Raw genomic sequence first — 144,179 nt, forward strand, 5'->3', positions numbered from 1 at the left:
TGTGTGTGTGCACGTGTGTGTGTGTGCATGAATGTGTGTACATAACACTAAGCTCTTTGAAGAGAGGAACAAACCATTCCTTCATAATCTTTGTAACTCCCAAAGTTCATAGCATGCAAAATTATACAGAGTAAGTTTGATGCATAGAGGGAAAAGTGTTGAACTCCATATCAGGAAGACCTAATTTTAGATATCATCTCAGATATTTACTAGCTTTTTGACCTTGGACAAGGCATTTGCCTTCATGGTGTCTCATTTGTGTAAATGGTAGTAAAAGCACTTACCCCACCCCCCCAGGGCTGTTGTAAAGGTCAAATACTCAAATACTATTTATAAAATTATTTGCACAACTTAAAACATGACAAATTCAAGTTCTTCTTATTGCTATTATTATTATGAATGAATGTATGAATATATATCCAAATGCTCATGCAGCTTATATTTAAGCCAATCTGAAAATTATAGAATTTCTAGTTATGGTAAGGCTTGGTGACAGAATTTGAAATGCAAGAAATCTTATATATTAAGGCAAGTATCCAGACATAGTCTAAATCCTAACATTATCATGGAATTGAGGGAAAAAGTATCTAAAAGTCATTCAGGGACAAACAACCTTTGGGAAAAAAAAGTGATCAGAGAAGGCATCATGTCCATGACCTCTAAGAATAATGGGGAGCACCCTCTCAAGTCCAATCACATCCAATCAACTCCTTTTCCAAGGAAGCAAAGGGAATAATGCCTGAAGGGACAAGGTATGAATAATATGCTGGCTTGCTTTTTGACACTTCATTAAGCAAAAAAAGTTCTCATCAGCTCAATGATTTACCAGGAGACAAAATTTCTTTTCCACATGTTCCTCTAAAGCTATTCAATTTCCTAAATATTTTTTTAAATATTATAAGCCTAAGTAATAGATTCCAGACTTCCAAACTTATGTTAATATTTTCTAATTAAAGGATATATTTTATAAAGCATATCCATTCACACACACACACACACACACACACACACATACACACACACACACACAAATACCACAAAATAATGTCAACTTGCTAGATCTTGTTAGTCTTGAAATTTGTTTATTGAACTGACTGCTTTGTATGACTTTGAAAGCATGAAGAATTCTGAAATAGGTTTTTTTTTTTCCCATGTGATACTCATGCATAGTTACCCTAAACCATTCATTTGTAACCATGTTTGGATGTATTACCTAAAGTGAAAAGGAGACTTTCTAAAGCCTCTGACCTCAATAATTCATTTTTTATTTGAGTTTCTTTGCTGCATCAAATAATATCACTAATATAGTCTTTGAATCCTTCATTGAAAAAATGTATCTTGCCATGTTTACTTTTAAATCATCACATTTCAGTCAGATTTCCCTTCTTTCATACCTCAATATACTTCACAATCCATGGAGTTTCACTCCAGCAGCCCCATTCAATTACTCTGCACAAAACAGACCCAATTTGTCACGTAAGATTTCATTTTTCTCAAAAGCATAGACCATTTCCCCTCAATTTTGATATATTTCTCTGCCCTTTTATGAGTAGCCAGAGAGACTTTTACTAGTGTGCATTCTCTTTGATGGCTGCATACTCATGTGGCAAAGAAGTATATACATGCATTATGAGCCACACTTTAAGATTTCTCCAGAAGTCAAGCAGGTTTCAAAGAACTTTGTACATTTCTATGCCATAAGAGTAATTGAAATGCATATTGTACAACTAAGCTGTTTTGCAAGTCAAACAAAACAAATATTGTACTTCTTTCCCCACCTATCCTGCATGCCACCCATCCCATAAGATGTTAGATGTGAGAGCAAGAAAAAGTATAGAATAGGAAATTGAACTTGAAAAATAATTTAAACTAGGTTATTGTTCCTCATTATCACTTGGGCATGTCTTCTCAAACTCTCATAGCATTTGCTGCCAAACATCTTTTTTTTTTTTAAAGAATCACTGTTTCAGAGTCAAAAAGGTTCTCAGCAATCAATGCTTCCAACTCATTAGGTAGGTTTGGGACTTCATGTATACTTAGGACATTCCGTGAGGAAATTCATTATATCAATGTGGATTGCTCCTTTGCTTGCATTTTATAACTTTAGAAACTTGCCTGGAGTATTGAAAAATTAATTGTCTTCTGGAATCATGAAGCCTGTGTGTGTCAGAATAGGATAGGAACAAATGCCTATGTGTACACACAGATCATATTTGGTAAAGGAGTGAATATTTAAATGAGGCATTTCACTTATTTCCTTATGAGGAAAGCAACTATGGAAGTAAGACTAGAAATCTACTTTGGCAGTTCACTTATCTGTCTCATAGGTCTGTTCTGAGTTGTAAAAGAAATAGTTACTCAAACTGTACTCAGAGATCCAAAAATGCAGTTACTGACAAACTGTAGAATACTGGAACAGAGAACAAACTATGCTTTACTATCTGCACATGAACAAATAAATAACTGAAGAATTGTTAAGTTAATAATTGGTGAAACAAAGAAATCAGAATTGCTCTGTAATAATGAGAGAAATTTAATTTACCTTTATATAGAAATAGAGTGAGTTTTGGCTTAATAACAATAAGCTAAGGTATGTTTGTTAACAAATAAAAATGGTATCTGAAAATAGAAGGAAGTGAGAATTGATTAAATGGATTGAAGAATTGTGTAAAAGAAAGACCACAATTCTATTTATATCATATCCCTTAGTTCTGGGAACATAAGTTTGTTTGATAATAAAATTGTGGACTGCTAGCTATTGCTGTCTGTTACTAAAATGAAGAAGAAATAGGGGAAAATATACTGTGCTTTCTATTATAATTTGCTGCTAAGACTAGAAGGGGAGAAGAGAACAGGACAGAACAAGAAAGATGAAATACTCTTCTCAGTATTGTCTACTATTATTGAACGTTACAGAGGAGCAATAATATAATAGACACATACAAATTTGCATATACAGTAGATAACTTTCCTAAATTGCTTCAAAAAAAAAAAGATTTGGGATGATTGCAGTATATATACCACAAGGTAGAAACTGTTTTTATGATATAATTGTGAAAAGTCAGACCACTTGGAGTGTTATAGTAATTCTGAGCTCCACATATGAAGGAAGATATTCATAAGTTTAGGAATGAGGACTGGTTGAAGGAACTATAAATACTCAGCTTGGAAAATTGAAGGAATACACTGCAGTGGGGAGGTGTTGGATTAGAGGGAACATGATAGCTATCCTCAGTTATCTGAAGGGACCAAAAGAAGGAACCACATTTTTGTTTGTTTGTTTGTTTTTTATCATCCTGAGACTGAAAGTTATCAGAGCAAAGTAGGAAAAAAAAATAGAAAGTGGCCAATTTAGGCTGTTAAAAGGAGAGTTTTCCCAATAAATACAATAATTCATTTCATCTGGAAGTAGAATTCTACCGATGTATTCCCCCTTCGAATATCTTCAGGAAAAGCCATTTTTTATAAACACTTGTCAGATCATTGCAATGAAGATGGGTTTGCAAATATGATTTGGAATTTCCCTCAAGTTCTTTCTACATATGAATTTTTTTAATTCCATGAAATACTTTCAGCAATCCTTAACTGTATTCTGAAGTAACTAAAATATTTTTACTACTATAAACAAGTTTTCCTTTCTGAATGGCAATCATGAATGAAACATTGACTATTCAAGGTTTTTATTGTGAAAAAAAGAATTTCTTATTTGTCAATTGAATAGTTAAATTTTTGTCCAGATATTTAATTTTTATCACTCCAATCCTAAATTAGAAAAGTTGGTGGCTTGAAAGATCTTTTGTTAACAGGAGAATAAATGATCACAGCAGCACTTTTCTCCAATCTTTTTTTTTAATTATATTTTATTTGATCATTTCCAAGCATTATTCATTAAAGACATAGATCATATTCTTTTCCTCCCCCCCCCAACCCCCATAGCCGACGTGTGAATCCACTGGGCATTACATATTTTCTTGATTTGAACCCATTGTTATGTTGTTAATATTTGCATTAGAGTATTCATTTAGAGTCTCTCCTCTGTCATGTCCCCTCAACCGCTGCAGTCAGGCAGTTGATTTTCCTCAGTGTTTCCACTCCCATAGTTTATCCTTTGCTTATGAATAGTGTTTTTTTCTCCTAGATCCCTGCAAATTGTTCAGGGACATTACACTGGCACTAATGGAGAAGTCCATTACGTTCGATTATACCACAGTGTATTAGTCTCTGTGTACAATGTTCTCCTGGTTCTGCTCCTCTCGCTCTGCATCACTTCCTGGAGGTCATTCCAGTCTCCATGGAATTCCTCTACTTTATTATTCCTTTTAGCACAATAATATTCCATCACCAACATATACCACAATTTGCTCAGCATTCCCCAATTGAAGGGCATCCCCTCGTTTTCCAGTTTTTAGCCACCACAAAGAGCGCAGCTATGAACATTTTTGTACAAGTCTTTTTGTCCATTATCTCTTTGGGGTACAGAACCAGCAGTGCTATGGCTGGATCAAAGGGTAGATATTCTTTTGTCGCCCTTTGGGCATAGTTCCAAATTGCCCTCCAGAATGGTTGGATCAGTTCACAACTCCACCAGCAATGAATTAACGTCCCTACTTTGACACATCCCCTCCAGCATTCATTACTTTCCTTTGCTGTTATGTTAGCCAATCTGCTAGGTGTGCGGTGATACCTCAGAGTTGTTTTTATTTGCATCTCTCTGATTATAAGAGATTTAGAACACTTCTTCATGTGCTTATTAATAGTTTTGATTTCTTTATCTGAGAACTGCCTATCCATGTCCCTTGCCCATTTATCAATTGGTGAATGGCTTGATTTTTTGTACAGTTGATTTAGCTCTTTATAAATATGAGTAATTAAACCTTTGTCAGAGGTCTCTATGAAGATTTTTTCCCAATTTGTTGTTTCCCTTCTGATTTTATTTACATTGGTTTTGTTTGTACAAAAGCTTTTTAGTTTGATGTAGTCAAAATTATTTATTTTACATTTTGTGATTCTTTCTATATCTTGCTTGGTTTTAAAGCCTTTCCCCTCCCAAAGGTCTGACATGTATACTATTCTGTGTTTACCCAATTTACTTATGGTTTCCTTCTTTATGTTTAAGTCACTCATCCATTTTGAAGTTATCCTGGTGTAGGGTGTGAGGTGTTGATCTATTCCTAGTCTCTCCCACACTGTCTTCCAATTTTCCCAGCAGTTTTTATCGAATAGTGGATTTTTGTCCCAAAAGCTGGGATCTTTGGATTTATCGTATACTGTCTTGCTGAGGTCGCTTTCCCCCAGTCTATTCCACTGATCTTCCTTTCTGTTTCTTAGCCAGTACCAAATTGTTTTGATGACTGCTGCTTTGTAATATAGTTTAAGGACAGGGACTGCAAGGCCCCCATCATATGTGTTTTTTTTTTCATTATTTCCTGGGATATCATTGATCTTTTGTTCTTCCAAATGAACTTTGTTATGGTTTTTTCTAAATCAGTGAAGAAGTATTTTGGTAGTTCAATGGGTATGGCACTAAATAGATAAATAAGTTTGGGTAGGATGGTCATTTTTATTATATTGGCTCGTCCTATCCATGAGCAGTTAATGTTTTTCCAATTGCTCAAGTCTAGTTTTAGTTGTGTGGAGAGTGTTTTGTAGTTGTGTTCATAAAGTTCCTGTATTTGTTTCAGGAGGTAGATTCCTAGGTATTTTATTTTGTCTAAGGTGATTTTGAATGGGATTTCTCTTTCTAGTTTTTGTTGCTGAGCTGTGTTGGAGATATATAGAAAAGTTGATGATTTATGTGGGTTTATTTTGTATCCTACAACTTTGCTAAAGTTGTTGATTATTTCAATTAGCTTTTTGGTTGAATCTCTAGGATTCTTTAAGTAGACCATCATGTCATCTGCAAAGAGTGATAACTTAGTCTCCTCATTGCCTATTTTGATGCCTTCAATTTCTTTATCTTCTCTAATTGCTACTGCTAGTGTTTCTAGTACAATGTCAAAGAGTAGAGGTGATAATGGGCATCCTTGTTTCACTCCTGATTTTATTGGGAATGCATCTAGTTTATCCCCATTGCAGATGATATTAGCTGATGGTTTTAGATATATACTGTTTATTATTTTTAGGAATGACCCTTCTATTCCTATGCTTTCTAGTGTTTTTAATAGGAATGGGTGTTGTATTTTATCAAATGCTTTTTCTGCGTCTATTGAGATAATCATGTTGTTCTTGCTGGTTTGCTTGTTGATGTGGTCAATTATGTGGATGGTTTTCCTAATGTTGAACCAGCCCTGCATCCCTGGTATAAATCCTACTCGATCATGGTGAATTATCCTTCTGATCACTTGCTGGAGTCTTTTAGCTAGTATCCTATTTAAGATTTTTGCATCTATATTCATTAGGGAGATTGGTCTATAATTTTCTTTCTCTGTTTTTGTCCTGCCTGGTTTTGGAATCAGTACCATGTTTGTGTTATAAAAGGAGTTTGGTACAACTCCCTCTTTGCTTATTATGTCAAATAGTTTGTATAGTATTGGGATTAACTGTTCTCTGAATGTTTGATAGAATTCACTGGTGAATCCATCAGGTCCTGGGGATTTTTTCTTAGGAAGTTCTTTGATGGCTTGGTGGATTTCATTTTCTGATATGGGATTATTTAAGAATTCTATTTCCTCTTCTGTTAGTCTAGGCAGTTTGTATTTTTGTATATATTCATCCATTTCTCTTAAATTGGTGTATTTATTGCCATATACTTGGGCAAAGTAATTTCTAATGATTGACTTAATTTCCTCTTCATCGGAGGTGCTGTCCCCCTTTTCATCTTTAATGCTGTTAATTTGATTTTCTTCCTTCCTTTTTTTAATTAGATTGACCAGTACTTTGTCTATTTTGTTTGTTTTTTCAAAGTACCAGCTTTTTGTCTTATTTATTAAATCAATAGTTCTATCACTTTTGATTTTATTAATTTCTCCCTTAATTTTTAGGATTTCTAGTTTGGTTTTCTGCTGGGGGGTTTTAATTTGATCACTTTCGAGATTTTTCATTTGCATTTCCAATTGATTGATTTCTGCTCTCCCTAGTTTGTTAATATAATCATTCAGGGATATGAATTTACCTCTGATTACTGCTTTGGCTGCATCCCAAAGGGTTTGAAAGGATGTCTCACCATTGTCATTTTCCTTGATGAAATTATTAATTGTTTCTATGATTTCTTCTTTAACTAAATGGTTTTGGAGTATCATATTGTTTAATTTCCAATTGGTTTTAGATTTGGTTTTCCATGTACCATTACTAATCATTATTTTTATTGCCTTGTGATCTGAGAAGGCTGCATTCATTATTTCTGCTTTTCTGCATTTGTGTGCTATGTTTCTGTGACCTAATGTATGGTCAATTTTTGTGAATGTGCCATGTGGTGCTGAGAAGAAGGTGTATTCCTTTTTATCCCTATTTATTTTTCTCCATATGTCTATTAATTCTAATTTTTCCAAGATTTCATTCACTTCTTTTACCTCTTTCTTATTTATTTTTTGATTTGATTTATCTAAATTTGATAATGGTTGGTTTAAGTCTCCCACTAATATGGTTTTACTGTCTATTTCTTCCTTCAATTCTCCTAGTTTCTCCATTAGAAATTTGGGTGCTATATTATTTGGTGCATACATGTTGATTAATGATATTTCCTCATTGTCTAGAATCCCTTTTAACAAAATATAATTACCTTCCCTATCCCTTTTGATCAGGTCTATTATTGCTTTGGCTTTATCAGATATCATGATTACCACTCCTGCCTTCTTTCTGTCTGTTGAGGCCCAGAAGGTCTTACTCCATCCTTTAATTCTGACCTTGTGGGTGTCTACCCTCCTCATGTGTGTTTCTTGAAGACAACATATGGTAGGGTTTTGGATTCTAATCCATTCTGTTATTTGTCTACATTTTATGGGTGAGTTCATCCCATTCACATTCAAAGTTATGATTGTCATTTGTGGACTCCCTGACATTTTGATAGCCTTCCCTAATTCTAACCTTTTCTTCTTCGGCTCTACCTTTTAGTCCAGTGATTTACTTTGAATCAGTCCCCCTTGTCCCCTCCCTTGATGTTTCCCTTTTTAGTCCCTCCCTTTTTGTTCCCTCCCCCTCCCCCCTCTCTTTCCTCCCTTTTTGTTCTCCCTCTCCCCTTCCCCCCCTTGGTTTTCCCTTCTCCCTACCCTTGTTGGGTAAGATAGAATTCAATATCCCAATGTATCTGGATGTTTTTCCCTCTCAGAGTTGATTTCCCTGAGATTGAGGTTTAAGTAAAAAAAAAAACCCACCTCTCTTCCTCTCTTTCTTATAGGAGTTTTCTTCCCCTCCCCTTCCCATGTAAATCTTTGTGTGAGAATGATATTCTATTTGGTCTTTCTTTACCCCCTATTTATACATTACATTTTCCCAACATATTAGTATACATAGATTGATATAAATGTAGTCCTTATAGAAGAGAGTTTGAGTAAAAGAAGAAGATAACAGTTTTCCCCTTTCCTTCATATTTACCTTTTCAGGTATTCCTTGCTCTTTGATTTTCGGTATCAAACTTTCCACAGAGCTCTGGTCTTTTCTTTGCAAAAAGTTGGAAGTCTTCTATTTTGTTGAATGCCCATACTTTCCCTTGGAAGTATATAGTCAGTTTTGCTGGGTAGCTGATTCTTGGTTGGAGACCCAGCTCTCTTGCCTTTCTGAAGATCATGTTCCATGCCTTACGATCATTCAGAGTAGAACTTGCAAGGTCTTGTGTGACCCTGATTGGCATTCCTTTATATCTAAATTGTCTTTTTCTGGCTTCCTGTAGGATTTTTTCTTTTGTTTGATAGCTTTGGAATTTGGCAATTACATTCCTGGGAGTTGTCTTTTGGGGGTTTAGTGTAGAAGGTGTTCTGTGAGCTCTGTCAGTGGCTGTATTGCCCCCTTGTTCTAGAATCACTGGGCAATTTTCTTTGATTATATCTTGTATCACCATGTCGAGTTTGGTGTTTATTTCTGGCTTTTCTTGGAGTCCAATTATTCTTAAATTATCTCTTCTCCCTCTATTTTCCAGATCTATCACCTTGTCGGTGAGATATTTTATGTTCTCTTCTAATTTCTTGGTGTTTTGGCTTTGCTTTATTAATTCTTGCTCTTTTACAAGATCGTTGTCTTCCAGCTGCCTGATTCTGGCCTTTAAAGCCTGGTTTTCCTTTTCCGTTTCATCACACCGGTTTTGTAGATGCGTGAATTTCTTTTGCATTATTTCCAACTTTTCCTCCCAGAAGGCTTCCATCTTTTTGGTCATTTCTGATTCAAATTCTTTCTGGGTTTTTGGTGAGTTTCCATTTCCTTTGGAAGATTTTGGAGAATTTTCTTGTATATCATCTTCTAATTCCTCTGTATTTTGTATTTTGGCTCCATAGAATGTGTCCAAAGTCGCCCCTTTCTTCTTATTTTTCTTGGTATTTTGGGGCTTCTGTGCTTCTGTGGAGTTTGCCATCTCTGAATGGGGAGGATTAGCTTTTCTTATCTCTGTCTGGTGTTCAGAGGCTTTAATCCTGGGCAGATTGTCGGTTCTTTGAGCTTTCCCTTGGTTAAATTGAGTGTGCCTTCCGGCAATGACTTTCACTGGAACTGGAATGGAAGGGTCGGACCAGGGGGCCACACTCTCCCCCGGCTCTATCTGCTTCCCTGCTGCTAAGGTGCCCCCTCGACTGGACTGGGTTGGGTTGCTTTCTGGAAGTTGCCTTCAGAATAGCTGGCCTTGAGGCTGTTTTGTTGGCCCTGAGGGTTGCTGTTGTTTCAGACGACCCTGCTCTCTGCTGGTGAAGGAGTCGCGGCTTCCCGGAGCTCTGAGGGCAGTGACTTTCACTGAGACTTGGATAGCAGGATCCAGCTGGTGAGGCTGTCTTGCCCTCCCTGAGGGTTGCTGTTGTTTCAGACTACCCTGCTTTCTGAGCAGGGCGGGGCCACGGCTTCCTGGAGCCTTGGACTCTGCGCACCTACCCCTTAGGTCTGAGTGATCTCGGGTTCTGGCTTTTGAGGGGGGCCGTACCTTTTGATCCAGGTCCAGGTCCAGGAGGAGGATTCCCAGGGTCTATGCTGTTGATCGTTTTGAATTTCTGCGCCTTAGGAGCTTATAGTTTGAGATCGGTCGGGAAGGGTTTTCCGGAGATCTGAATTTTAGCTTTCTCTAAGCTGCCATCTTGACCGGAAGTCTCCTTTTCTCCAATCTTAAGTTGCCTGCCATGGTGTCTTGGGCAAATTCTAATTTGGTTAATTACATTTTGCCTACAAGTCTAATCCCCTCAGTTTTCAGTACATTTTATAGACTTCTTTATTTCTTATTATGAACTGATTTCCAGTCTACAGCACCTCATTTAATTGTGGTTGCATATAGACAAAATATATTTTTCTTCTTGCTATTTTTTATAGTGAAAGTGGCACATCATTCCTTCTAGTTTTCATTTTATTATGATTTTGGTAAAAATAGAACCATTCCTTTAGACTTTGATCATTATAATAGTTTTTATATTAATATTTGCTTATTCTGGTTTAAGTCAAATGTACCCTTTCTTAAAGAAATATTTTAATTATTACTTTGTAGTATGAGCCCCAAAATCAAAATGTATCATTTACTACTGGTTGTAGTCTTTATTTTGCTATAACTGAGAAAGAATTTGTATATGTAATATTCCTTATTGTATTTTTGAAAGTGTTTGATGAGTGTAAAGGATAATTTAATTAACCAGGTTTAATTAGTTTACTTTAATTTTTTAATATCTATTCATAACTATATGGATTCTGCATGTAATCCCATTAGATATTAAATATTTTGGTGATATTGTAAATATAGACTTAATAAGGAATAATCCCAATTATTCATTGAAAGAAGAATGTACACGAGAATTAGTCACCAAAATACATAAATAATAAGGAAAGTCCTCTGAAGTATCTTGTAAAATATTCTTTCAAAGGAGAGTTTGTGTATGTGTACAGTATCCTAGAATGTGTCCAACTGTGCCCAAAGCTAGGGATTTATAACATCTCACTTAGCTATAGAATAACTTTGGCTTGTTTTTAATATTACCATATATGGAACAGATGGCTATGGACTTATAAGAAGATGAGAAAAATAAATTGACTGTCTTGGAAGAGACATTCTAGAACAGTGGTTCTCAATCTTTCTAATGCTGTGACCCCACAATATAGTTCCTCATGTTGCAGTGACCCCAAACCAAAAAATTATTTTGGTGGCTACTTCAAAACTGTAATTTTGCTACAGTTATGATTTGGAATTTAAATACCTGATATGCATTATGTATTCTCATTCCTACAAACTGAGAGGTTGTTGAGAACCTTTGTTCTAGAAGATGAAATTTAGGCTGTGTCCTGAGAAGAAGTATTCAGTTGACCAACCATCTTTTTGGGGAAAGTGTGTATGACCCTCTTGTATGGAGTATATGAAGGATGTAGTCAGCAAAGGGGCTTAGGTTCTTTCTTAAGTTGTGCTAAGTATATCTAAAAACTGATTTTATGATTTATAGCTCTTAGAATAAAATTGTTTGGCTAAGAAGATTTTTTCTAGTATTTTTATTTTCTATGGGACTAAATTAGAAATGTATAGAACTTTTCTAATTTCTATACAGAGAAATGTAAATTGTAATGTGTTTTGAAGTTCATAATAACTAAAATTAATTGATTGTGCTGCTTGATGCAACCTGAGAGGAATAGTAATACAAATATTATCAGCTGTTACTTGGAAATAACACAGAACTACCAAAGTAGTCAGAAAAATCACCGTTTAATCAGGTCAGAGTCTGGTGTCACAACTTTTAAAAGGTCTATACCCTGGACTCTGGGGATATTCTCCCTGGAAGGGCCATCATGCTAGATGATGACTCAAAGGAACCAAAGAATTTGGGGAACCTGTTATGGACAGGAAGGATACCCTTAGGGTTTAGGAAGGATACCTTTTGCAAGCATGCAAGACTCCAAAACTTAGCTTAAAAACAAAAAAGAGATTTATTAATTTAGAAAGTAATGATGAGAGTGACCAGGAGGATAGCAAGGTGGAACAGCAAGATGGAGAGCAGTTCCTTGGGAGGACAGCATGAAAGGAAAGGCTGTTTCCCCCCAAATGACATCAGTTCTCAGGTTTTTATACCTTTTTACAACAGATTCTATGCCATGGTGGGGACATGACTTAGAGTGGTAAGCCCTCAGGCACTTGGTGGGGTGAGGTGGTCATCTGACTGGGGTCTGCCTGGAGGCATAAAGATTCATCTCTGTGTCCATCTTAAATCTAGAGGACAAAAGAAGATAAACATCTCAGGACCCTAGGTGGGGTCATTGGGTGTTTCTATGTTCAGAGTCTGGAGGAGGCAAAGCAAGAAAGTTTCCCTGATAATAGTTTGCCTGGGTTTCTGGGGTACAGTGCCAATGTCACCTCCCCCCTCTCCTAATATATAAGGGAAAAGGGATGGTAGTCTCTGTCTTCTGTAACTTCACAGCTGATAATGGGCATAGAGTTTTCCCTCCCTAATGTTGGGAGAGAGAGGTATTGACTGTAGGCCATGTCCAGAGCATCAGGCTGGGATGTTTTTGAGGTTATGGTGGTATCTGGCATCTGGGTGACTCCCATGAGTGCTTTTACCCTAGAAGTAACTAGAGAGATGCATCAGAGAATTATATGTCCAGTTAACTGGGTGTGCATGATTTAAAACATAGGAGAAGACCCAAAATTTAAGGAAAGAAATAGTTATGGTCAGGTAGTTAAGAGTTAAAGTAAAAGGGGTTAAGATAAGAGTGATGGAAAGGCTATGGACACAGGGTTTTAGGGACTTGTCCTCAGTGAATGCCTGGGTCCTAGGTAGCTGGGAATCTGCTTGGAGCTGTGAAGGATGTCCAGCGACTGCTTCCCCTGATTGGCAGTGCAAGGGGAGATTCAGCCCCTAAGATAGAAGTGTAGAAAACCAGGACTGGGGGATAGAAACAAAGAAAATTAGTACAATAGCAATTGGCATTGTAAACATTAAACTTTAGGGGAGACTGAGGCAGGTAAAAATTAGTTTCTCTCTGCAAGGAGTATTATATTTTTAGAGGTTTATTAAAGGTTAAAGATTAAAGAATATACAAGTAAGAAAAAACACCTGCCTAGGCCAGAGGCCTAGACAAGATAACCTCACATCATGGAAGAGACACCTCTGCTCCAAAACAGAAGTCCAAAAAAAGCTCAAAAACCTTTGCAATCAGGTTAAATACCTTCTCGATCTTGGCCCATGTCAGAATTCCGTGAGATTACAAAACATTCTGGGGAAGTGGAGCAAAGGCTTGTGGGGTTTGAAGTCCAGAATTAGAGTCTATTTTTTACATCCCCCATTTGAGCATTTGAAAAAAAATTAATTTTTTCCCAAAGGATCATGAAAACATAATCAATTTAAAGATTACAATAATTTGAGGATAAGAGAAAGAAAAACAAAACCAATAATTGCTGAATGCATTGACAAAAAGCCAGTTAGGGGGCAATCCCCTTTGGCATGAAAGTATACATATATACATACAAATAAATGTTCAATCAACCACACCCAAAGTTCAATTTTTGTGGAGCTGTCTGGTTTGGAGGCTTCTTCATGATATCTTCTCCAACAGTTCAGTTCTGCATTCAGAGAGGTAGCATCTTCTTTACCTAAAATTCTTCTCAAAAGTAATTTAAGCTTTGCAATTTAATAATGATATTTTTTACATTCCCCCATTAAGAGGGTGATTGACAATTATATTATCACTTAGGGATGCATGGCTGAGGTATGAGGTTTATGAATCAATTCGTAAGAGAAATTAACAAAACATCAGAAAAATCCAAAAGAAGAAAAATTTCTGGATGAAAATATAGACTATCAAAGTCTTATGTGTTAAAATTCCAAGTGAAAAGAAAAATAAATCTATAACAGGTCCTTCAATCAGGGCTCAATCAGGGCCCAATCAAAATGATCTAAGCAATGATGCATTTACCCAGTCAGTAGCCAGGACTACAGAAAGGTACCACACTATGAGAGGCAGAAAAGGGGACCAGATTATCAGAGCAAAGGTTTCGGAGATACTCGTCTGTATCTTCAGAGTGAGTGTGGACACAAGGAAAGCCTATGTCATAACAACATGTTAAACACAGTAACCTCGAGTCTTCACACTACATTCAAGACCTTTGTATTGTCCTAGAAGTGCATCAATCAATCCTGGATTGGCTTTTCTTTGGCTTTGTGCAATGGCTCTTGTGTGTATATCTTGTCCTGGAATCAGACAGAATCATTAAGCAAAGTCCCATAATTTTTTTAAATAATTAGTGGCATCATTTTTATAGTCATAAGCTTTTTTTAGGGCATGCATTAGCAAATGTATCTTAAACTTGTAGTACTGAAAAATCAAAAGGTTAAAGAAAATCTTAATACTGGTGACATGTGCTTTAAATATAAAAGGAGAGAAAAAATAAAAACAAATAGTATATTGCACATGCAAGAAAAATATAATAAAAGTCATTAAAATTCAAAAATGTAGCTTATAATCATTGACACATTGTGTCAGCTAATAAAATATAGAATACAAAGCTTTCTCACCAAAAATGAGATCCATTTCCTCTTAATTTCTGGCCATGATCACTGTGAGTAGAAGGCAAATGAATTGAACAAAGTTAACAACAATTTTTTCATTTTTTTAAATACAGTAGTACAAATATGTAGTTATCAAAATCCCCAAAATTATCAATAGCCCAATTAATTACAATAGCAAACAAACACACTTTCATATTTCTCATAAGTTGCTGTATGGCATTTTTAAAACCTATGAATTGATGGACATTTGTCACAAGTTTTTACAAACAGAGCAAATCTTTCAACCTTGGTAATAAACATATTTTAAACAAAGTAAAACTCATCTTGGGTTAAGAACACAATCAAGAAATCTATATATCATTCTGGTGCAAGTAAAATAGTGAGATGAAGAGTATAAATAAAAGGGTGCTCCTTTTTGGAGGCTTTTTAGGGATACAAATGCCCTGAGATTAACTGCCCCAAATTCCATTCACATATTTAGAAATGCGGGAAGGTTGGGGGTTATAAAATGTATTTCACTTCAGCTACTGTAATGGGCCTTACCTAGTGGTAGGGGCAGGCAAAATAATCAGAGATTGATAAAACATTACAAAAATCATATTTAAAAAACCCTTAAAATCATTTGAGATATTTAGCACATAAAAATTTCCAAAGGTTATTATACAATTATAACGAGTCCTGAAGTCCATCTATCTTCTGTGACAATTTTACAAAGGCAAACTACAAAAAATGTTTTTTCATATATGGGCTTAATCACTAATATTTTTTCAGCACAGTTATAGGGGGAAAACAACAGAATTTTTAAAACTCAGTACATTAAATGAACAGTATAACAGAATATATGAACTTAAAATCACGAAGTTAAACTTTAAACAAAAAAATCAGGAAAAACGCAATAGAATACAAAGATTTGTATAAACCATTGGAGTCTGAAATGCCTTAAAATTTATAACCTCTAGTCTTTAAAGTTCCTTAGGTGTGTTTTTTTTTGTTTTTGTTTTCTTTTAATTAATTATCCATTTAAATCTCTATTGTCAGAAGACAAAGTGGTAAGGGCTAGGCAATGGGGGTTAAGGGATCTGCTCAGGGCCCCACAGCTGGGAAGTATCTGAGGCCAGATTTTAACCCAGGACCACATGTCTGTAGGCTTGGCTCTCAGTTCCCTGAGCCACCCATTTGCCCCTTCAAAGTTGAATCTTTGGGCTGAATCTTTCTTCTGGCACACAGGTGAAATCAGTGAAATTATCAGAACAGTCAAAAGGTATCCTTTTAAATAGACCATTGCTTAAAAGTCTGTTTCTTCTCTCTCCCTTTCTCTCTCCCCTGCTATGATCCCTCCTCCTTCCCCAGTCCACGTGGAGCCCAGGCCACCCAAGTGGAGCCAATACCCCCCCCCCCATTTTGTTACCAGCCAAGGATCTGGGTTTGTTGGGCATGCAGGTCACCAGGTGATTGCAATCATGGTTGAATCAGGTGAGCCAGGTGAGCAAGAGAAAGGTCAGGAGCAGCAGCAGGAGAAACAGGCATGCAGAACAAAGCAGCCAGGTGGGAGGCCAACGCAACAGGTCTGGATCAGGGAAGTGGCTGGCCAGCTGAGCTGGGTGGGGGAGCTATCTAATGGTTGGAACAAGTAGCTTTGCAAGGGTAAAAAAAAACTTGGCCAGAGAAATGTGGCTTAAAAAAATTTTTTTTTAGGCACTAGATATTAAAAGCTGAACTAAAGATCAGAAAAGAAATCAGAAGATTGAGATATTTCATTTTCCCGAAGTGGTTACGCCAAACTGTAAAGTTTAAAATTTAGGGGAGACTGAGGCAGGTAAAAATTAGTTTCTCTCTGCAAAGAGTATTATATTTTTAGAGGTTAATTAAAGGTTAAAGATTAAAGAATATATAAGTAAGAAAAAACACCTGCCTAGGCCAGAGGCCTAGACAAGATAACCTCACATCATGGAAGAGACACCTCTGCTCCAAAACGGAAGTCCAAAAAAAGCTCAAAAACCTTTGCAATCAGGTTAAATATCTTCTCGAACTCGGCCCATGTCAGAATTCCATGAGATTACAAAGCATTCTGGGGAAGTGGAGCAAAGGCTTGTGGGGTTTGAAGTCCAGAGTTCGAGTCTATTTTTTACAGCTTTACACATCTGCATTTGGGTATCTTAGCCAACAGACTTCTTCAAAAATCATCTACTGACAGGAATAGATCCCTTTAGGAAATCGGATTCCTGAGTTGTTAGCAGAGCTGGTATGTGATGTTTCTGTTAAATATGCTTTTGCAAAGTACACATTAACTATAACATCTATAAACACTGGAGTAACAATATTTTAAGGATAAATTTCTTTACTCCAGATTCTGGGGGAAATTCAGGAGAGCTTTGAGCTATTCCAAGCTCAAGATCCAAACTTCATTTAAGGCTGCAAATACAAGCCATCAATTAATAAACTTCACCTACATCTCAAAGTATGTTCCTAGCAATTTTAAAATGTTCAATTACTAACCTAATAGGTTGTTTGGGGAAATGGAAACTTTTTTTTTGATATATTTTATTTGATCATTTCCAAGCATTATTCGTTAAAGACATAGATCATTTTCTTTTCCTTCCCCCCCACCCCCCATAGCCGACAAGTAAGTCCACTGGGCATTAGATGTTTTCTTGATTTGAACCCATTGCTTTGTTGATAGTATTTGCATTAGAGTGTTCATTTAGAGTCCATCCTCTGTCATGTCCCCTCAACCTCTGTATTCAGGCAGTTGCTTTTTCTCGGTGTTTGGGAAATGGAAACTTTAATATTTCAATTTGTATTATGTGCTGATTATGGGAATTGTCATGAAGGAAGAAGGTCCAAAAGGGAAAAATATTTCCACATGTTACCAAGGACACAGTGAGTGACTTCGTGTACCAAGCATTGCTGTCACTACCATTATTGTTTCATTCAGGGATCAGCAGCCTAGATGGTCAGGAAAGTCCAGTCCAATGTGAGCCTTGGGCTGCCTTCTCTATAACCATCCTAGGACTTTCTCTCTCCTTAGAGCACTTGCCATTGGATCCCAGAAGCCTTCTTTTTTTTCCTTAAAGGACAAGTCTCACCCATTAGAGCTCAGAGAAATTCTGCTTATCAGCAGACCAGAAACAAAATTCTATACCCTCAAACAAGCTTTTCTGACCATTTGCCTTCTCTAAGGATTCCTTAAAGCCTATGAGTCTACATTATAGCAATTATTCTTACATATTTTGGCAATAATTAATTTATCACAATTTAGTCAGAAAACCTAAACAGGAATGTTGAATTCATTAGTTCTATAGTAATATATAAATCAAGGGTAGGTCATGTCCTGACCTTAGGCCATCTGAAGGAACTAAGACAAGACCAGTCAGGAATCTCTCTAAGGATTTTTCAGAGAAATTCCAGAGTTATTTGTGATTTTCCAAAACTACATACATCAATTCTAGAAATGATCCCTAAGTTAAAGATCCAAGATCCAATTATGCGGACAGAACATCCATCTGTTCTCTTTCACCTTCTCTCTCTCTCTCTCTCTCTCTCTCTCTCTCTCTCTCTCTCTCTCTCTCTCTCTCTCTCTCTCTCTCTCTCTCTCTCTCTCTCTTCTCTCTCTCTCTCTCTCCCTTCCTTCAAAACCCTCTGCTTAAAAGGCAGAACACAACTTCCATTCTTCCTTCACAAATCTGCATACTCAAGCTTTATGGACTTTAGATCAAAGTCCCTCTTTCTTCTGAATTCAAATCCAACATACCTCTTCACCTTCTCTGACTTACTTTTACCATCATAAGTCAAACAAACATTCTATTGGTATCACTTCAATTGCTAATCGGTAACCAAAAGAATTCTGATTTAAAGGATTGTTGAAATACTGTATCTTTAGCATAGTACTCAACCATTGTAAATTTCAGTTCATAGTACAAATTGGTAAACTGTGGTAACCACTGAGTATTGAACAAAATCTATGGTAGAGTCAAGTTTGCAATGAGCTTTTGTTTACATCCAAATAATATTTAAAATACATATTTCAACAGCAACTCATATAACAGTTCAAAAGAATTTCATAAAGCATTTAGTATTACAGGATCTATTTTAAATTTAGAGATTTGAAACATTTTAAGGGCTGTCAACCTTAAAGCAAGCCTTTTGACAAGCAGGCTGATTATCTATTTTCAAGACCAAGAAGTTAAATATAATAATAAAGTTAGTCCAACTTTAATAACTGGAATGAAAATCATTGAGATGAAAACCACTTGATAATTTTTTTTGTTAGTTTAAACACTGCTAAAACCTATTTTACAAAACTGATCCGTGGCTTTTCTATACAAACTGAAATTTCACTGTCGGACAAAATTAAAATTAGGATGTTATTTTTTAAATCCATATAAATACATGATCACAATTTTGAAATAAAATACCAATAAATACCTCTAATAGATTTAAGCATTACTTCCTTCTGGCTAGCAGACAGGGAAAGGAAATTTATCAGATCTTCTTATCTCTCCCTGTTTACCTCAAACCAGAAGATAATTAATAGGATGTTCTTTAAGTTGAAAAAAACCTTAGTTTTAAAATTAAAAATCCCCAAAATAGGGCTTTCTCACCAGTTGTCTCTCTATTCAGAATCAACCCCCTTCCTCTCTGCAGTAGAGGAGAAGGTAGATCTGATCAGTGAACTGATAACTTCCCGGTTTCCTTCCCCCCATCTCCGCCTAGATTCAGGCCCTTGCCTTAAAATCCAAGTAAAGAGTAGAGTTTTGGAGAACTGGGAGCCTGGTGAGAGAATAAAGCTAAAAGGTAAGGACTTCTGTCTATAAAATATGTCCAATTGCCACCTGGTGTTAGAATTTAGGGTAACAAAAAGTCAATTTCCTCATCATTTTTTTCATGTTGCTCAGCTATGTAACATGAGAGAAAACAAACAAACAAACAAACAAAAAAATCAACTGAATTTTCTCTCAGGCTGCTTAGACTTGATCTCTTCCCAACAGGAGAGGCTTGCAAGCATGCAAGCTTTGTCTTAATTGGGTTGGCTAGTCCCTATCTGGCTTGACCTCAGGTTGAAAAAAAAAATTCAATTTTAGTGTGCCATGGATAGGCCATGCCTCTTGCTTACCAAGGATATAATGTGGCCAGTCAACATTACAAAAAGAAATTGGTTGCTTTTTCTTTAAGCTGTTTAGTGCCAATTTTTTTTTCCAATTTTTAAGTATACACCCCAAAGGGGAATCTCGGGGTTCTCTCTGTCTCTGTCCCATTTAGATGTGGGATGGCCAATTCCACACCGGAGGGTCAACAACTATGCGTCCACAGAGGTTGCCCAACCAAGAGCACTCAGTTCAAGACTGAGTCTTCTATTATTAGAAGGGGAAGCCGACAGATAGACCCCAAACTCCAGAGGCCAGACTGATCTGGGGATGATGGGAGAGAGATCAAGAAAGAGTTCCCACAAAGATATCACCCAAAAGATGGGGGTTTCAGAAGTCAAAAAAAAAGCCCCTTCCTACCTGAGAAGCTATGTCCTCATGGACGATCCAGAGTACAGGAGTAGCTTTCAAGAAAACCAAAAATGTTGGGCATCAAAATGCTATGGAACCCAGGTGAATTCTTATCAGGGAAACTCCCTTGCTTTGCCTCCCCCCAGACTCTGAACTTAGAAACACCCAATGGCCCCACCTAGGGTCCTGAGATGTTTATCTTCTTTTGTCCTCTAGATTTAAGATGGACACAGAGATGAGTCTTTATGCCTCCAGGCAGACCCCAGTCAGATGACCACCTCACCCCACCAAATGCCTGAGGGCTTACCACTCTAAGTCACGTCCCCACCAGGGCATAGAATCTGTTGTAAAAAGATATAAAAACCTCAGAACTCATGTAGTTCGGGGGAAACAGCCTTTCCTTTCATGCTGTCCTCCCAAGGAACTGCTCTCCATCTTGCTGTTCCACCTTGCTATCTTCCTGGTCACTCTCATCATTACTTTCTAAATTAATAAATCTCTTTTTTGTTTTTAAGCTAAGTTTTGGAGTCTTGTATGCTTGCAAAAGGTATCCTTCCTAAACCCTAAGGGTATCCTTCCCACCATAACATTTTGGTGCCCACATTGACCCCCATAACAGAACCTATATACCATTTTGGAAACTGAGGCACTGGGAAATATGATTGATTGACATTACAATGATTACAAGGAAATGGGAATGTTCAAACTATACTGACAGAATACAATCAAACTTTGAAAAAGAATCAGAGATAGAGGCTAGGTTCTAAGGGAAGGGACTACTTACAAAGGACACTGAAAGAATGGTCCCTGCCCAGGTGTGAGTCTTCTTGGGAAAGGGTCTCTTTAAAACAATAGGATCCATTATTCAGTCTGAAACTGCTAGTCTGAGATTCCTTAAAGGGTGTATTCTCACAGCAACAGGGAACAAGTAAGTACAAACTTTGGGGTCTCCAACTTACAAGCTAGTCCTGAAACTTGGGGTTCATCAGATCTTACTAGGCTACAATCTTGGGGTTTCTAGATTCTATGTTGACAGAGCCTGAGGAACTTTAACTCATTTACATATTCAGATTAAAGTTATTGAGTGATATTCTGCCAATAAAGTCTTTAGAAATCCCATGTAAATAAATACCTTTATTTTAGTCACATTTTCCATAATTTTCTTTTTCCCTTCATAGTATAGTCTCAGATACCTATCCATTGACCAGTGATAATCACCCTTAATCCTAGAGTAGGTATGAATGGGTTGAAGGACAGTTTTATGGTAAATTCCTCAATCTGAACAGGTTGCCCTTGTCAAGAATGACAGATTCCAATAACTAGCTTGACAGTAAAAAAGATTTATTAGTTTGAATGTAAGTCAAATGGTTAAGTCAAATAGTATGGCTGAGGGAGACAGAGCAGGTGAAATACTGCCTTCTAGAGATAATGTGTTCTGGGCATTATATACTTTTTTGACAACAGTGCCTACATAACTAGAAATGGAATGATGATGGCATGTTACTGGATCTCTGGAATCCAAGATGGATCATATTGTTATGTCTTATTCCTCAAAGTCAAAAGGTGGTGAACTGTTTACTTTAGAGGAGAATCAGATAACTGGGATATAAAATAGATGCTTATTAGGAGCAAGTTGAGAGGTGACTATCTGTGCTCATCAAGAATGAGGGGAGATGCCAGAGGGGACTTTCATCTTAGCTCAAGTCAACTTCCCTAGAACTAGAGGAATGAAAGGAAAAATGAGTCTTTTATTTACACTGACCTAGCACACAGTCTTGGGTCTTGAGATGTCCAGAAGAAGTCTGAACCCCAATATCTAATGTAATGGAGGTTACCACAACTCTATGGAAGACTTGTCTTCTTAAGAAGAGGGAAAAAAAAAAACACATTTTTTTTATGATTTAATACTAGTGAAGGACCTCAAACTTCCCCTTTCAGAACTACATAAATTCAACCAAAAATACATAAGAAAGAATTTAAGGAAGTAAATCAAACTTTAGAAAACCTTGATGTAATAGGCCTCTGAAAAAAAACAAAAACAAAAAACAGAATGAGAATAGAAAGGTGTAAACATTTCCTTAGCAGTAAATGCCAATATCAAAAACATTGACTGTCATAATAAAAAACATTAAGAATCAAATGAAGAAAAGCAGAAATGTTAAATGCAATAATTTTAGACCATAATGCAATAAATATTAATTACCACCAAAATGGTATCAGAAAGACCAAAAATTAATCAGAAACTAAGTAATGTATTCTTAAAGAGTGAGTAGGTCAAAGAACAAATGATTAAAATAATCATTTTTTTAAGAGAATGACAACAAAATATAGGGGTAGTCAACTAATACTTAGAGGAAAACTTATATCTCTAAATGTTTATATCAAAAAAATAAAGAAATTGCAGATCAACTAATTGGGCTTGCAACTAAAATTAAAAAGAAAGAAAAACTAGAAAGAGCACAAATTAAAAATCCCCAAATAAATACCCAAATTAGAAATCCTGAAGATCAAAGGAGATATTAATAAAATTGAAAGAAAGAACTCCATTCATCTAATAAATAAGACAGGAAGTTGTTTTAATTAAAAAAAGAAAAGAAGAAAAGAAAATGAATAAACTTTGGTTATTTGGATTTTTTTAAAGAAAGAACCAGGACCAAAAATGAAAAAAAAATAAAGATGAATTCTCAACCAATGAAGAAGAGATTAAAATAATTATTAGAAATTAATTTACCCAAATATAAGCAAATAAGTCTGACAACCTAAGAAAAATAGATGAATGTTAATATATATATATATATATAAATTATCTAAATAAACAGAAGAGGAAATAGAGGACTTTGATCTCATTTCAGAAGAAATTGAACAAAACATCAATTAATTCTCCAAGAAAAATTCCCAGACAGATTAATTCACAAGGGAATACAACCAAAAATTCAAAGAATAATTAATTCCCATATTACAAATGATATTTAGAAAAATTTGTGAAGAAGGAATTTTGCCGAATTCCTTTTATGACATAAGTATTGTGCTGATATCTAAACCAGGAAGTGAAAAAAATAGAGCTAAAAATCTCAAAATAAACATTTCATTGGGGGTCAAAATATGTAGGAAAAAAAGTTAAAAATTAAAATTGTTTTGTTATGTTTTTATGTTAATAAAAGAAGAAAGAAAAGAATGAAATAAGTACACTAGGAGCTTAAAATAAGAAAGGTGAGAAAAGCATATCAAAGTATTTGGTTTCAAAAAAGGCTGATGGAAGCAAAGAGGAAGGAGAGGAGTGAGTGAACATCAATTATATATTCTAAGTGATCAAATTAGAGCAAAACACACACATATACAAATAAATAATTTGGTATAGAAATAAAGATATTCTCTTGAACAGAGAAGGTGGAGGGAACAAAGAATAGGCAAGTGGAGAAGTGTAGGAAGAGTAGATTCAATGCAAGAATAATGACAAAAATTAGGGGACACTGGGCAGGAAATAAATTAAGAAAATCTTTAAAGAAAAAGAAATATAGGATAAGATCCTGTAATAAAAGAAAGTGGAAAAGACTAAAAAGAAGAAAGCCTTAAAATGGAATCATATGCAATGACGATTCTTAGCAATATGTTGTTTACAGGACATATATATAAAATACATAGCATTTGAAGAGAGAAATTAGTGTGCTATTCTCAAATACAGTAGCAGTCATAATATCTCCAAAATCAGTTTGCCCAGGACTCTAGTAAGAGTTAGGTTAGTCACTCTGATAATGCTTCCTTTTCATGAAGATTTTCCCACTCTATTCAGAATACAAAGCCCTCTTAATCTCCTTTGGCCTGAATTATACAGAAACAACATTTCTTTATTATCAGCAGCAACCATTGTCTTTATTATACAAAGCATTTTTGGAATTTTAGGATGTGTCTTTTGAATTTGTACTTTAAAAATGTTCAAAAAGGTAGTCTAGTGATTTAGGAATAAGTTTTATGAACAAGAGGTTAAGGTTAATAATCTCTTCCCTATTCTACAGATCCCTTCCCCAGTTCCTTTCATAAGTAATTTTTGGCTGCTTTAATTTGCATTCTTAATCCCTTCACCTCTTAATACTCCACCCTGTGCAATTTGCATTTATAGGGGTTCCTGCCTGAGAAACTAGGTATCCTAGAAGTTCTGGGAAAAGCATAATAGTCACTTGTCAAAGGTAGCAGTCTCCCAATCACCCCTGTACCCAAAATGTATCATGATGTTTCTAAATTTGTATGCAGATTAAAACCTCTGACTCTGGCTTGACTATTTGTTAAACAAGTTAATTTGGAGGATACCCCTTCCTGAAGTCTGGAATATGACCAGTTGATTGTGCCAAGATGATGTCATTTAACCTGAAGGTTGTATTTTCCTATAAATAAGGGGTTTTTCTATAAACTAAGGCTTTTTTTCCCTGTCTCAATAAGAGACTTGCCTTGATGGCTTCCTGGTTCCTTGAATAGTGGTTTAAAAGGGTACATATTGTTATTTCAAGATCCCCTTAGACTTGCACTTCACACATATAGATTCACATAAAGTATGTAAGGGGAGCAGGGGATGGCTGGCATAAAACCTATTAAGTTGAACATGTCAAACATAACAATGATAATCATGATCAAGATAATCAATAATCAAAAGAGATATGATTAAAAAAGATAAACAAAAAATTATTTTTGCTTAAAGGTACCATAGCCTTTGAATTTGCACTCTTGCACACAAATACATGCACACATACACACAACTATGTGTGTCTATTTGAATATAGATGCAGATATGATCCAAATAATATAGTATCATAGTACACATAGAAAAAGCAAAGCAGTAAGAAATTGACATTAAGTCAATGTTAGTATATTTTAACATGCCATTTTTAAAAGCTAAAACAAAAAAATTAAGAATGTGAAAAAATTGGAAAAAATTATGGTAGTTATCTGATAATTATTAAATGATTAAATGTTAAAAAATAGTATACATATGTATCAAATCTATGTGTCACCATAACAAAAATTGACCATGTATTAATGTAAATAAGACTAAAAACAAATGCAAAATAATCAGAAATAATAAACACAGCCTTCACCAAACCTAGCTTGATAAAAATGATAATCAATAAAATGGGTCAATGATGAAAATTAACTGGAGACTAAGTAGCATTCTAATGAACTGATGTTATCATAGAAAAATGTAAAAGCAATAGATATTTCCATGAAAAATAATAAGTAAAATGAGATGATATCTCCAAAATTTGAGGATAAAAAACTAATTTATATTTTAATAAAAACTTCATATAATTTGACATATCAAAAGAAAAAAGAAATCAATTTGTTCTGAAACTTAAAAAATGAAATGAAATAAGATACCCAACCATTTTAAAATTTCAAATAAATAGCAAAATAAAATAATTAAGGGTCAAAGATGACATTCAGAAAATTGAAATTAAAATGAATTAATAAAATTGATAAATTATTGACTAATTTTAAAAAGAAAGAAATTCATAGCTGTATCTTTTAAAAAAGAGTACAGCAAATGAAGAAGAAATAAAGAATATTTTTGTTGATGTTGTTGTTGTTGTTTCTTAAATGCTAATCTTGCTGACTAATCTCCCTAGGTTTTACTTCTCACTTAAGTTAACTCTAGAGATAGATGAAGCTTGGAAAAAGGAAAGTAGATATTCAGGAGTTAAAAAAAAAAGCTAAAAATTTGTTAATTTCAACTTAATGATCACTCTCCCTAAGAAAATATCAACTGCAGTTTTATTTTGTTTTGTTTTGTTTTCTCAGAGATTTTTGGCTCTGAGATGGAATTCTGTTGGGTTGGAGCAGGACTACTTTCCCCCTTGAGAGGGAGTGAAAGCTTTTCCCCAGGTTTGACCCTCACAGCTAGATAAGAAATAAAGCAGCCTACTTTCTGCTGGTGAGGCAAACCAGTCAGCTTACTGTCATCAAGGTAGCTGAAATATAGAATAATACTAGGTGAAAACATACGGGTCAGCTAATTGGATTGTTTGCGAGAGGGTGAGGTTTGGGAACAACTTTCCCCAGTGAAGCCTCAGGGTCCTGCTGCTAAGATTATAAACAGCTGTGTTCTATTTATTTTTAAGGGGAAAAAGAAAAAAAAATTAACTTACCTTTCACAGACATGAAATATATACATTTTTAACATTCATGTTTTTCTTCCTACACATGCCATAGAGTATTTGATTTTTTTGCATTTGAAGCACATGTCACCAGTATTGAGATTTTCTTTTAACCGTTTTTGGTTTTTGCAATAGAATAAGCTAAGATATCCATTTGCCTAGCATATAAATGCTATTCCAAAAGCATTAGACTATGGAAACCTGCCATTTATTGATAAATGCTATGGGACTGAGATTAATGTTTGTGTATGGTTCTAGGAAATGGTATCAAAAAGGAGCGCAGAATTCATCTACACAGTGCCATAGAAGCACAGATTTAATCTGAATAGTGCCCCAAAAAAGCATACAGGTCAAAAAAGAAACAAATCTAGGTAGGACTGATGAACTTCTATGCCAATACAAAAGAACTTGAACCTACTGTGAGACTCAAGGGTGTGGCGCTTGACATATTTTAAGACACACTACTCCTTGAACCACACTCCTTATAAAACTCTTTCTATCAAAGTACCTAACAATTGGCTGTTCTGACTCCCCTATCGCTGAGAAATGACAAAAGATTGGATCAGGGAATGATACTTCTCTTTTACACAAAAATCTAGTACTTTTTTCTTTCTTATAGTATAGCAAATTCCTGTAATCCTGGCTTATAATGGATAAGTACACTATTACTGCATTTTTTCCTACAGATTTGTGAGACAGAAATTTACCTTAATTGGACCCTAATACAAGGGCCTGTTATGAATTTACTTTTATTTTATTCAGAAATTTCATATACATAGTTTTTGATATTTTGATTCTGATTTTGAATTTTTTATTTCTCCCAAAGTTTAATTTTACTTCTATTTATTTTTCTTTTCATGTTTTTGGCTTTTCTTTTGATAATTGACTCATACACTCCCATAACTCAACCATGAATCCTGAGTTGATATGGGTTTTGGTGAACATGCCCTTCAAGGGGATTGTATTGTATTTTCATAAAAATCCAAGATTTAAAATTTTGTTTGAAAAAAAAAATTCAAGAAAACAAGTTTACTGATTCCTTGAATCTAGAGACTGAACTGTTTGGAGAAATATGCCTGCAGAAATATTATTAGACACGTTCTTGCTCAGGCATATGCCAACAACAAAAAAAGTAATTTAAATGGATACAAGTAAAATAACATGGCATACCTCTATTAACAGAATGAGAAATAAATGATTTAAACATTCTAATCATAGAAAAATTATTTTCCTAAAACACAACCAAATCCCCCTCCACTCCAGAGGAAGAGCAAAAAGACAATTAAAAAATAAACATGAGTAAAATAAATTGAAATGTGAATTCTATCAAATATTCAATGATATTTTAATTCTCATGTTATATATTTGACATTAAAAAGGGAATAATAAGTGATTGTGAAAGGATCAATAACAGAAAATAAGACCTTGTAAAAACACATATTTTAGCAGCTTTCTTTGTCGTATTAAAAAACTGAAAGCTAAAAGGATGTCTAATATTTGGGGATTGGCGAAAAAAGTGGTGGCCTATGATTATAATGAAATATTATTGTGGCATAAGAAATGCCAAACAAGATGATCAATAACAAAACCTGGAAATACTTATATATATATATATGTATGTATGTATGTATAGATTTTTATATATTTATATAATACTTAATGGAATATACATGAAGTGATGCAAAGTGAAATTAGCAGAACCAAGAAAAAATATATAAAAGAAGAGCAATAAAATACAATGATCAACTAAGAATGACATAACTATTATAAGAAATGCAAGTATGCAGTACAATTCCAAGGGATGTATGAAATTAAAGGATATCCACCACCATAAAAGGAACTGAAATTCTCTGAAAGTAGACTGAAGTATAACATTCTTCACTTTTTTCCTCAATGCATTTTTCTCTAGGGTAAATGATATGTCTTCTTTCATAATATAATGAACAAGAATTTATGTACTATATGATAACGTGAGTACAATGTGCATCATTGTCTTCTTGGAAAGGATGTAGAGATGAAAAGGAGAGAAAGAATCTGAATTGCAAATTTTCAGAAAATTTATTTTAAAATTGTATCAATAAGTAATCTGGAAAAAAAAGAAAAAAAATAAAGGAAATGATTTGCCAATTTTTTTCTATAATACAAATATAGTATCAATATCTAAGGCATGGATTATGAACAGAGAAATAAACCTAAAGAGAAATATCATTATGAAACATTGATGCAAATGTCTGTTTTAAAAAATAAAATAATAGCAAAGATACTTGAGCATCATATGTTAAAGACAGCTTATTTTTAACAAGTTAAATATATACCAGAGATAGAGAACTGGTTTGTTTAATAGCCAACACAATGAAATTAACACTAGGAACAACAAAAATTATATAATTATGTTCATGAAAATAAAGCTGTTGACACTAAAAAATACCTATTTTTATTAACAACATTAAAAAATATAAGAATAATTGAAATGTTTAAGATGTTAAATAATTATAAATCTAAAACCAAGAGCCAGCATTATTTGTAAAAGTAATGTTTGAGTTCTTCTCTAGAAGACGTTTTAAAAAAGCAAGGGTACGTATTTCCACTATGATTATTTGATATGCTAGCCCTAACAATAAGATTTTTTAAAGGAATAGAAGGCAAAAGACTATGCAAAGAAGAAACACAATTATATTTTTCTGCAGGTAATAAGATGAAGTACTTGAAAATCCTTATTCAACTATTTTTATTGTAATCCACTTCTTTTTTTTTCTCAAGTTCGGAGATTTTTATTTAATTAATTCATTTAGAATATTTTTCCAGAACATGGCTGCAATCTAGATGCGAATTGCTTCCTCTCCCTGGCACCGAACCAAATAGACTACCTCAAAAGAGCATAAAAATCATCTTTGGAAGAACGGAGGGACTCTCTAGTACTCCACAGAAACGTAGGTAAGTAGTGGGGTTTGAATATTTCCACACTATAAGAAGGAGGAAAAGCTTGCACAAAAATGTGAACTGAGCCACAATTCACCCCCAAAAAAACCCCCACCAAACCAGAGTAAGGTATCAGGGCACTCACTGGGACAGCAAGTGAATGAGGAACATCTCTGTCTGGGGGAGGGGGGGCACACCAGGGTCCTTGGGATCTAAAGACTGCAAGGAAACAAACTCTCAGGGTGGTTTCATGGGAGAATTCTGCTCTGAGCACAGGGGAGGCCACACTGAACACAGGGGAGGTTTCACTGAGCACACGGGCCTTCATTCCAAGAAACCTCAGAGGCTGGGAATAGACTAGTCTGAGGCAACCCAAATTCACAGAAAAATCGCCCATATCACCCAGGCTCCAGACCAAAAAGTAGAGGGGAATAAAACCACCAAAGGGATGGCTCATATGGCCCAAAATCAAGCCTCCAGGAAGAAAGGGGAAAAGGTGACTATTGAAAACTTTTATGGCTGTAGTACCCAAGGAAAAGAAGAGAAAGAGGATGAAACCCAAACAAAATCAAAATATGCCTCCCAAAATGGAAATTATCCACAAGCTCTGGAAGAACTCAAATTGGAGCATAACCAAAAGATGGAAACCTTCTGGAAAGAAAAATGGGAGAAAGAGATCAACAGTCTGATAGACAAGACTTCACAATTGGAGAAAGAGCAAGAAGAATCTAATAGAAGGGCAGACAAAGCTGAAAAGCAAAACCAGTCCCTAACAACCAGAATTAAGCAACTGGAAGACAGTGAGCTTGCAAAACAGCAAGAATTAATAAAGCAAAGCCAAAAAATTAATGAATTAGAAGAAAACACAACATATCTCACTGAAAAGGTCACAGACCTGGAAAACAGAGAAAGAAGAGACAACCTCAGAATTATTGGTATGCCTGAAAAACCAGAGATAAACAAAAATCTCGATGATATACTACAGGAGATTATAGAAGAAAATTGCCCACATGTTCTGGAGCAAGGGGGCTAAATAGAAATAGAAAGCGTTCATAGAACACCCTCTATACTAAATCCCCAGAAGACAATCCCCAAGAATGTAATCACCAAATTCAAGAGCTTCCAAGGAAAGGAGAAAATTATACAAGAAGCCAAGAAGAGGAGCTTCAGATATAGGGGGGCTCCCATAAGGATCACACATGACTTAGTGGCTAACACACTAAGAGACCACAAAGCATGGAACACGATATTTAAAAAGGCAAGAGAACTGGGTCTCCAACCAAAAACCAACTACCCAGCAAAACTGGCTATATACTTCCAGGGGAAAGTATGGGCATTCAACAAAATAGAAGATTTCCAAGCATTTGCTAAGAAAAGACCAGAATGTAGTGGAAAATTTGATATCCAATCACAGAAAGCAAGAGAAACATGAAAAGGTAAATATGAAAGAAGGGAAAAGGAGATTAATCTTATCGTTTTCTTTAATTCAATCTCTCTTCTATAAGGATTACATTTACATCAAATTATATATTTATATATATATATATAAATATATATATATTTATTTATTTATTTATTTATATATATTAATATGTGGGGAAAGTATATTGTGTAACTCTCAAAAATTGTATGCACCATAAGAGTAGTTAGAAGAATCATACATGGGGAAAGATTGGGGCATCAAGAAGATTTGCTGAAAGGGGGGGTCAAAGAAAGTAAAAGGGAGGGAGGGAGTCATCGACAATACTAATATTTACTTCAAGAAATAGAGTGGGGGAGACTAAATAGAATAATCTTTCCCTGCCTCAGTCTCCCCTAAATTTTAAACTTTACACATACAAAGATACACATGTGAAGGGGAGGGGAAGATCTCTCATACGAGGAGAGGAAGAGAGCTTGAAGTGGTATTACTTAAACCTTACTCTCAGTGAAATCAACTCTGAGAGGGAAGAACATTTAGATCCAGTGGATCCTGAATTCTATCTTATCGAATGGGGTAAGAAAGAAAGGGAAATTAAGGAGAGGGAGGGAGGAGGGAGTATAAAAAGGGAGTGGCTAGAAAGGGAAGCATATCAAGGGAGGGGACTAGGGGGACAGACCTAACGTAAATCACTGGTTCAAAAGGATATAGCTAAAGAAGAAAGGTCAGAACTAGGGTAAGATATCAAAATGCCAGGGAATCCACAAGTGACAATCATAACTTTGAATGTGAATGTGATGAACTCACCCATAAAATGTACACAAATAGCAGATTGGATTAGAACCCAAAACCCTACCATATGTTGTCTTCAAGAAACACATATGAGGCGGGTTGATATTCACTATGTTAGAATTAAAGGATGGAGTAAGACCTATTGGGCCTCAATTGATAGAAAGAGGGCAGGAGTTGCAATCATGATATCTGACAAAGCCAAAGCAAAAATAGACCTGATCAAAAGGGATATGGAAAGTAAATATATTCTGTTAAAAGGGATTATAGACAATGAGGAAATATCACTCATCAACATGTATGCATCAAATGGAATAGCATCCAAATTTCTAATGGAGAAACTAGGAGAATTGAAGGAAGAAATAGATAGTAAAACCATATTACTGGGAGACTTGAACTAACCACTATCAAATTTAGATAAATCAAACCAAAAAAATAAATAAGAAAGAGGTAAAACAGGTGAATGAAATCTTAGAAAAATTAGAGTTAATAGACATATGGAGAAAAATAAATAGGGACAAAAAGGAATACACTTGCTTCTCACCACCACATGGCACATTCACAAAAATAGATCATACACTAGGTCACAGAAACATGGCACTCAAATGCAGAAAAGCAGATATAATAAATGTAATCCTTTCAGATCATAAAGCAATAAAAATATTGATCGGAAAGGGTACATGGAGAGCCAAATCAAAAATTAATTGGAAATTAAATAATATGATAATCCAAAATCAGTTAGTTAGAAAAGAAATCATAAAAACAATTAATAATTTTATTGAGGAAAATGACAATGGTGAGACATCCTTTCAAATCTTATGGGATGCAGTCTAAGCAGTACTTAGAGGAAAATTCATATCCATGAGAGCATATATTAAGAAATTAGGGAGGGCAGATATCAATGAATTGGAAATGCAAATGAAAAAACTTGAAAACAAACAAATTAAAAACCCACATAAGAAAACCAAACTAGAGATCCTAAAAATTAAGGGAGAACTTAATAAAATAGAAAGTGATAGAACTAATGCACTAATAAACAAGACTAGAAGCTGGAACTTTGAAAAAACAGACAAAATAGTCAAAGTACTGGTCAATCTAATTAAAAAAAAGGAAAGAAGAAAGGCAAATTAAAAGCATCAAGGATGAAAAGGGGGACCTCACCTCCAATGAAGAGAAAATTAAGGAAATCATTAAAAACTACTTTGCCCAACTATATGGCAATAAATATACCAACCTAGGTGATATGGATGAATATTTAAAAAATATAAATTGCCTAGACTAACAGAAGAAGAAATAGATTTCTTAATTCCAAATCAGAAAAAGAAATCCAACAGGCCATCAAAGAACTTCCTGCAAAAAAATCCCTAGGGCCTGATGGATTCACCAGTGAATTCATTCAAACATTCAAAGAACAGCTAACCCCAATACTATACAGACTATTTGACATAATGAGCAAAGATGGAGTTCTACCAAATTCCTTTTATGACACAAATATGGTACTGATCCCATAGCCAGGCAGGTCAAAAACAAAGGAAGAAAACTATAGACCAATCTCCCTAATGAATATAGATGCAAAAATCTTAAATAGGATACTAGCAAAAAGACTCCAGCAAGTGATCAGAAGAGTCATTCACCATGATCAAGTAGGATTTATACCAGGGATGCAGGGCTGGTTCAATATTAGGAAAACCATCCACATAATTGACCACATCAACAAACAAACCAACAAAAATTACATGATTATTTCAGTAGACGCAGAAAAAGCCTTTGATAAAATACAACACCCATTCCCATTAAAAACCCTAGAAAGCATAGGAATAGAAGGGTCGTTCCTAAAAATGATAAACAGTATATATCTAAAACCATCAAATAATATCATCTGCAATGGGGATAAACTAGATGCATTCCCAATAAGATCAGGAGTGAAACAAGGATGCCCATTATCATTTCCATCATTTGACATTGTGCTAGAAACACTAGCAGTAGCAATTAGAGAAGAAAAAGAAATTGAAGGCATCAAAATAGGCAAGGAGGAGACCAGGTTATCACTCTTTGTGGATGACATGATGGTCTACTTAAAGAATCCTAGAGATTCAACCAAAAAGCTAATATAAATAATCAACAACTTTAGCAAAGTTGCAGGATACAAAATAAACCCACATAAGTCATCAGCATTTCTATATATTTTCAACATAGCTCAGCAGCAAAAACTAGAAAGAGAAATCCCATTCAAAATCACCTTAGACAAAATAAAATACCTAGAAATCTATCTCCTGAAACAAATACAGGAACTTTATGAACACAACTACAAAACACTCTCCACACAACTATAACTAGACTTGAACAATATCTGCTCATGGGTAGGACAAGCCAACATAATAAAATGACCATCCTACCCCAACTCATTCATCTATTTAGTGCCATACCCATTGAACTTCCAAAAATAATTTTTTACTGATTTAGCAAAAACCATAACAAAGTTCATTTGGAAGAACAAAGGATCAAGGATATCTAGGGAAACAATGAAAAAAAAATACAAAGGAAGGGGGCCTTGCAGTCCAAGATCTCAGACTATATTATAAAGCAACAGTCATCAAAATAATTTGGTACTGGCTAAGAGACAGAAAGGAGGATCAGTGGAATAGACTTGGGGTAAGTGACCTCAGCAGGACAGTATATGACAAACCCAGAGAACCTAGCTTTTGGGACAAAAATGCACTATTTAAAAAAAAAAACTGCTGGGAAAATTGGAGGACAGTGTGGGAAAGATTAGGATTAGATCAACACCTCACACCCTACTCCAAGATAAATTCAAAATGGGTGAATGACTTGAATATAAAGAGGAAACTATAAGAAAATTAGGCAAACACAGAATAGTATACATGTTAGACCTTTGGGAAGGGAAAGATTTTAAAACCAAACAAGACTTAGAAAGAATCACAAAATGCAAAATCAATAATTTGGTATACATCAGATTAAAAAGTTTTTGTACAAACAAAACCAATGTAACTAAAATCAGAAGGAAAGCAACAAATTGGGTTCTATCTAATTCATTTTATGACACAAATATGGTACTGATTCCAAAATCAAGCAGGTCAAAAACAGAGAAAAAAAGCTATAGACCAATTTCCTTAAAGAATATAGATGCAAAAATCTTAAATAGGATACTAGCAAAAAGATTCCAGCAAGTGGAGCAAGCAATTTTAACTTATTGGGTCTCTTTGAAAAAAGACTTTTTTATTTGTTTTTTCTTTTTTCCTTCTTTCTTAATTACTTTTTGATGATTCTCTTGAGATTTGTGTTTGGGCATCAGATTTTCTCTTCAGGTCTTGTCTTTTCTTTACCAATAATTGGAATTCTTCTGTTTTGTTAAATGACCATACTTTCCCCTATAAGAATATAAGAATATAGTTTTTCTGGGTAGTTGATTCTTGGTTGTAGACCTAGTTCCCCTGCTTTCTGGAATATCATATTCCATGCCTTTCGGTCCTTCCCTGTAGATGTAGCCAGATCCTGTGTCATCCTCACTGTTGTTCCATGTTATCTGAATGACTTCTTAGAAGCTTGAATATTTTTCCTTGGTCTGATAGTTCTTGAATTTGGCTTTGGCAATCCTGGGTGTTGTCATTTGGGGATTAAGTACTGGAGGTGATCTGTGGATTCTTTTAATCTCCACTTGCCCCTTTTTTTCTAGAATATTGGGGTACTATTCTTGGATATTTTCCTGTAATATTATGTCTAGGCTTTTTCTTTTGTCATGGTCATCCAATAGACCAATGATTCTTAAGTTGTCTCTCTTGGAGTGATTTTCTAAATTTTTTGTTTTGTGAATGAGGTGCTTCATATTTTCTTCAATATTTTCATTCTTTTGATTCTGTTTTATAGTTTCCTGCTGCTTTGTGAAGTCACTCGCCTCTACTTGTTTTATTCTGGTTTTTAAAGATTGAATTTCATCCCTGGCTTTTTGGTCATACTTCTCCTTTCATCTCCTTTCCCTAATTTTCAAGCTGATTAATTTTGTCTTTCAAGACACTGTTTTCTGTTTCCAGAGGACTTATTTTACTTTTTAAGTACTTTTCCCAGTTGTCTTCAACCTCTCTTAATTGTGTTTTGAATTATATTTTGAGTTCTTGCAAACCCTGTATCCAATTCACTGGAGTTTCTGTTTTTCTGGTTGCTGTTCCTTCGTCCTTCTCTGTTCCAATTTCTCTTTGTTCTTTGACTGAATAGAAGCTGTCAATTGTAATTTCTTTTTTCTTTTTCTGTTGTTTGCTCATATTTACCCCTTCTTTACTTCCTGTATTTGTCTGCACTTTTGTTCCTCTCATTTTGTATTAGATCTCTGGTTTGGAACTTTTCTGTCAGCCTTCACCCTTGGAGCTTAGTCACCAAATCTCTCAGCACAGTCTGTGAGGGAGGGCTGTTAGAGCTTGAGCTTCCCTGCCCTCTGAAGTCTTTGATGGGATTAAGCCTAGCTGAATTGCAGAGTTAGATGTGCCCTGAGACCAAAACCTTGGGAAGGGGGAGAAATATGGATTGTTTGCACTGCTACAACTAGGCTGCCCACTCTGCACTTCTTCTCCAACTGCTTCCCCACAACCTGTGTTCGATGCTCTGAGCCTGGCACAGCTTTTCCCACAAGGTAATCCCTCCAGACCAGCAGCCTTGCCTGCTCAGAGGTTCCAGCTACTGCTGGAGCCTCAGCACTCTAGGTGGGGGATGGGTCCTGGGACCTTCCTTCCTCCTTCCCTTTAAACCTGAGTGTTTTCGAATTCAGGCTTTTGGGGAGCATACCTTTTAAATTGAGTCTAGTAGGAGGGTTCCTTGGCTCTGTCCTGTTGTAAGGTTTGATTTTCATTTCATTCACGTAGGAGCATTAAGTTTGTAATCTGTAAGGAAGGGTTTTCAGAGGTCTGAACTTTTGCTGCCTCTACGCTGCCATCTTGACTCCACCCCTCAACTAAAATTCTTGAAAAAATGGCTATAGCAAAATTGCAAGATATAAAATGACTCTACATGAATCAACATACTTTCTGAATATTACCCATAAACCAAAAAGGAAAATGTACTGAAAAATAATTTCTATTTAAGGTGAATAATGTACATGATGCTTGGTATTTTATCTTCCATGACTTCCAGGAATTAAATGACCACCACTACAAAGCAATCTTTACACGATACATATATTTATATTTATATTTAATACATAATGTAAATATAACTAATTTTAACTATATTTTAACTAAATATATTTAAATGTTGAAGAAGTATTCATTGCTAATACTGTAAAGATTAAAATTTAGGGGAGACTGGGGAGACTAAGGCAGGTAGAAATTAGTTTCTCTCTGCAAGGAGTATTATATTTTTTAGAGTTTTATTGAAGATTAAGGATTAAAGAAAATACAGGATAAGAAACACGCGTCCAGGCCATAGAGTGGCCTAGACACAACTTCACCTACATCATGAAAAAAGCCAAGCCTGCCCCAAAACGGAAGTCCAAGAGCCCGAGAGAGCCTTTGAATCAACCTAAATACCTTCTCGATCTCGGCCCAGGTGAGATTACAAGGCATTCTGGGGAAGTGGAGCAAAGGCTTATGGGGATTGTAGTCCTGTATTCGAGTTCATTTTTTACAATCCTCAATTTGATCATTTGAAAAAAATTAATTTTTTCCCAAAGGATCATGAAAACATAATCAATTTAAAGATTACAATAATTTGAGGATAAGAGAGAGAGAAAAAAAAGAATAAAACCAATAATTGCTGAACGCATTGACAAAAAGCCAGTTAGGGGGAAGTCCCCTTTGGCATGAAAGTATACATAAAAATAAATGTTCAATCAACCACACCCAAAGTTCATTTTTGTGCAGCTTGTGGTCTGGAGGCTTCTTCATGATGGCTTCTCCAACAGTTCAGTTTCTGGATTCAGGGAAGTAGCATCTTCTTTACTTAAAATTCTTCTCAAAAGGAATTTAAACTTTGCAATTTAAATAATGATATTTTTTTACAATCCGCCCGTTAAGAGGGTGATATAAAAAAAAAAGGATCACTTAGGGATGCATGGCTGAGGTATGAGGTATATGAATCAATTGGCAAGAGATATTAAAAAGACATCAGAAAAATCAAAAAGAAAAGAAAAATTTTCTGGATGAAAATATAGACTATCAAAGTCTTATGTGTAAAAATTCCAAGTAAAAAGAAAAATAAATGTATAACAGGTCCTTGAATCAGGGCCCAATCAAAATGATCTAAGCAATGATGCATTTACCCAGTCAATAGCCAGGACTACAGAAAGGTACCACACTATGAAAGGCAGAAAAGAAAGGGACCAGATTATAGCGAAGTCCCATAATTTATTTAAATAATTAATGGCATCATTTTTATAGTCACAACCTTTTTGGGCATGCTCTGACAAATGTATCTTACACTTGTAGTACTGAAAAATCAAAAGGTTAAAGAAAATCTTAATGCTGGTAACATGTGCTTCAAATATAAAAAGGAGATAAAAAAATAAAACCTGAAAAAAAGTATATTGCACATGCAAGAAAAATATAATAATAAAAGAGCTTTTAAGAAAATTCAAAAATATAGCTTATAATCATTGATACTCTGTGTCAGCTAAGAAAATATAAAATGCAAGGCTTTCTCACCAAAAATGAGATCCATTTCCTCTTAATATCTGGCCATGCTCACTGTGAGTAGAAGGCAAATGAATTGAACAAGGTTAACAATTCTTTCATTTTTAAAAATACAGTAGTACAAATATGTAGTTACCAAAATCCCCAAAATTCTCAATAGCCCAATTAATTACAATAGCAAACAAACACACTTTCATATTTCACATAAGTTGCTGTATGGCATTTTTTAAAGCCTATGAATTGATGGACATTTGTCACAATTTTTACAATCATAGCAAATCTTTCAACCTTGGTAATAAACATATTTTTAAACAAAGTAAAACTCATCTTGGGTTAAGAACATAATGAAGAAATCTATATATCATTCTGGAAGAAGTAAAATAGTGAGCTGAAGTGTATAAATAAAGCGGTGCTCCTTTTTCTTGGAGGCTTTTAGGGATACAAATGCCCTGAGAATAACTACCCAACTTCCATTCACATGTGGAAAGGTTGGGGGTTATAAAATGAATTTCACTTCAGCTACAATTGGCAAAAATAACCAGATTGTAAAAAAAAATTCCAAAAATCATATTTAAAAAACCCTTAAAATCAAATCATTTGAGGTATTTAGCACATTAAAATTTCCAAGGTTGTTAATACAATTATAACCAGTTCTGAAGTCCATGTATCCTCAGCAAAATAGAAAAAAAGGCTGTTTTTTCATATATGGGCTTATTCACAATAATATTTGTTCAACACAGTTATAGGGGAAAAACAACAGAATTTTTAAAAACTCAGTACATTCAAAATAAATTCAATCAACCTTCAGTTCAAGCAGAATAATATTGAATCCTGTAATATATGAACTTAAAATCACAAAGTTAAACCATAACAAAAAATGCAATAGAATACAGAGATTTTTATAAACCATTGGAGTCTGAAATGCCTTAGAATATAGCCTTTAGTCTTTAAAGTTCCTTGGGTGGGTTTTTTTTTTGTTTGTTTGTTTTTAATTATCCATTTAAATGTCTATTGTCTGAAGGTAGAGTAGTAAAGGCTAGGCTATGGGGTTCAAGGGACCCGTCCAGGGCCCCATAGCTGGGAAGCATCTGAGGCCAGATTTTAACTAGAGACCTCCCGTCTCTGGGCCTGGCTTCCAGTTCGCTGGGCCACCCATTTTCCCCTTCAAAGTTAGTTGAATCTTCTCCCTGACATGCAGGTGAAGTTAATGCTATTACCAGAACAGTCAAAAGGTATCCTTTTAAACCCATTGCTTTTTAGGTTTCTGTTTGAAAAGATCTGTTTCTTCTCCTCTAGTCTCTCTTTCCCCTCTCCCCTGATATGATCCCTCCTCCTGCCCCAGTCAATGTGGAGCCAATACACTCCCCTTTGCTCAGAGGCTTAGCCTAAGGGAAAATTGCCGGGTCTCCTTTCTCTCTTGTCTCTCCCCTCCACCCATGTGGCCAATACTATTACCAGCTGATCCCAATGAGTCCCCAGCAATCTGCTCCAAGGATCTGGGTGATGAGCCCACTGCGGTCACGCTTGTGGGTCTGGGGCTGGGGTGATGAGCTGTCTGGGTCGGAGGCCAGATGGGTGAGAGACAGACCACCGGGGTGGGTCGGGCCGGGAGCCATCAGGTGAGAAGCCAGGAGCAGAAGCAGGAGCTGGAGCAGGCCGCAGGCAGGAGCTGATCAAGATGGTTTTCTAAAGAGCATCTTGGAGAATCGTGGCTTTAAAAAAAATTCTCTAGGCTAAAAATTTTTTGAGAAGTTCTCATCCAATCTAGTGGCCTCCATCTGTAAAGATTAAAATTTAGGGGAGACAGGGGAGACTGAGGCAGGTAGAAATTAGTTTCTCTCTGCAAGGAGTATTATATTTTTTAGAGGTTTATTGAAGATTAAGAATTAAAGAAAATACAGGATAAGAAACACTCGTCCAAGCCATAGAGTGGCCTAGACACAACCTCACCTACATCATGAAAAAAGCCAGGCCTGCCCCAAAATGGAAGTCCAAGAGCCAGAGAGAGCCTTTGAATCAACTTAAATACCTTCTCGATCTCGGCCCAGGTGAGATTACAAGGCATTCTGGGGAAGTGGAGCAAAGGCTTGTGGGGATTGTAGTCCTGTATTCGAGTCCATTTTTTACAATAGATAGGTGGAGCCAACCTAATAAAATTTAAAAATACAGATAAATCAATTGACAAATTGGTAAATGATCAAATTATAAAGAAAAGTTTATAGAACCAAAATATTTATTACAATTTTTTTCAATATTGCATTAGAAAAAAGAAAACATAGACTTGTCAATTGATAATTTTCAAAAAATAAAATATAAAATGAGAAATTAGATGTTAAATAATTAATGATAGTTGTTGTTAAAGGAATTCAGGCTTCTTACTTTCCTTATCTGTGTGTGCAAATGATATCATATCAGTACAAAAATTATGGTAGATTCAATTAAGTTAAGGAGATATTTACATTCCCTTGTTGCTGAACATTAATTTTCCCTTTAAAGTATTTTGCTAACTTATAGATTGAAATCCTCTGTCTTTTAACAAGTATCAATTATTTATCATCATACTTTAAAATATGTATATACAAATAATCATGACTTCATTTTCCTTTTGTTAGCTATTTTCATATCCTTAGTATCATGAGTGCAGAATTCTATAATAAATGGATATTTATCTTCATAGACTTGGAATATCAATAGCTAATTTTGCCTGCTACACATCTGTTCCTCTAGGTTATGAAAGCATTCCTGTTTTATTCTCCCAATACTCAAAATGAAAAATACATTCATGGAATCAAAAGCAGAATACTCTAAGTATCATTTTTGTGAACTTCACCAAGTATTCCCAACAGATTAAGAGATTTTTATGGTTTCTTGAATATCAATTGTTAGATAGTTACTCAAAATATGTAATGTTCATGGAAGACTAGTATAGCACTTCTGGTATGAGGGATTGCCCAGCCCTTTTAAGGGCTAATTATTCACCCTTGGTTCTATCTTTCACCTAACTTTTGCCTGTAGCTCCAAGAAGCTGTAGCATGAACAGCAGCCACATCCCAGTAATATTATCTAGGCAGACAGGCTAAATAAGTTCATGGATAACCAATAGACTGAAATCCCATCTATCTTTTGAGGTAAGAGATGTCTAGCTCAAGCATATTAAGATGTTCCTTAGGGAGAATGGGTGGATAAAAACAATTTGTCTAATGGCCACAGTGGCTTAGAGCTTGCTCAAACATTGAAGATACCACGGTTAAATATTACATCCTGCCCATCAACAATCATCTTGACTTTTTCTTGCCAATAGACTTTAATGATTCTGTAAGAAAGAGTTAGTCTGACAACTTTGCAGAACTCCACTTAACCTAAAATCAATTCATGGGCAAGTCAAGACTGCCTTATGGTGTTACTGGAAAATTCATGTCTTCAAAAATGAAAGACAGACATCTCAAGACTTTGGTTCTTGCTTCGAAAGTGTTTGGGTGGAACCAATTCAGGATACTTGCACTTCTTACCTTTGACCCTCACCTTTCTGCAGTCTACCAACACATGGAACTCTACCTTCAGAACCTGCTGTCTCTTCCCTTCAGGACCAACCACACCCCTTCCTGCAATGCAGGTTCCATGAGCTCCACCTTCCATATCCACCACAACTACTTCCCTTGAGGCCAAGATTGCTGTTAACTGCCTGACCAGATCTACCTGCAGATCTTCTACTCCTACTTTTCCCTAGGTTTCTACTTTTAGAGGGACAATGTCACTCTGTCCATGATGGCACATTTTTGTTTTTATTTTTTTTCATGATCTAAGGAAGGAAAAGCATGAGGAGGCAGAATGCTGCTGCTTCCATAATGAGAGTAGGGTCTGTGTCCTTCTCCAGACTATGTTGAAACCTACCCAAGATGAGTGGGGATGAATGAATGCAGATGGAAGTTGCCCTGGGCCAGAAGAAAGGCCTTTTCCTCCAGAGCCTGCAAGCTCTGGGCACTATCAAAGGGAATTCACACCTCTGAGACTTTCCAAAGAGTTACTACTTGGGCTAAATATTTTTCCCCAGTTGATGAAGTGCTGAAGTGCCTGGGGGAACTACCTGCTCTCCCTGCTTCACATGCAATTCCCTGCCTGGCCAGTGCCTGTGCAAAAGGAGGAATTTGAAGCAAAGGAAAGCCACCTCAAAAGGCAGTCCAGACAGAGTGCCGTCAATGATGTTCACTCCTTTTTGCACCAAACAACAACAAAAGCTAAGGAAAAAGTAATTTTTTGTTATTGTTTCTGAAACTAAGATTTCCCCTTCATCTACTGGTTATGAAACATTCTCAAAAGAAGATGGAAGTTCATAAAAACTCTTTGTCATATTCACCTTGCTTTTGAGGTCAGTGGTCTCTCTCCTGAGGTAATCTGCTGTCAGAGATATGATTTAAATTGGTAAATATTCCTTGTCCCATACTCATGCAAAAAAATATATTCACTTTCTCCCTGGAGCTAGTGATCACACAGAACAAGATTGCTTTTTTTTATTATTTTCCTTTAATAGTCCAAAATAAGTAAACTGTGAGGTGATATAAATCAATTTACTTGCTAACCAGCTCTCTTTAAAAAAATAAATGATGTAACTCGGTAAACAGAATGATTCAAGTTTAGTTTGTGTTTATTTCAATATATATGACACTATATTATTATATATGAGATATAATTTATATGGAATTAGAAACCATGTATTACATCAACAAATATCCTGATACTTCTACATTAATTCATATAAATAACTACATATTTTGAAAAGTAATCCTATCTCATTTGGTTATGATATTTCAACTACACAATTCCTTATGTTATTGCATCAGGAATTTGGGGGGATTATATTTTTTTCATTTGAATTATTTATTTAGTCAATTTAGAACATTATTCCTTGATCACAATAATCACATTATTTCACTCCCTCCCCTTCACCCACCTTACCCACAGCCGATGCGCAATTTCATTGGGTATTATTTGTGTCCTTGATCAGAACCAATTTTCCATGTTGTTCGTGTTTGCACTAAGATTTTCATTTAGAATCTACATCCCCAACTATATCCCTTCAACCCATGTATTCAAGTAGTTGTTTTTCTTCAGTGTTTTTACTCCAACAGTGTTTCCTCTGAGTGGTTTTTCTCATAGATTGCTCCAAGTTGTTCATGAACACTACATTGCCACTAATGCAGAAGTACATTACATTCGATTGTACCACAGTGTATCAGTCTCTGTGTATAATGTTTAACTGGTTCTGCTCCTCTCACACTGCATCAATTCCTGGAGGTTGTTCCAGTCCCCATGGAATTCCTCCACTTTATTATTCCTTAGAGCACAATAGTATTCCATCACCAACATATACCACAATTTGTTCAGCCATCCCCCAATTGATGGGCATCCCCTCATTTTCCAATTTTTGGCCACCACAGAAGTGCAGATATGAATATTTTTGTACATGTCTTTTTCCCTATTATCTCTTTGGGTACAAACCCAGCAGTGCTATGGCTGGATCAAAGGGCAGTCTTTTATCACCCTTTGGGCATAGTTCCAAATTGCCCTCCAGAATGGTTGGATCAATTCACAACTCCACCAGCAGTGGTGCCACATCTCCTCCATCATTCATTACTTTCCTTTGCTGTCATGTTAGACAAACTGCTAGGTGTGAGGTTATACCTTGGAGTTGTTTTGATTTGCATTTCTCTGATTATAAGAGATTTAGAACATTTTTTTCATGTGCTTATTAATACTTTTGGTTTCTTTAACTGAAAATTGCCTATTCATGTCCTTTGCTCATTTATTAATTGGAGAATGGCTTGATTTTTTTTTTGTACAAATGGATTAGCTCTTTATGAATTTGAGTAATTAGACCTTTGTCAGAGGTTTTTATAATGAAGATTGTTTCACAATTTGTTGCTTCCCTTCTAATTTTGGATGCATTCGTTTTGTTTGTACAAAAACCTTTTAATTTCATGTAATAAAAAATGTTGATTTTACATTTTGTGATTTTTTTCTAGCTCTTGCTTAGTTTTAAAGTCTTTCCTTTTCCAAAGATCTGACAAGCATACTATTCTGCATTTGCCTAATATGCTTATAGTTTCCTTCTTTATATTCAGGTCATTCTCCCATTCTGAGTTTATGTTGGTATAGGGAGTAAACCTAATCTTTCCCTTACTGTCTTCCAGTTTTCCCAGCAGTTTTTATCAAATACTGGGATTTGGTCCCCAAAACTGGGATCTTTGGGCTTATCATAGACTGTCTTCCTGAATCTATTTCCCAAGTCCATTTCACTGATCCTCCTTTCTGTCTCTTATCCAGTACCAAATTGTTTTGATGACCGCTGCTTTATAGTATAGTTTGAGATCTGGGACTGCAAGTCCTCCTTCCTTTGCATTTTTTTTTCATCATTTCCCTGGATATCCTTGATCTATTGTTCTTCCAAATGAACTTTATTATGTTTTTTTTTTTCCTAATTCAGTAAAAAAAGTTTTTTGGTAGTTCAATGGGTATGGCACTAAATAAGTAAATTAATTTGGGCAGGATTGTCATTTTTATTATTTTAGCTTATCCTACCAATGAGCAATCAATGTTTTTCCAATTATTTAGATCTAGTTTTAATTGTGTGGAGAGTGTTTTGTAGTTGTGTTCCTATAGTTCCTGTGTTTGTCTCAGCAGATAGATACCTAAGTATTTTATACTGTCTAGGGTTATTTTAAATGAAATTTCCCCTTCTAATTCTTGCTGCTGAAATGGTTTGGAGATATATATAGAAATGATGATGACTCATGAGGGTTTATTTTGAATCCTGTAACTTTGCTAAAGTTGCTGATTATTTCCAATGGGTTTTTAGGTGATTCGCTAGGATTCTTTAAGTAGACCATCATATCATCCTCAAAGAATGATAGGTTGGTCTCCCCATTGCCAATTTTAATACCTTTAATTTCTTTTTCTTCTCTAATAGCTACAACCAGTGATTCTAGTACAATGTTAAATAACACCGGTGATAATGGGAAACTTGTTTCATCCCTGATCTTATTGGGAAGGCTTCTAGTTTATTCCCATGGCAGATGATGTTTGCTGATGCTGTTTATTATTTTTAGGAAAGACCCTTTTATTCCTATACTTTCTAGTGTTTTCAATAGGAATGCGTGTTGTATTTTACCAAAGGCTTTTTCTGCATCTATTGAGATAATCATGTGATTTTTGTCAGATTTCTTGTTAATATGGTCAATTATGTGGATAGTTTTCCTAATATTGAATGATCCTTGCATTCCTGGTATGAATCCTCCCGGGCCATGGTAAATAACTCTTGTGATGAATTGCTGGAGTCTTTTTGCTAGTATTCTATTTAAGATTTTTGCATCTATATTCATTAAGGAGATTGGTCTATAGTTTTCTTTCTCTGTTATTGACCTGCCTAGCTTTGGGATCAGAACAATATATGTGTCATAAAATGAATTTGGTAGAACTCCTTCTTTGCTTATTCTGTCAAATAGTTTGTATAATTAGTTTGTTCTTTGATTAGTTGTTCTTTGAAAGTTGGATAAAATTCATTTGTGAATCCATCTGGACCTGGAGATTTTTTCTTAGGGAGTTCTTTGATAGCTTGTTCAATTTCTTTTTCTGATATGGGGTTCTTTAGTTAACTTATTTCTTCCTCTGTTAGTCTAGTCAATTTATATTTTTGTAAGTATTCATCCTTATCACTTAGATTGCCATATTTGTTGCCATATAATTGGACATAATAGTTTTTAATGATTGCCTTAATTTCCCCTTCATTAGAGGTTAGGTCTTGCTTTTCATCTTGGATACTGTCAATTTGGTTTTCTTCTTTCCTTTTTTTTAATTAGACTCACCAGTACTTTGTCTATTTTATTTGATTTTTCAAAGTACCAACTTCTAATCTTATTTATTAAATCAATAGCTTTTTGACTTTCAATTTTATTCATTTCTCCTTTGATTTTTAGGATCTCTAATTTAGTCTTCATCTAAGGATTTTCAATTTTTTCACTTTCTAGTTTTTTTTTTTAATTTGCATGCCCAATTCATTGACTTCTGCCCTCCCTAATTTGTTAATATATGAACTCAAGGATATATATTCCCCCCAGAGTACTACTTTGGCTGCATCCCATAGGTTTTGAAATGATGTCTCATCATTGTCATTTTCTTCAATGAAATTATTTATTTTCTATGATTTGTTCTTTGACTAACCAGTTTTGGAGAATCTTATTGATTAATTTCCAATTAATTTTTTGATTTACCTCTCCATGTACCCTTAATAATTTTTATTTTCATTGAATTATGATCTGAGTAGGTTGAATTTGTTATTTCTGCTCTTTTGCACTTGTTTGCAATGTTTTTATGCCCTAATACATGGTCAATTTTTGTGAATGTGTCAGGTGCTACTGAAAAGAAAGTGTATTCCTTTTTGTCCCTATTTATTTTTCTCCACATATCTACTAACTCTAATTTTTCTAAGATTTCATTCACTTTTCTTACCTCTTTCTTATTTATTTTTTCATTTTGTTTACCTAGTTCTGATAAAGGAGGTTTCAGGACTCCCACTAGTATAGTTTTTCTATCTTTTATCCTTGAGCTTTACTAGTTTCTCCTTTAGAAATTTGGATGCTATGCCATTTGGTGTATACATGTTTAGTACTGATATTTCCTCATTCTCTATACTGCCTTTTATCAGGATGTAATTACCTTCTCTATCTCTTTTAACTAGATCTATTTTTACTTTGGCTTTGTCAGATATCATGATTGCAACTCCTGCCTCCTTTTCATCATTTGATGCCCAATAGATTTGGCTCCATCCTCTTACTTCCTCCCTATGCATATCTATCTTCCTCATGTGTGTTTCTTGTAGAGAGCATATGGTAGCACTTTGGTTTCTAATCCACACTGCTATTCTTGCATTTTATGGGTGAGTTCATTCCATTCATATTCAGAGTTATGATTACTAGCTGTGTATTTCCCAGCATTTTGATTTCTACTCCTGGTCCTGTCTTTTCTTCTTTCACTAATTCCTTCTATGCCAAAGTTTGTTTTTAATCAATCCCCTGAGTTCCCACCCTTATTTTATTTCCCTTTATACCCCCTCCTTTCTTATTTCCCCCTTATTTTCCTTGCAGTCTTTCTAAAACTAACCCCCACCCTCTCCATTTCACTGCTTCCTTCCCCACCAGTCTGTTTGTTATCCTTCTAATCTCCTATAGGGAACAAATCTGTTCTCTGCCCCAATGGATTGGATTGTTCTTCACTTTTTTGGTCAATTTCAATGCACGTAAGAGTTGAGTATTTCCTATCTCCAACCTCTTTACCCTTCGAGTGTATTGATGTTTTCCCACCTCCCTCCATGACCTTCTTTGTTACATATAAATTTACCCCCTTTTGTTTCTTTTCTCATTTATTTTAGTATTAACCTAGTTTTTTGGCTCTTGATGCATATATATACATGTATATGTATTTATGTATACATATCTCTATATACCTATTTATGACTTGTCATTTCATCCTATACAGTTAGTCACTGTTCCCTCTAAGTGTAATTCTTTGAGCTGCCCAGGTGATAATAACAATTTTTAAGAGTTACCAATGATCTCTTTTCTTAAAGGGTTATATGCCATTTAAACTTATTGAGTCTCTTTTAAAAAAGGTGTTGTTGTTTTTGTTTTTGTTTCTGTTTCTGTTTTGTTTTTCTTTTTACCCTCTTTTTTAATTACCTTTTGATGATTCTCTTGACTTCTGTGCTTGGTCATCAAATTTTCTGTTCAGTTCTGGTCTTTTCTTTACAAATGTTTGGAATTCTTCTATTTTGTTAAATGACCATACTTTCCCTTGTAAGAATATAGTGAGTTTTGTTGGGTAGTTGATTCTTGGTTGTAGACCTAGTTCCCTTGATTTCTGGAAATCATATTCCATGCCTTTTGCTCCGTCTGTGTAGATGCAGCCAGATCCTGTGTTATCCTCACTGTGGTTCTATGGTATCTGAATGATTTCTTTTTGGCAGCTTGTAATATTTTTTCTTTGGTCTGATAGTTCTTGAATTTGGCTTTGGCATTCGCAGGTGTTGTCATTTGGTTACTTTTTCTGTTTTTTGCTTATATTTACCCTTTCTTTACTCCCCGCAGTTTTCTGTTCTCTGGCTTCTCTCATTTTTTTTTTTTTGGTTTGAGGGTATTCTGACAGTCTCCACTCTGGGAGCTTTGCCAGGAGATTTCTCCATGCTGTCTGTGGGGGAGGAGTGTTGGAGTTTGAGCTTCCCTGTCCTCTTGATGCTTTTTATTGTTTTAAAGTCCAGGAGTCTGTGAATGAGGGCTGTTGGTGCTTGGGATTCCTAGACCTCTGAAGACTTTTGATGGCATTAAGTTCAGCTGGTTTGAGCTGGATATGCTCTGAGGCCAAAACCTCCTGGAAGGCTAGAGCAATATGGAGGGTTTCCCCCACTCTGACCAGGCTGCCCACTCTGTGCTCTCTCTCCAGCTCCATCCCCACCACATCTGTTGAAGCTCTGATCCTGGCACAGCACTGCCTGCAAGGTACACCCTCCAGACCAGGGCCTTTGCTCACCCAGAGGTTCCTGCTGCTGCTGGAGGCTTAGTGCTCTAGATGATGGTGGGGGTGGTAGTCCTGAAATTTTCCTTCTGCCTTCCCCTTAAAGCCAAGTGTTCTTGAATTCTGGCTTTTGAGGGGTGGGACATACTTTTTGAGTTGAGTTCAGTGGGAGCATTCCTTGGCTCTGTCTTGTTGTTAGGTTTGATTTTCAGTCCACTAGGAGCATTTAGTTTGTAATTGATAAGGAATGGTATTCAGAGGTCTGAACTTTTGCTGCTTCTACATTGCCATCTTGACTCCACCTGGGGGGATTATTTTTAATGTAATAGAAGGTCTATCACTTCAAAAACAATTTTTAAGAATATCTTCAGGAATGTATCTCTCTTTTTCCTTTTGCATGGAATAACAATATTAATTGAATTTGAACTTGAGAAACACTTCTGAATTAATATGCTCACCACAACTAAATATTCTTTCAAAAAGATACCCATGGAGAGTAAGGGGCAGTCTACTATGCAAGTCAAAGCAGTAGTCTAACACCTGCATTTATACTCACATTTATATTTATATATACCATGTATAAAGGAAACCCTTAAGGAAATATTAATGTCATTCCCCAAGATTTTTTTCCCTTTTCTTCCTTGCTATATACAATAAACAATGATGGTGAACCTATGTCACAGGTGTCAAAGGTGGCATTCAGAGAGCTCTCTATGGGCACACATGGGATCCCATGCACATTAGAGTTTGTTACTAGGAAGGCAGATGGACTCCGATGAAGTTGCTCCCTTCCCACTATCCACTGTGCCTGATGACATTTTTTGACATCACTCACACCTCTGCCCACTAGCCCAATGGTAATGTATGGTGATAAGATGAGTGGCTCTTAGGTAGAAGAGCTGGAGGGAAGCAGAGGTCTTGGGCCATTCCCCAACCCCTATTCACCTGTATTGAAGAAATTTATCACTTCACCCATCCCTCTGTCCAGCAGCCTAATGGGAGCTCTTTCTCCTTCCCCTGTGTGGGGTAAGTGTGGGGTATATCATGCCCAGTACTCATGGGGGGGGGGTTGTGAGGCATGGCATGTGGTCTCTAAAAGGTTTGACATCTCTGACATAGATTTCCACAATGAAGAATTCTACCTCGCCACCATTGCTTCCTTTAATATGGTCTATCAATTAAAATGGCACAAAGATAACCAGTAAATAGTGATTTGGTTTAAAAAAATCTGTCTTAAAAGTCTAAAACGATCTCTCTGTCTCTCTGTCTCTCTCTGTCTCTGTCTCTCTCTCACACACACATCATTATCTCTGATTAAAAGAGAACTTCAAACCATATTCATAATTAAGATATTTCAAACTAGGCATCTGGCACAGACACATTATACAAAGATGTTTAACATGATGAGTCTCAGTTTTATCATTTGTAAAACAAGTGCATTGATCATTTTCTGGATAATTTTTCCAATGATATATTAAATGATTTTAACATTGTTTTTTGCATTCCAAATTATTTAATCCCTTTATCTCTCCATTCCTTGAGAAGGCACAGCATTTGATATAGATTCTACATTTGTAGTTAGGTAGATACCAAATTAGTCATGTGTTAAAGAAAACATAGACCAAAAAGAAAAAAAAAGTTTGGTTTGATCTGCATTCAGACTCCATCAGTTCTTTCTCTTGTGGTAGATAATATTTTCCATCATAAGTCCTTTGATACTATCCTTGATCATTGCATTGTAGAGAAGACTAGTCAATCACAGTTGATTATTATACAATGTTGCCATTAGTATGTGCAATGTTCTTCCAGTCTGCTCACTTCACTTTGTATCAGTTCATAGAAGTCTTTCCAGGTTTCTCTTCCAAAGCTTTCTTAAAAATGTCTTGATGTTTCTTGCTACTTGATGGATGGTGAAATTTCTGCTTTATTTTAGAAGGATATAGTCAAAGAAACTCTATGTTTATAGCATTTCTTGATGAGGAGAACTGTCAATGGGAAATGGTGCTTTAAAAACCTAGAAATTCTTTGAAATACTTTTCCCCCATAAAAGTCCTTTTAGATCTTCTGTTTTTCACTAATTAGAAGATATTAGAATCTCTGTATGAGCTTACCCAATTGCTCCCAGCCAAAAAGCTACAAATGATCAGAGAGGACATAAGGAGAAGAGCTAACTTATAGATCATTATGATCTCATTATCTTTTGATAGGAGTTTGAAGTCAAAATAACCTTGAAAGTCCACCCGACAACAGGACAGAGGAGGAATTATTACTGGGAATCGTCTCCTTTCTTTTTTGCCCCCTTCCTCTGGAATGTAATCTGAGGAAAGGTGGCAAACTTGTGGGAATGGAGAACAATACCTAAGACCCATAATAAAAATTCAGAAAACCTGAAATTGAGAAGAATTGGGACATTTCCATCACCCTGAGTTTTTTTCCCATAGCACTGTACACTATCTGTACCCATCCTTGAATAAATACTTTCATGCCTTAAGATGAAGGAGTCTGAACTGCAGTTCTCTGAGCAAGAACCAGCATTTGCTTTCCCATGGGAAAACTTGTTTTCCTGCAATACTAATAGATTATCTTTTAAAATTCAAACCAGTATATCATTGTTCAAATTTATAAGTGAATCAACATAATAACATGATCAGAGATATTTAGCCTGGATTCCAGATAGTATATTTTCCTCACAAGAAAAACCCCTCATAGCTCTGCAGGATATATGCCATGAAATCTCATTTAAAAAAATGTTTATATAGGAGCTACCTTATTTAGAAATTACTTAAATAATTGTTTTCCTTCAGAGTTTATAAAATGCTTTTACTTTATTTTTATTTTTTAATTTTTTCCAATGGTTACATTATTCTTATTCTCTCCCTTCCTCCTCCTGGAGCTGACAAGCAATTTCACTGGTTATACATATATTATCATTCAAATCCTATTTTCATATCATTCATTTTTAAAATAATCTTTTAAAATCGAAACCCTAAATCACATTCCCATTAAAACAAGTGATAAATTACATGCTGTCTTCTGGATTTGTACTCACATAGTTCTTTCTCTAGATGTGAATAGCATTCTTTCTAAGAAGTCCCTCAGAGTTGTCCTTGATCATTACATTGCTTTTAATAGCAAAGTCAATTATATTTGAACAATCCACAATGTTTCAGTTACAATGTATAACATTCTCTGAGTTCTGCTTATTTCACTCCACATCAGTTCATGAAGATCTTTCTAGCTCTTTCTGAAATCATTTGGTTCATCATTCCTTACAGCACAATAGTATTTCATCACCATCATATACCACAATTTTTTCAGCCATTCTCCAGTTGAGGGACATTCCCACATTTTCCAGTTTTTGCTACAACTAAAAACTCAGCTATAACTATTTTTGGACAAAGAGAACCTTTCCCCCTCCTTTTTAAAAATCTCTTTGGAATACAAACCTACTAGTGGTATTGCTGGATCAAAGGACATGAATTCATTTAAAGCCCATTGGGCATAATTCCAAATTGCCTTCCAGAATGGTTGAATCAATTCACAATTCCACCAGCAATGCACCAGTGTCCCAATTTTGCCACATCCGTTTTTTTCATTTATTTTTTTCCTTTACTGTCATATTGGCCACACTGCTAGGCATATGATAGTACCTCAGATTTGTTTTGATTGGCATTTCTCTAATCAAGAGGGATTTAGAACATTTTTTCATGTGTCAGTGCTGCTAACCATTTTTCTATTCACATTTCACAGAAAAGTTTTAGAATAAGATATTATTTCAAGGTACTCATTATAGTTATACTATATTCCTTGGCCTAGAGTGCCAAAGAAGTACCAAGTTTATTCACATTTTCATTGTGGACAATGTTGATCCTCTCATTTTTACCTATTAATTTAATTAAAAAAAAAAAAACAAACGTTACCTTCCATCTTGGAATCAATACTTTGCATTGGTTCCAAGGCAGAAGAGTTGTAAGGGCTAGGCAATGGGGGTCAAGTGACTTGCCCAGGGTCCCACAGCTGGGAAGTGTCTGAGTCCAGATTTGAACCTAGAACCTCCCATCTCTAGGCCTGGCTCTCAATCCACTGAGATACCCAGCTGCCCCCTCATTTTTACCTTTTTATAAGGTAATTTATTATCTAGTGGGTGTAGATTATTGTTTAGTGACCCAATCACAAGGCAACCTTAATTTCTAGCAAACCATGCCTTTACCCTAACTTGTTATATTTCCTGAGCTCTAATCAGAAAACTCTTTCATAGTGGAATTTACTTTCTACATTTTTAATATGTAAACATTTACCTGTACATAGTTATTTATTCTTGGCATAAAAATCAATGCAATTATGTAAATATTTGAATGTGAAAATCGTACAACTTGGCTATATACTTCTTCAAATAGCATTCACAGAACCCAAGCTGTTACAGCCCAAGACAATAAAATGCTCTGAATTTTTTCCTCTAGAGAAGGAAAGGAAAAAGTATACCAGTTTTTTCTTGATTCATATTTTAGTAGATTTACTCTATAAATTAATAAATAGATATGAATAAATTAATAAATAAAATCTCTGAACTTAATATATTTTATTCCTCCCCTTTCTTGGGGACATGAACTCTAATGAGCCTGGAAGGAGACAAAAGTTCCTAGGGCCTGAGTTTTCTTAGACTTATTTGTATGGTTCCTTGAATGGGTCTTTGATTTTTATTATTAAAGGTAACTGATGAAACTATAGACTGAATTGATTCAGTGGTTGCCCTTATTTTTTGGCTTTTATTTTTTTATTATTATTTGACTTTTAAAAATATTATTTTTTAAACTCAACATTCACTTTTCTTAATTTTGAGTTCCAACTTCTCTTCCTTTCTCTCTCCTTCACTCATATTCATTGAGAAGGCAATCAATAAATTAATTATTTATGTGAAGTCAAGCAAACCATTTTTATGTTAGAAATGGTTACAAAAATGTTACATAATCACAATTAGCATTGCATCATATATATATATATATATATATATATATATATCCCCATGATTTTTCAGACAGAGTTAAAATATGATCATTATATTTTTAAATTTATCATAAATGAATAAAAGTATGATTTAAATATAATTAAAATTATATATTATAAACACATAAAATATATGTAAACATGGGCTATGCAAAAATAGGCAGAGAGATAGAGAAGATCCTTTTTCTCATTATAGATGGATGAGAGTTTTTAAAAAATAAATTAAGGTTAGATGTGATCATAAAAATACAATGAATGTTTAATTGTATGAAATATAGAAGATTATTTACAAGAAAAATCACTATAATTAAAATTATGTAGATGTTAGTTTTGGCAAAAATCTTCATAGCAAATTTTCTTGATAATTTCATTTTTCTTGGAACACATAAAAATAAAAGTAATTTTGAAAAAAAAAACAACCCAAATTCACAAAGAATATTAATTGGGAAAATCTGCAAATAAAGAGAAGCAAATTATTAAAACATATGAAAAATGCTTCAAATCACTAATAATATGCTCAAATTAATCAATTCCAAATTCTATTTTATTATCATCAGATTGTTAAAGATGACAAAAAAAAATAAAAATTGTTGGAAGGACTATATGAGGACAGACATTGTAATGTACTCTTGGTGGAACTATGAACCGGTTCAAAATCATTTTTGAAAATATTTGAAAATTTAGCCAATATTTCCAGGATATAAAGACAGAGTAAATAATGGATATTCAGAAATATTTAGTATGTTACTTATTTGTTGTAACAAAGATTTAGAAACACAGAGTATGTTCCTCAATTATGGAAATACTAATGAAAATTATTATATATTAGTGGAAATATCAAATATGAATTCAGAGAAATCTAAGAAGAATTTTTAAAACTGAGTGTATCCAGTAGCAGAAAAAAATCTTACATAATGTTACATTGATGTGAAGTGAAAAACAAAGTTTTGAAAAACTTAAGGACATTGATGAATAGAGTGAAAAATCATGACTTCAGTAAGTTAATGATGAAGTATGTTACCTACTTATTAATCAGGAACTGATGAACTCAAGTAGCAATCACAATGGAACTATAAATAAGAGAAGTCCACTATTTGATTTAAAATTTGATTTTTGCTCTTTTGTGTTAAAATATTCTTCCCTCTTGGTAGTTGTTGTTTTTTAGTAAAAAATGAAATTTTAAATATAAATTGTGGTTTTTGCCTAGAGAAGTCTTCACATTGTATAGAGGATACTTATTGGGGATAAGATACGGGTAATTTAGCTCTTGAATGTATTGGAGAATCTTTGCAGTCTCTTTTTACTAAGATTCTATGAAGTAATGATGGACTTAACCATAAAAAATAAAGGAATCAGTTTTATTTAAATAATATATTTTTTGTCCATGAGTCCAAGAAACCTTCTGTAAAAAATAAAAGTGGTAATGGTGAGCTACACAAAATATAGATAGAAAAACTGTCCAATATAGGTTCAAACTGTTCAAGTACTTTTGATAGAGGTAATTAAAAGTATTCCCAGAAGAGAAAAGGACGCTATTGCTGCCACCTTTGGATGTGTCATCATCACTCTCCAAGATCTGAATTGTTGAAATGAGCAGTCAGAAGCAAAAACAAAACAAAACAAAACAAAAAAAAAAAACCTGTAATGTGGAGAGTATATTTCACAGGTACAAAGAATTTACGGGAAAGATTTTGTTACTAGATTCCAAAGGTTAACCTGTTTGGAATACAGACACAGTACAAACTCTTAATTGATCTGCTAAAACAAACAGCTATCAATGGAGAAAGTAACTCTGCATTAATTATTGGACCCAGAGAATCAGGAAAAACCATGATATTAAATCAAGATTTGGAAGAACTTATGGAAATAAAACAAGTATGAGAAAATATTTTGCAAGTTCGCCTAAATGGATTGTTACAGACCAGTTATAAAATTGCTCTAAAGAAAATTACAAATCAATTATGTCTGGAAAATGTAGTTGGAGATAAAAATTTTGGCTCCTTTGCTGAAAATCTTTCTTTTCTTCTGGAAGTTTTAAAAAAAGGTGACCAGACTAGCTCTTGTCCTGTGATCTTCATCTTGGATGAATTTGATCTCACATCATAAAAACCAAAAACTTCTCTATAATCTTTTTGACATATATCAGTCAGCACAGACTCCAGTTGCTGTTATTGGCCTTACATGTAGATTGGATATTTGTAACTCCTAGAAAAGAGAGTGAAGTCACATTTTTCTCACCAGCAGATACATTTAATGGATTCTTTTAGTTTCTCACAATATCTTAAAATATTTAAGAACAATTAACACTACCTGAAGAATTTTCTGACAAGCACTTTACTGAGAAATGGAATGAAACAATTCAGTGTCTTGCCTTAAGTCACTTAACACCATCTTGCCCATTTATTATTCCAACAGACCTGGTGGAGGCAAACCATTTGTGTAGTATGGACTCTAAAGGAAATATTGTACATGGTCTTTCAGTGTTAGAAATCTGTCTTCTTATAACAATGAAACACTTAAATGATATTTATCAGAATGAGCCTTTTAACTTTCAGATGGTCTATAATGAATTTCAGTTTATCCAAAGGAAGGCCCATTAAGTTTATAATTTTGAAAAACCTGTTATGAAGGCATTTGAACATTTACAGCAACTAGAATTAGTAAAAGTAATGGAGAGAACACCAGTAAATACACAGAGAGAATTCCAGCTGGTAAAATTGCTTTTGGACCATAGTCAAATTATGGATGCTCTACAAAATTACCCAAACTGCCCTACTGATGTTAGGCAATGGGCAGCCTCTTCACTGAGCTGGTTGTGAATTTGACCAGCAGTTTAGGTGTCTGAGTAAATAAAATCATAATGTCCCCTTTAAAGAGAGGCTCCAGGGTTGTAAAAGTTTCCACTATGAATTGTAAAATTTCTTGTCTGAGATGGTATTTTCTCTAAGATCTGTTGGCAAGCCCTTCCTTAAAATTTAAAAGATTACAGAAACATATGTTGTTCCTTAAACACTTAGATGAGTTTATATGTCATTTTTGTGCATTTAAAATACTAAACTGTTGAAACAATTTTGCATTTTGATGTTTGCTACAAATTATTTTTGTTATATTTCTATCCAATGTTTATAATTCTATTTGACTTGGTGCATGTTTGTGCATTCAAGGAACAGGTTTTTAGGAAAGAACAAAATTTAATCATCTTTAAAAATACAGTATCCCCAGTGATGAAGTGAAGCTCAAATGTGAACTTTCCTTCAAGGCACAAGGATGCTAAAGAGACTATTATTATAAAAGATAATATTTTTTAAATATATAAGGATAAATAAAGGATTTCTAATTCAAAGGGATTCCAAATCCACCCAAATAAACTTGTTCAGCAAGGAAGTGCTTCTCCAGTGTTTCACAGGTTACACTAATCTTCCCTGATTTGACTAACACGAATTTATACTATCTAAATAAAAACTACTGCTATTATTCTTATAATTCTTAACTTTGCTTTCAAATTATAAAATAGCAAAGGCTTGTTGTTTGAGTCTCAACAAGAATCCAGTTAAGACTCTGAGTCTGTTAAGACTCCTACTCCAAACCAAAGACCAAATCTTTCTTTGATCTTCTCAGATATAAACAAATCTATAAAAACCACAATAGCTATTCAATAGTGTTTCCCAAGTTGGGAAAGGAAAACACTGAACTCCTTCAGATCTTTCCCTCAGACACAGAAAGAGGCAAAGATGTTACCTCCTCCAGCCCTGAGAGAGAGTCTCTGAGAGTGTGTCTCTGCCAACTGCCAGAGACTAACTCTCCCAACTGCCAGAGAGAGTAATTGACACAGAAAAATAGTTATAACTGTCAACATCTGAAAGCAACATGCTCTCTCAGCTTTGCTTCAAACTCCAGTGCTTTTCTCAAGCAGCCATTTTATTTCTTATCTCTAAACTAATAAAATAACACTTATTTTCTAATATCATCCTTACACTTCTGATAAAAATTTATCATATTGATTTTGATCAATCTATTTTTGAGTCTACTACAGGACATAGATACAATAGATTTAGAGTTTAAAGAATCTTAGAGAACATCTAGTTCTATCTTTTAATTTTATAGATTAGAAACTGGATCCCCAGTGTACTTAAATGATGTATTCAAAGTCACATCCACAGTAAGTGACCTAGTCAAAATGTAAACCTGATATTCTGCTCCAAATTCTATATGCATTTGATTATATCACATTATTTTATGAAGGGAAATAGGCACCCCACACACCTATATGTCTATAAGGTGAAACTAAATATTGAAGGTGTAACCAAATGTCCATGAGATCATATATTTGGGTTAGAAGTGACCTTTTTAATAATGAAAAACAGTCCTTCAATTTATAGGTAAGAAAAATGTGACATAAAGAGTTCATAAACCTATTGAGAATCTCTGCAGAATCCAAATTCAGATTTTCTTTTCTCAAGTCCAGTACTCTATCTCTACATACTACAATATGTACTTTCCTAATTCAATACTAAAAAAAAAATCTAGCCTTATCATATATATTTTTATCTATCTACATATCTATGGGTATCCATCTATCTTTGTGGGTAGATGCATGTATAGGTGTGTATACTTATATTTATAATTATTTTGTTATTATATATGTATATTTATGGAAGTGGTTATATAGACCCATACTCAAATGTACCCCTATACACATACATATGTTGTTCAATCATATCTGACTCTTAGTAGCCCTTAATATAATCCTGTGCTAGTCACTTAACCCTTCTCAGCCTCAGTTTCCTCATTTGTAGGATGAGATGATGGGGCTAGATAATTTCTCAAGTTCCTTCCTATACCACAACTAGGATCATCTGAGGCTATTATAAAAAGGAGAAGGGAAAAGGAAATGTATTCTAGAAGTGTTTGTGATAAAGATTCCAATAGGGGAAGAATTCGGAGAAAGTTGTTGGTAGAACTAGAATGTATCTTTACTAGCATGATGAACAATGGAAGAGAATAAAGTGTTAGAACCAAGGATTCTGCTGGTGATAGAAATATCAAACTGAAAACACAATAGTAATGTTAAAATGAAAGTCATGAATTTCTCTGATTTACAATATTATGTTTATTATATTGTTATATGTTATATCCCAGAACCAATTATGTCTCAAAACTCAATTGATGAATTATATTTTCTTTAACAGTAATTGTTAAATATAATATGTCCTTGAAGGAAAGGTCAACTCGATTTTTCTTCAAAGGTATATAATGCAAAGTAAAGGGTTATCTTTATTTAATAAAAATAAATACAACTATGAAAAAAATCATAATTTAAAATACCTGAATTTGTTTTGTAAGAACTCCTTTCATAAATATGTTAAGCTTAAAATTGTTCTGAAATCAAGTGCCATTTTATATACTATACTTCTAAATAATATGCTAATTATTGCTTTTCTCTTCCATTCAAAATCTTTTCCCTGAAATGATTCATGGTGCTTATGAAAATTGAGAAGACATTTCAATTCTGAATCACACCACCTCCTACATTTGCTTTCTGTCAGGAAAATAGACGCCCTGTCATCATAAATTCTATATGGTGACCCTTTTTTCCCACTGCACTCATGCTCTTCAGAGCTATGCAGCTCATCACTTGACAGGATGCAAAATATAATGGTCATAAAAGTAAAGTCTGCTAACTTTCACTCTTGACAATTTGTCAAAAGCCACATTAAAAAATAATTGGAGAGAAACTGCAAAGATTTTTAAAATGTATTGAGTCATTTTTCTTCAATGCTTGACTGGCCAGCTTGCAAGATACCATTCTCTCCATTATTAACAAGCCAAGACTGCTGCTTTTACAAAAGAAATATCACTGTATCTTATCCATGTCGCTCTTGGGATTTGTTGTTATGGACCTCTGATTTTTTCAGTAAAGCCAATAGGTGAAACAGGTTAAATTTATACCATGGGAATGTGCATTCTAATGTTACAATTTTTCATTCTTTCCTTTATGTATGTGTGTGTGCACACATGAGTGCATGTATGCACACATACACATACACACTGCAGACATATATGGAGAGGTGGTGAAACTCTTTAGAGTCAGTTAATGTAAGACCTGGAGCTAATCATAATTTAAAACATGAACTTCTTTTTATAAAATTAAGATGTAATTTGAGGAAAATAGAAAAAAAAATCATTAGGTCATACAGGTATGACCTAAATAATAACCCTCATGAATATGAAATTAAAATAATGAATAGAAGTAAAGGATTAGATCTAGGAGAAAGATCTGAATAACTATGAATAGAAATTTATAATATTGTACAGAAGGCAGCAATAATAAGAAAAATAAATTTTAAGAAGAAAATGTTAAAAAAGAAGAGAAAAAACAAATGACAATCTTGTGATATTTTACAAATAGTTGAGTAAAGAAGGAAAAAGAAAAGAAAAGAAGAAAGGGAAAGATATACTCAACTGAATAGGGAATTCAGTAGAATTATAAGGAAATAAGGTTCTTTAGTAATGAAAAGAAAAAAGAAGATAATAATAGAACAGGGAAAACAAGGGACCTAATTAGAAATATTCATGAAATATTTCATGCAAAAATAACCATATGAGACAAAAATCATTGGGACATAACAGAAGCAGAAGAGATTAAAAAGATGTGGTTTGAATATATGGAAGATTTATCATGAAAGATCTAAAAATTATAAATAGCAGTGGTGTTGGTAATGATCTAGAGCTAAATATTCTGTAGAATAAATCAAGTGGGCCTTAGGAAGTATAGCTAACATTAAAGCTATGTGATGAAATTTCAGTAAAGATTTTTAAAACCCTCAAAGTCTATTAAAAGACTGCACTCAATGTCCCAGAAGTTAGGAAACTCAGTTGTGGCCACTGGATTGGAAAATTTCTTCTTAGATCCTCAATACTAAGTAAGGAAAATGACAAAGAATGCTTAAATTACCAAAGAATTGTGCTCATTTCACATGCCAAAATGGTTATGCATAAGAGTATGTAAGCTAGGCTTTAGCAATATGTAAACCAAGAATTTAGCAGATCAGGTGGGTTTTCCAAGAGGCAGAATCAGAAACCAAATTGTCAACATTTGCTATATTGTGAAGAAAGCAAGGGAGTTTTAGAAAACCATTTCTTTTTTGTTTCATGCACTACACTAAAGCATTTCACTATATGGAATACAACAAAATGTGTGAAGTTCTCAAAGCAACAGGAGTATCAAGTCATTTTATTTGTCCTCTGAGGAATCTGTATTTAAGACAAGAAACAACAGTTAGAACTGAACATGGAAAATTGATTGATTTAAGTTTGGGAAAAGAGTGTGACAAGGTTGTAAATTGTCATCTAATTTTATTTATTTGCAGAATGTATATGCCAGGATGGATGAATCAATAGCTGTAATTAGGGTTGCTGAGAGAAATACCAAGGATCTCATATATTCAGACAAAACCACTCTGATGGCAGAAAGTAAGGAAAATTTAAGAAGCCTCATGATGAAGATAAAAAAGGAGAGTATAAAATCTGACTTGAAGCTTAAACCCACACATACATACACACACTTATTAACTAAGAACATAGCAAGTGGTTTCATCACTTTCTGGCAATTAGAGGGAGAAGAAATGAAAGCAGTGTGTCACATTTTATATTATTAGACTAAAACATCACTTCAGATGGTGACTGTAGCCATGAAATGAAATCACTTGCTACTTGGAAAGAAAGCTATTAAAAATCTGGTCAACATATTCAAAAGCAGAGTCATCAAGTCATCACCTTGCAAACAAAGATCATATAGTCATAACTATGGTTTTTCCAGTAGCAATGCATTCCTGAGTAAGTACAGAATTGATGCCTTTAAATTGGGATAGTAGAAAAGACTTTCAGGCTCCTTTCAACAGAATGGATATCAAATCCATCAATATTTTAAGAAATTAATTCAAATTATTTCTTGGAATTTCAAATACTGAAGCCAAAGCCTAAATACTTTGGCCACATTATAAAATTGGACTCATTGCAAAAGACCCTGATATTAGGAAAGACTGAAGGCAAAGGAAGAAGGAGACAACAGAGGATGAAATGGAAAGATAATGTCACAGGATTTTTAAAAAAATGATTATGACATGATATTATATAAATATTATATATATACAAACACATATAAATATAGAAACACATGCATATATATATATATTTATTTTTATCTATAATTTCTGTAAGCTAACCAAATAATATTCAAAAGTCATTTGAAAATAAGTTACATAAAAAATAAAATATTTTCTATATAAAGATCTTCACTAATATTAAAACACTTTATAAAAACTAGGCTGTATTATTATTGATATGGATATTATTGCATTAGTTTCCCCCAAATTATATGATGTTTAAAGAAAAGAGAATATTCATTTTAGACATTTTATTTATAAAAATTTATTACAAATGTGTCCAACAGAGTCTAAACATATTTTTATCTTCTTCCTATTATTATTATCACACAACTTCAATCTTCTTTTTTATAGCTCTACTTTTTAGGAAGTTCATTCTTTTATAAGAGTAAAATGTACCTGTGATTTCTGCCCCTGGAGACCAAAGAGCAAATATCACTTATCTTCTATATTAATTCCATCAAAACACTTGAAAATAAGTATCACATTTCCACACTAGGATCACCTAACTGACCACTAAATTCTCTCTTTACAAATTTTCAGATCCCTAGTTCCTTTAGCAAAACTTTACAAGGCATGGTAACAAAACTCCAATGTCTCATTAATCATCCTTTATGTTCTCTAGTGTATTGATATCTATCTTCAAATATGATACCTAGAACTGAAAAAAAATATTCTAAACATTTTTTGACAAAATCCCAATATAATGGCACAATTACTTCTTTGTTCCTAATTTAAATATAAAAGTAAAACTTCCTTAAATATACTCTTTTGACTTTTACCATAAGATTGAAAGAAATTGAAAAAAAAGTTTTAGTTATAATGTATTAGTATTGTAGCCAAATATGAATTTAGTTTATTACTACTTCTACTACCATTACATATACTACTACTACTGATACTGCTATTGCTTTTAATTCTAATACTAAAACTATTTCTAATCTACTAATTATATTACTCTTTCTACTATTACTACTAAATTATATAAGGATACATTTTGTCCCATTAAAAATTGAAAAGGCTGAATAAAGTATAAGATGTTATATGGTGTTACTTCCATTTTAATGAAGGTAATTCTTATGAATTATTCAAATGTTTCTGAATGGAATAAGAAAGGAGGGGAATGAACAAATGTTCTTCACTAATTAATTCTAATAGTTTAGAGGAAAATGTGTATACATATGTATGTATCGGTATGTGTACATGTATGAATAGACAGGATGTATATAGATAAGGACAAATGACAAATACATCTATTTGCCAAAAGACATTAATGCTTATAAGAATATAATTTCTTTCATGGCTTCTTTTGTTTCTTTTGTAATGAATGATTCTTCTACTTCAAAATACTGAATAAATTTAAATATATTTCTTATACTTTTTGGTATCTAAAAATATGACTAACAATAATTTTATATGTATGTATGTATACATATGTAAGTGTATATACATACATATGTGTGTATATACATGTATAAGTATATATAATGAAATTTCATTCATTTATTTTTCCCTCTAAAAGTAGAGTTCTGGACAGGGACCTGAAATTAGGGGCAATAAAGTATTGGAAAATAGATTAATTCATGCCAGATTTCTTGAATAATCAGTGATTTTAGTCAATGTAAAAAACTTTGACATCAAAACTAATATGTACTATATACATTTTAGGCCATTATTATGTGATCTCTTATTTTATTTTCTAGAATTTTGTTTCTGTTAGTCTTAACTGTGACACTAAACTGAAAGCTGTCTTAGATCATCACCTACAGAGTAAATATCTGTATCTTTCACAGAAACCAGCAAGAACTAAACATATTTCGGTTTCTTAATAAATACTTGATTTCAGTAGGAAAGAAAAATAAATATTCAGTTGTATTAACCTGAAGTTGCTTGTAAAAAAGATAAGCCTCCGTATTTTCTTTCCATTTCATTTTAAAAGGAATAAGAATGTATTATGTACTTTGGTAGTGTTTCTCAATAACTAACCTGTGCAAATAATAGAACAGGATAAGAAAATGAATCTTCATCCAGATTACATATTTAGAGCTGTCTTAGTCTCTTTATACAGGATTTGAAGCTCAAAAGTATAATACTGTGAGATGAATTGACAGAGGACAATATGGTAAAATAAAGAATATGGAGGAGAAGAAAAGAGGGGAAGAAAGGATAGAAGAGGGATTTGTGATATAGAGCTAGATCTTTGGTACTACAAAAATTGGATTACTTCCCAATTAGTAATTGGATTGAAGATGAGGATCTATTTCTCCCTTCAGGTCTTTTCATAGTCAGGGTAATAAAGGTGCTTATAAAAATATATCTTAGACCTTTATCCTCCATACCTATTGCCCCAATAATAATAATACTTTAACATAACATTTTGATTATATGACTGAATCAAAAATATTGATACAGGGAAGAATATCATTCTTCACTTGATTTCCTACATAAATGTTTCTCTATGTGTCTTGCTTCACATATAAATATATATTGTATGATATCCAAGAGAAACCTACTTTGTATTACCAGCTATCTTGGAGAGTGGAGAGGAATATGAGGTATAGAGAGATCATGGATTAAAAAAATTATTTAAAAATATTGTATCAACATATAATCTAAAAAAACAATTAAAATTGATAGTGATGTTACAATGCAATGATATATTTTCATTTTCAATTATTTTAAAGACAATATTTCTTTACCTAATTTTAAAATTAATTTTTAATTTAATTTTCCTAATAGTTTGTAGTTATATATATAACAAATATAATATTTAATATCACATATCATACCATAATAATACATATATTTAACTTTAAAGAATATGTAGGATTTAAAGTTAAATAAGATTGCTTCGGTTTTTAAACCAGTGTGTAAATTACAGCCCAGAGATGTCTGTGTTGTACAGCCAGATGGGCCCAGAGTGAGGCCAGGAATCCCAGCCCAAGCTTGTGGTGAGGACCTAAATCCTAGTTTAGGGTAGTTGGTAGACTCAGAACTGGGCCCCTAATTCCTGTCGGGGCAGTTCCCAGGCTACTGGTTTGAGGGAGTGTGACTGATCTTTTCCAAATACCAGGCAGAGGTCTAGGGCAAGAAAGTCCACTATGTGATATGTGCCTGATATGGTCAAGCCCAGAGTGATATCAAAATCCTAAACTGAAGTCTGAGGCTGGAATTTCAGGCATCTACAGTCTCATGGAAGTAATTAAATCAGTAGTGGGAGGTAGCTCACACAGCTTCTAGCCCACAAATCATCACCATCTTGGAATACCTGAAACATACAGAAACCCAGAAATAAGACTGAGGGTAGCATCAAGGAAGAGCTGAAATTTAAGAGGGTGCCATATCCTCCTGAAGAACAGAGCCTACCTTTAAAATAAACATGAAAGACAATAAAAAGGCTGGAAAATGAGCAAACATCAAAAAAGAAACACTCCTATCCTTAGAAAGATTTTCTGGAGATTAAAAGCAAGGAACAGACACATAAGGGAACAGTGAAAGCAAAGCAAACACATGCAAAGTCCCAAAGAAAAATACGAATTGGATTCAAATTCTGAAGAGCTCAAAGAGCATTTTAAAATCACTTAAATAAGACAGGGGGGAAATGGAAAAGAGAACTGAAAGCAATGCAAGAAGAAAAGGACCAAATGAAAAGTAAGGCTCAAAAGCTAATGGAAGAAAATTGTTTCTTAATGATTATAAGGGGCAACTAGAAGCTATTGCATTCATAAGAAATCAAGAAACAATAATGCAAAATCAAAAGGATGCAAAACAGAATAAAACATGAAATATCTCATTGAAAAAATAAATGACCTTGAAAATAGATTGAGGAGACAATTAAAAATTATTGGAGTACCTGAAAGCCATGATAAAAAAGCATGGGCATTATAATACAAGAAATTATCAAACAAAACTGTGCATATGTTCTTGAACAAGAGAGTAAAATAGAAATTGAAAGAATCCACAGTTCACCTGCAGAAATGAATCCTCAAATGACAACTTTCAAGAATATAAAATTAAATGAACTGAAGAAAGAAATTGATTGTAAAAGTATAAGAGTGGGGTGGGGGCCTCAACTTTCCCCTTTCTGGTGTAGATAAATCAAACCAAAGAATAAACAAGGAAGAAGAAAAGAAAGTTGATGAAGTCTTGCAAAAAGTTAGAAGTAATAGATTTCTAGAGAGAACTGAATGACAAAAGAAATAATATACTTTCTTTTCAGTAGTACATGATTCCTACACAAAAACTGACTATGCATTAGGTCATAAAAACTTCACAAACACATGGAGAAAAGCAGGAATAACAGATGCGTCCTTTTCAGATCATAATGCAATAAAATTATTATTAGTAAAGTTCCATGGAAAGATAATTGAAAATTAAATGGAGACTAAGAAATCTACTGCTAAAAAAAGTGAGACAAAGAAAATATTATAGAAAAATGAATAATTTTATTAATGAGAATGACAAGGAGGATGCAACATATCAAAATTATAGGATACAGCCAAATCAGTACTTAAAGCAAAACTTTATATTTCTAAATGCTTAAATCACTAAAAAAGAAAACATTCAGATTAATAAATTGGGTGTACAACTAAAAAAATCTAGAAAAAGAACAAATGAAAAATCCTTATTTAAAGACTAAATTGGAAATCCTAAAAATTAAAGGAGAAATTATTAAAATTGAAAGAGAACCATTGAACTAATACATAAATAAAAAAGAGAACAGCAATACATCACACAGATAATTCACTATGAACAGGCGGGATTTACAACAGGAATGCAGGACTGGTTTAATATTAGAAAAACTGTCATCATAATGGGCTATACCCATACTCAAACTAACAGAAATCACATGATTATTTCGATAAGGGCAGAAAAAGCCTTTGACAAAATAGAACAACTATTCCTATTAAAAACATCAGAAAACATGGAAGCAAATGGGCCATTCCTTCAGCAAGTATCATCTGCAAAGGGGATGAGTTAGGAACCTTCTCAATGAGATCAGGAGTGAAATATGGATGCCCAATATCACCATCATTATTTACTATTTTATTAGAAATGCTACTTTTAGCAATTAGAGAGAAAGAAAAGAAATTGAAGGAATTTAAGCAGGCAATGAAGAAACTAACCTATCTTTCTTTGCAGATGATATGACGGCATATTTAGAGAATCCTACAGAATTAACTAAAAACTAGTTGAAATAATTAACAACTCTAGTAAAGTTTCAGAATACAAAATAAATCTCCATAATTCAGTGTTTCTATATATTACCCATAAAATCCAGCAGCAAGAATTAGAAAGATAAACTCCATTTATAATCACTCTTTAATCAGTATAAAAAAAAAAATAAAATCAGTATAAAAAGTATAAAATGCCTAGGCATCTATTTGCAAGGACAAATCAGGGAAATAAATTAACACAATTTCAGAAAACTTCACACAAATAAAGTCAGATCTAAACAATTGGAAAAATATTCATAGCTCCTGGGTAGGCCAAGCTAATATAATAAAAATGATAACTCTATCTAAATTAAATCATTTATTCAGTGCCATACCAATCAAACTAGCAAATTATTATGCTCTAGAACTAGAAAAAATAAAAACAAAATTCATCTGGAAGAACAAAATGTAGAAAATATCAAGGAGACTAAGAAAAACAAATGTCAAGGAAGGAGACCTAGCAGTACCAGATCTCAAATTATATTATAAAGTAGTAATCATCACAATCTGCTACTGGCTAAGGAATAGAATGATAGAGAAATGGAGTAGATTAGATACACAACATTCAGGGATAAATGGTTTTAGCAACCTAGACCCTGATAAACCCCAAAATCCTAACTTTTGGAATAATAACTCACTCTTTAAAAAAAAACAACTCCTAAGAAAACTGGAAAATAGTATGGTAGAAGCTAATTATAGGTCAATATCAAGGGTAAGGTCAAAATGGATATATGATTTAGAGAAAAAGAGTGATACCATGATTAAATTAGAACACCAAATAGTTTACCTGAAAAATCTTAAAGAGAAGGGAAGGATTTATGACCAACAAAAGAGATAGAGAGTATCATAAGATATTAAATGAATAATTTTGATTATATTAAATTAAAAACATTTTGCACAAAAGTAATCTAACTAATGTAGGAATATAGTTAGGGGTGGTTTTGTTTTCTAGGGTTAGTTGCAAGAAGGGAATTTTGAGATAAGTCCTAGAAAAGGTTCTGGGTAAGAAAGGAATTATGGATATCTAAAACTGAAAATAACTGAACTTTACTTCCTTCTTGGATTTCATCTGAGCTGGAGGTAGATCTTGTCTCTCTGCCTACATTTCCACCAAACTGAAGGAGGGTTTTTGTTCTAAGAGATTCTCCCTGGATAGGCAGTATTTCATGGAGAAATCTTTGGCATCTAAGTAGAGGATTTATTTGGAGAAAACCAATTTCTCTGAATCTAAAGATCATCTGCCAGTGGTTAAGCTGCCAGAATTCCTCTTGGCCAAAGTAATCCATAGCTTTCCATTTATAACTTTGGGTTACTTAGAACAGCAGCCAAATGCAAGGGTTTTTCCCTTTCTTTATTAATTACTCATTTGAAGATTAGAAAAAGTCAGATAGCTTGGGAAAGGGTTTTAGGTGAGACAGGGAGCTGTACGCAGGGCCCAGAGAAGAAACAGAAGGTTCTCCTTAATTAGGGAACTTAGGAGTTGGATGGAGGCAGTTTGAAGAACGTTAGGGCCATACCGACCAGTGTCCCTTATTCCTTGTATTAAAATAAACTGTGTTTCTATAAGCCAAGGGTTTGGTGCTTAACTGGTGTTGAGGAGTTCCTAGGTGGGTTGTAGCATCTAACATCCCTCTAGGACAGTTCCTCATTACACTAAAATTAGAAAGGAAATAATAAACAGGGGGAAATGTATAATAAATGTCTCTGATAAAATTCTAATTTCTCAAATTTATAAAGAACTAAATCCAATTTATAAGAATATTAACCATCCCCAAATTGACAAATGGTGAAAGGATATCAAACTGCAATTTTAGATGAAGAAATCAAAGTCATCCATAATTATATGAATAAATTTTCTAAATCACTCTTGATTAGAGAAATGCAAATTAAAACAATGCTGAAGTATCATATCACACCTATCAGATTGCCAATGTGGCAATAATGAAAAGTAGAAAATGTTGGAGAGGAAGTGGCAAAATTGGGACATTAATGCATTGTTGGTGTATTTGTGAACTAACTGAAATATTCTGAAGAGAATTTGGAACTATATCCAATGGGCTATAAAATTGTGCATAAAAAAATCCTTTTAATCTGGTAATACCACTGTGGTGTCTTTATCCCAAAGAGATACAAGCAATATTTATAACAGCTCTTTTTGTAGTGGCAAAGAATTGGAAATTGAGGGGGTGTCCATCAATTGGGGAATGACTGAACCAATTGTGGTACATGTTGGTAATGGAATACAATCATGCTATAAGAAATGACAAACAAGATGATTTCAGAAAAAAATGGAAAAAAATCTACAGGAACTAATACAGAGTGAACATTGTACATAATATGCAATATGGAATAATGACTATCTGTGAAAACTTGGCTACTCTCAGCAATGAAATAACCTGAAACAATACTGAAAGACATGATGGGGAATGCTATCCACCTCCAGCAAAATGTTGGAATTATCATCATCAGCATATTTTTGACTTTATTTGGGGGTTTTTGGTTATGCATGACTTTGCTCTCACATTAATGACCAGTATAGAAGTATGTTTATCATGACAATTAAGAGAAAAAGAAAAAAATGACAGTTGCTCAAATTATTTTAAAAGGAAAGCCAAATATTCTAGAGTAATAAAAAAAGATTGAAACTACCAACAATGAAAATAAAATCAAACTCATTAATAGCAGTTATTTTGTCCAACAATATAACCAGTAAAACTGAGAATCAAAGAGAAATGAATGCATATTTATAAAACTATGAAAGGCCAAATTGATGGAAGAGGTAATAGAATACTTATGCAGGCCTTTATTAGAAAAAGTAAATTGAAAAAAGCCTTAAATAACCTCCTAAAGAAAAAAAAATATAAGGACATCATGGATTACCAAGGGAATTTGGACAATTAATTTCAATAATATATTGACTATTTGGAAAGATTGGTAAAAAAGTAGTAGCATTAAATATTATTTTTTATAACACAAATGTGTTTTTGATACCTAAACCATATAGAAGTAAAACAGAAAAAATAAACTAGACCAGCTTCCTGTATGAATGTCAATGCAAAAATTCTAAATAAAATACTATCAAGGAAATGATATAAGTATAACACAAAGATTATATACAATTGAGTAAGACCTAGTGAGATTTATACTAGGAATATGGAACTGGTCACTATTAGGAAAATTATCAGTATAATTAATCATATCAATAAAATAAAACAAAAATTACTGATAAAATTATCTTACATGCTATCAGATAATATTTATCATAATCACTAAAATTATTTTAAAAATAAATTAATACTCCATTGTTTTATTTTCATATGGTTTATTGTAAATATGTATCTTCAGCAGTAAAAAGGAAAGGTAATTTGGGGAACACTTTTAATTTAGATTTTTTTTAAACAAGGGCATTGACAGATGTCATCTTGTGTGCAATCATGCTTGTAAATTTTCTTTTTCATCTTTTTTTCTCTATGTTTTCTGTTGCCATCTGAATTTCAAACATTCACACTCAAAATATTTGCCAGTTCAGTAACTTGATTACATATTACATTAATCACTAACTTGGTTTGTGATTATCTGAGTTATGATATGCTTTAAAAGACTTGCCTGATTTTTTTTTTCAATCTAATAAAACATCCAGGAGGCCGATGCCTTAAAAAAAAAGTATGCTACAGTGAAGTGTGAGTTTAGAAAGTTCAGTGAAATGGGGCATAAGACAGCAAAGTTTTTTTGTATTATCAAGGGTGAAATATTTAACTTTCTTCAAGAGAATCCAATTTATTTCATTTTTCTTTTGCATGGGATATGATGTTCTATTCATGAAGCTGAAAAAAAGTCCAGAAGAGATATTGAGGTAACTAACTATACACAGGGATAATTCTTTAACTTTGTCAAGGCCTCATGACTCAGATTGAGTCACCCATTTTCTTGTAAATATATAATTTCCTAAAACCATGTCCTCTTAATTGGCTGAAAAGGTAGTTGGACTTATCTTTCTTCTCACATTAGTATTCTAGTTTCCTGGTTTCCTTCCAGAAGGCTCAAAATCCAACGTTAGCAAGAAGTCTTTTAAGTTAACTAATTCTAAAGTTCTCTGCTCCTCATTCAGTACATTTCTTTTGAAATTAACTTTAATTTTGATGTGTCCTTGTTGTTTATGCCTTAGATTGTGAGGTGCTCAAGGTTAAGGAAAACATTTTTCCTTTTATTTAGTACCTGACACTTAATAAGTGATAATAAGTGCGTATCTGCTTAGGGACTTAGGGACGGTGCTAGCAATTTACTTTATTCAAGTGCCCTTATTTGACAAAGAGTAAAAAAATTGGGAGGGAAAGCAGGGATTGTTTACTATCAAGACTCATGTAATATATCTACTATACCTTCTCCAAACAAAAAGCAAGGAAAGGGTTTACACAATGTTTTTTATTAACCCAGACACACACAAATAATATGTGTATATATGTGTATATTTATATAATATATATATATAATGTAATATACAAATATTATATATATATATAACATTTGTATATGTAATATATATATAATATATATTTGTATAATATATAATAGGGGTGTATGGGGTGCTCAGGGAGGGGTAGTATCTCTGGTATGGAGGGCTTGTCATGCCCTCCTAGGGCAGCTCTCCAACCTCTGATCCTCACCTGACACCCAGCTCTCACTTGTGGCTCCTAGTAGCTGCTAGCATGCGACAGCGGTCACACCCCGGGCAACGGCTTCGACAGGCCAGCTAAACCTTGTGAGGGTAGCCATCAGGTCATCGACCCCTGGTGAACTAAGGCTTTGCTCACACAGCATGTGAAGACTGCTTCTGATGAACAGACAGAAGAAACCAATAAGAAGGTTCAATGGCTGAGAGGGCGACGCAGCAAAGCACTGTGGACTGCTTAGGGCGTGTTGGAGCACAAAAGACAACACGGCCATCCAATGCAGCTGTGGACGTCTCCAGGTGTAACAATTTTTCATGCCACTGGACCCAGGCTTCCAATGCCAAGAGAGTGGGAAGGTCTCTGTGCATCGACTTTTCCACTTAAATCTCCTTCATGCACAAGTGTTTTTGTGCACACTCATCTACATCACAGATGAAAGCACACAAAAACAATCGTCATCCTCGGTTACCAACAGACTACTACTACTACTATTTATATAATATATTGTTAAATAAATATAAATAGATAGATATAGTGCAATATTTTTCCTTTGAAATTATTGTATTAAATTAGTTTGAAAATTATTTATAGATTTTAATTGTACATATTATCAATCATTATGAATAACTGACAGCTGATTGTATGCATACATGTCTTGAATACTTAATGAGATATTTTGGGCATCAGCATGCCTAAATTTATGCTGTGTTATTTTAGTCTTAATTGCAAGATAATTTTGAACATTGTTCAAAATAATTTTATTATCCTAACTTTGTTATTTGCTATGTGTGTAACATTGGACATTAGGTATAACATTTATTAGTTTCCTCTTTTTGTAAAATGAAAGAATTGGGTTAAAACGTGTCTAAGGGTCTGGTCATCCCTTAATTTGTCTTGGTTTTGTATAATACATTTCTAATATTTAAGTATCTTAATGCCAAGTTGAGAGTCAAGATATTTGAATTCTTTAATTAGAAAACCTGAGAATTAAAACTTAGTTTTGATTTTTTTTTAAAGTTTGCTATCTCAGTATCTATGGCTCCTTCTTTCTTCTATCTTGTTCCTATTTCTGTTACATTACTTTATGGTATTCCTTATGGCTCTATGATACTGTGATTCCTTAGAACACAAATCTCATTTCATATTAGATTACTTATTATATAATTTACTAGGCACTTTCATAAGTTTCCCCACAATGTTTGAGAGAGTGGGGCAGATTTTTTGAGTACTTGGGAGAGGGCAAATACTTTTTCTGGCTTCTGGCTATGAGAGAGGACAATGGTTTCAGTCTCCCTTCTTGGAGAATTCGTGGAGGGAAGAAAGAAAAGCCCCACTTAGAGAAACCAGTGCTATGAACATATTGCTATTTCCAGATTGCCGCTTCAAAGAATTCAGGAAGTTTACTCTCTGTGTGAAATAATTATCTCTCTCTTTCTTGATTGAGCTCTCATTCCCTGTAGAAGGACTAATTCGCCCTAAATATTGTCTGATTTATTTTCATTTCTATTCCTTCTCTGATTTCTGTTTGTAATATGCTTAAACAGGCTGTTTGCTACTTTATAGTGTGACAGTCTTTCTGTAAATGATACTTGGTGGACTACCAATCTTCTGTTTATAACTTAGAGAACTATTTGTTCCTTAAGAGACAGATCATCACCAGGAAGTGAGATTTGAACTTAAAATTATTTGCAAAAAATAACAAAGTTTAAGGGAGCAGCAAGGAATAATGATAATCCAGTATACCTTTTCTGAGAAGAGCTTTGGAAAGAGTGAAAGAGATTCCATATATCTGTTTATAGCTTCTTGTGAGTTGAATATAGATATACTCATTTAGATATACACATCATTTGCATGGAAAAGATACAAACAAGAAAATATTATTCTTTATATTGGATAATACTTAAAACCTTGTAGAATAAGATGATATATATATATATATATTTACTTTGTTCACAAATGATTTCTAAGTACTTTCACCTAAGTTATAATTCATATCAATTGCACACTTGAAAATTGTATACAAATAGAAATCTAGTAGCTGTCAATCAATTGAGCAATGCCTGGACAGATTGTGTTACATGACTGAAAAAATACTACTGTGTTATAAGAAATGATGACCAGATTATTTTTAAAAGAACTTGAAAGGAGTTACATGAAATAATGAATAGGAAAACTAATGGAGCCTAAGAAACATTATATGCCATTAAAGAATTAAAATTTGAAGAATAACTTGTGAACATCCTTCTCTAGAGAAAAATTGGTGAATAGAAAAAATATATAATTTACATATACATTTTTGGTGTGGAATATAGGGAGGATAGAGAGAGGTGTAAGATACCCAGGAACAATAAAATGAAAAGGACAAAAAAAGAAAATTAGAATCCACATTTATCATTATTTTCATCTGAGACATGGAAATAATGAAGTATAAGGAGGTTAAATAAGTCCATTTGTAATGTCACAAACTAAAATTCTTAACCTAGTTTTTTTCTTAGACTAAAATTTTATTGATATATTTTCTGACTTTTATATCACCATAATTACCCCAGTATTTCTCTCCATACTCCTTCAAGGACTGTCCTAATTTAGAGAGAATTTTTAAAAATTGAAAAAGGAGAATAAAAGAAGCATACCTAAACAATACATCAAAAAGTCTAAGAATATGTAAACTATATAACATTTATGGACCTCTCACCTCTGAAAAGGGGTTAGGGTTTGAGTGTCAAACTTCCTATTTTTAACTTTTTCTTTCTTGTTCTTAACTCTTTTCTCGAAATACTTTAATTTTAATGCTTTTATTTTTAAATAATATTTTATTTACCCCCAACTCTATGTAAAAAAATTAACATTCATTTTTTAAATTTGAATTATAAGTTCTCTTCCTTCACATCTTCCCTACCTCTTACCACTCCCTAACTCCCTGAGATGGTAAATAATATGATCTATAGTTTACATGTGAAGTGATATAAAACATTTTCCTTTTATAGTCATTTTGTGGAGAATCTCAAATGAAAAAAGAAGAAAGTGAAATAAAGTATATTTCAATCTACATTATCACTCCATCAGTTCTGTCTCTGAAGACAGATGTCATTTTATATCATGAGTCTCTTCTATTATCTTGGATCACTGTATTGCTGAGATAGGTAATTCACAGTTGTTTATCAACAAATATTGTTACCACTGTGTATGACATTCTTGTTCTACTTACATCACTTTTCCTCAGTTCGTGTAAGTCTTTTCAGATATTTCCTAAATTTCCTTCTCCCCGTTCTTTATAAAACAATACTATTCCAACACAACAATATATTACAACTTGGTCAGCCATTCCCAATGATGAGCAACCTATCAACCTCCAATTCTTTACTGCCACAAAAAGAGTCTGAAATAGATATGTTGCCCAAATAGGCCATTTTCCCTTTTTTAAAAATCTCTTTGGGATATAAACTTAGTAGTGGTATTGATGGATAAAGGGATATACACAATTTTAGAGCCTTTTGGGTATCATTCCAATTTGCTTTTCAGAATGTTTGGATAAGATCACAATCCCACCAACAGTGTATCAGTTTGCCAACTTTCCTGTGACGTCTCCAATTTTTTTCCATTTCTGATAGGTTAGAGGTAGTATCTCAGTGGTGTTTCAGTTTGTTTTCCTCTGATCAAGAGTCATTTAAAATATTTTATATAACTGTAGCTATTTTTATAAATTTGATTTATTTCTCCATATATTTGAGAAATGATAACTTTATCAGACACTTGCTATAAAAAGGCCAAGCAAATAAAAAACCCACAGGATTGCTTCTAATCTTGGGTCCATTGATTTTATTATACATACTTGTTTTAATTTAATGTAATCAAAATTATTCATTTTAGATCCTATAATATTTTCTATCTCTTGCCATTTCTTCTAGCTTTCATAAGCCTCTGGGCCTATTTGCTGCTTTGCACTGGTTGAGGTTCTCATTGAAGGCTTATAACTATGGGGAGTTTCATTTCAGGTTTGCACAGTAATTGACTTGGCTTCTTTCTTGCTAGTTGGTGGCTCTACTACTGGCTTCCACCATTTGGGTGTCCTCTCTTCTGGTTTATAGAAGTGGAGTGGGGCTCAGCCATTAATTTCCAGAGTGGAGAACATCAATTTTTGCTTACTTAATAGTGAGGGCTTGCTGTAAGTTTGCCCTGGAGGTGGGGTCTCACCACTGGCTTACACAGTGTGGGGGAGGAAGGTATGGCCAATGGCATGCACTGGTGGCTAACTCCACTGTAGACTAATGACTCATTGAGGCCCCTCTGTTGACCTTTATTGGAGCCAAGTCTGCTACTAGCTTGAGGCCTCTCTGCTATAGAAGAAGGTGTTTTCTTTCCCCAGCTGGAGTGTGCCCTGTCTTTATGCAGTCTGTCTACTCCAGATTTAGCTCCCTTTCTACCTCAAAGAAATAAAATTTTCCTGATAATTCTCTAAGCTAGTCTGAGTTGGAAAACCACTTTACTGCTCCAAAACTTGGTAAGAGACTTTCTTTTAAAATGTTTTGGAAAGGAAATTGGAAGAGATCATTTGAATTACCTCCTCACTATGCCATCTTGCCACTGTAAACTTTTTTCTCTGCTCTTCTTTTGTCATTCCAAGTATCTCTATTGTATCTATTCTAAAATCAATCATGACTCAAAGAACTTCCTGTTCTATGCTTAAGCATAGGTCAAAGCCCTTTCCATTGTTTAGCAAAAGGTTTCTGTCCTAATGTAGTCTTAAGTAGGGAGGAGAAGGATCCTCCCATTCCAAGGAGTTTCACATTCCAATAGAGTTCTTACTATCAGTAGGAAATTTTATTTCCCAATGGGGAAATTTCCAACATTCATAAGTCTAAGAAATTTTAAGGTTTACAATCCCCCCTGATGATCATGGGAGACCAGTCTCCCCATTGATCAAACAACATAATCAATTTTGTAATTCTGAATTCAATTCTAATTATAGTTATACACAGTATTCAATTTTTAAGAGAATTAGAATAGTGAGAGAGAAAATAGAAAAGAAAAGAAAGCAAAATCAATGTTTTGCTAGGCGCATTGACAGAAAGCTAAATTAGGGGCAGTCCCTTTTGGCATAAATGTGTACAATTACAATAAATGTTCAATCAAAAGTTCAGTCCAATCCATCATATCCAAAGTTCATTCTTGATCTTCTTGATGAAGTGTAGGTTTTTGGCATCTTTCTGAAACAGTTCATTCTCTGGATATAAAAGTTTCAAGCTTCTTTCTTGAAGATCTTTTCTCGAACAGAATCAAAATCTTGAATGTTTATAACAGTAAAATCTTAAACAAAATTCAAAATTCTTGGATTTTTATAAAAATACAATCTTAAACAAAAAAAAATTCAAAAATTCTTAGAATTTTAAATTAAAATACAATCCCCCCTGAAGTAAGTATTAAAAAATATCAAGTTTAGCTCAAAATGCAATGTTCAGTTATGCACATATTAATTATATTAAGGTTTTTTAGACCTTTCATTCACCATAGGTGCCAAAATATTCTTGACCTTATTTTGAGGAAATTAAATCTTAAAACTTTTTTTTTAATTTGAGTGAATCAGAATCTGTGAATTTTTTAGTGAACAAAATAGTGAAGAATGTTTTACTAGCTTAATGACTAGTCTCTGTCTACTTGGATTGTGCAGGAACATAAAGAAAAATGGAAATCATGATAATAATTAAAAGAATCTCAGAAAAGAGAAACTAAAGGGCAAGTCTCTTCAGAGACAGAAGATTAACCAATTAATTTTCTGGGAAGGAAAAAAAAAGAAACAGGGAGAATACACAAGGTTTGAAAATAAATACCAAGTACTCTGTCTCAAATAAAGTTCCAGCTAGTAGGCATCATTCATAGCTTGATTTTTCTCTTCAAAGTTATTTTGATTTAATATAATTATATTGCCTTTTTTGGAGTCCTTCATAATCATATTTATTTCCTTGACTGAACTTTCAAAATATATTAAATTTGATTAAAATATTGTATTCAGTTTCTATGAATATGGCACTCATCTATGTGCCAAAAATTTAAAGATGAACAGTAACTAGATGCTATCTTCAAGGAACTTACAAAAGAAAAAAAAATATCTTCAATTACTGGTACATTTCCATGTGTATACAATTCTTTTGTTAGCATGTATATTGCAGCATATGAATGTTTAATACTTTTCTCTCTTAGATACCTGGAAAACTGAGTATGCTAAATAAATAATTTTCATTAACAAATCATGAAGTTGATTCATTTCTATAATCCAGAAATATATTATCCTTATGGTTATTTTTCAGATTAATATTTTCACATTTTAAAAAATGAAACTAGAAAGTAAACATTGAAATGCTGCCTTAATTGTAAATTAAAATAAATTTTTTCCCTTTGAAAATACTTCTCTATGCAAAACCATACTTTGCTATTTATAATTCTCGAATTTAATTTTATTACTAGAAATTAATGGTAATATATATTAAAACACATTTTAAGCATGGTATACTTATTACATATAAGAAAGGTGGCCTCTAATTGTAAAAAAAAAATACTCTGGACTCTTGTTTGGCTTTTTTTGTCTTCATCTACTGTGGGTATAACTTGGTTGAGGATATACTGAATGATAAATTGAATTTTATTTTTTCTTCTTCTAAGTTATAAGTGGGTTGGCAACATTCAAAAAGAATGAACAAACTTTTACAGTATAATATCTAAAGGAGGAGTTTTGCAGATCCAACTTTACTGTTGACAGGCTGTGGTTCATTGTAGATTTATAAATCAGGGTTAAATGCAATTATGCTGGACTGCTGACCTGGTTGTTATTTGTGTGTGTGATTAGATCAATTGGCTCAAGCTTGTCTCAGACTGTAGACCTAACTTTCTGATTAGATCTAATCCTAAGAGGAAAGTCAATATGCTATTTATAATTAATCCATACAACCTTATGTTGGGGATTGGGTGAGGTTTTTCCTCTAGTCCAATTAGATTCAGCTAGGGCCAAAAGTTCTATAAGAGGTTAAGCAAAACATGAGTGTCTGGTGGACTGAAACAACTGTATATTTATCCCAGAATAGCACCAAACCTTATGCCAGTTATCTCCCTCGCAGCATGATTCTTGATAATAGTCAAAGGAGGCAATTATACCCTCCCCTAAAATTGCTGAACCATTGAATTTCAAACCATCTAATCATGTAAAACATCATCAATTATACATGTGATTAGTTGACAAAATTCTATGGTGTGTATCTGGAAATGTAAATGTGAGCTTTGAGGATGCTAATGTTCATTTTCCCCTACTTGCTTATGATAACTCCTTTATTTTTACTAATGGAAACACTTTCCTCTCAGACAACATGGCTTGGATTTTATTTTGGACTCTTCCTTTTTGTCTGTGTCATATCCAATCATTTGTCCCAGTTTCATTGATTCTTCCACCATAGTTTTTCTTGCTTCCTTTTTTTTTGCCATTCATACTTCTATTACTTTAATTTATGAACTCTAACAAGAACTATTATATGTAGTTTCCTAATTTACAACCCTATTTTCAATTTCTCCCATGTCCAGTCTATCCATATTACCAATGGCATATTAATTCCTCTACTTCAAGAAAACTTATCTTTAGTCATCTTTGAGGTTATCTTGAGTCTAGTTTCTATTTAAATATAATTTTATTTCAAATTTCATTTCATGACATCACATAATATATGTTCAAGTCAAATTTGACTAATAGTTGTCTTCTTGACTCAATCTTCCTTCTACCATTTCTGGACACTTTTGCTGGAAATCTTCTGTGCCTTCAATGTACATCTTCCTTAAATTTGAATGTCATATTTCTTTCTCTGTAGGATCAACTTTTGTGACCTTTTTATGTAGTACTTCCTAATTTACCAAGTTGAAAATAATCTTTCTCATATTATTATTATTACTATTATTATTATTACTGTCCCTATAGTAGTCTCTCTTTCCTTCCTCCTCTATTTCATCACACTTTTCCTCAAATTATATTTGCATGTGTGTATATTCAGGCTCCCTTTTTAATACACATTCATACTTGTAGAATATGTCATTGGAATGTGACTTTAGTGACACAACAGAGGTCATGATTCTAATATTAGTAATTATTTCCCCATCTATGATTTATTACACACAATTGAAGTTATTCCTTATTAATAATTAATCAGTCATACTTATCTTTCATACTGTGATTATTACTTAAAAGGAATAGTGAGAAGAATTGCTACAGATATTTTTCAAAACTATGTGTGTATGTGACATTCTCATAAAAAAGAATTTATAGAGTTAAGAGATTTAAAATTTTAAGATATTAAAGATTAAAATTTAAGAGATTAAAATTTAAAATTATTTGGTAAATAGGTAAGTATATAGAGAATGCATGTAGCAAAGGGAATCCTTCAACTATGGTTTTGGAAATGTTTTTCTCATTTGTAATTCATACTTGGAATTTGTAAGTTCTCATTTGAAATGTGCCCAAATTTCCACTTAGTTATAGGTCTCTATTAAAAGGTATTATTGTTTCTATGGTTCATAGTGCATACTTCATGTATGACTGATATAACATTAAGAAATTTTCAGTATCTCCTCATAGCTTTCAACATTTGTCTTCAGCCACTTCCACTGCTATTGGACAGTATTCCTCTTCTGGTCACTACTATTGCTGTCTTCCATTTTCAACAAATATAAGTGTACCTGGCCATTTCCATCTAAAAATGCTCATGAAACAATATCAAGAAAGAATAAATATGAATTGCTTAATAGGAGGTAAAATGGTGGAATAAGAAATTATCCACTCACCCTAAAACCTCCACCTCATGCAAACTTTTTCCCACTAAACCAATATACTTCTGTGTGCAATAGAGTAACAAAGCTACAGAGGGGAGAGAAGTCCAACAGACTTCCATTTGGCCTGGAGCAATGAACCAGTAAGAGCTGGAACCAGCTCCATGGGAGAACAGGTGAAATGGCAGGGAGTGGATGCAGCTTGACAAAACAGCTACAAGTCTTGCCAAAAGAAGCCAGGCAGAACACCTCTGTGAAGTGCACATTGTGGAAATCAAAGGCAAATTGCCCTATCCCATTCATCAGAGAATGTTACTGTAATTTTGGAACAGTGCTCCCTCTATCTCAGGATCATAACAGAGCCTCAACAGATTGCCATGATAATGCAATCAATCAATCAATAAGTTAATCAATGGACTAGAAAATGAGTAAAAGACAAAGAAAAAACATAATCTTAAAATCTTCCTTTAACAAGAAAGATTAAAAAAAAAACAAACCTTACCTTCCTTCTTGGAGTCAATACTGTGTATTGTTTCCAAGGCAGAAGAGTGGTAAGGGCTGGGCAATGGAGGTTAAGTGATTTGCCAAGGGTCACACAGCTGGGAAGTGTCTGAGTTCAGATTTGAACCTAGGACCTCCTGTCTCTAAGTCTGGCTCTCCATTCACTGAGCTACCCAGCTGCCCCCTAAATTTTTTAAATTAAAAAAAAATTAAAATATAAGAAGAGGGCAACAATGACAAAAGAAAATATGGGAAGCCTCAAAGAAAAGTGAAAAAGGCTGTCAAGCCCTAAAAGCCCAACTTGGAGAATTTGAAAAGAAGTTAAAAAATTAAATAAGAGAATGGATAAAAAAATAAATCAATAAATAAACTGGTAACAGTTTTTTTTTTTTGGGGGGGGAATCTATAAAGAAAGTAAATCCCTAAAAACTATAATGTAATAAATGAGAATGGAGACTAAAAATCATGGAAGAAAGTAACTTCCTAAATGCTAAAATGGACCAAATGGAAAAGGAGGTAAAATAATGATGCAAAGAATTCTTAAAGAGTAGGACTGACAAAATGAAAAGGAAACACAAAGATACAAGGAAGAAAATAACTCTAAAAGTTAGACTTAGGCAAATTGAAATTAATTACTCCATAAGACATCAAAAAACAATCAGAATTTAAAAGAGGGGGGAATAGAAGAAAATGGGAAAAAAACCACACTGGAAATATAGGTTTTAGAATATAGATCTAGAATATATGTCCAAGAGAGATAATCTTGGAACCCGAATAGATGGAAGTCATAATATAAAAAAATCAGAAAATCATATTAAAAGAAATTATCATAGAAAATTGAACTGAGTTGCTAAAATAAAAGGTTAGAAGAGAAATGGAAATACACCAAAATCCTCCTAAAAGGCCTACCACAAAATAAAACACCCCAAGTCAATTATAGTCATATTAAAATTATAATAATAATAATAAATCTGGGTTAAGGTAAAGGAACTACAGGAAACCAGAAGGAAACAATTCAAATAACATGGAGCCACAGATGAAATTATATATGAACTAGTGGCTCTTACATTAAAGGGCCAGAAGTCATAGAATGCAAAATTCTGAAAGGATCAAGGATTAGAATCCAGAATATTATGCCCAGTGAAATTAAGTATTATACTCCAATGGGGAAAATTTGACATTTAACTAAATAGTGCACTCCAAGACATTCCTGGAAAAAAATGAATGAATGAATGAATGAATAAATAAATAAATAAATGAAAGATATTAAAAGAAAATTTGATGAGTAAACACTGTAGAAATAGGTAAGCAGAAAAGCAAAAATTTGAAACTTTCAATAAGATTACATTGATATAAACGCATACAAAGGAAGATGATAATTAAGATACTTAATATATCTATGATACTTGAGATATTGAAGATACTTAAAGTAATGATGATACTTAAAGCTCTTAAGATACTTAAGAACATTATTACTATTAGGAAAGTAGTATGCATAGAAAGAAGGAAGTAAGGTAAATAGAATTATGTGCAAAAAATCAAGTTAATTGAAAGAGGAACAAATGAAGAGAAGAGAAAAGGAGAAAATACAAAGATATAAATCATCTCACATGAAGAGATAAATAGGAGTCAATACAGAGAAGAAGATAGGAGCATGGCAAGAAATTCTTTAACCTTACAATAATTGGAATAAGCTAAAAGAGGGAATATTCACATTCAGTTAGCAACAGAAATCTACCTTATTTTAGAGGGAATTAAGAAGAGAAATGGAATAAGAAAAGGGAGTAGACAAAGGGGAAAGTGAATAGTAGGTGCTAGTCTGAAGCAAAAGATTTGTTAAAAGGGAAAAACTGAAAGAATAAAAAGAGAAAGATAAATGAGGGGAAATAAAAAATGGAGATAAATAAAAAATTATTCATTGTAAATGCAAATGTGAATGTGAATTCTATTTCTTATATGATTATAATTATGCAACTTATCCCTCCTCTTCCCAGATTTCCATAACATATAACACATCATTATCACTTCCCCATCACCACTTTCTCATTGCAGTTTTGATATATCATGGGTTGGAAGATGAAATTAAATGGAAAATTTGGGAGAGTTTTGCAGATGTCAGAGATGGCATGTGAAGATCACAAAAAGTTTAGAAAACTTAGAAATGCATACCCAAAATTTCTAAAAAGGTATTTCTAATAAAACAACTCATTAAAAAAGAAAAAAATAAACTTATTCTCTGGCATGATGGAAGGCTAAAAATATTTATGTGGATTTTCAAGATCATGTAGGCACAATGCACCTAATCTCCATAATTTGGTAGGGATAGCTGTATTTTTCATTAATGTTTGAAATCATCTGCATTGTGTAACACCTTTGGAGCTCCCACCTTAGTGAAGGTGGGGCTTAGGTTTATCCTTTCATATCTCCTGACTTGAATATTGCTTAATTATTGTAATTTTCTTATATTTCCTTTTGAATTTTTGGGATATACACTTATTCTGTTTGTGCTTTTGTAATCACTGTGTATTGCATATTGTATTCTTATCTCTGCTTATTTTCCTCAACATTAGTTCATGTAGATCTATTCATATTTCTTTGAATTTGTCACACATATCATTTTTCTTAGAGCACAGTATTATTTCAAGTCATTCACTTATCACAATCTATTTAGTCATTCCCCAAATTGATACACATCTGCTTTTCCCCAATTCTTAACTATTACAGAAAATGATAGTATAGAAATATTTTGAAACACTTTGTTATTATTTGGAATACACACTCAAGTCATTTAATCTGTTCTGCCACACAATTGATCACTTGGTGCCATTAGTACCCTCTCAAAGTTCTTTGGTTCTTTTTCTCTTTTCCCTCTACATTCTCTTACCTGTTAATCTAAACAGGTCCCATGAATTCTATTATTACATCTATTCAGGTTATTTCCAAATCTCTGTATTTCATCCTCAACTCTTTCCTGAGTCACAGCTTCACAATATCAAGAGCCTTTGGAATATATTCAACTAGATGTCATATATGTGACTCAAATTTGACACTTCCAACATAGACATCATTAACTTTCCTCTCAAATGTTTTATTCTTCATAACTCCCTCATTATAGTTCAGGATACTACAATCATTCCAATCATTCAGGCTCATATCTCTTATGTCATCTTAAATTTCTCAGTCTTACTCCACATATTTAATTTATTATTGAATCCATTTATCTCTACCTTTGCAACTTCTTTCATAATAGTCTTTTTCTATTCTCTTAAACTGGCCATCTTGTGGCAGGACTTTATTAGTTCTTAGTTTATCTGTTTCAGTAGCCTTCTATTTGGTCTCTCTGTCTCAAATTTCTCTATACAATCATCCATTTTTCCCTCACTTGTCAAAGTGACTTCCTAAATCACAGGTATTACCATGTTACATCTTGTGTAAAAATTGATTTTTTTCATCTTTCATAAGATAAAATTCTAAAAATAAGTTATATTGCCTTATCAATAGTGTCAACTTAAAATAGCCGATTAAATTTTGTTTAGATCTCCAGTTAGAGAATGAATTATATTGAGTAAATTGTTTTTTAACAAGATAAGCATCTGTATGACATGATATAATTATGAATTGTATATTCCTAAAAACAACTAATAACATATATAAAACCTCAAATAAGGCCCACTAAAGAGAAAATATCATAAAAAAGTTTTTTCTGTAATTTTGAAATAAATGACAATAAATTTATGTTGTAAAGAATTTTACTAAAAATAAAAATACAAACCTGTGATAACAGTCAGCAATATGTTCCTTAAAGGTGCTGGTTCCTACATTCCTTGGACTTGAGACTGAGGCAAGAATGAATAGTTGGAGAGAAGTGGTGATCAGTTAACAGATGTGAAGTATTAAACAAAGACTTCCCTGCAGGATATATGTGATTTCAAATAGACAGAGAGAAAACCTCATATTGTACAGTAAGAGAGAAATTTAAAAGAAACTCTAAAATATGAGGGTGATACTATGTTATTTGTAAAGGACATTATGTAATCAAGTATAATGAAGCAAAACTCTATTCATACATTAAATGGGTCTAAGAATGAACGCCTAGTTCTGGACGTCTAATCCATTCGTTACCTTTCAGCAAAGAAGTATGAAGCATGATTCATCTCAACTCTCCTTGAGTCATAATTAAGTTATCATTGATAATAATACTGAAATCTTTCACAGTTATTTTTCTTCATAATGTTGTAGTCTTTGTACAAATTATTTTCCTGGATCTTCATATTTTCTTTTGTATCACTTAATCTGAGTGCACTTATGTTCCTCTCAATATTTCTTCTTCATGAAAGGATAATATAACATAATTTATTTAACCACTCATTCAGTGGGGTCTGATTTTTCTAGCCTTTTCTATGACAAAAATGTGACCACATTTCTTTTGTGAAAGATTACATTGTGATCCCCCTCCTTGTTTGTTCTTTTCATGTAATAGATCAAATAGAAAAATAATGAATCAAAGGATATTTACTTTTGAATGATTTGGGGTATTTAGATGGAAATTTCTTTCCAGAATTCTTACATTAACATTACTGCAAGCAGTGAATTACTGTACCTGTATAACCCATAAATACCCTAATAAGTTCCATTTGCTTTTATTATTTCCTTCCATAATCTGATGCAAATTATGCAAGGTATAATATTTGGATGGATTTGCATTTATTGTAGAATTTATATTTGTTTGTAGTATTTGTATGAAAACACATATAGTTGCTTATAGTATATTTTTCTTTCATAAAGATTTTTTTGATAATTTTTATATTAGTAAATGTCTCAATTTTCATTCACAAAAATTCACATTATATATGTTATATATATATATGTCAGATTTCTTTGAAAAAAATATACTTTTTCAGTTATTTTTCTTCTAATTTTAAAGTATTGATTTTGTGCATAAATACTTCAATTTTTACAATAAAAATGGACTCTTTTAATTCCGGTCATTATCTCTATCCCTTATTATGTCAAGAATTCCTCCATTAACCACAGTTTTGAATAGTATCTCCTTACTTCACTTCCTTTAATTCCTTGTGATATAACTTTTTAAAAAATATTTCAGCCCTATAAACATTGGGAACTTACTGTGTCATATAGTACAAGATGTTTATCATAAACCTACTTGACTATTTTTCCAACATTCCAAGTTATTTTGTCAAATAATGAGTTAACCAGGAACTGATATCATGAGGTTTACAATACACCATGCTACTTTTTTCAATCCTTCTAGATCTATTTTATATATTTGCATTTTTAAAATATTTTAAATTGCAACAAATATTTTTACTGATTACTAGTTTATAATATTATTTGAGATTTTTATTTCAAGGCATACATACAAATATATATATATATATATTTATATATTATTGCATAGACACATTCACACATATTTATATAAATAATATATATGTACATATACTTATATAGACATACATATATGTATATTTCTCTTGAGATGCTTCATATTTCATTTTATTTATGTTTTCTTATTTTCTGGTTATAAAGAGTAGCCCTTTAATAGATTGATTAAGATTGCAATGAATATGTAATTAACTTAGTAGTATAATCATTTTTTTATATTTTAAAGTCCCAATTTTGAGCATTTCATATTTATTCCACCATTAGTTCCCTTTTTCTGGAAAATATTTTGTAATTATATTCATAAAATCTGGTGTATGTCTTGGTATCTGGATTCTCAGGTATTCTGTGTTTGCTACATTTCCCTTTCTATTTCTTCCTGCTTTTTTCAAATAACATAAACAAAAATTAACAATGGGGAAGGAGTATTTCATAATGAATTAATGATTTTTTATCACATGACTTCTCATGTCTCTTCCTAGTTCTATTAAAATTGTTTATGTGATTTCACACAGATTTTTCTGGAATAAGTGTTCTTCCTGCTTCTCCTGGTCTCCTTGTTGAGTAATTTAGCTCTCTCTCTCTCTCTCTCTCTATATATATATATATATATATATATATATATATATTTCTCTCTCTCTCTCTGTTTGTATACATTTTGTTTTTGTTTTCTTAATTATTAATGTTTCTTGGGCTTTTTTTCAGATGTTTTCCAGTATCAATCTTGGAGAGCTGGCTTTCTATGAATTGTTATAACATAATCTTCAGCAGAATTCTCCCTCAATAAAACTGTGAATCTCATCAGTATTGTTATTCTCTCCCTTGATGTAGATCATAGCATATTTATGGCTACATACTTTGACTTTGTTTTGTCCAGGTACTTTAATATATTTGTCTTCCATAAGTTGGCTACTAATATACTTGACAACTAGATGTAGAAATACATTAATATATTTCCATGTATTATCTTTTTGCAATTATTCCATCCATTAATAAGAAAAAATATTCATTTTTCCTTCAAAGATGTTACATAAATAATGCTCAATATTTTTCTGATAAACATTCTTTCTTTCATAGTAGTGTGCTTTCAAAGTACCCTATTTCCCTCACTCTTTTTGCTTAAAAATCATACCTGATATGCTAATAACCTCTTTATCTATCAAACTTTCACTTTATCTGTCATAATTTAAAATGTTTTATTTTCCTTCAGTCTTCTTATATCTAGATGTTGTATTTATATTTAGTCTGAAATGCTCAAATGATATTTGACCAAAATGAGATTTTTTGAGTTTTCATTAGTTGAATATTTTACATCCTTACTTTCCACCTTAGAATAAATACTATGTATTGGTTCCAAGGCAGAAGAGTGGTAAGGGCTAGGCAATGGGGGTTAAATGGTTTGCAGAAGATGACACAGCTGGGAAGTGTCTGATGTAAGATTTGAACCGAGGACCATCTGTCTCTAGGCCTGACCCTCAATCCACTGAGCCATCAAGATGTCACTCATTAGTTAAATTTTTAAATGTATTTCATAATTTCTAATACTTTAAAATGAACTCTAAATCATTTGCTAATAGAAGGTACATTAATTTTTACTCAATTTCTAATTTATAAATAAGGTAATTTTAGATAGTTAACAATAGTTTACATGGACATTAATTATATTAAGAGTTGGGAGATTACATTATCTCCTGACAACAATTTCCTTAATTATAAAATAATAGGAGGGTTCAGGGTCAAAATGGTGGCTTAGAAGTAGCAAAAATCAATTCCTGTATGAATACCCTTCCACACCAATCAAAAACAAAGTGCTTCAAGGGGGACAGAAAACCAAATCCAAGAACACTCTCCTGCTTGATTCAACTTAAAAGGTGGACAAAAATGTTGCATTCCCAGGTATAAGAAAAAGGAAGAAGGAAAGTCCCAGTGCTCTTCCCCCACCTACTCTGCTGAGACTTGGAGGGAAGTTGGGATCTTAGGGAGAGGGCTTCAACTGGGACAGAGTACCTTGCTACCAGAACTGTATGAATCTCTGGACTCAGACCACAGCTGTTAAGGAAGTAGCTGGAGTAGAAATACAGAGAAGGGAAGCCAGTAACAGCCACCACACCTCCTTCTTAGGCCTCTGCTGCCAGAAGTTTTGGACTTGGGGCACGTTCAGCTCTGCAGATTATCTCATCTGGCTTAATCCAGTATATCAGCAGAACATAGACAAAGACTTTAGAGGGCAGAAAAGCTCAAACTCAAAAAGGCAGCAAAAAACCAGAGGAGGAAGTAAACAGCCCAGAAGGAGGAGGGGAAAGGAAGAATATGAGTAAACAACAGAAAGAAAAAAAATAAACTAAAATTGAAAACTATTATTCTGAAAAACAACAAAGAACAGTTAGAAGAGACAGAACAAGGAGCATTAAGCAAAACCTCAGAAACTCCAGTGAACTGTATTCAGGCTCTGAAAGAGCTCAAAAAAGAAATAAAAAAAAAACTGGGAAAAGAAGTTAAAGAATTAAATGGGTCATCTGGAAAGAGAGACACATGAACTAAAACAAGAAAATAGTTTCTTGAAAGCCAGAATTAACTAGTTATAAAATGAGGACAAAAAAAAAGACAAAGAGAATGAGTTACAAAGAAAATAGTTCTAAAGGAAAAGCATAATCAAAAAGTCAAGTAGGAAATCTGGTCTTTAAAAATTAGAATTGAACAATTGGAAGCTAATGATTTCAAAAGGCATCAAGATTTGATAAAACAAAATCAAAAAAATGAAGAGAAATAGAAGAAAATCTGAAACACCATATCAAAAAAAATGACAAACCTGGAAAATAGATGCAGGTGACACAATTTAAGAATTATTGGACTACCTGAAGGCTATGACCAGGAAAAAAAAAAAAAACTTTGACATAAGTTTACAGGAAATTATCCAAGAGAACTGCCCTGATATCCTTGAACAAGAGGTTAAAGATAGAAAATCCACAGATTACCTCCTACATTAATTCCCCAATTGACACCTCCCATGAAATATATAGTCAAGTTCAAGAGCTCCCAGACCAATGAGAACATACTACAAGAAGTTATAAAGAAACAATTCAGATATCAAAGAGGCCGAGTCAGGATCACAGAGGTCCTGGAATCCTCCACACTAAAGGACCAGAAGAATTGGAATATAATATTCTGGAAGGCAAGTGAGCTGGATCTACAACAAAGAATCAAGTACCCAAAAAAACTAAGTATACTCTTTCAGGGGAAAGAATATATTAAAAAACCTCAGATAAAAATTAAATTAGAAATCATTAAAAATAAAGGAGAAATTAATAAAATTGAAAATAAAAGAACCATTGAACTTATAAAAAAGACTGAAAGCTGTTTCTTTGAAAAAACCAATAGAACAGATAAAGTTTTAGTTAACCTAATTTTTTAAAAAAGAAGAAAATAGTATCAAATTAACAGTATCAAAAATGAAAAAGGAGATATCACCTCCAAGGAAGAGGAAATTAGAACAATTATTAAAAGCTATTTTGCCTAATTATATGACAAAACTATGACAATCAAGATGAAATGGATGAATATCTAAAAAATAGAAATTCCCAGATTAACCAAAGAGGAAATACAATACTTAAATAATCCCATCTCAGAAAAAGAAATAGAACAAGCCATTAAGGAACTCCCTAAGAAAAAAATCCCCAGGGCCAGATGGATTCACAAGTGAATTCTATCAAACATTTAAAGAATAATTAATTCCAATACTATATAAACTATTTGACAAAATAACCAAAGTAGGAATATAGCCAAATTCTTTCTTTTATGTTACAAATATGGTAGTGATTCCCAAGCCAGAAAGATCAAAAACAGAGAAAGAAAACTATAGGCCAATCTTATTAATGAACATAGAGGCAAAAATCTTAAATAAAATACTAACAAAAAGACTACAACCTGTTATCTCAAGGATTATTTACTTTGACCAGGTGGGATTTATACTAGGTGTGGAAAGGAAAACTGAATTAAGCTTTGGCATTTCTTCCACTGAGGTGGAGGAGACAGCAATTGGAATGTTAGAGTAAAGATTGATGGACAGCAAAGACAATTGGAGGTGGGAGGGGAGACTTGGAGAGTGGCAATTGCTCTTGTAGTTCACTCTTTCCTGGCCCTCAGACTGGAAGGACCACTCTCTCCCTGTATCTGGAAAGAAGGACCTCTATTCCTGAATTTCCCATCTGTGTGCTCTACCTGGATTCCTGTGATTATGTCATGAAACAAAAGGATTTAAGGGGAACAATTTAAACAGTAAGGCTGGTCTTTAGGGCATTAGCCAGAAGAGACAGGCCCAACCAGCTCTGAAAATCAGATTCTCTTTTTCCACTTGCTGTCTTCTGCTGAAGATTTGAATTTAAGAAAACTAACATTGGTATAGCATAGTAAAGAATAAAAGAAACCCTCCAGAAGTCTATGAGGCCTGGCATCAGCTCAAAAGCTGAGAGAGACTCAAACCCAATCTGTGGCAAAGTACAGGGCAATCCCTATTCCCTCTACACTGATGCCTTCTCAGTTTGAACTTATTACTAAATTCATCTTTAGTTAAATAAATGCAGTAAGATATCTTTATAAGGGTGAGAAAACCCTGAAAGGACTAAGAGTTTTTTAGGGGAGAAGGTTCTGTGTAGCCTCAAGTACTCCAAATCTTGAGGTGCCCATTTGTGCTTCTCTCCCCTTTAGTCCTGGTATAATATCTGTTAGAATATAGAAATAGTTCGAAAATAGCTTTTATTACAAGTAATCTATAGGTAGATATTAATTAAACCATAAAAGTTTATAGACAATATAAAATAGGTATATTTTTATAGAGCTTATACAAATTGATTTATTTGGAGTTATGGAATGGTTCCAAAATCACTAAAGTCTGTGAATAAGATCATTATTCTCTACTGAATGGAAGGTAGTGCCAGGTATTATGTCAGCTATTGTATTCTGAGATGTAATCTTTACCACAAGCTAAGAGCATCCTTGTTTTGAAGGTTCAGCAGACAACCATGCTTTTGATGCTGTGAAGATAATTATAACTATATGGAATTTTTTCTTCTGGAGTATTCCACAAGTACATCCCTTGTATTTTGTCTAATATGATTTATGCTTCAACCAAGTTCCCCTTCATTCACCCTCCATCAAGTTATTTTTATATGCAGTTTTTTTATTCTGTTCATAGGACTTAGTAGCACCTTTATAAAGCACCATATTTTTTGTTATAAATAAACATGATATCACATAAAAATTGTTATTTATTATACAGGTGTGCATGGCTGGTGTAATAATAAGAAAACCATCCAAAAAATTAACCATATCAACAACCAAACTAACATAAATCATATGATTATTTCAATAGATCCAGAAAAAGCCTTTGACAAAACACAATGCCCATTCCTATTGAAAATAGTAGAAAGTTATAGGGAAAAAAGGCCTTTCCTCAGATAATAAGCAATGTTTATGTACAACCATCTGCAAGAGGGATAAATTAGAAGCCAGACCAATAAGATCAGGAGTAAAGCAAGGATGTCCATTATCATCACTGGTATTTAATATTGTGCTAGAAATGTTAGCAGTAGCAATTAGAGGAGAAGAAGAAATTGTAGGTATGAATGTAGTAAATAAGGAAACTAAACTATTACTCTTTGCTGATGATATGATGGTATACTTAGTGAAACTGATAAAATCAAATTAAAAAGCTATTGAAAATAATTCATAGCTTTAGCAAAGTTGCCAGGTACAAAATAAATCCACATAAATTATCAGTATTTCTACACATTTCCAACAAAACTCAGCAGCAAGATTTAGAAAGAGAAGTTCCATTTAAAATTACTCTAGACAATATAAAGTATTTAGGAATCTATTTGCCAAGACAAACCAAGGAATTTTGTGAATATAACTACAAAACACATTTCCTAAATATAAAACTAGATGTAACCATTTTGAAAAACATTAATTGCTCATGGATAGGATGAACTTATATAATGAAAATGACCATCCTACTTAAATTAATTTAGTTTTTCAGTGTGATACCTATCAAATTACTAATTTTTTATAGAATTAGAAAAAAAAATCACAAAGTTCATTTGGAAGAACAAAAGATCAAGAATATTAAGAGAAATTTTAAAAAAATGTGAAGTATGGTGGCCTCACAATACCAAATCTTTAACTATATTATAAAACAATAATCATCAAAGCATTATGGTACTGGCTAAGAGATAGAAGGGTGGATCAATGGAATAGAATTGGGGTAAATGACCTCAGCAAGCTAGTGTATAACAAACCCAAAGATCATAGCTTTTGGGATGAGAACCCACTATTTGTCAAAAACTGCTGAGGAAATTGGAAAACAATATAGGAAAAATTAGGTTTAGATCAGTATCTCATTCCCTATACCAAGATAAATTCAAAATATGTAAATGACTTAAATATAAAGAGGGAAATTATAAATAATTTAGGTGAGCATAGAATAGTATGCCTGTCAGATCTACAGGAAAGAAAAGGATTTAATACCAAGCAAGAGACAGGGAATATTGCAAAATGTAAAATGAGTGATGTCATTATATTAAGTTATAATTTTCTGTTTAAACCAAACCAATGCAATCAAAATTAGAAGGAAAACAAAAATTGGGGAAATGGTTTTATAACAAAATTCTCTGACAAAGGCCAAGTTTAATTTTCCAAATATATAGTTAAGTCAAATTTACAAAAAATCAAGCCATTCCCCAATTGACAAATGGTCAAGGGATATGAAAAAGGAGTTTTCATATGAAGAAATCAAAACCGTCAATAACCACATGAAAAAGTGTTCTAACTCCTTCTTGATTAGAGACATGCAAGTCAAAACAACTCTGAAGTACCACCTCACACCTAGCAGATTGGTCAATATGACAGTAAAGGAAAATAATAAATGTTGGAGGGGATGTAGCAAAATTTGGACTTTATACATTTCTGGTGGAGGTGTGAATTGATCCAACCATTCTGGAAGACAATTTGGAATTTATGTTCAAAGGGCCTTAAAAGAATGCCTGCCCTTTGGTCCAGCAATTCTACTCCTGGGTTTGTACCCAACAGAGATACTTTTAAAAATGCTTGTACAAAAGCATTACCAAGCTCTTTGTTGTAGGAAATAATTGGAAAACAAGGGTATGTCCCTCAATTGGTGAATGACTCAACAAATTATGGTATCTGATGGTGATGTTATACTATTATGCTATAAGAAATGATGAACTGAAGAATTTCTATGTGAACTGGAAAGACCTCCAGGAATTGATGCAGAGTGAAATGAGCAGAACCAAAAGAACATTGTACACAGGAACTGAAACACTATGACACAATCAAATGTAATGAACTACTTTACTAGCAGCAGGGAAAAAGATGCAGGATTATCTAGAGGGACTTATGAAAAAAGAATGCTATCCCCATCCAAAGAAAGAACTGTTGGAGTAAAATAAAAAGGAAAAAATATTATTGATTACATGGTTTGATGGATATATGACTAGGGTTTTGGCTTTAAAAGAACACTATTACAAATATGAATGAAATAGAAAGAGGGTTTGAACAATGACATATGTTTAACTCAGTGGAATTGCTTGTGAGCTCCAAGAGGGAGTGGAGGGAAGAGGGGAGGGAAAGAACATGAATTTTGTTACTATGGAAAAATATTCTAATTACTTTTTGAAAAAGGGAAAACGGGGGATTAGAATATATAAGAACATAGAAACTTTTACTGCTAAAATTTTATGACTGGCAAATTTCCCATATTTGTGAACACACAATATATGTTCTCATAGCCAGAAGGTCTAATGTTTGTAGTTATGAAGAGTCTATACTAGCACAATTGGTTTCTTAGATTGCATAGCTTTCATAAATAATATTTGATCTACTGAGGTACTGTTTGCTGTTGACTACAGAAAAACCCACTGAATTCATTCATATACCAATTATTGCCCATGTTTAAGGAAAATAGCAATACATTTTTTATCAGGATTAAAAGACCCATAAATTAATTGTCTTCATATAGCTTTTAAAATTATAACAAAATTCTTTATTAAAATGTTAGTACTCATAGTAATAACAACTTGTTTTTATTGTTATTTGTCTGCTTCATGTTAAGGTGAAAATTGTATAGAATGAAATGAATTATCTACATACTTAAGTGATGAAAAAGTGTTTAAGTATTTTTTAGGTCTTTTAATCACATATATTTTAGATATTAGCTAGACCTTGAAGTTCATTTAGTTTAATTGCCTCTTTTCTCTTTTGGACATGACAGAGCAGTTCTTTGATAGTTTAGGTACAATGCTGAAACAAAATCAGTCACTTGAGGGTCATTTAATAATTAATAAAATGAAAGGTGCTCAGCTAGAGAAGAAGTATCAGTATTGAGAACACCTTAAGTTCAATCGGCTGAACAAAATTCCCTTGCCTGAATTACCCATCCTATTATACTGGCTAATGCATTATTGAGAGATAATGCTCAGAGGTCCTCATGACTGTTTTGGACTTAGAAGATGAGAAAATGATGTTAACACTCTTTTACACTAACCAAGTCTTGAGGATCATCTCAATTCACATTAAGGAGATTTTAGCCTAACTTTCATGGAAGCAGGAGTTAGAAAATTACTTCAATCACCACTTCATTGTGCATGAAGAAATTGAAGCCCAGAAAGAATATGGTTTGCTCAAGTTTCAACTACATTTCAGGAAAAAGTGCTTCCTCATCCATAAAATGAGACAATTGTCTCAGATCCCTTCTAGCTCTAAAAAGTATGTGATTTTATTCATTAAATGAAGTTCATAAATTCTTAGTCCAATATGTCATTATAGTTTGAATATGCCCTTGGATCCTTAAGGCACAGTTAAAGACAATGGACAACTATGCAACTGCTATAGTCAGGGAAAAGTTATTAGTCTGAATCCAGCCACAAACTATATAAGCATTCCAATTATTGGCCTAGCTAAGTAGAAAAGAGTTAATTGCTACTATTAAGAGAACTTAATAATAAACTTTTTAGCTTAGGCAATTCACAAAAAAAGAAAATTATGAAAATAATTATCAGACCCATAGAGTCTACTTCTACATCCACCAAGATAATGGCAGCATGTTGAAATAGTTAGAAGATGGTACCAAGAATCATGTATTAAAATTATCATCTATGTATTGTATCTTAAAGATTGTAATATTAAATATACATTTGTTATCTAATATAAGGAGTGAACATATTAGTAAATAAAATGACATGTAACAGTTTTGCTTCTCTAGAGAGAACTCAACAATTTCTTTCTTTTTCTTTCTTTCTTTCTTTTTCTTTCTTTCTTTCTTTTTCTTTCTTTCTTTCTTTCTTTCTTTCTTTCTTTCTTTCTTTCTTTCTTTCTTTCTTTCTTTCTTTCTTTCTTTCTTTCTTTCTTTCTTTCTTTCTTTCTTTCTTTCTTTCTTTCTTTCTTTCTTTCTTTCTTTCTTTCTTTCTTTCTTTCTTTCTTTCTTTCTTTCTTTCTTTCCATTGCTGCTAGCAGAAGAATCTATTACATTTGATTGTGCCATAATGCATCAGGCTTTGTGTACAATCTTCTCCTGATTCTGTTCCTTTCACTCTGCATCATTTCCTGGAAGTCTTTCCACTTCACAGGGAATTCCTCCAGTTTATTATTCCTTTCAGCAAAGTAGTATTCCATCACCATCAGATACCACAATTTGTTCAGACATTCCCCAATCAATGGACACCCCTTCATTTTGCAGTGTTTTGCCACTACAAAGAGTGCAGCTATTAATATTTTTATACAAGTATTTTTCTCTATTATCTTTTTGAGGTACAAACCCAGCAGTTGTATGGCTGGATCCGAAGTCAGGCAGTGTCAGGTTCATTTCTTAAGGCAATCAAGGAAAATGAGAAAGAAACTATAGGTTCCAAAATATTTCTAACAGCTCTTTTTGTGGTGGCAAAACACTAGAAATGGAAGGAATGCTCATCAATTGGGGAATGGGCAAACAAATTGTAACATATAATTGTAATGCTATACTCCTGTGTCATAACAAATGATAAACAGATTAATGGTGGAAAAGCATGGAAAGTACTATATGAAATTAAAAAGAGTGAAACGAGCATAACCAAGAAAACATTTTCTATAGCAACAGAAATATTGTTTGAAGAATGACTTCTACATATCTACCATCAGAGAAAAAACCGATAAATAATAAGTAAGGCAGAGAGAGAGAGAGAGAGAGAGAGAGAGAGAGAGAGAGAGAGAGAGAGAGAGAGAGAGAGAGAGAGAGAGAGAGAGAGAGAGAGAGAGAGGGAGGGAGGGAGGGAGAGATGTGTGTGTATCTTTTTGTCAAAAGATGCCTTCTCTAATGGTGGGGGTGGGGGTAAAAATGGGAGGGAGTTAAATGTTTAAATATCACAAACTTAATTTAAGGGAAAATTTAAAGTGAACAAAGTAAAGTAATTTCAAAGAATTATTTTGTCCAATTATATGCTAATGAAAATGTAACAATCTAAAAGGAATTAGTAAATATTTATGAAAAAAATAAATTGACCAGATTAGCAGAAGAACAATTAGAATACTTATGTATCTCCATCTTAGAAAAATAAATTGACTGACTATAAATGAGCTCCCCAACAAAAAATCTAAAGGACCAGATAGAGACATGATGTCTGTCAGTAAATTAAGGAAGGAATAATAGTATTGACATATAAATTATTATCTGAAAAATGTTAAAAAGGAATCTTTCCAAATTTTTTATGACACAATATGGCCTTTCTTGAAACAATAAGTAGCATATGTCTAAAACAAATTAAAAAAGCATTATCTTTAATTGGAATAAACTTGAAGCCTCTGGAATAAGATCAGAGATGAGGCAAAGCTGTCCATCACCACTATTGTTCAATATTGTACTAGAAATGCCAGCTATCACAAACAATAAGAAGGAATAAAAGTAGACAATTAGGAAATATAACAATTGCTCTTTGTAGATGATATATTGCTATTCTTAGGGGACCTTAGAAAATCAATTTTAAAATAGTTGAAACAATTAACAACTTAGGTAGAGTTTCATAATTTTTTTTGTAAAATCCATATAAATTATTAGCATTTCTATATACTACCAAGAAAACTCAACATCTCACAATGTGCACCTTTTAAAGTCAAGATGAATAACTTATTTAAACAGTTGGTATCATAAGTAAATTAGAGGATTTTGGAAAACAAAATCATTATCATATCTATTAAAATGTAGAAATATTGTGAGCAAAGAAGAAATAGGGAAGACACAGGAAGTCAAACATATATTTTTCTTGTTATTGGAAATTAAAAACTCTTTACACAAATCAAAATAATGCAGGCAAAATTAGAAAGAAAATATGAAATGAGTGTGGAAAATACATCAAGTTTCTCTCTTAAAGATCTGATTTGTCAAATATATAGAGAGTTTAGCCAGATACATAAAAATAGGGCATATACTCCACTTGTATAATAGTCAAAGTATATGAAATGTTATCTTTTAGGAGAAGGAATCAAATCTATAAATACTTACATGAAAAAAAATTTCAAAATTACTAACAGAGAAATACAAATTAAAACAAATCTGAAGCACTATTTCACATCTATCAGATTTGCTAACATGACAGAAAAGGAAAATAAAAAAATGCTGGAGCAGATCAGGAAAAGCTGGGATAGTAATACACTTTAATGGAGTTGTGAACTAGTTAAACCATTATGGAGAAAAATATGGAACTGTGACCAAAGATTTATAAGTATGTGCCTATTCTTTGACAAAACAATATTATTTCTGAGTCTGTATCCCAAAGAAATCAAAGAAATGGGAACAGATGCTAGTTGTGCAAAAACAAATGATAGCAACTCTTTATTGAGGCAAAGAAATGAAAATTGAGGACATATCATTCAACTAATGTTGTTGTGGTATATTATTGTGATGCAATAATACTATGCTATAAGAAAAGGCAAGCAGAATGATTTCAGAAAAAAATGGCAAGATTTACATGAACTAATACAATAGGGTAGTTACTAGAATGAGAACATGGAACACAATAACAATACTGTATGATGATTAACTGTGAAGGAATTAACTACTTTGATACAAAATGGTCCAAAAGTATTCCAAATAATTCAATTCATGTACAAATATGCTATCCTTCTTCAGAAAAAGAACTGATAAACTCTAAATACAGATATCTCTCTATATATATATATATATTCAAAAAGAAAACATACAAAATTATGCAATTTTGTATGTTTTCTTTTTCAACATAGTTAGTATGGAAATATATCTTTATGACTTCACATGTATAACTCATTAAATTATTTTCCTTCTCAAAGAGGGAAGAAGGGAGGGAGAGAATTTGGAATTAAAATACTTTTAAAAAGATGTGAGAATTGTTTAATTTGTATTCAGGAAATGTTTAATGAAATAAATATAATATATAATTTTAAAAGTATTTGCAAAAACTAGAAAATATGAGATATGCATGTCCATATGTTTCTGAAATTTAATCCTACTTTCCCTTAGACTCTGAAAATAAAATTTTCTGAATGTTCTCCAATATCGCCTTAATAAATACCTCTTTCTTTAAAAGTGCTTAATGCTAACTGCTTAAAATAATTATCAAATTATAATCTTGGGGTAAGTACATTTGTTGGGACTTGAGCCAATAGCAGAAGACAAGACCCTCAATTTTTCCACATCCTTTTCATCTGAGACTCACTTGTGATATTGAGAATTAAAGTGAGGGCACTCAAGAGTACAGATAGAACGTATCTGTGTATACAGTCTTGCTGTTATTTAGTCGTTTCCAGTCATGCCAAACTTTTTATAATTCCTTTTTTGGATTTTCTTGACAAAGATATTGTAACAATTTGCCATATCCTTCTCCAGCCCATTTTATGGATAAGCAAAATGAGGCAAACAGAGATGAGATTTGCCTAGGAATCCACAGATACTAAGTGATTTGAACTTCCTGGATTTGAGTCGTCCTGACTCTAGGTCTGGCATTTTTATCCACTGTACCACTTAGCTGCCCAACTAGGCTGTTTACCTGGATGCAATCACATATATAGACTTCTCCCCCGTACCCCACAAAAAAAGAAGCAAACTTTAAGTTCAAAGAGCCATATAATTGAAAAGGAGATTTGTAAAGGTCTCCTCCAACCTCATCCTGTTTGCATATATTAATTTATCATTCAATCTTATTTGCCACTTTGAATTCCAAAAGACATTGACGTCTTGTCTCTGAGAGTATCAGACTCAGAATAGTTATCTTTTAGTTAGAAACATGGCATTCCTGGACTGTAAGTATGAAGGAGGCAGGTAAAAACAGGTTAGAGCAAAACAAAGATGATATTCAGTTTCTTGAGAGGAATAAAGACTGAGAATAGACTTAAAGATTCTTCTATCTCTGATAAATTTGAGTCAGGGTGAGACTAGTAATATCATTAATCATTAGATGGTCTTTTCTCATCTACACGGAAGAGCAAACTATGTTATGCCATATTTAAGAATAGACAATCTCTTCCCCCAACTCCTCACCATAGTGTTTAAGTATTATGTCTTTCATGAATATGACATTCATTTAAAACCTATCTGGCTTCAACAAAGGAGGAGGTATTTAAGAATAATGGTTTTTTTCTTCATAATGATTAAATATGGCAGAACCAGCATAATTCCAAGGCATTATCCATGAGGCATGAGCAAAAGGAAAGACAGAGTTCACTCAAAGAATTTATGGTTAATGAAAATGAAATGAATACAGCCATGATATACTATGACATGAATTACATTATTCTCTCAAAATTACTTGAAATTATTTTATCACTACATAACTATTGAAAAGAAATACATTGTGAATAATAAGTCTTATTTATATAGTTTGTAATGTTTTTCTCTTAAAACCTAGAACACAGGCATAAGCAAAAAAGGCTGACATCAAAACTATAGCAAATATTGAGCAGCAGTGTTTCATTCTTTTTTTTAAACCTTCCTTCTGTCTTGGAGTCAATTATATTGACTCCAAGGCAGAAGAATGGCAAGAACTAGGCAATGGGGGTTAAGTGACTTACCCAGGGTCACACAGCTGGTAAGTGTCTGAGGCCAAATTTGAACCCAGAACCTCCTGTCTCTAGGCCTGACTCTCAATCCACTGAGCCACCCAGCTGCTCCCAGCAATGTTTCCTTCTTGAAAGATAAACTATATATAAAGTTTGGACATTTTGTTTTATTTCATTTTTGCATTCACCTTGAAATTTACAAGTTGTATCTGAATTCTAATTCACAAAAATAAGAATTTCTCATGGTCTACTGACAGTTAGTTTATATGACTACAATTGACAGTGGCATCAGTAACATTTTTTTTACTTGACTACACTGTTTTAAAAATAAGTGTGTTAACAAGCATATATGGAAGGCCTTTCATCATTCCAGCTAAGGCAAATATAGGCCTTCAGCTTGAACAGTTGTGCAAGCTACTCTTTTTTTTATTGAATTTTGTTTTAAAATTTAATTAGCACAATGGTAAATGGTTTGCAATATTCAGTATGCTCATTTGGCATTCACTACATTTATAAATACAACAGTACACCCTTATTGTTGAAAAAAAGACAAAAATTAAACATGTTTTGGTTTGAATTTCTAAAACACCAAAATATGCTGAAAATTGGGTTAGTAAAATCCTTAAGTTAATGGAAAACTTCATGGCTAATCTCAATTCTTAAAATTTGTTTTGTGAAGATGTGCCAGTATGTAATCATATTATAAAACTACTCTAAATAGAATAAAAGGAAAGAAAAAAATTCATGACTTAGAAACTTGAAGACGTTTATCATGCACACTTAACATAATTAAAAGGTTTTTGGTTTTCTGAAATTGATATTTAACTCCTGTGTCTGAGAGATATTTCTGGCAAAAAAAAAAAAATCCTTGTTATTTTTAGAGGTAATCTGCTTTTTTTGTACTCACCCCCCTCACTCTGGGGAGAGGGCTAAAACTGGGGAATTCTCTCCATTCACGTAGAGACTTTAGGTTCTCATTATAGCACTGCTTCTGTTTTTATTATATCCCATGGCAAAATGCCTTCATATTGCAACAGGGGACAATTTTAATTAAAAAATAATAATGAAAACTTCAATTATCCCAGATCCCAAAGATCCAATATAAACAATTTCCTGATTAATTATGGTCACAGAATGAAATATTTTTCTTACCAGTATTTCCTATGAAATGATTCCATGAAGGTTGCCTCTTTACTAAAAGCCTTCTCTCTAATGGTTTTGGTAATATGATATTTTAAAGTTCCAGTGTCCAGCACAGTGCTTTACATATAATAGGTGCTTCATTTTATTGAATTAGCTTTAATACTGCCCTCTAATGGAATCATGACTTCTGGCTGCCTCCTAACTTTGACTATTCAGGATACCAATAACCTCCTTTGGATCTCCCAAATATTAGTAGAAATGTATGAATTTCTTTATTAGCCACTGATTAAAATTAATTGACTTCAGACCCCAAAACTTTGGCAATGCAGAGCCAGTCCTATGACATACTGTTTCTGGAGTTGATTCTCTTTAGTTTAGAGTCTGTGTCTGTTTGTTCTAATTACTCTCCTAATAGGATTGAAGAAGAAGGTCTTTGTGATAAAATGATGCAATTCTGCTTTCTATTTTCTCCTTTAGTTTATTGGTTGTTTTCTGTCATGGACTATAGGAATGTCAACACTACTATTCTTTTTTACAGAAAATTGAAACCTTCCCTCATACTTTTCTTCATCCCTCATGACACATATGACTAAATGGCTTCCTCCCACAATGAAATCGCATTTTAATGGTTAAGGATATGGAAAGGCAGCCCAGTTCTCCCCTAACTCATTACCACTTAGGCACTTGAGTAGTCAAATGACTGGAAACAAGTGACAAATTTTAAACACCAACCCTCCTACACACACACACACACACACACACACACACACACACACACACTCACTAATATTTAACATGAAGAATGGTTCTTAGTAGCAACTAAAATAATAACTACTCTAAGAAGTTGACTGAAATGTTCCTCAAATAGCTTGAAGGTCAAGATGTATAATACCTATTTAATGCACTAGGACTTTACAGAGTACTTATGTATGCTTTTCTGATCTCTACTTGGTTTTGACTATATTAGCATCAAGCTTCCTGCAGAAGAAGCTCATCACCAGAAAAGTTATAATCTTAAAAATTGCTTCAGCTCTCTTATACCTTATCAGTATTCCTAGTTGTTCTGCCCATTTAAGTGGAGTGTTAGAGGATGAAGCAAGAAATTCTTCCTTTAATCTCACTTTATAGAGGGCTCAAATGTTAAAGCTTGATTTTGTTTCTTAGCAGCTTGTCTCGTTTTGACTTCACTATTCACTTCCCCATTCTGGGGACCCTGTAAGGGGCAGAAAGAAGGGGTTGGACTAGATTATTTAAGAGTAGGGTCACCAGGAATTAATTAATTCCAAATGATTTTTAGCAATTTATTTATAAAATTGAGGGGAAGTGAAAGTAGAGAAATGAGAAAGAGGGCAGAGTAAGAAATCTAACTTAATGATCAAGACTATTGCCCAAGCCTTCTCTTTACTCCAACAGAGCTCCAGAAGCCCCAGCCAGAGGGCCTAAGAGTCAATTAACAAATATTTTAGCCAGGAGGCCACCTCCCAGATGAGGGGTCCCTCCAGAGGCTAGTACCTCCAGGAAAGCCAGGGAAGGGAGTCAGTCTTTCTCACTCACCCACATGGTAATCCTAATAGAAGCAGTCTTCAGCCAGAGCTCCTCCAGAGTCAAGTTCAAGGCGAAAAACCTCTTCACAAGAAGTTCTTGGCATTTTAAAAAACCATTCCTTTTCATCACTTCCTGTAACTTCCTTCCATTTTACATAGAGCTACTACAGCTAAAGCTTTGTTTAGGACTGCCCATAGGGTAGTCAATGGGTTCTGATTCATCACCCACTATTGAACAAGGGGGTCACAGACCTCCTCCACTTAAAGATAAGTGGGGTGTATATGCTTCTGGTGATTAAATCTAAAAATGGGCAGGAGAGAGTTAAACCCATCTTTAGAACTCTCTAACACTACCTCTCCCTTAACTCTCTTTTTGTATACTTTCTTCCACAGTTAGGCTGTAAATTTTTTGAAGGCAAGGACTATTTTTCTTTTTTTTTATTGTTATACTTAGCATTAGCCCAGAACTTGTCACATAGTGATGCTTAGTCATTTTTATTATATGACATGTTATGGAATGGTATAGTATGATATGATATGGTATAGCATCAAATACAATCTGTTGGGTGACTTTAATGAAACTTCCCTTCCTAGAAGCAATTTTATGATACTTTTTTAATGATGTATATTCTTTTGATAAGTTCATGGTTTCCACCTAATCTTCCTGGAGATACCACTAAAGAGCACCTCCCAGCTTTGTGCATTGTATGTGTTAACTAAAGACATATAAGTATATACTAGAAAGCTACTCTAAAAAGAAAAAAAAATCTGTGATAATATGTTGTGCTCTTCCACTCCATCAACATTTCTCTAATCATACTTGTTACTGTGCCCTACAAATAAGAAATTTAATCATCTTTTCATCTAAGCTTTTCCTTATAGGTTTCTAAACCTCAAAAAGTGTTGAAATTCTTTTTTAAGGAAAAAATAATGATTATGAACATCTGAATATTCCATATTTTTATCTTTTAAAGATAAAGAACATAGATTGTGCATAGACATAATTTAGGGGGTGAATTCAGTGGTGTATATTATGTTAAAGATATGTGAAAATAATGCATTACATTCAGAGTGATAATTAAATTGAATATTAAACTAAGATCACACTGTAAATATGGGTTACAATGTTCCTTTATTATATCCTCACCTCTATACTTCAAGAATTTTTCTCAATGTTCTTTAATTATATGTCTGCTTCTGAACTTTAAGAATTGTGTTTTTCATTTTTATGGGCACCCCATCTGTTAACCTTGGTCATGATTTTGGTGGTTCTGAAGATTATATTCAGACATAAAATTAATTTTTTTGTATGGAAAGTGGGGCATAGAGAAGATGAGTCAACTTACCCATCGTATCCATCTAGAACTAGAAGCAACCACTTAAAGTCTGATTCCACTGATGATCAGCAAAAAAACTTTGACCTGCCTTATCTCTTCTATGGGCCAGTTAACTCTTCCATTGGCAGCTTGTCCTCTGATCCTCCTTTAACTGATACAGGGCTGTTTTTATTGTAGGTACCAATTGTGTTAGCCTTACTATGGATTAGAACTCCTGAGTGAAAGGAATCCTCTAACCTCAGCCACTCCCCAGTATAAGCTTTCATTACCACTTCTGGCCAATCAATCTTTAGGTAATTAAAAAAATGACTCTGAGGTTGTTGAAATCACTCAAGTTATAAAGAAAATCTTATTGAATAAATTCTATGTTTGTGTTCCCATAATGAAACTCAGGGTATTTCTGATGTTTTGAAATATCAATATGATTTTACTATCTTTCTATCTATATTTATTCATATATGCATGGAGAGAGAGAAGAGGAGAGAGAGATAGAAAAAGAGAGAGAATAAATATTATTATAGCAGATAGCAGATGCAGGTCTGATCTTGAAATTAGCAAGTCCTACATCTGACATTAGCTTTATGACCTGGGGTGAAAGATTTAACTAATCAATGCTGCTTTAGGCAACTTGCCAAGAGGATTTACTGAAAATATTATAGCAAAATTATTGATCTGCTTCCTTATATGAAATTACCAATAAAGGCTTACACATAGTCTTGAGATTGCAAGTTTGGAAAAAATAAAGCAATTAAAATACCTGGATTCAAATTTAGAATCTACAAGTTGTGCATCTGAGAAAGTAACTTATTCTCCTTGCATATTATTCTTCCAAGTCCATAGTATATGATGAAGATTGAGATCCAAATTAGAGGAAGAATTCCAGGGACAGAATCACAGATCCTATGTGCACTTAAAACTACAACATTACAATTTAAGGAAATGAAATGCAAACATTAATATTCTCTAAAGGTTTTTAATTCCAGGGGGAAAAAACTCATTACTTCCTAACACATTATCAAGAGTATAACTGAAACTCTAATTGACATGAATTTCCTCAGTCTCTTCCCTCCAGTGATTCCAGGATTAGGGAGTAAAGTATCAAACTCTTCCTCTATAAAGGGCATTATTTGAACTTTTCAATTCTCCATTCTACTTCTACTATTCTGCTTGGTTTCAGGTCCACATTAACAAAATACCTCTCTGCTGGATATTTTCTGATTTATTCCCAACCCCCCTTTATGTTGTCTCCCTCATTAGATTGCAAACGCTTTCAGGGCAGAGACTGTTATGCTTTAAAAAAAAATTGTATCCTCAGCAAACATTCAAAAACAGGCTTTTGTTTCAATTATTAGTAAAGGTTTACAAGTAAATACTTTGGACAATAGATTTTTGTAATCAATTTGTGTTGATATGCTAAAACTATTTATAAAGCTGCTTGACCAAGATTCATGGCTCTGGTCATTCAAGAGGTTCATTAACCTTCATGTCACTTTATTGGTTTTGATGCTGACCTAATCAATGAACTTATATTCTTGCTCCAAAACAGTCTTGCAAGGTAATTTTAATCACAACTAATTAATTAGAAACACACACATATATTTCTATGGTAATAATTCTCGGATTTTCCTATCCTACTCCAATCTCCCTGCTGCCTTTTCATCTCAATTGTACAACAGCCTTTCAAACCTTATAAACTGGGTATCCAGTATACATCTTAAATTCAATATGTCTAAAACAGAGCACAATATCTTTCCCTCTAAATACTCTCTCCCATCATCCCTTTTACTATTAAAGGTAACAACATCTTCACAATTCCTGAGGCTCACAATCTACATGTCCTTCTTGACTCCTCACTTTCATTATCCTCACATCCAATCTGTTCCCAAAATCTGTCAATTTCATCTTTGTATGCAAGCTCTTATCACCTTATATCTGAAGTATTTCAATAGTCTGTAATTGGACTTACCTGTCTCAAATTCCTTATCACTCTAATCCTTCCTTCATTTAGTCACTAAAGTGATTTTGTTAAAGCAAAAGTCTGACCATATAACTCTCCTGTTCAGTATATTCCCATGGTTCTTGACTCCAAGATAAGGTACATCAGATAGAAAAATATCCTTGGTATTCTTTCTAATCTTCATATATCTTACTCTCTGCCAGATAATTGGTCTAATGACACCAGTTTCCTTGCTATTTCATAAAGAGGCTCCATCTCTCTCTTTCATACCTGCAATGCTCTCTATCTTCATATTTACCTACTAACTTCCTTTATTTCCCAAATGAAATGTCATCTTCTAAATAAAGTATTTTCCAATTCTTCTTAATTCCTTAATTCCTCTATTTTTTCCTTTTCCTCTTCTCCTCTATTTTTTTCTATTTATTTTATATGTAGCTTATTTGCATATGCTTTTGCTTATTTTATATCCCATTGAATTGTGAAGTATATGAAAGCAGGGACTGCAATTGTCTTGTTTTGTATCCTCAGCACTTAGCACAGTGCCTGACACATATTAAATGTTTAATAAATATTGGTTGAAAATATTAAAAAAATATTTATTAAATCATTATTTACATAATACAGATTGTCAGCTCTTAATGTTTTGGACATTATTTTTCACCCAATTCTGTCACAATTTCAAGATCGGTAACCATTACTGTATTAATAACTTTAGTTATGTCAGTCAAAGAACAACCTTATTTTTTTCTACATTACATTCAAAGGGGTAGGATATCATTCTATCACTCTCAAGGTACTTGCTCCCTTGGGAATGGAAGTGATACTGCTTATCAAGTTCTCTAGACTTTTGGAATTAAAAGGGATATGGTTTTTCAGGATTCTTGCTTCCTTTTAATATAAAGTGCCCCTATTGGGGGCAGCTGGGTGGCTCAATGGATTGAGAGTCAGGCTTATAGACAGGAGGTCCTAGGTTCAAATCTGGCCTCAGATACTTCCTAGCTGGGTGGACCCTGGGCAAGTCACTTAACCCCCATTGCCTAGCCCTTACCACTCTTCTGCTTTGGAACCAATATATAGTATTGACCCCAAGATGTAAGGTTTAAAAAAAAAAGAAAGTGATCCTATCTCCTTTAAATTGTTCTCCAGATTGAGAATTTGTCAATGGAATTTGCCAAAAAGAATCCCTTCTGCTAAAACAGGGTTTACTGCATCCTTTTTCTAAACTGTGTTCTGATCTCCTTGCCTTGATAATTCAAGCAGCTGATGATGTTTCTGTTACCATTTCTTAATTCTAACACTAGTGTTGCATCCATGTGACCTCCATGTCAGCTTCTAACTCTATACCACAGAATTCTTTCTGATATTATAAGTTGTCTTGGGCTTCACAAAACTTGACACTGTGTTAGCTTTGCCATTCCAAAATTCAATTTCAGGTATTATGTTAAAATACTATGCATTGGGCGTACCTACCTTTTCCACATTAGGTGAGACCCCTGACATATTTTGGCAATATTGAAGAAATTTAATATTTATAATTCTTTATTGCTACAAAGTGTAAAAGTTAATACATTGTATAATAACTCAATTCCTATGACATGTGTAAAGATTAAATTTTAGGGAATATGGGGAGACTGAGGCAGGTAGAAATTAGTTTCTCTCTGCAAGGAGTATTATATTTTTTAGAGGTTTATTAAGGTTAAAGATTAAAGAATATACAAGTAAGAAACATGTGCCTAGGCCAGAGGCCTAGACAAAATAACCTCACATCATGCAAGAGACCACCTACTCCAAAACGGAAGTCCAAAAAGAGCCAAGAGACCCTCAAAAGCCTTTGAATCAGCTTAAATGCCTTCTCGATCTTGGCCCAGGTGAGATTACAAGGCATCCTGGGGAAGTGGAGCAAAGGCTCATGGGGATTGTAGTCCTGTATTGGAGTCTATTTTTTACAACCCTCGTTTGATCATTTTTGGAAAAATTAATTTTCCCCAAAAGGATCATAAAAACATAATAAATGTAAAAGATTACAATAGTGTGAGGATAAGAGAAAAAAAGAATAAAACCAATAATTGCTGAACACATTGACAAAAAGCCATTAGGGGGCAGTCCCCTTTGGCATAAAAGTATACATACAAATAAATGTTCAGTCAACCACACCCAAAGTTCAATTTTGTGCAACTTGTAGTCTGGAGGCTTCTTCATGGTGGCTTCTCCAACAGTTCAGTTCTGGATTCAGAGAGGTAGCATCTTCTTTACCTAAAATTCTTCTCAAAAGGAATTTAAACTTTGCAATTTAAAATAATAATATTTTTTTACATTCCCCCCATTAAGATGGTGATTGACAAATACAGGATCACTTAGGGATGCATGGCTGAGGTATGAGGTATATGAATCAATTGGCAAGAGATATTAAAAATACATCAGAAAAATCCAAAGAAAAAAGTAGGAGCCAAGGTTTTGGGGCTACTCGTCTGTGAGTATCTTCAGGGTGAGTGTGAATACAAGGAAAGCCTATGTCTTAACACATGTTAAACATAGTAACCTCGAGTCTTCACACTAGGTTCAAGACCTTTGTATTGGCCTAGAAGTGCATCCATCAATCCATCCTAGATTGGCCTTTCTTTGGCTCTGTGCAATGGCTCTTATGTGTATATCTTGTCCTGGAATCAGACAGAATCATTAAGCAAAGTCCCATAATTTTTAAATAGTGGCATCATTTTTATAGTCATAAGCTTTTTTTAGGGCATGCATTAGCAAATGTATTTCAAACTTGTAGCACTGAAAAGTCAAAAAGTTAAAGAAAATATTAATGCTGGTGACATGTGCTTCAAATATAAAAAAAGAGAGAAAAATAAAAATAGAACCTGAAAAAAGTATATTGCACATGCAAGAAAAATATAATAATAAAAGAGCTTTAAAAAATTCAAAAATATAGCTTATAATCATTGACACTCTGTGTCAGCTAAGAAAATATAAAATGCAAGACTTTCTCATCAAAAATGAGATCCATTTCCTCTTAATATCTGGCCATGATCACTGTGAGTAGAAGGCAAATGAATTGAATAAGGTTAACAATTTTTCATTTTAAAAAATACAGTAGTGCAAATATGTAGTTATCAAAATCCCCAAAATTCTCAATAGCCCAATTAATTACAATAGCAAACAAACACACTTTCATATTTCACATAAGTTGCTGTATGACATTTTTAAAACCTATGAATTGATGGACATTTGTCACAATTTTTACAAACATAGCAATCCTTCAACCTTGGTATTTAAGCATATTTTTTAAAACAAAGTAAAACTCATCTTGGGTTTCAAACATAATCAAGAAATCTATATATCATTCTGGTGCAAGTAAAGTAGTGAGCTGAAGAGTATAAATAAAGGGGTGCTCCTTTTGGAGGCTTTTTAAGGGTACAAATGCCCTGAAATTAACTGCCCAACTTCCATTCACATGTGGGAAGGTTGGGGTTTATAAAATGTATTTCACTTCAGCTAATGGGCCTTACCTCGTGGTAGGGGTAGGCAAAAATAACCAGATTGTTAAAAAAATTCCAAAAATCATATTTAAAAAACCCTTAAAATCAAATCATTTGAGGTATTTAGCACATTAAAATCCCAAAGGTTGTTAATACAATTATAACCAGTTCTGAAGTCCATCTATCCTCAGCAAAATAGAAAAAAGCTGTTTTTTCATATATGGGCTTATTCACAATAATATTTATTCAATAGTTATAGGGGAGAAACAACAGAATTTCAAAACTCAGTACATTCAAAATAAATTCAATCAACCTTCAGTTCACAGAATAATATTCAATCCAGTAATATATGAACTTAAAATCACAAAGTTATATCTTAAACAAAACAATGCAATAGAATACAGAGATTTTTTTATAAACCATTGGAGTCTGCAATGCCTTAGAATATAGCCTTTAGTCTCTTCAAAGTTCCTTGGGTTCTTATCCATTTAAATGTCTATTGTCCGAAGGAAGAGGAGTAAAGGCTAGGCTATGGGGTTCAAGGGATCCGTCCAGGGCCCCATAGCTGGGAAGCATTGGAGGCCAGATTTTAACTAGAGACCTCCGGTCTCTGGGCCTGGCTTCCAGTTCGCTGGGCCACCCATTTTCCTCCCCAAAGTTAAAGTTGACTCTTTGGGATGAGTCTGCTCCCAGACAGACAGGTAAAATCAATGAAATTGCCAGAAGAGTCAAAAATCCTTTTAAACCCATTGCTTTTTAGGTTTCTGTTTGAAAAGATCTGTTTCTTCTCTTTAGTCTTTTCTCTCTTTCCCCTCTCTGATACCCCTGTGGCCAATACCCCCATCCACGTGAAGGCTTAGCCTAAGGGCAATTTCCCTCTCATCTCTCCCCTCCACCCACGTGGCCAATACTGTTACCAGCTGGTCGCAATGAGTCCTGAGCGATCTGCTCCAAGGATCTGGGTGATGAGCCAGCTGGGGTTGTGCTTGAGGGTCTGGGGAGCAGAAATAGGCAGGCAGCGGGCCGGTGAGAGGCCAGGAGCAGGAGTGGCTGCGGGGGTGGGCAAGGCCGGGACCAGGTACCAGGTGAGGATGATCAGGGCTGCAGGCTGCAGGCAGGAAGCGGCGGGGCTGAGCCAGGTGGGGTGGGTAGCAGGTCCGGAGCCTGTAGCAGCTTTGTGAGGGTAGAAAACCTTGGCCAGCGAGATATGGATCAAAAAAAATTTTTTCTAGGTACTAGATATCAAAGATTAAATCAGAAGATTCAGAGTTTTTTCTCCCGAAGTGGTTACACCAACTGTAAAGATTAAATTTTAGGGAATATGGGGAGACTGAGGCAGGTAGAAATTAGTTTCTCTCTGCAAGGAGTATTATATTTTTTAGAGGTTTATTAAGGTTAAAGATTAAAGAATATACAAGTAAGAAACATGTGCCTAGGCCAGAGGCCTAGACAAAAATAACCTCACATCATGCAAGAGACTGCCTGCTCCAAAACGGAAGTCCAAAAAAAGCCAAGAGACCCTCAAAAGCCTTTGAATCAGCTTAAATGCCTTCTCGATCTCGGCCCAGGTGAGATTACAAGGCATCCTGGGGAAGTGGAGCAAAGGCTCATGGGGATTGTAGTCCTGTATTCGAGTCTATTTTTTACACATGTAATGTTTATGTTTTAGCCACAAGGACCCCTATTTATTTAGCTGCACAGGAATATATGCTAAAACCTTGTTTAAAGTTGTAGCCTAAGACAAAATGGGTCAGTGATAGAAGATCTGTAGATGGAACATAATGGATGATTTATAATATTTCTGTTAGAAGGTATTGGTAGCTTTTGATACTATACTTCACTCTATCACTGTTGGAGAGATATTGAGGGATTTTTGGAAAATGACATTCCAGTGACATTGACCAGCATAGAGGAAGGGAGTTGCTTTATTTCTCTGCATTACTTTCCCTTTGCTCTAAGTTGATTTTAATAAAGAGTATTAAAATAATGTTTGGAGTATCAGATATTAATTTTAAATTTTACAGCATTGATATTAGGGCTAATGGACATTTTAAACTTACCCTAGTGCAAAAAAAAATTAAAAAAAAAAACATTAATACTGGTAACATGTGCTTCAAAAACAAAAAAAAAATGAGAGAAAATAGAAAACTCCAAAGTCTATTGCACATACAAAGAAAAATATAATGTTTAAAAAAAAACTTTTATTTAATAATCAATAATACACTGTGTTTGCCAAGGAGAGGTAAAATACAAAAGTTTCTCACTCAAAAATGAGATCCATGTCCCTTTTTACTTGGCCATGAACCACATTGTGAGTGCAAATGATTTTCACTAAGTAACAGCTTTTTAAAACAGTAATACAACAGCTAATGCACATTCAACTAAGTACCAAAATTCCCCAAATCATAAAAAACCCATCAACTTCTCCAAAGGATACTAACATAGAATTTGTCCAACTAGTTTATTGACTTTTATAATGATAATTTCTCCAGTCTAGGCATAGGATGGTACAAATAAAGACAGTGAAACAGAATATATATTGAAAGCCTCTAATAGCCAAAACACAGTAACAGAAAGTGACATAATATAACAGAATATTATAGATTAGATTAAATTAAAATATAAGCTTAAAAACAAAATTAAATCTTAAAGCAAATAATCAGCAAATACAATAAGTTTGACAAAATACAGACACTAAATTCCAGCAGCTTTTTCTCCAATTCTGATAGCTGCATTACAGAGACTTCTTCTCTATTTGGAGGGGAACAAAAAGTTAACATCAATAAATCAAATGGAGTCTGAAAAGACTTAAAATTCATCTCCAGACTCTTTGAGGTTCTTTCCCTTCCCAGGTATCATCATCCATTTAAATTCCTTTGGTCACACCTCTGGGATCTCCCATAGTGAGTGAGAAGTCCACATTGAGCATTGTGTGGATAAACCCCATCTTGGATTTGTTACAGAGATGGGACAGACCAAAATAGCAGGGAGGTATAGGGAAATGAATCTCCCCTCTGAATCTTGAAATTACTCAAGCTTTCAACTTCAAGTAATTCAATCAATACACCCAGGAACTGCAGCAAGAAAAGACATCCTAAAGCTGTAAGCTATGAAACATTGGTAAGGCTCTCTGGAAATAGGAACTATTTGTGATAGGTAGTAAAGTGGGCCTTGCTTGCAATCTCTACTTCCTATCCATAGGCGCCACAACCCTAGTATGTATTGGCTAGGAATAAAAGCTTCACAAAGAATGTTTGGGGGAAGTGTTCTGTCCCTTCTCCCCCCCCCCACAGAGGGGTAAAGCCAGTGGCCACATGATATTTTAGTCCCTTTCCTCTCAGCCAGGATCATGAAAACCCTCCTGGGTTAGCCAGGCTGGTATTGGGGTCGATAGTGTGGATTGGCTGCTCTAGGCTGTGTTCCCCTGATGAAAAACAGCTAGTGCAGGCTTGAGACCCCATGTGGATGTGGGGGAGGGGGTAGCCAAACAAGATTTAGATCTCATCTTTCTGGTAGGAAAAATAAAGTGCTTCCAAAGAGCTTTCATACCTTCAGGTAAACAACAGCAGTTGGAAGCCCATGGTGGGAGTGAGGGGAGCAATGGCACAAACTGTAATAGCTTGTGGAATATGGTTATAAAACTATTTTTAAAGTAAATATAAAGAATTTTAACAATAAATACAAAAACAATATTAATTTTTTTCAGTTGGGATTTATGGCAACAAATAAGAGGTGACCCAACATTAGTAAATTTTAAACATAATAATTTATATTAATAACACAAACATATAACATAATTATATGAAGATATTTTAAAAATAGACCAAATCCAACCCTCATTTAACCAGTGGGAAGCTTAAGAAAAAGCAAATGCTATTTTAAACTTGTAAATATTATCTATTGAAAATGAGAAATGTCAGAAGGTATAATGAAGAAATACTATTGGTCTTTCACATAAGATAAAAGTGAAACAAAGATGTTTATTTGACTTATTATTACAGTTGTTTAGCATTTTACATAGAGCTTTAATTATTATATGTTTTATAAAGTCTAAAAATCCTTAAAACAGTAACCAGACAAAAAGGAAATTCAAGGAATTGCAAGTAATGAAAAAAAAATCTTACTTTTTGCTGATGAAATGATTGAATACTTAGAAAAGCCTAAAGAGTTCAACAGTTATTTAAATTAATTAATAACTTCATAAATTAGCCAGATTTAAGATAGATCAATGATGGTAAACCTCTTAGGGTGTATAATTGAAAATCTGTTACCCTAAAAAAGAGCTATATTTCCTGGAAGCCCACTGACTTTCTGTCATTACGTACTTCCTATAGAAAGAGGGACTTGGTGAGTGGATGATCCTCTTGGGTCTTTTTCTTGGGCTTGCAACCAGCATGGTGGTGGTGGTAAGCTAAGCATGGGGATTTTAAATGTGCTGATCAGCCATGGGCACGTGATCATTATTTTGTATCCTCTTTGTTCCTTGATTTCTAATGGTTATTAATAAATCTCTTAAAATCAAAATATTTTTATTGACATTAATTTTAATTTTTATATGATGGCAACCACTTGGAGAAAATAATTCTCAATTTTTTAAGATAGCCTAGATAAAGTTTAAGCCATGTTTCTCCTGCCAAGACTTTTCAACCCTCCTCACTCCATCCCCTTTGGAGCTTCTACCTTTTTCTTTCCCTAATTTTTTCCTGGCTGCTCTCCCTACTGGTCAGGCTATTTTTAGCTGGGGGACTCTTGGCAAAGAAGAGATAAGTCACTTCTCTTGCCCATCTGCTTGAGCCCATGTTCCTCAGTTCCTTGCTACTGCCTCTGGTATTGTTGTTGCTGATACTGCCTGCTCCTGATTCTGAATCCTCCTCCTGTTCTCTGACCCCAGTTCAGTCCTAGCCCCAGACCTGTTAGGCTGCTGATAGCTGCCTCTGTGTCTTTAGAATCACAAACTAACTGGTAAAAACTAGGGTGTATTTTCCTTAGGCAATGATTACCCTCATAACTCCCTCTCCACATGGCTGGGGGGACAGGCTGCTCCCTAGTGTTTTACCTCAGGGGGGAAGGGAAGAAGGAAATTACTCTTTGAAACAGGAAGTAAATTGCAAGCATGGCGTACTCTATGAAAAAGCAGTATCTTGCCTATTTCGAACAGCTTCTACAATTCATGAGTGCACTGATCCTTTTACTTGTCTTGCCTGAAATTCAAGAGAGAAATTCATCTTCCTACAACCCTTTGCCATTTGGACTTGCCCAGTCCCTAAGATTCATCTAGTTTGGGATTCCTCAAACCCATATTCTCCCTTATTATGGGAGATACCAGGGAAGGAACTTCAAAGAGATTGGAGGTGAACATTTTAAGCCCTTTCAGATTACATTGTTTTATGAAAGTCTCTATATTGTATTGTATTTTGCCGATTGTCTGGTTTAAGATTTTATTTTGTTGTTTTAGGTTCATATATTAATGTATTCAATACTATTCTGTTACACTGAATCAGTTTAATCTATTGTGTTTTAACTACTGATATATTCTGTTACCTTTCCCCAATAACTATGCTGGACAAATATTGAATAATCCCATACAAAAACAGCTTTTTCTTCCATTTTGGCTTTGTAAATTGTCATACAGATGATGGATGGACTCTGTCAACCTGGTTAACAACCTTTGATAAATTTAATTAGTTATATATCTGAAATTTATTTTAAGGGGTCTTAAGACATGATTTAAATTTTTTTCAACAACTCTGGCTGATCATTTTGCCTCTGAGTTATTTGTAACAAGAGGTAAAAGATCCATTTTAGGAACTGAAGTGACGTACAATTATAATCACTACCTCCCGCATTTGTAAAAATGTGAATAGATGGGACATAAGAGTCTAATACCAAAGGATCTGGGAACTTGATCCCAGGGCATGGTACCTCTAGATGGGTCCCAAGAGGGAACATCTCTCATTTGTTTAATTTTCTTCCACCAGAAAAATCTAGATTTCTTAGTAATGTTCTAGACCCAAATAATTTTTACTTTGTTTAAAAATATCTCAGTCAAGGTGAAAGATTTACTACACCTGGAAAACCTGTAACAAGTATCCATTAGTTTTAAATATCATACAGCAGACTCATAAAATGTTAGTGAGTTTGTTTGTTATTGTCATTAAATGGACTATTATAACTTTGGGGATATTTATAGATTTGAATGTGCATTACCTGTTGTATTACCATTCTTTAAAAAAAAATATTACTTTGGGAAAATCATTTGCTCTGCACTCACAGTGGATCATGGCCAGGTTTGAAGGAGGGCATGGATCTCATTTTTGTGTGAGAAACCATTGTATTTTACCTTTCCTTACTTGACACAATGTGTTAATGATTGTAAGCTATATGATTTTTTATTTTTTTTTAATTTTATTATTGTTTTTGCTTGCAAGTGCAATTTAGTATTTCAGCTTTACTTTTTCTCTCTTTTTTGTATTTGAAGCACATATCACAAGCATTAAGAAGATTTTCTTTAACTTTTTTTTATATTGCAGTAATACAAGTTTAAAATGCGTTTGCCCTAATGTCAATGTATATGCAAAAAGCTTTAGATTATAAAAATGATGCCATTGATTGTTTAAAAAAATTATGGGACTTTGCTTAATGATTCTGTCTAATTCCAGGAGAAGGGAATACAAAGAAAGCCATTACATGGTGCCAAAAACACAAAGCTACTTGCATAGTGCCAACAGAGCACAAGGTCAAAGAGACCAAACCAATCCTATGCAGAATGATGGCATTCTGTGCAAAGAGTGCAAGGACTTAATCATGTGCGAGACAAGATTGTGGCTGTATAACATGTGTTAAATGCAGATCTTCCTTGTACCACACATTCTATATAAAACATACAACATCAATGATTCTGACTCCATCCTGGCTTCCATTTGCTCCTATAATCTAGTCCCTTTCTCTATTACAGTATGACAACTCCCTATAGTCTTAGCTGCAAATGGGTAAGTGAAATATTACTACATTTTGTACTACAGATTTGTGGGCTAGAAATTACTTTAGTTGGGCCCTGGTCTAAGCACCTGTTATAAATTTATTTTTATTTTACTTAGAATTTTTACACATAAGACTTTTGATAGTCTATATCTCATCCAGAAGTTATCTTTTCTCTTTTATTTGGATTTTTTTATGTTTTTGATTTTCTCTTGCCAATTGATTCATATACCTCATAACTCAGTCATGCCTCCCTAAGTGATTCCTGTGTTTTTCAACACCCTCTTCAGGGGGGAATGTATTATTATTCTAAAATGCAAAGTTTGAAATCATTTTGAGAGTAATTTTAGGATAAGAAACATGCTACCTCTCTGAATCCAGAAAGTAAACTATTTGGAGAAGGCATCATGACGATATCTCCATAGACCATACACTGCAGCAGAAGATCCAGAGTGAACTTTGGGATATGGTGATTTGAACTGTGTGGGGTTGAATGCATTTGTTTTGCATGTATACTCTGATGCCAAAGGGGATTGCCCCCTAACTGGCTTTTTTGTCAATGTTCCTAGCAATTATTGATTTTGTTCTCTTTTCCTTTTATCTGCAACCTATTGTCATTTCAAAGTTGGTTATGTTTACAAGATCCATTGGAGAGACTAGTCTTCCATGTATCTCGGGGGGGGGGAGTATAATTGAAAATTTGTTACCCTAAAAAAGAACTACATTTCCTGGGAGACCACTGATTTTCTATTTTTACATACTTCCTGTAGACAGAGGATATTAGTGAGTGGCCTGTCCTCTTGGGCCTCTTTCTTGGGCTTGCAGCCAGCATGGTGGGTGATAAGCTAAGCACAGGGATTTTAAATGGGCTGGTCAGCCATGGGCACATGGTCTTTATTTTCATATCTTCTTTATTCCTTGATTTCTTATAATCACTAATAAATCTCCTAAAATATAACATTTTAATATTTGAGATCTAATTTTAATTTTTACAAGAGACAGAGTGGTGGGGTCCATCCCAACACCCCCCCCCCGAGAACTTAGACCATGCCCACCTCTCCAGAAACAATGTACCATGTACCTCTTCCCACTGAGTGTGTGCCCTTCCTTCCTCCACTTCGCAACAGAATAGGGAGAAAGAACTTCCATTGGGCTACTGGACAGAAGGGTGGGTGAAGTAAGGAATGTCCTCAGCAAGTATAAAGAGGGGAAGAGGAGTGGCTTGAGCATTATACTCTCCTCTATATCTGCCTCCTGTGAGCTATCCATCTTACTCCTTGTGCTTTCCCATTGGCTACTATGCAGAGTTCAGTGTGATGTGAAGAAATGTCATCAGGAACAGAAGAAAGGGGGAAGGAAGCAGCTCTGTTGGGGTCCCTCTGATTCTCTAGTAATGAACTGGGGTGTGGGGAGAGAGGCCACATGCCCACAGGGAGCTCTCTATGTGTCATTGTTGGCCTTTCTATATGTTGCTAACAAATTCAACTGTAAGAAATATAAATACATTTTATTCAAAATAACTGCAAATTACAATATTTTCAGTCTTCCTGTTTAATACTCAAGACTAATTTAAATATGAAATAACAATATATTTATAATAAAAGAGAATGCATTTTAAAGTAATTAATTTCTAATTGTTATACAGTATCAATATAATTTAAAATAATTATACAAATTAATTTAAAATTAGTGTTATAAAAATAAAATGACAGGAGTGTGTGTTATCAATCTTTACAGATATTAGATATCAGGCTCTGGAGGAAAATAAAATAGTGGAAATGGGTCTTAATGGAGTGTAGATAGCATTACTATGTTTCAAATTCTAATGTAAAACAAGAATTCTCAAGAAAATTTTGTATACATTTAAAAATAGATATATTGGTGCAGCTAGGAGGCTCATTGGATAGAGAGTCAGGTTGGGAGATGAGAGAGCTTGTATTCAAATCTTGCCTCAAATACTTCGTAGGTGTTTGACCCTGGGCAAATCATTCAACACCAATTATTTAGTATCAATTCTAAGACGGAAAGTAAGTATTAAAAAAAAGATACACCCAAGGACACCAATTATCAACACAAATATTCTCTATTTTAGACAAATCAATCCCAAAACTAGAAATAACTCTGGTTGAAAGTAAGATTAGTTAGATAAATATTTCTTTTTTAAATTTTTATTTAGTCATTTTAGAACATTATTCCTTAGTTCCAAGAATCATATTCTTTGCCTCCCACCCCTTCCCATATCTGACACACTATTCCACTGAGTTTTACATGTATCCTTGATCAGAACCTATTTCCATGTTGTTGATGTTTGCACTAGGATGATCATTTAGTCTACATATCCAATCATACCTCCCTCGACCCATGTAATCAAGCAGTTGTTTTTCTTCTGTGTTTCTGCTCCCACAGTTTTTCCTCTGGATGTGGATAGTGTTCTTTCTTGTAAATCTCTCTGAGTTGTTCAGAATCACTGCATTGCCACTAATGGAGAAGTTCATAACGTTCGGTTGTACCACAGTGTATCATTTTCTGTGTATAATGTTCTCCTGGTTCTGCTCCTCTGCATCAATTCCTGGAGGTCATTCAATTTCACATGGAATTCCTCCAGTCTATTATTCCTTTGGGCACAATAGTATTCTATCACAAAAATATACCACAATTTGTTCAGCCATTCCCCAATTGAAGGGCATCCCCTCATTTTCCAATTTTTTGCCACCACAAAGAGAGCACCTATGAATATTCTTGTACAGGACTTTTTCCTAATTATTTCCTTGGGGTATTAACCCAGCAGTGCTATGGTTGGATCAAAGGGCAGCCAGGATTTTAGTGTCCTTTCGGCATAGTTACAAATTGCCCTCCAAAATGGTTGAAACAATTCACAACTCCACTAGTAGTGAATTAACGTCCAAACTTTGCCATATCCCCTCTACCATTCATTACTTTCTTTTGCTGTCATGTTAGTCAATCTGCTAAGTATGAGGTGATACCTCAAAGTTGTTTTGATTTGCATCTCTCTGATTATAAGAGATTTAAAACACTTTTTCATGTGTTTATTAATAGTTTTGATTTCTTTAACTGAAAATTGCCTATTCATGTCCCTTGCTCATTTATCAATTGGATTATGGCTTGTACATATGTACAAATGATTTTTTTTGTACAAATGATTTAGCAATTTACGAATTTGAGTAATTAGACCTTTGTCAGAGGTTTTTGTTATGAAGATTGTTTCCCAATTTGTTGTTTCTCTTCTAATTTTGGTTGCATTGGTTTTGTTTGTACAAAACCTTTAATGCAATCAAAAGTGTTTTTTTTTAATTTTATGATTTTTTCTAACCCTTGCTTAGTCTTAAAATCTTTCCTTTTTGAAAAATCTGACATGTATACTATTCTGTGTTCACCTAATTTACTTATAGTTTTCTTCTTTATATTTAAGTCATTCACCCATTCTGAGTTAATCTTGGTATACAGTGTGAGATGTTGATCCAAACCTAATCTCTCCCATACTGTCTTCCAATTTTCTCAACAGTTTTATCAAATAGTGGATTTTGGTCACAAAAGCTTGGATCTTTGGGCTTTCATAGCCAGTCTTGCTGAGGTCATTTACCCCAAGTCTATTCCACTGATCTTCCTTTCTGTTTCTTAGCCAGTACAATATTGTTTTGATGACCACAGCTTTAAAGTATAATTTGACATCTGGGGCAGCAAGGCCACCTTCCTTTGCATCTTTTTTCATTATTTCCCTGGGTATCCTTGATCTTGTGTTCTTCCAAATGAACTTTGTTATGTTTTTTTTTCTAGTTCAGTAAAAATGTTTTTTCTTAGTTTAATGGGTATGACACTAAATAAGTAAATTAATTTGGGTAGGATTATCAATTTTTTTATGTTAGCTCATCCTACCCATGAGCAATCAATGTTTTTCCAATTGTTTAGGTCTAGTTTTAATTGTGTGGAGAGTGTTTGGTAGTTGTGTTCATATAGTTCCTGTATTTGCCTCAACAGATAGATTCCTAAGTATTTTATATTGTTTAGGGTGATATTAAATGGAATTTCTCTTTCTGATTCTTGTTGCTAAGATGTGTTGGAAATATATAGAAATGTGATGACTTATATGGGTTTATTTTGTATCCTGCAACTTTGCTAAAGTTGTTGATTATTTCAACTAGCTTTTTAGTTGATTGTCTAGGATTTTTAAGTAGACCATCATATCATCTGCAAAGAGTGATAGCTTGGTCTCCTCATTGCCTATTTTAATACCTTCAATTTCTTTTTCTTCTCTAATTGTTAAAGCTAGTGTTTCTAGTACAATGTTAAATAATAGAGGTGATAGTGGGCAACCTTGTTTCACTCCTGATCTTATTGAGAATGCTTCTAGTTTATCCCCATTGCAGATGATATTTGCTGATGGTTTTAGATATGTACTGTTCATTATTTTGAGGAAAGGCCCTTCTATTCCTATGCTTTCTAGTGTTTTCAATAGGAATGAGTGTTATTCTTTGTCAAAGGCTTTTTCTGCATCTATTGAAATAATTATGTGATTTTTGTTGGTTTCCTTGTTAATATGGTCAATTATGTAGATGGTTTTCCTAATGTTGTACTGTCCTTGAATTCCTGGTATAAATCCTTCCCGGAAATAATGAATAACCCTTGTGATCACTTCCTGGAGTATTTTTGCTAGTATTCAATTTAAGATTTTTGCATCTATGTTTATTAAGGAGATTGGTCTGTAGTTTTGTTTCTCTTTTTTGATCTGCCTGACTTTGGAATCAGTACCATGTTTGTGTTGTAAAATGAATTTGGTAGAACTCCTTCTTTGCTTATTATTCTTTCAAATAATTTGTATAATATTGGGATTAGTTGTCCTTTGAATGTTTGATAAAATTCAATTGTGGATCCATCTGGGTCTGGGATTTTTTTCTTAGGGAGTTTTTTGATGGCTTGTTCAATTTGTTTTTCTGATATGAGGTTGTTTAGGAATTCTATTTCTTCCTCTATCAATCTGGGCAATTTATATTTTTGTAAATAGTCATCCATATCACCTGGATTTCCATATTTATTGACATATAATTGAGCATAATAGTTTTTAATGATTGCCTTAATTTTCTCTTCATTAGAGGTGAGGTCTAGATGAACACTTCTGCCACCTGACACAATCAACTCTGAATGAAGTTTATATACAAAAAATTGCACTCATAATAGTACCAGAAGACAAAACAAGAGATATCTTCAAAAATTATGGTTACTGGAAAGAAATCATACTTAAATAATAGATAAATTATTGCAATAGATGAAATGAATAATTTCAATAACATAATATTCAATTTTTCCAAAGTAATTTAATCATTTAAAATTAAAAGGGAAAAACTAGAACAAGAATTTTACAGCAAAATTTCTAAAAAATTTCAAAAATCCAGGAAATACACATGCATATGAATATACGTATATGTGTATAAATAGCCATCAAGTTTATTACCAAAGGATAGTTGGATACGAATAGAGTTTTTAAATTAAGAAGTGTGATGTATTACAATTCATATGAAAAACTGTTCCAAATAACTAAAAGTAAGATAAGTGGAAATGAAAGCTATACTGAGGTTCCATATCAGGTGTTCAAATTTGATTTAAGAAGAAAATAGCAATTTTTTGAGGTATTATGAGAGGATAGGAACAACGTGACCCTATTGATGAAACCATATAGAAGACCATTTGGGATTTTAATCTTTAATATTCTAAACTATATATAATTTTTGACCAGTGATAATATTTTCACATAGGAAGTACATCATAGTTAAGAATGGAAGGGGAAAATGTTATGTATAACAATATAATAACAGTACTTTAAGCCAAAAAAAAAAGAGAAATGAAGTAAATTCCCAGCACTTAATGAATGATTTAACAGATATTTTTATATAAATGTAAAGCAATTGTGTTATGCTATACAAAATGATAAATGCAATCAGTTTGGAGGAATAGAAAAGAAACTTATAAGAACATATGAGTGAATTAGGAAAGTAATTCATTCAATTACTATAATAATATTTAAGTGTTCAAGATGAACCTTTGGTGTGAGGGCTGTTCATCTATCTTTGATATCTAACTTTCACCCAACTCCTACCAAGATTAAAGCAGCAATGATTCATAAAATACTTACAACATACATGACAAAAACAGTCACTGTCATAAAGCAATTGAATTTTTTTAAAAAACAGCTGATGACATAAATTAAATAGTTATATTCAAGATACAAATGAAATAGATGGAAGATAAAATCAGAAGAGGAAGCCTTAGGATAGAAGAGTTTAAAGAAAAGACTCTACATTCGATAGCATTTGAACTGATATGAAAGAAACTAAGAATTTTTTTAAAAGGTAGAAGACATCATACTAATTCGTCATACTAATTAAAATTGTCATGTTGTGATTTATAATAGCTGACATTGATATGGTATTTTCAAGTTAACAAAGTTATTTATTAAATTTATTTTCTTTAATCTTCTGTATTGTGAAGATTGGATTTAGGCATCTCCTGATTGTAACAATGAAGATACTTAGCTCTTACTTTATAGTGAAGCTAGAATTGTAAGCTACAATCTATTTTTAGATTTTTACTATAAAAAGGTGTTAAGTAGCTACAAAAGTGAACTTAACAAAAGAGGTTTTAAGTAACTCAAAAAGATATAATCTAACCAAAGAAGGTGAGAACTAAAGAATGGGCAGTCCTGGAGAAAATCATCTGCTGTGATTGGTAGACATGAAAATTTAGAGGAGGTGAAACAAGAGAAAAATATCTTTAAATAGAGGAAAAAAAAAGTACTGAAGAAACAGTCAGTCACCTGGGGCATGGAGTAAAAGATCAGTCACTTGGAGCAGAAGGGAAGATCGACATTTGGAGATTTGGAGATTCATTCAGACATTTGGGCACTCACTCGGAGAAGCAACCAGAATAGACACCCAGACTTCTTTTAGACTGTTACCGTTGGTGAGTGAAGCTGACTTATTGACCCCACCTTTCTGGAGGTGTGAAGCCTCCAGGAAAGGCCTAAATAATTCTTAAGACTCTCTTCCCCTGGCTTGAGCTTAGAAATTCTAACTGGTATCAGAAGAAGCCAGTTTTTTTTCTCTCTCTCATTTCTTAATATCTTCCTTCTATTGTAAATATTGTAAATTAAACTACTATAAAATTCCATTTACTTTAGTAATTCATTTTGGGATTTAGAAATTAAATCCCTGGTGACCACCTAATTAATATATTTCAGTCTCAACCACAATTTAATTTTGATAATATATTTTGGCTGACTATGTCAGTTGTGACAAAACACCCTAAATCTTCTTAACTTGCCTAAATTTTTTTCTTTACTGTGACTATACATAAGTCAGGTTTTAATAGCTTATTTTGATTAGCTGTACAGGTAAGTTCAGTTTTTTTTTTCTTCTCTCTCCTTAAATTAGATAGAACACAACTGTTTTAATCTTAGCAATGGGACCCTAAGGTCCTAGCTGGGAGAGCTGTTTCTAAATCTCCTTGCCTTAGGGAACAAACAACCGAATTATCTGATCCTCACTGGTAATACTAACTGACTGAAGTTTTAAGTAGCTCTGAGAAAAACCTGGAGAAAGTAACCCTGCTAAAGAGAGTATTTGTATAAAGTTTTAGTCTTGTCTTGTTCTTACCTTTTCACATAAAAGAGTTAATTGGATTGAAACTTTAAATAGGACCACACACAAACACCTAAAAAATGTGGCTACAGCCAGCACACAACTTAATTAACAACTAACTTTTCAGAAAAAATGACCAAAATTGGACAAACATTGTTATTTGTTTATTTCATAATCAGAGAGTATGTATGGCAATGGCTATACTCCACACTGCTCCTAGTTAGGATTTTAATTTTTGGAGCTGTAATATTGTATCTATTTTTTCTCTAAGAAAAACCTGGAAAATATCATACATAAGCTAGAGAATCAGATAAGAGATTGAGACCAGTCTCCCCTTGAAAAACCCATTTCCCAGTGAAACCAACCAACTGTTCCTCTTACTACTCAACAAAATGTGGAACTAAATACTCGACTTGAGTTTTTAGAGGACAGTATGGGGGAGCTAATAGCTTTTATGAAAAGCATTAAAAGGGACTCAATAACATCCCAGAATAGGAGTGACTTATCTCTCCATACTTCCTTATTATCAGAATCTCTGTCCCACCCTGCTCTGGACAATATAGATCCTAGTTCACAAACCATTCCCTCCCACACCCAACTTACTACTCCCCAACCCATTCCTTCCCCCACCAATGTTGACTGCCCCACCCCCTCAACCCTAACTACACACCCTACCCATGCCTTCTACCCCACCCCCTCCACCATAAGTTTGCACCCTGCCTTTGCCTCCTGTCCCATTCCTTCCACCCTAAGTTCACATCCTGCCCATGCCTCCTGCCCCACCCCCTATTTATCCTTTCCCCAAGCTACTGCCCCTTCTTCCTTTGCCCCTCCTTCCCACACTGCCCAATTAATTTCCCATACTTCTTCTACCTCGCATCCTTCTGGCACTATGGGACAACCACTCCCCCTCAGCATGCCCAACCATTCCCTTTATCATCTTTACCCCATTGATAACAGAGCAAGAAGCCTAGAAACAGAAACATGAGAAAATTCCGATAGATAGAAAATTATGCCCTTTAAGGGAAATACCAACATTCAATAAAAATGGGAAATTGGTCTCTATAAGACAACATACACCTTTCAGTCCTGTGGTTTAAATACATTCAAGGAAGACCTTCCCTCACTTGAGGAAGAGCCAATATTAATTATAAAAAGATTGGAGAACATATTCAAAACTTCTGATCCCTCATGGATAGATGTTGAAATTTTATTAGAAAAATTTCTGACAGAGAAAAAAATAAAGTCATCTCTTTGCCTAATCAGAAGCAAAGTAGATGAGTAAAATTTTGGCCAACTGAAGATCCACATTGAAACCCCAATGTTGAACCAGGCCAGAGAAGCATTATTGACAGCCATGAAAGCATGCTCTGATAGACCAGATTTGTGGTCTAAATTTGAAAGTACCAAACAAGAAATAGATGAGACCACATCTCAGTTTATGGACAGACTTATTGATGTGGGGAGCATATATATGGACTTTGATTTATCCAGGGAAAGAGACATTAGACAAATACACAGACAATTCATTGAGAATTATTGTTCAGTGGTAAAAGAATATTTAAAACTAGTTGTCCAAACTGGGACTCTATGGACCTCGAAGAATTGAGGAGAGTAGCAGTCTATATTTATAAAAGCCATATAAAACAACATGAGGAAAACAGTAAATCAGTGGAAATCTTACAGAAATTGAAATGTTAAAAAGAAAACTGGAAAATCATGGCAAAACCATAATCCCTTTACAGGAATCCACAGATAAATCAATAGCATGCCTTTACTGTGGAAAAAGAGGGCATGTAATGATGGTTTGTAGGAACTGGTTATGGGAAAAAGAAAATAATAACAACTTTAGAAATAATAACTATAGAAATGACTATGATAATGATCATAGAATTCATAACTTTACAATTGATAGAAATAACTATAATGACTATAGGAATAAAAATTTTAGAAACCAAAATTATAGAAATAGAAATTGGAAAATGACAGTACTCAAACTGAGACAAAACAACATACACAACAAAATACCAAACAATATATAAAAAAATAAACTTGTACACGCTATAACCAGGGTGAAAATTCCCATCAGCATGGAGAATCCCAGCATCTTTCTGAGGGTGTGAAGGGGAGGCTAGGGATTTGGAATCAAAGAACAAAAACTTAGATTTTCCAGACCCTGATATATTAATGCCAATTAATGCTGTACATACCCTCCTCACACACACACAGTGAGGAAACTTACAATACCTTAAAGGTGGGGAATTCATACTACGATTGTCTCGTGGACACTGGAGCCTATAGGTCAGTCTTGGCAACCAAACCAGATGCAAAATAGGAGTCTATTGGTTCTATAAATCCAGTAGGTGTATCAGGAATACCTCAAAAGGTTGCAATACTTTCTCCTTGCATGGTATGTGTGGGACCCCTAACCATTGAACACTCTTTTCTTTTAATGCCTGGATGCCCCACTGCCCCACAAACTTGTTGGGGAGGGATTTAATATGCAAACTAAAGGCCACAATAATTTGTGCTCCAGATGACTCTTTATCATTGGAAGTACCTAAGAATCTTTAAATTTACTTCCTCTACTTCTCTCAGAGAGCCAGAAAGTAAAAGAGCCTCCAAACTTGATAATACCTGTAGATATACGAGAGTCTCTTTGGGCCACATCTTCTTCTGATGTAGACTTACTTAAATCAGCTATCCCTGTCCAAATTAAAACTAAATCTAGCCTACCCCCTTCCAATCCTAAGTATTCCCTCTCAAAAGAGGTAATTGAGGGTATTAACCCAGTAATAAACTCATTAATTGACCAGAGAATCATAATTCCCTGTGAATCTAAATAGAATATACCCATCCTGCCCATTAAAAAACAAAAATGGGGTCCGATGGCAAGCACCTCTATAGATTTGTGCAAGACCTGAGAGCAGTGAATAATCACATTATAAAGAGACACCCTGTAGTTTCTAACATAAATACTATTATTTATTCCATTCCTAGCACAGCTACATACTTTACAGTAGTAGATTTGTGCTCTGCATTCTTTTCCATACCTGTACATAAAAATTCTAGGCATATTTTTGCCTTCACATGGAAGGTCTCTCATGGACTTGGACTCATCTGGCTCAAGATTATGTGGAAAGTTCAGGACCTTTTGCACAAATTTTAAGTCAAGCACTGACAATATAAGATTTAAAAGTAGCAAATTAATAAAATATGTAGATGATATATTCTTGGCTTCAACAGATGCTGAAGCATGCCAAGAGGATAGTAAGTACCTCCTCTTAGAACTACATAAAAGAAGACACAAGATCTTGAAGGACAAGGTTCAGTGGTGTCTCCCAAAAGTAGTATACTTGGGATTTATTCTAACTGATGGTGCCTGAGCAATTTCCCCTAAGTGCATAGAAAACATTCAAAAATTAAGTGTTCCTATCACTAAAAAGCAATTAAGGGTGATTCTTGAAGCAACAGGATTGTTTTGGCAGTGAATCCCTTGTTATGGAGAGATCACTAAGCCCCTTGTATCACAAAAAAACTTGGTCCATGAACCACTTAAATTAGAAAAGGAACACCTAAGAGCTCTTTCAAATTTAAAACATGCTATTTTTTTCTTCCCCTGCTCTAGGCTTCCCAAATTATGAGAAACCATTTACCCTCTATATATATGAACAAAAAGGGGTAGCTTCTAGGTGTTCTAACTCAACTTTTGGGACCTGCTCAATGTCCAGTAGCCTATTATTCAGCCAAGCTAGATCCAGTAGCTGCTGGAGCACCACCATGCCTTAGAGAAGTAGCTGCTAAGGCTTTAATAGTAACTAAATCTGCAGATCTGGCATTGGGATGCCCTCTGACCATAATGTGCCCACATGAGGTTGAGGTCTTGTTATTAAGACATAAGACACAAGCATTTACTGACCAAAGGATTACTAGGTATGGAACAATACTACTAAACAATGAACATATCACACTAGAATGCTGTGGAACACTTAATTCTGCAACCTTATTTCCTGATTTGCCAACTGTGAACCTTAAAATTTTTCATACGCTACTTCATGGGGTTGGGTTAAGACCATTCCCCATTGGGACCATTCCCCATTTGGGCAGTGAAGGTACTTGATCAGGAATGTGAGAACTCTACTTCACCATACTTAAGCATGCCTTAGGGGAAGATAAAGTTGTAAACTCTTTGCTAAACAATGAAAAGTACTTAAACCCATACTTATAATAAGGCAAAAAGTTCTTAAGCTGTGCCTATTTTTAGGACTAATACAAAAGGGTGCTAAGTACCTATAAAAGTCAGGCAACTTGTGAACTTACAAGGAGCAAAGAGGTGAGTCTACTCAGGTGTGAATTACTCAAAAGATTAGTCTTCTTAGGTGTGAACTAAGAATGGTCTGTCCTTTGAAAAATGTCTACTATGATTGGTAGATGGAAGAACTTAGGGGAGGTGACATAGGAGAAAATTCCCTTTATAAGGAGATGAGAATCTGAGAGCAGAAAACCGTCTCTTGAAGAAAGTCTGAGGGAGGCTGACTCTGGCTGGAACTCCCTCTGAGGAGACTCTGTTCCTCTGAATCCTTGCTTGAACAGATCTTGTAGTGAGTGATAAAAGACAGACTGATCCCTCTCTTCCTAGGCTGGCTCATGCCGGTCTAGGCTGGTATAGCCCTTTTCTCATTATTTCCTTTTTCTCTCTCTCTTTTCTTTAATTCCTCATTTGTATGAATTAAAATCTCTATAAAACCCAGCTGTCTTGGGTATATTTTAATAATTGGGAATATTTCCTTGGTGACCACCTTATATTTGATTTAAAACAAGACACTGTCTTGAAAACATATTTTCTGCGGTCATAATTTACTCTCCAACTCTTTTATCTACTACAATTTAAGTCTTCCACTATTTTAGTCACTACAGTTTATGACAACCAACTATTTTAATTATTACATAACTTCTGGAGAACCTTTACATAATTATACATCTTTAGGGTCCATTGTTGAAAAACCTTGTAATGATTTGCTGAACACCTCATTGGATAATTCAGATTTAATATTATTTACAGATGCTTCTTCATTTATGATAAATGGTGTGCTTTATACAGGAGCTGCAGTAGTTAATGAATTTGAAACTCTGTGGTCAACTTCCTTATCCTCAAATGTAAGCAAACAAGGTGCAGAACTCACAGCATTGAAACATGCCTGTATCATTGCAAAGGATAAAAAAGTCACAATCTACACAGACTCCTGCTACGTCTTTGGCATATGTTACGCTTTTGGCATGCTATCACTCCCAAGAGGATTTTTAGCTTCAGCTGGAAAATCTATAACTAATACAGAAATTATTAATGAGGTTCTTTCTGCTCCACAGCTCCCTGAAGTCATAGCTGTAGTTCATTGCTCTGCACATACAGGTGGCAATGACCCTGTCTCTAGGGGAAATGACCGAGCTGATTCTGCTGCAAAACTGATGGCCATAGAAGGGCCTGAATTAATTTTAACATTAACAACCACTGATGACTTAAATTTATCACTTTCCTATAATGAAAAGGAAGTGGAAAAATGGAAGTACTTCAGAGTCCCACCACAATTAATTTTAACAGTATAGTCCTAGGAAATATATTTGCTTATTTACAAACACATCTATAAATACAGTGCATATATACATATATGATAAATATAGATTGTGTGGGCATATATTAAAATTTTTATACATACATAAGCACATACAAAAGGCAGAATGACAGTGTATAGAAATTCATTCTCAGAAACAGGAGGTTCTGTGTTCAAGTCTTCCCTCTAACACATTTATCAATTAATCATTCATAATTTGGAGATAAGATAGTTACCTAAAATAGATAAAGATAATCCCTAAAAAATGAAATCTCATATTTAGCACTATATATATATGTGTGTGTGTACTTTCACACATATATGAGTTCAACAAGACAGATGGTATTGTGTACAATATTTGACTGTAGCTAATGGTATGACTTTATAAAAATAATTTAACATCACTAAGTCTCAGTTCTCTCCTCTGTAAAACAGGAATAACAATATGTCATAAGCACCTAGACATATAGCTATGAGAAACCCCAGATGTCTTCTGATCATTATAGATTTAAAATTGTAAAAGAACTTAAGTCCATCAATTCTAACTCTTACTCTTATTTTATAGATGAGAAAATTGAGGCAAAAAAATGGATTACAAAACTGGTAGAGATTTGAAGTGGAATGTGAACCCAGTTTTTCCTCATCCCAAGTATAGCACTAAGTTTATTATATTCCATTGATTGAAACTTTACAAGTAGAAAGGCAAAGTCCATTGAGATTAAATTATTTGTTCAAAGTCACACGAATAGTAAATTGGATTATTGGTAATTGAAGTCAGGAGAAAGCATTCCAGATATGGGGCATAGATAATGAAAATATCCAGATTTTGGAGATAAAATACTTTGTTCAAGGAAGAACAAGGAGAACAGGAGAATAGAATCTAAGTGTAGGTATTTATGGGGGGGGTTATGAAGGCATTTGAATGCTGGAAATAAGATTTTATATTTTATCTTTTAGGTTAAATTGACACAGTGACTTCTAGAGTAAGAAAAGTGGCATGGTTAGATCTGTGCTTAAGTTATATTCACTGACATCAAAGTGGAAGACACACTATAGTTGAGAAAGAATTCTGGCAGATAAACTAAAAGCCTGTTGAAATTGTCCACATGAGTTAATGAGGGTGGTGGCAGGATCAGAGGAGAGATGGGCAGATATTTGAGAATTGTTTCAAAAATGAAATTGACTAGCCTTGGCAACAAATTGATATAGGGGAGTGAGAAAGAGAGTCAAGAGTGAAGCATAGAATCTAGATTTCTAGCATTGGGGTGTCAGATAATGTCTTTGACAGTATTAATGAAGTTTGGGAATGGGGAGACACTGGGAGACATAAATATCTTATATTAATAGATAATATTGCTGGCCACATACCTTTGAAAGTAGGTGAATTAGCTATATTTTTAAAATATACATATATATTAAATATTTTGTTAAAAATGAGTCTTCTAAAACTTTATTTATATAGCCTATCTCTCTGGGCTGTCATGTTGCTAACCAAAGAATGGTATCTAAATGTTATTTGATATAGTTATCATTATATATGCATATAATAATTGCATTTTATTAATTTAGAATGGGTATACAAGTGTTAGAAACATTTTGGCATTTATATAAATTTTCTGTCTACCTAGTTTTCTTCCTATCTAAAAAAACATGTTCAGATAAACAAACCAAATTTCAAATTCCTTCTTTTTTTATATGATTCCTATAGCTCTTTTACAATTATTCATCTTTATTGCCATCACATTACTTATGATCTCACTCCTTTTTGTCTTTGAAGATCATCTAACAAAGATTGATATTTCTCTTCCCCAAAGTATTTATTTGGGTCAACTCAACATACCATGCATTCTTCTGTTATTTTTTCTCCCCTAAAAAGTATTAAATGAGCACATTCAAATATCCCATCCTTTTTGTGGGTTTATTTTTTCCACACAAATGTAAATTTCCTTCCCCCAACACATTTCATAATTCTGTCTGTCCTTCTAGCTTATGGAATGTATTCTAATAAACAAGCTGAAAAAAGTGTCATCATTTTAAGTATTGAAAAATATCAATACATTCCAATTTTGTCTCAAAATTGATGAAAGGTAGCCTTTGGGGGAGTTGTAGTGTAGAAGTAAGGTGATATTTGCAGATACCTATTATAATGTTTCATTAGGCCTTGAATTGTCATATACTGCCTATAATTATAATTACTTTTACTATATGACTTTTTGTAATTGTTGAAGGGATTTGGCCTGAAAGTTTTTACTGAAAGCTAGTAATTTCTTTTTCCTAAGCAACGTCACTGAATATTAAGTGGAAACTTCCAAATTAGAACAAATGCCAAAGGAAATGAAGTCTTAGTCCTGACTGAGGTCAAGGAATATTGAGTTACACTAATTTTACCACATCCATAAATAAAAGAACTAATTCTCAGAGGCCAACAGTCTCATGCTATTAAATCACCCCTATCTCCTACTCCAAATACTAAGTTAAAGTAAAATAAGCATTACATTACTAGAAGATTTTGGTATTTGCTAGTTTCTTTGGCACTTAATTAGTATCTCATAACTCATTAGACATGTAACACTATGCACTATCCTTATAGTAGTATAAATATAATCAGTTCTGAAAGTTATCAAAGACTTAAGATTTCACATAAAATCTTTGAATTTCTGTTCAGTGAATAGCAGGGCTTATTTATTTTTATTTATTTCCTCAATCTGATTAGATACTACAAATAATTTAGAAAAAAAAAACATACATTTCTTTTGAGTTCCCTTTAAGAGATATTTAAGACAAATTTAGAGTTTCTCACTGTTAATTGTGTTGCTGTAATGTGGCTTTGGGGATTTTGTTGTTGTTACATTTATTAAACAAATTTGCCAAATATTAAAACTTTTGTGTAATTATGATGCAAAAGCACAGCTGAGGAACTAAACACATAAATTGTGTTCTGTCACACGCACAAATATATGCAGACTTAAATATACAGAGCATACACAGAATGTTCATGTAATATAAACAAAAAAGTAATGGATCTGGCTGGAGCTACTGTAAATATTGTGATACTCATTTTCATTTATAATTCAAACCAAATATAGCAGCAGTAATTTGCATCTTCAGTGTTGTGTTCTACTCTGTATGGATAAAGAAAAGTCTGGCTCTATCAATGCTTTTGATGAAAGCACATTGGTCTATAAATAAGTAATTAAATTAAGCACTTTCTTGGCTATGTATCTCTCTAAAGCTAGCTGTCCATCAAACATTGCAGTACGTATAAAAGTATTTATTATTAGAAGAATATTTATTATTATTATTATTTATCAGAAGTGTTTTTATTAGGCCTCTTTAATTGATGCAATTTAAAACAAATACTCTTATCAACATGCAAAACATTTCCATATTGGTGTTTGTTGTAAAAGCACACTCATACATAACATAACCCCCACCCCCATATAAAACCTGATCTGAACGATAGTATATTTTTATCTGCATCCATCCAACTCCAACAGTTCTTTCCATGGAGGTGGATAATATTCTCCATGATAAGTCTTTCAGGATTTTCTAAAGTCATTGTGCGGATGTGTATCCAAGTTTTCACAGATGATTGCCATATCATATTTCTATTAATATAAATACTGTTCTTCTGGTTCTTATTCTTTTGCTCCATATCAGTTCCTGCATGTATTTCCAGCTTTTTTTCCAAAATCAACTTACTTATAATTTCATATAACACAATAGTATTCCATTACCAATATATATCAAATTTGTTCAGTCATTCCCCAACTGGTGGACTTCCCATTAATATCCAATTCTTTACCACTACAAAAAAAGCTGCTATAAATATTTTTGTACAAGGAGGTCCTTTCCCCATTTTTTATGATCTCTTTTGGATATGACACAGTAGTGGAATTACAGGATCAAAGAGTATGCACAGTTTATAGCCCTGTGAGCATAGTTTCAAATTGCCTTTCAGAATGGTTGGGTCAGTAATTGATGCAATTTAAAAATAATTTTACTCTAACATAATTTTCTCCTATATACATTTGCTTGTACAGATAATATTTTACTTTGAATTTTGATGTCATGCCACTATTTTTCCATTTTCTCCTGTATGGATCAAAATGTATGTACTACAATAGTTGATCTAGCTTGATTCTTAGAACTAGTCTTAAATTCTATTTTTATTAATAATCTCTCATAATGCAATACCCAGTACCTTTCTGAAAAAGGTACGTGCCAGGTATATATTACTGAGGGAACTGGAAGCTGATATTCTTTTTTTTCCTTTAGGAAACCTTTTAGTGAAAAAAAGGCTGAGTTTTGCTACCCTGCAAACAAGTTGCCATGATATACTTGCTAGGATTCCAAGAAATTACTTTAGATATTATTTTCATTTAGATCATTATTTTTATGAATATCATTCTTATCTGAAAAACATTATTTTACACTGACTCAGAATCATAGAGAAATAATATGTGCAAATATATGTGCATATCATTTTTATTGCAAACATACAGAAATATGTTTACATGCATACATATCTGATAAATATAAAAGAGAAATAAATAACTTAGAAGATGAAAAATCAGAATTTGTTACTTTCCTAAATAAAAGAGAATCTTATTCCGTTGAAGTTGTCTTTTGTTCTTGAGATTTGGGAAGCCAAGTGAAGGCACTAGTAAATTCTTTGATGTTAGGAAGCTTTTAAATATGAGCTTTGCCCAAATCATATTTTGGAGTTATTTTCTTTTTTATTTGTTTTTATTTGTTTTAATGATAGGTGAAAAGGATAGCACAACTGCTGACCAATTGTCTACTAAATCATAATTTTTTTGTGATCAGAATTCATAATGTTAATATCCATAATAATAAAATCATGGACTTTGAAAGTACTAAGGTTAATTATACACATAAAGAATATTTCAACAAATTATTATCTGTTTTTCTTTCATCTTTATTTACTATCTTTTTTGCTATAATGCTTGTTTTCAAAATTATTTAATTATAATAGTTTATAAAGTAGTGATTATAAGTATTAATCTACATATTTTAAAAATAATAGTAACTGAAGCTCAGCATGGTTGTGACTCACCCAAAATTGCATGACTAAGATATATTTGAGCTGAAATTTGAAACTGGGTCTCTCCTGAATAATTATTTTGCCAACTTGAAAAAGAAAAATTTTATGAGGTATTCAAATACTGAATAACATACTACATAGTTTTATTATGATTATCAGTATCATTTCTACAATATCATCACTATTTTCCCCTTTTAGTTATAGCATTCCATTCCAATGCATTTCCTTTAAAAACGCTATTCAGTATGAGATGCCTATGGGATATCCACTTGGTTATGTTTAATACATAGTTAATGATCCAGGACTAGAGTTTAAGAGAGAGCCTGAGGCTGGATGTATAGATGTGGGAACTGTTTGCATAGAAGTGATAGCTGAACTCATGAGAGCTGTTGAGAGCAGAAAGAGGAAAACAAGTTTAGAAAAGAAGGTGAAAGTAGATCCCTGAGGTACTTCTTTGAAAAGGTTGTGGTAAAGATAATCATTCTGAAAGGTGTCTGAAAAGTCTGACAGGGAGGAGGGTAACCAATGCAGTGAAGAAATATGAAGTCTCAGGGAAAGAAGTGTGTTGAAGGAGGGGATATGTGGAACTGGGCATGGGGAAATAGTAAAAGTTTGAAATTATATAGAGTTAAAAAAAGAATAAGGTCTGAAAAAGTTTATTACATTTGGCAAATTATTTTTCATTGAAAATGTAATAGAAAATAAGTTAACCTGAAGTGGAAATTAAATAAACCAAATAATTTTGGTTATATCAATTAGATGATTGTATGGAGGTTGAGTTGCATGAAAATATAAGTTGATAACTTTTAAAAGATGAGGTAGAATAAAATGTTTGGAGATGACTTCAGTGGAGAATAAGCACACATGGGATTTGCAGTTATGGAATTAACTTTGTCTCAATTAATATGACTGTAAATATTGGTAGTTTATTAATCACTAATTAACAGTATAGGTTATGTTAATATGTGGATTCTTTACTCCCCTCAAAAATGATGGCAATTCAAAAAATCAACTTAAGGGGGGCAGCTAGGTGACTCATTTGCTTGATAGCCAGGCCCAGAGATGGGAGGTTCTGGGTTCAAATCTGGCCTCAGACACTTCCCAGCTGTGTGACCCTGGGAAAGTCACTTAACCCCAATTGCCTAGCCCTTACAGTTCTTCTACCTTAGAACCAATTCACTGTATTGATTCTAAGATGGAAGGTAAGAGTTTAGAAAAAAGAAATCAACTTAATTTGAAGAGGGAATAATTACTATTGCAAATTGTTAACTTCAGAAATCAGGTATAAATTGATAAAGAAATGTGAGCAAAACAGAAATTTTAAGTTCTTTTTCCTAAAAATTCATGTATTCTCCTTGTCACATATTTTTCTTTATAAAAGCTGGTAAAATGAAACCAAAGTGTCTAGAAAAGTCTACAAAGGAAATATGAGTAAGGTAATAGGTTATGGAAGCTAGCATCTCTTTTTGGGTTGACAAAAAACTGGAAACTTAAAGGGTGTCCATTAATTGGGGAATGGCTGAACAAGTTATCTTATATGATTGCAATGGAATACTATAGTACCATAAGAAATTATGAACAAGATAATTACAGAGACCTGAAAAGACTTATATGAAGTGATGAAAAGCTAAGTGAGAAGAAACAGAAGAATGTTGTATACAGTAACAAAATTATTATATGATGATCAACTGCATAGAACTTAACTATTAACAGAAATGCAAGAATTAAGGACAACTTTAAGGAACTCATGAAGAAAATAGGTATCCACTGCCTTAGAAGGAATTGACAGAGTGAATGCAAGATTGAAAAATATCATTGCTTACTTTTTCCCTCCATGAATTTTTATTCATAATAATAATTCATAATAAGCAAAACATATCTTTTTTTCAGAATATTATGAACATGAAAATATGTAGAGTATGATAAAACATACAACCTGTATCATATTACCTGTTGTCTTGGGGAGGGTGAGGGGTAGAGGGAAGGGAAAGAACATGGATTGCAAAATGTCAGAAAAAGATTAAAAAGTGTGTCAATATATAAAAATGTCTTGTATCGACATGTGATCTAGAGAAGGTTAAAATAAGTTATGAAGACTAAGAAAACATAAATGTTAAATCAAAACCTTGTTATATGATCTTTTGACTTTCTTCCCTTCACCACTTTCTTTTCCTTATATAAGGGGTATGTGTCTTCTTCCACCACATGATAAACATGGAAATATGTAATGCATGATAGTACATGTATAACCTATATCATATTTCATAAATTCCTAGAGTTGTTGGCAAGAGATTGAGAGAGAAAACATGGTTCATACAATGTCAGAAATTATATTAAAGTTGTTTCTATATGTAATTGGGAAAATATAAATAAAAAATAGCACTGGGGGAGGAATTAAAACATTGTAATATTAACTGTCTTGATCTTTCTATGCTTTTTCTGGAGTACTTAACCAAAACTTGCATTTGCCATTATTCCATTGAGAAATACTTTTGTTAAGAGACAATATATGTGTGTGTGTGTGTGTGTGTGTGTTTTCTTTTGTTTTTCCTAACTTTATTTCTCTTAACTTAATAATATATTGGTTAAAGAATTAGGCAATAGACTCAATGATTTATAGGAGACTCTTTGCCAGAATTCTAATTCATTTTTACCATACACCTTTTAAATGAATTAGTAAAAATACTTTGGATAGTAGTTCCAATCTTCCTGTTTCTGGACTAAATGTGTCTCTTCCCTTAAACCAATTCATTAAAATATGAATTCAAGAATTTTCACTATCCAGGTTGATTCCTCTGTACACTTTTTTTGACTTTTAATATTTATTTTGAGATTCCAAATACTCTAATAACATGTGAGGAAAGTAGAATTGCATCAAAGTTTCTTTATTCCAAAAAGCTAGGAATTTCTCAGTGTAATACAGTATTATACTAATGATTTCAAATCCTGCATCACGTCATATTGAGCTGGCAGCTTACCCAAACACTCAGATTTCTCTTCAGAAGAAAACAAACAAACAAACAAACAACTACTTTCTATTTCTGGCTCCCTATGCTATTTCCATGCATTGTCCCCATGTCTAAGACTTAACATATCTCTCTGAAATTTTATCTTCAACTTTATAATTCAACTTAATGCTTTAGCCTTTCAAATGTATTTTATTTAAAGATCTGTCTAAAGTGTCTTGGGTATATTCATCACAAATGCAAACAATTAGAATATCATGAGGTCATTTTTTTTTACTTCATAATTGGACCAGATTATTTGTAAATAGAGACATGTGCAAACTACACACATCCCATGTTTGGCAAGTAAAATGCAAAAGAAACTTTTAATTTCAGAAATGTTGTTATGCACGTAAATGTGTATGGCCTTATATTTAGATATAGAATTTGATTAAACAAATATGCCATTTCTCTCACCTCAAGATACTTGTGTCATCTTTACTCATGATATCTTAAAACTTAATAGGCATCTAGTCCCAGAGAGGATTTTTTAATGATAGTTAATATGGGGGGCAGCTGGGTAGCTCAGGGTAGCCAGGCCTAGAGACGGGAGGTCCTATATTCAACTCTGGCCTCAGACACTTCCCAGCTGTGTGACCCTGGGCAAGTCACTTGACCCCCATTGCCTAGCGCTTACCACTCTTCTGCCTTGGAGCCAATACACAGTATTGACTCCAGGACGGAAGGTAAGGGTTTAAAAAAATCATAGTTAATATGTTTTATCAAACAGATGAAACAGTCCATAACTCTATTAACTGAAAAATAAAAAATAGGGAATAATTCATTTCATTATGTGAGAGTAAATGTTTCATATAAAGCATTAACAATAAAAGGACTATTCTTTTATAAAGTACTGTGGTGATTTTAGTGCCCAAAACAGGATCATCAAGACGAAAGGAAAATATACTTGTCAAATGTGACTAAGAAAACCTGATGGAACTGAGACCAATTGATGAAAAGAAAGGGCCCTGGAGATTTATCTTCTATTCATTCTCACCATCACAAATACTGTTTGACAGCATATCTAGTTTCTTTGATGTACAGTACAAGAAATTCCATGTCTGACACTAGAGTTTTTTAGGTGAATACAACTGTTGCTTGTTAGGAAATGGTCTCTGGAGGAGTTTACAAAACTTTAACATCCATTCGAAAAAGAAAAATATATAGTTGCATACACACACAGTCATGCTTTGTTGCTTATTTTACATTTTAAAAAGGAATATAGGAGATTAATTTTTGTTAGTTTAAAATACATAAATTGACTTGAAGATAATTACAGTGGAATATATGACCCTGAAAAATCAAAAGTAGATAAGATAATACAATGGAAGAACAATGGTGCTGAAGCCAAAGTTAATCTCATGTTGTTTACTCTCTCTGTATGACCCAGGAAAAGTTACTTTAAAAACTTTAACATTATTTTATTTACTTGTAGATTTATAGAAATAATATAGAATAAATAAGATAACTTCCCAGAGATCCTTGAACAAGAACATAAAATTGAAATTGAAAGAATTAACAGATCACCTCCAGAAAGAAATCATCAAATGACAACTCCCAGGAATGTAATAGCTACATCCAAAAGTCACCAAGCCAAGGCGAAAATACTTCCAATATCCAGAAAGAAACCATTCAAATACCATGGAACTACAAATCAGGATCAGACAAGACATAGCAACTTCTACATTAAAGGATAGGAAGGCAAAAGTTTGGGATTTACAACCCAGAGTCACCTATTCAGCAAAACTGAGTATATTCTTTCAAGGGAAAAAATGGACATTCAATCAGATAGAAGATTTCCAAGCATTTCTGAGGAATAAGCCAGACATAAACCAAAAATTTGAAGGTGAAATACAAGACACAAGAAAAGCCCAAAAATAAATTATAAAGAGAAAATTTGAGGGACTCATTAAGGTAAAAATATTTATATGTCTACATGGAAAGAGGATTTCTGTAATTCTCAAAAAATATTCTTAGTAGTAGAGAAGACAGAAGCAATTTACCCCAAAAGAGGGTGGAGAAGTAAGCTGCTTATAATGATTTGATGTATATGATGATATATAATGAGTTAAATATATTAAAAATACAGAAGCTCTTTTTGTGGTGGCAAAACATTGGTAATTGATGGAATGTCAATCAAGTGGGGGATTCCTGAACAAGATGGGATGTGTGATTTTGATAGAATACTAATGTGCTATATGAAATGATGACATGGTCATTTAAAAAAAAAACAAATAAACCTAGGAAATCTTATATGAACTTATAAAGAGTAAAATGATTAGAACCAGAAGAACATTTTACTTGATAACACCAATATTATAAGGATAACTAACTGTGAAAGATTTAGCTACTCTGATCAATACAATTATCCAAAACAATACTGAAGGACACATAAGCAAAAAACAAACAAAGAAAACTTTCCACCTCCAGACAGAGACTTAATTAAATCTAAGCATAGTTCAAAATGATTTTTTTTTCATTTTCTGTTTTTTATTGCTTTTTTGCAATCTTGCCAATATGGAAATATATTTTACATGATTTCAAATGTGTAATATATTGGTAACCTTCTTAATGTGGGATGGCACTGAAAAGAGAGACAATATGGATTTCAACATTTTTAAAAAATGATACAATTCAATACATCGTTAAAAATAAAAGTCAAACAATTTTAAAATAATGCTAATAAATGCTTTTGCAAGAATTTTAATTGCAAAACTTGGTTTTTAGCACTGTTCATTCCATAAAGTAATGATTAATAAATGTTTATCAATTGGTTAAAATATATATTTCACTTTCATACTTTACTCTTAAATCTCACTTCCACTATAAACCTGGTTCATATCATAATCCTTAACTTTTTCATGAACTATTCAAATAATGTTCTAACTGGATTTCATGAGTGTATATTCTCATTGTCTAGCCCTGATTTCTTTTCTGCCCTTTTAGACATAAGAGAAGGAATTGATTAATTTTATTGCTACAAAGAATCTCATGGAAAAAAATTTTCTTAACCAATATAAGTTAGCACTTTCTCTGTAACATATAGATTTCAATAGTTGCCTAGAAGATTAACATTTTAAATAATTTAATTGTGACCAAAACTCCAGTATGTGTCATAAGTAGGACATGAACTTAGGTTTTTGTTTGTTTGTTTTTTTAGGACAGTTCTCTATACATTTTATTATTCTATTTCTCTTAAGACCATATTTGAGAGAGGAAAATTTAGCAGTTTTACAGGGGTTTAATCCAGAATTATTATAGAAGATTAAAAGTGTCATAGCACGATTCTTAGCCTATACAAAATACTACAGCTTTATATTAATATAGAATTGATCAAAGAAGAATGACACAGTGAGTAGTAAGTGCTCCTCAGATTGGGAAAAAAACTAGATTCAAGTCCCAATCCTCATTTATATAGAGTTAAATATAACCAAAGAACTAATCACTCTGCGTCTCCCAAGCAGTTCACTAAGATAAGGTTGAAAAATGTTGAGTGGTATTAAAACCACCCCAGAAATCTTCTGATTTCTCAAATAGATACAAACACTTTAATTAAAAATTGATTCTAATAACCAGAATGGAATAAGTACATGACTTCTATATCTCCTTCAATCAACTTTTATATGAGGAACTTCATCAAGTTCTAAGTCCTTTTTGTGAAAGGAGGAAGATATCTAAGAATCAAGATATGAAAGCAAAAAGGAATCAATCTGACCTGTATTAGGGAAGGGAGATATTAAGGAGTTTTAACACTGTGAATATAATAGAAAGGAGGAAAGGTAAATTTCAAGAAAAAAATATTACTTATCCAATTTCCTCTCCTGGAGTCTATGTTCAGAGTTATTATAACAAAACCTGTTCTTTCTTTATCCAGATATGTGAAGAAAAACAAAAGTTTCTCAATCACCAAGAAGCCAGTAATTAAGTAAAAGAAGAAATAAAAGCAAGGTTGGGAATAAAACCTAATCTCTTTCTAGGTGTTCAAAAGGTTTATATATCTAATATTTTTTCATCTAAAATAATCTCTTCAAAGTTAAAGAAGGAAAACAAATGTTTTTGTGGACCAATATATTTCCTCTAGGCCTAAACAAACTATGGTACCTGGATATTACATAATGATGGCATTTCCTCAATGAGAATTTCTTATGCCACTGAAATCATATGTCCAGTCCCACCCTATGTCCTTCATGCAAACACGTTATTTCCCCTCAAAAAATGTTTTTAATAAACATTTAGGTTACCTCTTAATATCACCATTTGACAAATAAACTGAACTATAGTTTTCTTTTTTAATGTCACTATCTACTAAGATGAAGATTTCTTGATTCTTAGTTCTGGCTTCTTAATATTTGTCTTTATTATTTATAAACTAACAATCAATTTTTGTAAAATTCCATAAAGAGGCCACAAACATAATAAGTGTGAGTTTCTTTGTGAACTTGCATATTTCCCAGCAAAAACACCTTGATTTCATGGTCTATGCTTCTGTTAAAATTCTTTAACATTGCTTCATTCATCTTCAAGCTCCAGTTACACACATAAAGTATTATTTGGGTCTCGGAAAGTTTTAGTTATGCTACTGAGCCCAAGGCAATGTAGTTGATTTATTTGCTGATTATTCTTATGCTGATACATTATAAATTTGGAGAAATCCTGTCCTGTTTTTCATAGAACATTGTTTCTGTCAGTCTACTCACTTCTGAAGAATATGTATATACTCTTTCCTTAAAAGACTGTAAGTATTAGATTTTGGTTTGTGCGTGTTGGTGGGGGGTGTTTATTCTCAGTGCCTAACAGAGTACCTGGCACAAAGTAGGTGCTTAATAAATACTTATTGATCAATTTAATAATGAAGGATATTGTGTGTTCCTCAAGATGTTATTATATATATATATAATGTTTATTTATTTATTATGTATCTATTTAGAAGAATCATATATATATATACCCAATGGAAGAATCTACCATATAGTTTGAAAAAGGCTGTGGTAGAAATATCAACTAAATTGGAAATTATGTTTGAAATAAAACTGTTAGGGAGCAGCTAGTTGGCTTAGTGGATTGAGAGTTAGGCACAGTTTGGGCAAGCACTTAACCCCCATTGCCTACCCCTTACCACTCTTCTGCCTTAGAACCAATACCCAGTATTGATTCTAAGATGAAAGGTAAAGGTTTCTTTTAAAAAATGAAATAGAACTGTTAAAAGAAAATTAGTTGATCAGTTACTTAATTTTGGTAATCATAAAAAGCAGGAAGTTTTGGTGTCACATTTGGGAAATACATTAAACTTATTTTGATAATATATTATATTGTTATATCATATTTTGTTAATTATAATAATTATTTTACATTACATCACATTATACCACATCACATAATATACATCATATGTTATATCATTTTACATTAAATTATATTGTATTGCATTATAAATATCTATACACATATAAGATAGTTATATAAGATATGTTATATATAACTTATTGGGGCTTAGAAGATAAATATATTCAGTAAAATTATATTGTACCTTATTATGAACCATCATGGGGTAGCTATATGGTACAATGGATAGAGTACAGGACCTGGATTCAGGAAGACTCATCTTTCACAGTTCAAATCTGACCTCAGACTTTTGCTAGCTATATGACTCTGGATAAGTCAGTTAACTCTGCCCCAGTTTCCTCATCTATAAAATGAGAGTGTAAAGGAAATAACAAGCCACTAAAATCCTTTCCAAGAAAAACCGAAAATAGGGGTAGCTAAATAGCACAGTGAATAGAGCACCAGGCCTGGAGTCAGGAGGACCTTGCTTCAAACTGGCCTCACATACATCCTAGCTCTGTGACCCTAGGCAAGGCATTTAGAACTAATTTCATAGCTCTTACTGTTGAGTATGAATTCTAAAACAGAAATTAAGGATTTTTTTAAACACAAAAAGAATCATGAAGGAATCAGACACAACTACATCACTAGCAAGTAGAATGGCATAATTCAGAGAAATCTGGATTCAGAATTTGA

The 144,179-nt window shown here is 33.5% G+C and overlaps 1 long non-coding RNA gene and 1 pseudogene across 1 annotated transcript; one reads left to right on the forward strand and one right to left on the reverse strand.

The window, feature by feature from the left end:
- Positions 1-13,089: 13,089 nt before the first annotated feature.
- LOC130457113 (uncharacterized) lies at positions 13,090-101,632 on the reverse strand. The gene is made up of 3 exons (XR_008916129.1): positions 101,545-101,632; positions 14,610-14,651; positions 13,090-14,285 (listed from the first exon to the last, which is right to left on the reverse strand). It is a non-coding gene; the product is annotated as an uncharacterized LOC130457113 (long non-coding RNA).
- On the forward strand, positions 55,255-56,460 carry LOC100617111 (origin recognition complex subunit 4-like; annotated as a pseudogene).
- Positions 101,633-144,179: the final 42,547 nt, after the last annotated feature.

The sequence above is a fragment of the Monodelphis domestica genome, chromosome 2, assembly GCF_027887165.1.
Source record: "Monodelphis domestica isolate mMonDom1 chromosome 2, mMonDom1.pri, whole genome shotgun sequence".
NCBI lineage: Eukaryota > Metazoa > Chordata > Mammalia > Didelphimorphia > Didelphidae > Monodelphis > Monodelphis domestica.